The sequence below is a fragment of the Echeneis naucrates genome, chromosome 22 (genome assembly GCF_900963305.1).
Source record: "Echeneis naucrates chromosome 22, fEcheNa1.1, whole genome shotgun sequence".
In the NCBI taxonomy this organism is placed as follows: Eukaryota; Metazoa; Chordata; class Actinopteri; order Carangiformes; family Echeneidae; genus Echeneis; species Echeneis naucrates.
In genome coordinates, this window is record NC_042532.1 from 20,486,672 (window position 1) to 20,628,768 (window position 142,097).

The 142,097-nt window shown below is 46.0% G+C and overlaps 3 protein-coding genes across 3 annotated transcripts; 2 read left to right on the forward strand and 1 right to left on the reverse strand.

The window, feature by feature from the left end:
- Positions 1 to 4,565: 4,565 nt before the first annotated feature.
- On the forward strand, positions 4,566 to 20,710 carry LOC115036043 (estrogen receptor beta-like). Its single transcript, XM_029494145.1, has 10 exons — positions 4,566 to 4,737; positions 12,338 to 12,844; positions 13,570 to 13,769; positions 13,847 to 13,963; positions 14,222 to 14,581; positions 16,261 to 16,399; positions 17,795 to 17,928; positions 19,156 to 19,339; positions 19,952 to 20,254; positions 20,543 to 20,710. Exons 2-10 carry the CDS (start codon positions 12,420 to 12,422, stop codon positions 20,640 to 20,642), a joined length of 1,962 nt encoding a protein of 653 aa, XP_029350005.1. The 5' UTR covers positions 4,566 to 4,737; positions 12,338 to 12,419; the 3' UTR covers positions 20,643 to 20,710.
- A 1,639-nt stretch (positions 20,711 to 22,349) lies between these two features.
- LOC115036042 (nesprin-2-like) lies at positions 22,350 to 113,694 on the reverse strand. Its single transcript, XM_029494144.1, is given in 129 exon segments — positions 22,350 to 23,878; positions 24,122 to 24,168; positions 24,435 to 24,509; positions 24,649 to 24,849; positions 24,928 to 25,335; positions 25,557 to 25,768; positions 26,037 to 26,166; positions 26,252 to 26,382; positions 26,579 to 26,647; positions 27,051 to 27,354; positions 27,473 to 27,667; positions 27,752 to 27,889; positions 28,680 to 28,862; positions 29,623 to 29,773; positions 29,859 to 30,046; positions 32,941 to 33,103; positions 38,891 to 39,057; positions 39,791 to 39,949; positions 41,328 to 41,483; positions 42,125 to 42,250; positions 42,682 to 42,876; positions 43,391 to 43,622; positions 43,748 to 43,842; positions 43,925 to 44,072; positions 44,294 to 44,448; positions 44,823 to 44,930; positions 45,324 to 45,506; positions 45,824 to 46,028; positions 46,098 to 46,231; positions 46,532 to 46,702; positions 46,877 to 47,020; positions 47,093 to 47,248; positions 47,371 to 47,547; positions 47,679 to 47,837; positions 48,557 to 48,769; positions 48,980 to 49,118; positions 49,225 to 49,418; positions 50,050 to 50,166; positions 50,536 to 50,709; positions 50,813 to 50,995; positions 51,079 to 51,198; positions 51,303 to 51,407; positions 51,528 to 51,875; positions 52,219 to 52,350; positions 52,646 to 52,745; positions 52,889 to 53,004; positions 53,150 to 53,272; positions 53,637 to 53,873; positions 54,568 to 54,741; positions 55,802 to 56,074; positions 57,748 to 57,828; positions 58,325 to 58,387; positions 58,866 to 58,964; positions 59,596 to 59,712; positions 59,814 to 59,912; positions 59,996 to 60,148; positions 60,310 to 60,423; positions 60,508 to 60,693; positions 60,813 to 60,950; positions 61,248 to 61,424; positions 61,562 to 61,702; positions 62,109 to 62,252; positions 64,017 to 64,176; positions 64,319 to 64,578; positions 64,658 to 64,858; positions 64,926 to 65,070; positions 65,169 to 65,503; positions 65,806 to 67,873; positions 67,963 to 68,204; positions 68,540 to 68,695; positions 68,799 to 68,966; positions 69,472 to 78,711; positions 78,880 to 79,053; positions 79,328 to 79,454; positions 79,937 to 80,073; positions 80,226 to 80,573; positions 80,879 to 81,043; positions 81,306 to 81,404; positions 81,582 to 81,798; positions 81,967 to 82,145; positions 82,221 to 82,565; positions 82,694 to 83,020; positions 83,175 to 83,291; positions 83,402 to 83,629; positions 83,751 to 84,050; positions 84,165 to 84,494; positions 84,610 to 84,939; positions 85,162 to 85,438; positions 85,769 to 85,876; positions 85,963 to 86,165; positions 86,249 to 86,361; positions 86,484 to 86,691; positions 86,909 to 87,109; positions 87,266 to 87,367; positions 87,449 to 87,616; positions 87,723 to 87,881; positions 88,064 to 88,214; positions 88,392 to 88,547; positions 88,742 to 89,337; positions 89,585 to 89,875; positions 90,017 to 90,137; positions 90,226 to 90,326; positions 90,458 to 90,527; positions 90,689 to 90,959; positions 91,483 to 91,582; positions 91,763 to 91,897; positions 92,066 to 95,896; positions 96,011 to 96,169; positions 96,252 to 96,431; positions 96,516 to 96,617; positions 96,707 to 96,847; positions 96,936 to 97,100; positions 97,295 to 97,494; positions 97,633 to 97,729; positions 98,155 to 98,323; positions 98,430 to 98,542; positions 98,705 to 98,869; positions 99,082 to 99,219; positions 99,294 to 99,407; positions 100,742 to 100,831; positions 101,137 to 101,237; positions 101,779 to 101,978; positions 102,196 to 102,398; positions 102,592 to 102,684; positions 102,955 to 103,032; positions 103,114 to 103,209; positions 104,947 to 105,008; positions 109,390 to 109,516; positions 113,590 to 113,694. Coding segments are annotated over 128 exon segments (36,429 nt in total). The 5' UTR covers positions 109,478 to 109,516; positions 113,590 to 113,694; the 3' UTR covers positions 22,350 to 23,688.
- Positions 113,695 to 117,581: 3,887 nt separating this feature from the next.
- Positions 117,582 to 119,912, forward strand: LOC115036248 (glycoprotein hormone beta-5-like). The gene is made up of 3 exons (XM_029494372.1): positions 117,582 to 117,610; positions 118,691 to 118,889; positions 119,721 to 119,912. The coding sequence occupies exons 1-3, from the start codon at positions 117,582 to 117,584 to the stop codon at positions 119,910 to 119,912; spliced, it is 420 nt and encodes a 139-aa protein (XP_029350232.1).
- Positions 119,913 to 142,097: the final 22,185 nt, after the last annotated feature.

Here is a 142,097-nt window from a genome sequence, read left to right on the forward strand (position 1 = left end):
TTCTTTGGTGGTCAGAAATATAAGAGTGGCCTGTTTCCATCTTTTTTCTTATTGGCAGCGATTTTAGATGAGTAAAATGTCAGTTTCTGTAGGACTAAGTCAAACTGAGCTGATGTAATGACGATGATGCAGCAGACAGAAATGAGATCCATCAGACAGAATTCACTGGGCTGAAGTTTCTGAGTCGGAGCCCATAATCCCGTCAAACAGGGAGTTTCTCCTGAAAAATTGCCATCAGGGGTTTTTGCGTTTTGTGGTCAAGGGCTGAGAGTAGACCGTGTCCTGCCAGAGAATTAAAAAAAAAAAAAAAAAAGCCCTAAATTTCCCAGACAAGGGAAGGACTTCCACAAGACTGAGAGTCCAACAGTTCAAGGTAACCTCCTCCTCCTCACTCCCACTCCGCGGATCCAAATCACAATTAAAACCCGAGAACGCTCAGAGACTTTGTTAGGAAACAGTTCAGGATGATATCACATTATTACATGAACCTTCTATGGTGATGCCTCACAGAAGACCGTCCTGAACGAGCAGACTTCAGATGTTCTGCATGAGTTTCGGGAGGTTATTGTGTTTTACGGGATCAGTTTTGGAGGGAAAACAGCGACACCGAACTTGAAATCAAGAAATTCCAAAAATGCTGGAGGGTCAGTAAGTCGATCTGAGCAGCTGAAGTTCGAACTGTTTGCTTCTCGGATACAAATGAAGCTAAATTTGACATTTTATGTGTTCGATATTTGTTGAAAAAGGATGAACTTGTTTACTGACAATAGAATAAAAGTTCTCAGTTTTTTGCTCCCACATCAAAGGAAAGTTTTAATCTGTGAAAATTACCATTCCAACTTTTCTTTGAATGCCTGTCACATTATTTCCTTCACTGGTGATCAGATTTAGGCCCTTTTAGGTCAAAGGTCTGTCTGGAAGCAGCAGATCCAGGTTTCTGGACGGAGAGACCCGGACTTCAGTCCAGACGGGATCCCACCTGAGTCACTGAATCCTTCTGGGATTTCAGTGGATGTCTCTTTCTATTTGTTATTTCCTGCGAGTGAAGCTTTTAGTTCATCTGCTAACATGAATTTCCACTCGAGATGAAATTTATTTGACCCAAATTGTTGTTTAACTTCAAAATAAATCTAAAATCGCCCCCGAGCTCCACTGGGATGATGCGTTTGGTTTTCCTGAGAGCTGAGCTCTGTCTTGATGCTTATAATCCATCGGCCCTCCTGACCTAACCTGCGTTTCATCTCCGAGCACATGCAGCTGAATATTCAGTCAATTACTGCAGTAATAGGCAGCGGTCGGATAAAAGCGGCGGGAATCTGGCTCCCCGTCATTACTGGCCGAGCAGCCGGAGCACAGAGGGCCGAGGAAAAGCATTCAGACATGATTAAGGAAAAAAATGTAGGCAAAGAATGAATCAGCTCGCATTTGCAAAGAATTTGGAGAGCAACTCCACGTCAGTGCAGACACCCTGTCCGAACACACTGCAATTCACAGCCCTCCCACACACACTTCCCAATCCAACAGGGAGGCACATTTATCTTTTTCTATCTCCGCTGGTCTCTGTGCTACTGGAGCAAAGGCGAAAGGAGAAGAGAGGACATGAGAGGGAACACACAGTTCCCCCTTTTTGGAAAAGGAAATAGTCCGGCCTCGGATCATGTAACATCATGCTGCTGCGCGTGTGTCAGTGACTAATATGGCAAATAGAAATTTCAGAATATAATTGAAGTAGGAGAAGAAAGAATCCACGGATCAAAACAAGTATTCTGTCTTTGAAAAGGACTAAAAAGCTGAATGAATGAATCATCCAAAGCAAACGGTGGGGGCAAAGCTTCCATCCAAAGTCCATTTCTGTCCTTTTCGTTGTCTTCAGCTCAGTTATGTACAGTTCAATGTATTTAAAACAAACATATGTTCCATTTAAATTGTGTTTTTCCATCAAAAAAATAAAAAAAACAACAACAAAATTTTAGAGACAGCTGTTTATGTTAAAGCCACTGACAGCTGAAATTCTCCTCTTCACACTTCCAAAACATTTTCATTGTAGAATCCATAAAATAAACTTCATATTTACATTTAAAGAAATCAGGTAAATGATTCAGGCTACAAAGTGAAAATGGAAATCTCCATAAAACTCCTGTAGAGACGCAGTGAAGCGCCCAAAAAGCCCAGATGATGTGTGGTACAACGTGAGGCGTTCAGGGACCCCTCAGGGAATTACTCATGATGCCTTTATGAGACTTCTGTAAACGGTAGCGTCTTCTCCTCACGAACAAATTTCAAACTAAGGCCGTCGTGGAAAATTAACAAAAATGTATGAAATTTGCATTCTTTTAAGGCAGAAGTTTAAGCAGTTGGACAGATTTTAAAATATGTACTGAAAAGCGTCTCGGCAGCTTTTAATGTTCAGCAGTAATGTTGGAGAAATATTTTGTTACCATCAATAAAACAGAACAGAAAAGAATAGCGACTACGAGTGTGTGACGGGACAGCCATGACAGGTGAAGAGCGGACTCAGAAGGTCGGAATCGCTCTGACATCTCTTTGGAAACTAGTTTTTTAAAATGTCAAACAAGTTTTGACTACATTAGATCTCATTCTGGCTTTAAGATATGCAACTGTGCAACACTGAGCCGCCTGCAGGAGATGATGGACCAGATAAAACAAATAAAATGTGAAAAGGATTCGGAGGTCGGAGGTCACTGAGGGAGACAGCTGAAATAAGACAGAGCGACCAGAGTTTAAAGAACCTAAATCAGAAGGGCCGTGAATCCAGACCAGCCCAGTTAGAGCCACGTCTGTGAAATCACGCTCCACGATAAAAAGTTCATTCGTGTCTCCACCTGCACTCAAAGCAGGACGAGCATTAATGGCTGTTAAGGCTCTTTTAATTGGTTGGTAAAGATACGAGAGCAAAATCTGCTCTTCTGTCAGAACCACCAGATAGTTAAAGCTGATCTGCAGGCAGCAGAGAACACTGACCTCCTCCTCCTCCTCCTCCTCCTCCTCCTCCTCCTCATCATCTTCCTCCTCCTCCTCCTCCTCCTCCTCCTCCTCATCATCTTCCTCCTCCTCCTCCTCATCATCTTCTTCCTCTTCTTCCTCCTCCTCCTCCCCTCTTCCTCCTCCTCCTCCTCTTCCTCCCCTCTTCCTCCTCATCATCTTCTTCCTCTTCTTCCTCCTCCTCCTCCCCTCTTCCTCCCCTCTTCCTCCTCCTCCTCCTCTTCCTCCCCTCTTCCTCCTCCTCTTCCTCCCTTCCTCCTCCTCCTCCTCCTCCTTCTCCCCTCTTCCTCCCCTCTTCCTCCTCCTCCTCCTCTTCCTCCTCCTCCTCCTCTCCTCTTCCTCCTCCTCCTCTCCTCTTCCTCTCCTCTTCCTCCTCCTCTTCCTCCTCCTCCTCCTCCTCCTCCTCCTCATCATCTTCCTCCTCATCATCTTCTTCCTCTTCTTCCTCCTCCTCCTCCCCTCTTCCTCCTCCTCCTCCTCTTCCTCCCCTCTTCCTCCTCATCATCTTCTTCCTCTTCTTCCTCCTCCTCCTCCCCTCTTCCTCCCCTCTTCCTCCTCCTCCTCCTCTTCCTCCCCTCTTCCTCCTCCTCTTCCTCCCTTCCTCCTCCTCCTCCTCCTCCTTCTCCCCTCTTCCTCCCCTCTTCCTCCTCCTCCTCCTCTTCCTCCTCCTCTTCCTCCTCCTCCTCCTCTCCTCTTCCTCCTCCTCCTCTCCTCTTCCTCTCCTCTTCCTCCTCCTCTTCCTCCTCCTCCTCCTCTCCTCTTCCTCCTCCTCCTCTCCTCTTCCTCCCCTCTTCCTCCTCCTCCTCCTCTTCGTCATCTTCTTCCTCCCCTCTTCCTCCTCTTCCTCCTCCTCCTCCTCTTCCTCCCCTCTTCCTCCTCCTCCTCCTCCTCTTCCTCCTCCTCTCCTCTTCCTCCCCTCTTCCTCCTCCTCTCCTCTTCCTCCCCTCCTCCTCCTCCTCCTCCTCTTCCTCCTCTCCTCTTCCTCCCCTCCTCCTCTCCTCTTCCTCCTCTCCTCTTCCTCCCCTCTTCCTCCTCCTCTCCTCTTCCTCCTCTCCTCTTCCTCCCCTCTTCCTCCTCCTCCTCCCCCTCTTCCTCCTCTCCTCTTCCTCCTCTCCTCTTCCTCCCCTCTTCCTCCTCCTCCTCCCCCTCTTCCTCCTCCTCCTCCTCTCCTCTTCCTCCTCCTCTTCCTCCTCCTCCCCTCTTCCTCCTCTTCCTCCTCTCCTCCCCTCCTCCTCTTCCTCCTCCTCCTCCTCTCCTCTTCCTCCTCCTCCTCTTCCTCCTCCTCTCCTCTTCCTCCTCTCCTCTTCCTCCCCTCCTCCTCTCCTCTTCCTCCCCTCTTCCTCCTCCTCTCCTCTTCCTCCTCTCCTCTTCCTCCCCTCCTCCTCTCCTCTTCCTCCTCCTCTTCCTCCCCTCTTCCTCCTCCTCTCCTCTTCCTCCCCGTGTGTGGCGCTCTAGGGCGGCTCTCCGGGGAGGGGTGGGGGCGTGGTCAGAGCAGTGACGTGTCCATATCAGCCGAACCTTAAACCTGGCACTCTGCAGCGCGCAGAGGATGAAGGGAAATATTCCGGAGAAACCTCAGAGGAATAAAAGGCTCCGGCTTCGTGTGATCCGTTTTTGTTTTTTTTATTTCGTTCCTCCTCCCGCTCCTTCTTCGTCTTCTTCTACTTTTTAGTTATTTATTTTTTCCTGCTCCGTCTGGAGGAAGCAGCTGATCCGGATCTCACCAGGTGTCAGGTCTGTTATCGGTCGAACTTTTCCCGGTCTGATGCAGCAGGTGCAGCCTCTGTCTGGTTCTGGTTCTGGTTCTGATCTCTAACTCATCCAAACCCTGCAGAGGAAGAATCAGTCATAGTGATAATTATAGAAAGTATTTAAAGTGGAAGTGAACCAGAATCCATAACAATAAAAATAATGTTTGTTTAATATTACATGACAAACACTATAAAGAGTGATTTGTTTTTGATGGATTTGTTTTATTTTGATCTGATCAGAGAAAGCAGTCCGAAGGAGGTGATGAATGAATCCATCACACCACAGCTAAAAATAAAAGTGAAGGCTTTCTCAGACTTTTTCTCAGTATTTGCTCTCCTGTCAGGACTGTAAAGGCTGCTCCACCTCAACGTCTTTAATCAGTAACAGTAAATAAAAAAGAAAGGACACAAACGTGGAAAGGAGACAGAAAAAGTTTCACTAAACACAAATCCTGTCAACTGCAAATTCCATCTGTCTGGTTTGCAGGAAAAGTGAATGTGGTCCAAACTGAGTGGAAATAATTCCCAGACAGAGAAAGGTGGAATTATCTGATTTCCTCTGACAGTTTTGTGGAAAGTCTTTTAGTTTTTCTCAGCTTTTTCTTTTTGAAGTTGTGCGTCCTGAAAAAGGACAAAAGTGTTCACGTCAGTCGTCCCGTTACATTCCTGCAGAACTCCGCCGTGTCCTTCCTGCTGCTGCACTTTATTGTCACATTTTTGTGCACTTTGACATTTTGGTTTTCCGGCTAATCGCTGATTATTTTATCGAGGTAACCAAACAGAGCTGCAGCAGTGGGATGAGCCCCCCCCCATGGACCGGTGAGGATGCAGCCTCCTCCTCGCAGCCTTGAGACTGTTCACACTGTAATAATAATCTCCCTGTTACTGCAAATACCAGATTCCTTTTCCACTCGTGAATAACTGAGCTGTGGGGGAGTCGTGTGTGTGTGTGTGTGTGTGTGTGTGTGTGTGGACGGGAAGATGGAGGGAAGTCCCACCGCGTCCAGAAATAAGAATTTGGAATTGAAGCACATCCCCTTCCGTTCTCTGGGTTTCGCCCACATCGAGGTGCATTCCACAGGCCGGCGCCAAAATCACGTCAAGGTCACGCTGCCCCCCCGCCCGCCTCTCCTCTCACCCCCACCCACCTAACTCCTCCATCACCAAATACAGAGTGAAACCGAAGCCGAAGTGAAGGAAGGTCTCATTTAAATGTTCTTTAGGTTTGGCACAAGATTCCAGATGTGGACTCTGGACCGGTCCAGAGGTTGTGAAGTTGTCATGGGGACAGTTGAAGGTCTCCAGCTCTTAACATCTGGCCCGGTGGTGATGTTTAGGTTTACTTCAGCGCACACACGATGTCACACACTGTGATTCTCACTGGAAGACTATATAAAGGATGGTGACGGTGAACTCCTTCACTTGTGGAGGTTATAAATTGAAGCTCAGCTGTAGTTTGGTCATATTGTGATTCTGTGACTCTGATCGTGATCTCAATGTGGGCTGAAGTAAAGAGAGAAGATTTAAATGTTGCTGTCCTGATTGACAATGAAATTGCTGATTGTGTTACTTTTGATGGGGTCTTGTTCAAATCAAGCGTGTTCCCTGGAGAATGTGATTTGCAGCAATCAGTGCTTCAAACTCATTCTGCTTGTTTGTAAAAAGCTGCACCGTGTTGTGATTTCCATGGTGTTTGGATGAGTTCTGGTTCTTTGTGTTTCCTGCTCAGAACCTAAAGCTAAAGAGGGAGTGAGCTGAGTTGACTGAAAAGGTGAACTGAACACTTTGTCAGTCTTATCTGTTGGGAAGAGCCAGTGAACGGAGTGAACGGGAGCAATGACCACAGTGATGTTTGGCTTTTTCAGAGTACACATGCTGACTTTATAATACCTGTTTTTTACTGTACTAAAGCCGGAGCTGTAACTTTTTCACAACAGGGAACTTTCCATAAACTTGATTTCAGATCAAATGCAGAAAAAAAATGTTGTTTCATTTCAAACCTTTTATGATCTTTGACTCTAAATCAGGTCCAGCTTCTGTGTTAATCAAGTGAAAGAGACTGAGCCTTAAAACCAGCTGTTGGGACTTCCTGAACTTTGTGATGTCACATTAAGGCAGCCACGCCCCCAGAAGTTTGGGCAGGTGTGATGTTCATCAGACTTTGCTTCTTCATAAATGAGATATTTTGTGAAGCTGCAGCAAAGAGCTTCATGATGGAGCTCGACCGTGACCTCCGACCTCGGCTGTCACGTGCCACATACACTTTTCTGCTGCTCACAAAACGAAAGAAAAATTTAAAAGCATTGGAGACACACCGATGGGCTGACAGATGATTTTGTCTTGATCTGTACAACGTCGGTTTGTTTGCTGACCGACGTCACTTTAGGGCCATTTGAGCTGACGAGCAGAAGTCTGAGGATTTCTCGGTTTGTGGGTGCAAACGAACACGCTAAACAGAAACTAAACTTTTGGATCAAATGGCTCAAACGCTTGATGACACAGTATTAATGTGTCTCCTTCTTCACACGGGGAGATGTTTATCGTGCTGCTGCTGCTGCAAAATGTGTCCCTAAAACACGTGACATGACATTGAAACCTACACCTCCTGTGCAGGTCAGAGGTCAAAGGTCAGAGGTGAAGGTCTGACAGAGCTCATGTTTTGCTCAGTGATTGTCCGGCAGGTGATGCTCGTGTGTGTTCTAAATATTTCCTGAAGGGTTAATGTAAAATAAATAAGCAGCCCGGCCGTATCAGCTAATAATAAACTGCTGGATTCCTGTTATGATGAGCTCACGTTAGCTCAGCGCCATTAGCGTGGATCATAACCTGTAAACAGGTAACCATAGCAACGGCACATCTATTCAGGGATATGACATCATGCCAGTCCCGTGTAAGAGGGGGAACTAAGGCTGTGGATGAGTTTTTAAAAACACGCTTTTAGTGGACGGCTCTGCTGGACCGAAGTCCTGAACAAGCAGCAGACATCCGGACGCCTTTTTACGTTCAAACACATTTAATACGTTTAATCAGAAAGGCTCAGTTGTCCTTTCAGGGGCGACGATTTAAAACGGAAGAAGCTCACATGTTGAATTTCAGCAGTTTTTCTCAGTTATTAGATCCTGATATAACCATTAAATTTGATTTCTGATGTGATGCCGGTGTGTTTGAAAAGAAGTGAGATTTTGAAAACTGGGACTGGACTGAAGATGAAATGACTCTTTTTTTTTTTTTTGGGGGTGTCTGACAGGTGACAGTTAAAATGACTCCACATCCTGACGCTGTAATCGGCCTGTCAGTCCTGCTGAAGCTCAGCTCGCCTCCTCCAGCGTCAGCTTTGTGAGTCTGATGGAGTGGTTTCTGTTGGTATGTGCTGCTGGCTGGGAGCCCTGATGTGGGGGGGTTCTCCCCTTAACACACATGAAATAAAGAGGTTTTATGCTGGCCGCGCTCCCCAGAGAAAGAAATTGTCCTTTCATCTGCAGATCTTTGAGAAATTCACATTTCTGGAGCTCTCTAACGAAGATATTTGAGTTTGTGGAGCGATACAGAGTTAAGAAACTGGATTTTCTCCCAGATTGGATTCTGCAGGTTTTCATCTCAACATGATGTTGACATCCGTGCTTGCTTACGTCTAAATTTAAGCATAAATAACTGACGGTGTTTACATCTTCAACTCCAGAAGTTAAAAATTATTACATACCTTCCCATAAATTTCAAAGATTTTGGGCCATTCTGTGTTAAATTTCCAGGTTTGGAGTTTGAATCTTCTCTGTTAAGGTTAATTTGTGACTCAATAATGAGATTGGAAGAAATCACCCACAAAAGAGGTCAAAGGTCACAGCCCTCATGCCATCCTTTTTCTGAAGTTATTCATTATTTAAACTGAAGTTTCTTTGGCTCCTAACAGCAGATGACTTATATATAATTTTCTGACTAGTTGAGCTGAACAGGGAACCGGAAACTGTAAACTGTCTTCTTTTTTTCAGAAACAAAACACTGAATCCACTATCTGAAAAAAAATAAATAAATAAAAATTAAATCGTCATGGAAGTCAATTAGTGATCAAAATAAACAAAAAAGTTAAGGAAAGGTCATTAAAAGGCAGTTTTTAAAAATGTTTACTTTAAAATAAAATAAAAACAAGAATCGGCAGCACAGATTCAGTCCATTTCACTGGATGACTCACCTGCCAGCTCTGAATTTGATAACGAGTTTATGAGGACTAATGATTTATACAACTGTGCTGTAAAAGTTAAAGCAGGAAGATCAGAGCTCTGAGTGCTTTTAATCTGACGGGTCCTCAACCAGCTGCTGCATCGGGCTAAAAAATAAAATCTCTTCAACCAAGCACAGTTCATTGCAGAGATGCAAATTAGTGAAGAAGTGTGTTTTGTGCGATTTGTTCTCAGGTGATCAGAGTTTATTTGGTTTGTGTCGCCGACGCACTGACCTTTGACCCTTCATGCGGTAGAAAAACACAACAGGGCTTGGCTTCTTCAGTTAACCATGATTCACTTGTGTTATTCCAAAGAGGTGACTCTGGTCTTTCATCAGCTTTCTGATTTCTTTTTTTATTCCAGAAAACGTAATTCTTTCATGTATTCACCAGTTTAAAATTCATTATTTAAAAAATTATTAAAAGGTCACCGAGCTCCTCGAAGACATTTTATCACCATAAAAAAACTGCAGCTGAGCATCGAGATGGTCAAACAGACGGAGACGGTGTCGTCTGTCTCTCCGTAAAGAGTTTTTTTGTTTTTCTGAATTCTTGAATTTCAGACTTAATGTCACTTAAAAGCAAAATCCTGATTCAGGCTGATTTTCATGTAAGAGAAAAAGGCATTTCTTTCTTTGTAACCCCTGAAATTGAATCCGTGATCTGATGATTAGTTTTATTTCAAACTTTACATTTCTGTCTTATATTTACATTTTTTTTATCCAGAGCCACTTACAAAGCAGCTTCAGTTCAGTAATTGCCTCATAAACCTAATAAATCTATTAAATAAGTAGAAGAGATAAGATAAGTGCCAATCAGACATGTTTTTTTTAGTCTGAAGGTAAACACACACCGCCTGAGCCTTAAAACGGGCCGTCAGGACTTCCTGGACGTTGTGATGTCACACCAGCATCCAAACCAGGCAGGTCTGAGTGTTTACCTGAAGTCAGCAGGAATCTAACAATTTTTCAAAATGAGCAGAATGATTCATTCTGGAAATGAAGGCCTGCAGTTCATGTTTTAATGATTGTTGTAGTTTAGAGCTTTGGAGAGCTGCTTTAATGTTTTCAGTGAAGTGATTTAAAGAAAGAGTGAGGCTGTGCAGACCTGTTTATAAGTAATGTGAATGGTGAAGTGGTATAAATGGCGGTGTTGCATGAAGACAGTGCCCTTTGACCCCCTGTTGTCTGCCTGGTGGTTTACCATGGATGGCTGCCATGAACACCAGTCCGTCCAAAGCTCAAACTTGGGCACAGACGTTCTGACAAAACAGCTTTCTCTCTGTAGTCAACGGGTAAAAGTTGAACTGCTGAGCTGCTCGGCCTGAAGAAGTCAGTGAGTCTTTCTGTATCTTTCTTTAAAAAAAAGATTTTCTGGTTTATCAGACTTTTATTGAAGCAACAGGGAGATTTGAGTTTTCACTGAAAACAGTCAGACAGATTATGATGCATTTGGGGCTGTTTGTTTTAGGAACCTTGACTCGGTTTGATTCTCATGGACATGATAAACATTTCCATTTTGCATATCAGTAGATGGATGAAGTGTCGGCGTTATCCGCGGCCGCTCTCTGCAGCGGGTTAATCTAAACCTTGTAAGTGGCAACAAAAAAATTCCACTTAGCCTTCAACAAATCTGAGGCGCAGGATTCAGTTTAGCTTAAAAAAATCAGTTTAATCAGCTGTGCATTTTCTTTCCATGCTGATTTTATTCTGAAAGTCCTGACAGGAAGCTGTGACACCTATCTTTCTTTATAGTGTAAATAGCTGTCTGTCTGTCTGTACCTGTGAATAAGCCGGAGAAGGTTTGGGGCCGTTTTCTCGTCTGCCTGAGTGTTTTTTACCTTTTTTTTTCTTTTTTGTTTGCTTTCTTGGGACGTGAACTGTTTATTTTGTTGCAGCTTTAAAAGGTCGATCTGCAGAATTAGGACACAATGGTGACGGTGAACTGGGCGAACGGGACGGATTATTTTGAACGAGGCCACTTCGACCTGACCCATCGATTGTTGGGGTCGTCGACCTCCGAGCTGTTTGGCTCTCTGTCACCGACATGAGCCTCATCACTTCCTGCAGCTCTACATCACACCAGGAAGCATGTTTTTTTTTTTTTTTCATCAGCTGGTGCTGCAGGTTGATCAACCAGCTGATGGTTTCAGTGTTTCTCCTCTCTTCTGTCTCTGGAGCAGAGGTTCAGAGTAAACACAGCTGCAGAACGGCATCTCTTAGGTGTTGATATTTAGTTGTTGTTTTTGTTTTTTCCTTTAAGTTTTCGTGTCTGTCAGCCATCTTGGTTCATAAGAAACAGACTGCAGCGTCTAAAGCTGCTCAGCTGAGCAGCTATAAATGGACCTTCTGCAGATGTAGAAGGTTTCTACTTTTTTTGTGTGACGTTTGTACGTATGAGTGTTTCAAGTTGGACTCTATAAAATACACGGCAATTAGAAAAGATAAATCCAGCTCATGTCTGCTGTTTAATCTGCCTGAAATTAAGAGGGAGGGAATTCATATGCAGTTAAATCACAGCATATAACACACGGTGCTCCTTCTCATTCACTGCTGGAAAAAGAAGACATAAGAGCTGCTGAGGAATGAAGACTTCTCTCTATGAACCGCTGACTCTAAATTTAATGTTACAACCGCTTCACGTTTGGTCCACCAGCACCACGCAGCGTTGTTTTTGGTGGAGGAGCTGGAGCTCCAGAATAAAACAGGTGAAGCTCCCGACCTCTCAGAAAGGAAACTGGAACAGACCACTCGCCTTTTCGGATCCACACGTGCAGCATTCAGGCCTGATTTTATCCTCTGACTGTGATTCACTCAATAAAAATCCCATTATCTCATGTTTTTCATGCGGTTTCTCGAGTGTCCTTGAATAAAAGCAAAACTGCTGGGGTTGAGACAATTCCTGTTAACTCCCAACGGACTGCACTGAGTCACAACAGCTCACCATGAGCCGCTAATCTGCTGCAGCCGAGACAGAAATAAAAAAAAAAATAAAAAATAAATAAAAAGGACACACCGTCTCTTTTATCTGATCTGTGAAAACACTAAGTGGGTAGATTATTCTCCTCTAAAGGACTGACGCATTTTGGAAAGAAAATTAATACCTCATTCAAGAAGTCTCAGTAACAAAGTTTGACTTTTTTTTGACCTCTGGAGCTTCGGAAAATGTTTTGACTTCAGTTTGTGACGTGAATAAGATAAAGTGACGTTCTGCAGACAGTTTACGGCGTGCCGTGTGGCAGCTTGTTGTTAACGGTCTGATCTGCTTCACCGTGTGCTGCGTTTGGAGAAAGAATGATGGTGATGCTGTGGAAGCGGATCCAGCTGGATCCAGACTGATTTGTGTTTCTCTGTCTCGTCCTCTGCAGATGATGCAGTAGAGGAGCCGGCTGCAGCATCGTCATCATCATCAGTGTCGACACGCACACCAAAGGCCCCCCCTGCCCTGACATGGCGTCCTCCCCAGGGCTGGATGTGGACCATCTCCCCCTGCTTCAGTTCCACGAGGTGGACTCCAGTAAAACCTCAGAGAAGCCGAGCTCCCCCAGACTGCTGCCCGCCGTGTACAGCCCTACGCTGGGGGGGGGCAGCCACGCCGTCTGCATCCCGTCTCTGTACACCGACAGCAGCCACGAGTACGGACACGGACCTCTGACCTTCTACGGCCCCCCCGTGCTGAGCCACGGCAGGCAGCCCGCCGCTGACAGCCAGCCGTCCCTGTGCCCCCCCCTCAGCCCCTCGGCCTTCTGGCCGTCCCCCAGTCACGCCAACGTGCCTTCGCTGACCCTGCGCTGCCCCCAGCCGCTGGTCTACGGCGAACCCGGCTCACATGTGGCCTGGCTGGAGCCCAAAGGCCACAGCATCCCTCCCAACAGGTGGGGGTCCTGATGGGGGGGGCTGTTTGCTGAGCTAATGGCTGCCAATAAACACAAACTGCTGCAGTTTATTTGAACAGAGCTTTTCTGGATAATTCTCAGAAAGTGGAAACGTCCTGTTCACTAATGGGGCCCACAACAATCTGTTGAAATCATTTCCAACCAGATTTTATTATCGGAAAAAAATCACCAAGTTAAAGAAATCAAAAGGACAAAAAATGGAGATGAAGCTACATTTGAGCAGAAATGAGTTCATCTACGTCAGAAAATTCAGACGGAATCATACAAAAAAAAATACAGAAATGAAATTTGGGGATTTAAATTTTATTTTAAAAGATGAAGTTTTTTTAATTTTTAATCTGATTCCCTTTTCATTGCTTTAATAAATGGAATCGTATTTGTATTTATTTAGCCAATAACCAAACCAACTTCTCATGGACAGAAACTTCAGATTTATCGTCCTTCAGTCTGTCACTGATCCCTCTTTTCTCTTATTACACTTTATATTTGGTGTTTTTTGCTCCACTTAACGATCATAAAGACATCAGCCACGATGATGGAAGTCATGCTGTCAGCTTTCTCACACAATTTCCCCGTTGACTGAAATGTGGCTGTGGAGGCATTTTTTGGGCGCGGCGGCGTCCGTTGAAGGACTAATGGCGGGTGACTGACGTGCTAAAACTCCAAATGTCAAGCTGTTCCTTTTCTGCGTTTTCTTCCTGCAGCTCCATCATCAGCTGTAACAAGCTGCTGGCGAAGAGATCGGAGGAGGAAGTGGGACGGCTCAACTCCAGCTCCTGTTCGTCCGCAACAGGAAAGGCCGACATGCACTTCTGTGCCGTGTGCCACGACTACGCCTCGGGCTACCACTACGGCGTTTGGTCCTGCGAGGGCTGCAAGGCCTTCTTCAAGAGGAGTATCCAAGGTAGGACTGCCTCTGGATCTTTGCACCGTTTCCTCTCAAACAATCCAATCCAATAATATATATTTTTTTTTCATTAGGACACAACGACTACATCTGCCCCGCAACAAATCAATGCACTATCGACAAAAACCGCCGTAAGAGCTGCCAGGCCTGCCGCCTACGGAAATGCTACGAAGTAGGCATGATGAAATGTGGTAGGCACTCACCGGTTTGTTTGTTTATATCCCTGATGGGTTAAAAGCTTTCTCAGTTCCATGACGTAGAGCAGCAGTTCACCTGGCACTTCCTGTCAGAGCTGTTCAGAATAGAAGCACGCTAAAGCTTGAAATAAGTTTTCTTAAATGCTTTTATTTTGGAAGCAGGTGTGTAGATCAGCTTTAAGTTGGAGGGACTGAGGAGGGAAGCTGAGGGAGCCTTGGTGTGTTATTCTGCCGTGCCCCCCCCCCCCTCAGGTATGAGGCGTGAACGCTGCAGCTACAGAGGAGCTCGACATCGGCGTGGAGGCAACCACGCTCGGGACGTGCGGGGCCGGGGGCTGGTGAGGTTGTCCCACGCCTCTCGAGCTCAGCGGCATCTCCACCTGGAGGCGCCCCTCGCCCCGTTCGTCCCCGTCCCTCAGGCGAACCCCCTGCATCACTCGGCCATGAGCTCAGAGGAGTTCATCTCCCGCATCATGGAGGCCGAGCCGCCGGACATCTACCTCATGGAGGACCTGAAGAAGCCGTTCACCGAGTCCAGCATGATGATGTCCCTCACTAACCTGGCAGACAAAGAACTGGTTCTCATGATCAGCTGGGCCAAAAAGATTCCAGGTAAGTTTGAAAATTACTGAATTATTGTCCATGTTTCAAAAAAGCATCAAGGCACCATCATACAACCACAACACCAAACAAAAAGAATCATTTTGGTCGTAATGTTGCAGAAACTCCGTCAGTTATCGCTGTGATGTAATCAGATACAGATGGAAGGTCAGAGTAAAGCCAACATGTCATCATCAATACCCATCATGCATCAGTCATGTCAGTCATGGCTGAAAAGTCGAGCGTCAGGTCTCAATAAACAAACAGTCCTGTTTCCTCCCCTCCCCTCCCCTCTTCCTCCCCTCTTCCTCCTCTCTTCCTCCTCTCTTCCTCTCCCCCTCCCCTCTCCCTCCCCTCTTCCCCCTCTCTTCCTCCCCTCTTCCTCCCCTCTTCCTCCTCTCTTCCTCCTCTCTTCCTCTCCCCCTCCCCTCTCCCTCCCCTCTTCCTCCTCTCTTCCTCCTCTCCCCCCCCTTCCTCCCCTCTTCCTCCTCTCCCCCTCCCCTCTTCTTCCTCCCCTCTTCCTCCTCTCTTTCTCCCCTCCCCTCCCCTCTTCCTCCCCTCTTCCTCCTCTCCCCCTCCCCTCTTCTTCCTCCTCTCTTCTTCCTCCTCCCCTCTTCATCCTCTCTTCCTCCCCTCCCCTCTTCTTCCTCCCCTCTTCTTCCTCCTCACTTCTTCCTCCTCACTTCCTCCTCTCCCCCTCCCCTCTTCTTCCTCCCCTCTTCTTCCTCCCCTCTTCTTCCTCCTCTCTTCTTCCTCCTCACTTCCTCCTCTCCCCCTCCCCTCTTCTTCCTCCCCTCTTCCTCCCCTCTTCCTCCTCTCTTCCTCCTCTCCCCCTCCCCTCTTCTTCCTCCTCTCTTCTTCCTCCTCTCTTCCTCTCCTCCTCCTCCTCTTCCTCCTCCCCTCTTCTTCCTCCTCCTCTTCCTCCTCCTCCTCCTCCTCCTCCTCTTCCTCCTCCTCCTCTCCTCTTCCTCCGCTCCTCCCCCTCCTCCCCTCTTCCTCCCCTCTTCCTCCCCTCCCCTCCCCTCTCCCCCTCCCCTCTTCTTCCTCCCCTCTTCCTCCTCTCTTCCTCCTCTCCTCCTCCCCTCTTCTTCCTCCTCTCTTCTTCCTCCTCTCTTCCTCTCCCCCTCCCCTCTCTCCCTCCCCTCTTCTTCCTCCCCTCTTCCTCCCCTCTCAGCCGGTCTTCCTCCCTGCAGGTCATTTTCTCAGTGGAGGTGTTAATATGAAGGGATCACACAAAGACTCCCAGTTTTCTGTATAAAGACCATTTTCCCAGATATTTTTTTTTCTTTTCACAGACAGAAGTGAAAGAAATGAGTTTGTATTATTTGATTTAGAAAAGAGCTGAAAAAGGACGGACTGGTGAGATCAGCGTTCCAAAAAGGAGGCCTTCGGCTGTTTGGTCACTTAATCTGATGATGTTGATGAGATTGTTGTTGTGGTTTGTGTTGAATGAGCAATTATCAGGAATTATTCAGCCAGATGTGACACATGTGGTTTAAATGGTAAATCTCTGAGTTTAATTGGTGATATTTCTGATCATCATCTCAGAATTACATTGGAAAAGTCAGCCAAATGATGTTTAACGTTTTACTGCTGATTTTCTGGATTTAATCTAAAAAAGGTCAGGAAGTTTTCAGGAGGAGTGATGAGTGATGAGAAATGGAAATGTGCTGCGTGCGTTTGGCCCTCAGGCTTTCTGGAGCTGAGTCTCACAGACCAGATCCACCTGCTGAAGTGCTGCTGGCTGGACATCCTGATGCTGGGCCTGATGTGGAGGTCGGTGGACCATCCGGGAAAACTCATCTTCTCCCCCGACTTCAAGCTCAGCAGGTGAGAAACCGGCTTCTACAGAGCTGTGTTCCTCCTCAGAGTGGAAAAAGGTGGGCGGCTCCTTTTCCTCTCGGTGGTTGTGGTGTAATCTTTCCACGCCGTTCCGCTCCGATGAGCTGACGTCACTGAGTAAACAAGGAGTTGACTCAGACCTCTGACCTTGGATCAGAGCGGATATCTGACTCCTCTTCTCTTCACCGCCGGCTCACTTTAAAACCAAAAGTCTGCTGGCTCCTCTCACTGCGCCGACCTTTAACCGTGCTTCTGCTGCTGCTCTTTGTGTTCACTTTAAACAGCCGCACTTTTTACTTCCCTGAGGAACCAGCAGAGTCAGGAGCTAATAAAACAAAGAGGTAAACAAACATGAGCTGCTGTCCAACTGGATTTTTATCCCAATATGAACATTTAGTTAGAATCACTTTTCTAATTTCAGATTTGTAATGTGGCAGTCCGACTCAGAGGATCTGTGACGCCTGCAGATCATATTCTCGTTTTTTTTTTTTTTTTCTTTTCAGTTAAAATCAAATGACAAAATAATACAAGCTGCTGATATGGTATTCCAGTCATCTATAAACCAACATTATTGAAATAGAATAGTTTTTTTCCGGCAGATTATTCTGGACTTGGATGCGAAGTTAAACGAAATGAGCCTCTTTCTGCAGTTTTTGGGTCCTTCATGTTGATGATCTAACCATGTTCAGTTTCCTCCTGAAAGATTTATGGCTTAAAAACTGAAGCTCAGCAGCTTTGTGTGCGTTTGTGCACATTCTTCAGACTTTTCTTTGCTCCATTTGAGCAGGAGAAAGTGATTCTGCCTCTCTGTTGTTTGTTGAGTGGCTGGATTTGCATCCCGGATGTTTCCCTCCGTGGTCCAAGGAGAAAAGGCTGAAACGGAACGACGCCGGCCAAGAAAAATAAGGCCGTGTTGTGAAAACACATCGAGGTCGACCTAAGCCTGTAGTGATAGTTTCCGTGGCAGTGGCGGGAAAGAAAGGTCAAACACTAACTCAGCCCAGCAGACCGGCGTGACGAGGGAGACTTCATCCTCATCATCATCATCATCATAATCATCATCATCATCATCACGCGCCGGAAAAATATTCTATCCATCAAAACCTGATCTGTCAGTTTATAAAAGTTAAACCTTCATTCAGGAAACGTTTTCCTGGTGACTTTATGGTCTCAGTCTCAGCGTTTTTTAAATGAAACTGACTGGCTGGAACAGCCAATCAGGAGCGAGTGCATAGCAGGTCAGCTCCACCTTCTCTTCCAAATATGGTTTCTTCTCTAAAACAAGATGGCCGACGGTTAAATGAGCCACCTGAGTGTTGAAACCTGCTGGGTGCAGTGGAGTTGTGTTTTTGGTCTCCTCAGCGTGACTTCCTGTCTGTGCAGGGAGGAGGGGCATTGTGTGGAGGGCATCATGGAGATCTTCGACATGCTGCTGGCCACCACTTCTCGCTTCAGGGAGCTGAAACTTCAGAGGGAGGAGTACGTCTGTCTGAAGGCCATGATCCTGCTCAACTCCAGTGAGTTCCACTGATACGGCAGCAGTGTGTGTGTTGGTTACACAACCCAGATAAGATGTGTCCTGTCGCACACCCGACAACAAAAATCAGTTTTAAAGTTTCTCATTTTCAGCCCAAACTGTTTAACATTAATATTTTCAGGCAGTTTGACCCTCAGAAAATAAATCCTACATTTCTTTTTTTCGGTTGAAACAGACCTTCAGCTGTACTTTAATGTCGTCCTCCTTCAGAGTGAACTGCCAACTTTTGTGTTAAATTTCATCAGTTTGACTTGTGAAAGTGTTCAGCTGGTAAATTAGAGCGAGCAACGAGACTTATTAAATGCGTGAAGTGGACAAAAAGTCATGCTGCAACGGGAGAATCAACTCTTTTTATCCAAAATAATGTGAGTGTTATTTCTGCAGCACATCGGTGTAAAAGTCACAACAACTGAACCCAACACACGCTGTGTCACACTGTGTGTGACTTATTGTCATCATCTGGTTTCCTGCAGATGAAACTTCACTGTCTCTTTAAGCCTCGTTTACTTTTCGTCTGAAGCGTTTTCGACAGTTTAACAGATTTTTGAGGTCGTTCCGGATTAAAGGAGGCTGAAATCAGCTCATGTTGCTTTGGCCGACCTTTTCTCTTATTAAAGTCCCGGATGATTCAGTGGACTTTTACTGCAGAGGGGTCCAGCGGTCACAGTGTCCTCTGTCCTCTGTCTCCCCCCCCCGCCCGTCCTCTCTGTCCCAACACACAACCACCAGCAGACGGCGAGGTGAGGGACCTCTGCATGTCCTCACAAAGCTCCTCCCTGACACACACACACACACACACACACACACACAGAACACATTGTGAAAGAAGTGACACTGAGTCTGAAAAGAAGAATTTTCAGGCTTACAGATAGGAAGCTGTGTCGAACACACGCAGCCATAAAATATCATCAGTGTTCAACGTGTATCTGACTGATCTTTGAGCTGTCAGAAAAAAAGAAGTCTTTGTGTGTCGACGATCTTCCAACTTTTTCAACTCAGCGATGATTCTTAAATATCGATTTTCTAATTGTAACTTCTCTGTTGGGCTGTTTTTAGTTTAAATCCATTCATCCATTCATATTCCTGCTCTCCGTTTATTATTAAAAAATGTATGAATGAAAATCTGACAGCAGGTTTTATGCTCCTCAGGTGTTGTCTTTGTGGCTCCATCGAGCTTAGAGTCTGACGGATCAGCGTTTTGTTTCAGATCTGTGCTGCAGCTCGGCTCAGACGGCCGAAGACCTGGAGAGCAGGAGCAGGCTGCTGCGGCTGCTGGACTCGGTGATAGACGCTCTGGTCTGGGCCATCTCCAAACTGGGCCTGTCCAGCCAGCAGCAGGCTCTCCGGCTCGCTCACCTCACCATGCTGCTGTCGCACATCCGCCACGTCAGGTAGTCCCTCCGAGTCCAGATCAGACTGTCTGAGGTGGAACGCTTCAGATCTGAGATATTTCTCTAAACGTCTGATTCCCTTTAATCCAGTTAGCATGTTAGCTCATCCACCTCTCTCTCTCTTTATCTATCTCACCCTCTCTCTCTCTCGCTCTGGCTGTACCTCCCCCACTATCTCCCCCCGAACCCCCACCCTCCCTCCCCTCTCTCTCTCTCTCTCTCTCTCTCTCTCTCTCTCTCTCTCTCTCTCTCTCTCCCCTCTCCTCCCCTTCCTCCCCTCTTTCCCCCTCTCTCCTCCCCTCTCTCTCTCTCCCCCTCCCCCCCCTTCTCCCCTCTTTCCCCCTCTCTCCTCCCCTCTCTCTCTCTCCCCCCTCCCCCCCCCCCCTTCTCCCCTCTTTCCCCCTCTCTCCTCCCCTCTCTCTCTCTCCCCCTCCCCCCCCCCTTCTCCCCTCTTTCCCCCTCTCTCCTCCCCTCTCTCTCTCTCTCTCCCCTCTCCTCCCCCCTCTCTCTCTCTCCCCCCCTCCTCCCCTCTCTCCCCCCTCCTCCCCCCTCTCTCTCCTTCTCCCCTCCTGTCTCCCCCCCAGCTTCACTGTGTCCGTCTTGTCTCCACAGTAACAAAGGGATGGACCATCTGTCCACCATGAAGAGGAAGAACGTGGTCTTGGTCTACGACCTCCTCCTGGAGATGTTGGACGCCAACACGTCCAGCGGCAGCAGCCAGATGTCGTCCTCGCCGAGCTCCGACATCTTCTCCGACCAGCACCGATACCCCCCCACTCCATCCGACCTGCAGCCCGGCTCCGATCTCGTGCCTCCACACAGACTGACCGGAGCCCCGATCCTGGACAGACACCTGCAGTCCTTCCGGTCCATCACCCCCCCACAGAGTCTGGTGGGGGCCCACATGGACGACGAGTAAGTTCCATCACATCTCCAGATCAGACAGAGAAGGAAGAAAGGAAATCAGGAAGGAGAGAAAAGTGTGAAAGAAAAAGGACAGATGGAAAGGCAAAGTATAAAGAAGAACGATAAATGACAGAAAAGGGAAAATATGATGAAAAAATAAAAAATGGGAAAGACAGAGAAAGGAAAACGAAATAAAAGACAAAAATATGGTAGAAAAAGGAAAGAAAGAAAATGGAATGAATATTTTTAAAGATGCAGAAAAGTCAAAGAGTTTGTCCAACCTGATTGTCCTCACAGCTACGTCCACCCAGAGTCCTGGTCTCTCAGTCGGGATGAAGAGCCAACAAACTGCGTCATCTCTGATGGAATCATCCTGGAATCCAGTTTGGACGACTGACGGACTGAAAGAGACTGAACCCCCAATGATCAAGAAAAAAAAAAAAAAAAGAGGAAAACAACAAAACACAAAATGCTTTTGTGAGGTAAAGTTGTTCTTTTTTTTCCTGTTGTTGAGATGTTTCTAGTCTTTGGAGAGAAAAAAAAACCCAACACATTTTTGATCGACTGTATATTTTGTGCGCGTAAATATTTCTTGTGAACGTGTTTTTTGATATGCAGTATTTGTATCTCCTTTTTCACCTCGATGTAACATCCAGAACAAGCCGCACACAAACGTCTGCAACATTTTCCATCCGCTGAAGGGCCCCGTTTTCTATCCCATGTGGTGTTTTTTCTCCTTCGACTGTGGACTTTAATATTAATACCTTTTATTTATCTGTGCCTTTCTGGAGAAAACAAGACAGTAAAATCAAACAATAGATGAGATTCAACCAACACAAGCTGCAGTAAAAGAAACAACCAGAGAAGTTAAATGGTAAAAAGTAAAAGTGAAGCCATTCCTTCACTTTCTGCTCTCTGTGCAGCAGTTTGTGGCTTTTTAACTAAACGACTGTTAAAACAGCTATTTTTTGTCTGTCTGGTTCAACTCCGGCTGAATTAACTCCAACGAGCCAACTGCTAACTTACATTATCAAGACAATTTACCAGAAAAGCTAAATTCTAACTCAACTTAGTGCTCCTTTACTGTGAATATGATGAATGATGAATATGAATTCATTAAAAGTTAATGTTTAAAATCAATAATAAGCTAACGATAACATTTGTTACCAGGTTAAAGCCAGAAAATGGACATAAAGTATGAATTTATTTATATAATTCATGCAAGTATTATTATTGTTGTTGTTATTATTATTATTATTATTATTATTATTATTATTATTATATACTAAACTTTACCAGATAAGTCATTTTTCAGCGTGTTTGTTAACCCTAACCTAAATTTACATTAAGAACAATGTAATTGTATTAATGTGACAGTCCAGTTTAACCTTCGGACATCTGAAACGTAAAATAAGTTCACGGCTGAATATTAACTTTACCTTTACCTGTAAAAGTTAAAGCTAAAATGTAAACTTTTAGGATTTTATCAGCACTAACTGTCTGAATGTTGACATGTTAAACAAACCGAGCTGTTTTTAACAATCATTTCTTAAATTTTGCTACAAGTTCAGCGTTTGTTTACAGATTTGAATGTTTTTATCCAAACTGAGGACTTAGAAATATCAAATATGTTAACAGAAATCTGTGTTTCTTTAATTATACTTTATTTTTTCTATCTTGGACTTTCATACTTTTTTTGTCCTTCTTTATATCGGCCGGTTTAACCTGAAGTCACACCTGATCGCCATTTTAGGGCTAAATGCAAATTCTGCCATTTTTATTTCTGTTCTTCGCGTTGAGCTTCAGCAGATCCCAAGAAAAGCAAAAATCTAAATTTATTTCGCTCCAGTTTTTCTCACTAATTGTAAATTCAGCTGAAGTTGAACATCAGCAGAAGTCGTTTGTTTTTTCACGAACGAGAAGGAGCTGCTGGCTTTAAGTTATTCAGAAATGTTCTCTATGATTCATTTGACTTATGAACCAAAACGGATTGATATCGTCCTCAAATGCACATTGAAGATGTTAGTTTTAAAATTTTTTTTATTGACAGTCAAACAGTGTAAACTAAGAGGCACACTCAGTGCCTGAATACACAGATGTTAGGATAAGATAAAGTATTTATCTTCTTCTGTTCACTGTTCGTTCTGTCCTCATGTGGTGGCTTGTACGTGCATGAACATGCAAACAAACAAATCCGCTGAGAGTGTTTCTCTGGCAGTTTGTGCGCTAAATCATTCATTCCTCTCCCTGTTTGATGATACAACAAACAAAATGGCAGCAGATAATGGCAAACAGTTTATTGTCAATCTATACATCCCATAAATAAGTGTTCACAAAATAAACCAAACTTTACACATTTTCATTGTTTGTTTTCTTTTCTGTCGGCGCTCTGAGCAGGCTGACGTTGTTCACACCAAAATAACTTGATCATTTTTGTGGCTTGTTAACATTTAATGGTCTTTGATTGTGCGTCTGCGCAGTTACATTCAATCACTTGGTGTTCTACTCAGAGTTGTTGTTCAACTGAACAGAGGAAGCGTCGGAGCAGCATTCAGGTAAATCCAAGTGCAACAACCAACCTCATATCTTTGAACTAATTGTGTGCTTAATCTCTGCAGTGTGTGAGTCCACCTCTTTGTTTCCTTAAAGCGGCTGATGATGTCACTCTGCGTTAAAAATGCAGCTTTTACGCTGACATTATTTAAAAAGACCTCAGTTTCTTATAAATAATCTGTTGGTTTGAGATTTTCTGCCCCTTTAAAGGTTAAAAAAAAAAGTTAAAAAAAAAAGTAGTGCAGCTTTAACCTTCGCTCGTCACAAAAAAAACTTCCAACATTATAAATTAATTTGAGGAAATTCGACTTCCTGTTGTGGCCGTTACAAAACAAAGCCGATAGAAATGTGTCACTCAAACAGTTCAATTGATCCAACAGGCGGTCAAACACACATTCATACACAAATAATCAATGTCACTAATTTCTTTCTCAGTAGTTTGCCATTATGTACAAAACCTTATGAGAAGTAGAGCGTTAACTGAAATGTTGAGTTGGTGACAGAAAGGCTGCAGATGATTCACTGCCATCTTCAAAAAAAAAAAACCAAAAACAGACACCTGCAGCTTTTAAATTCCTCAAAGTCAAACGGTAGAAAACATGCTGCCTTATCTGAGAAACTAAAAAAATCAAGCTGCAGTGGTCTCAGTTCTGCTTTGGTAATAAGTGTCCTTTAACTCCACACAGACTGCTGTGAACGTACAAAATATAGATATCAAAATAGATCTGGACCTTTTTGTGTGTTATGGCGGCGCTCAGGTCAGAGGGGACGTTAACTCTATGGCTCCGTTGGGTCGAACCAAAAATAAATAGGTTTTTAAATAGACCAATAAAAGCTGGAGTTTCAGGTGCTGCCTGCGGGACGTCCTTCTTTCTCCGTTCGGTTCTTCTTCACGTGGGCGGGGGCCCGTTGGTGTAGCGCAGCATGGGGTAGAAGGAGCGGGCGAAGTTGTTGGACAGCGTACAGCTGAAGTCCTCCTCGGACAGCGGAACCAGGCAGACCAGAACCAGCAGCACCAGGAAGAGCAGGTGGAGCGGGAAGGCGGCTCGGAGCACCCGGTAGAAGAAGGGCCGCTGCTCCCTGCGGGGGGAGGTGGAGGAAGTTAATATTCAAACTGACACTTTCTGCTCCTTCAGCGTAACTTCTGTTTTCACATCACATTTTAGCTCTTTGCAGGTGCAGCTCACTTAAATAAAGTTTTTGTGCGTATTTTAATTGTGTAGTTGTGGTTTTATTTATCTTTTCTGTTTTCTGTTCAAAAAAACTAGAAACTTTCCTCTTCAGGGTGAGAAGATGGAGGTGAGTGAGTGAAGCAGATGTTACCTTCTGATAGTTCGCCTAACTGAAGCTGCCTGCAGATCAGAATCCTCCTGGAGATAAAACAGGTCAGAGGTTCAATCAGCGTTTCCTCTAAAATACCAACCGCTGATGAGATCACATCTAAACCGGAAGCAGGTGAAGTTTCAGTCTGCGTGTTTTGGTGATAAAGTGCCTGCTGACTGATATATAATGGAACCGTCTGTTCCTGGATGATTATTGTTTCTTTACTGCTCATTCAAATTCATGAATGCAGGAATTTCTTATAATCCGGGTGATAACTGATAAAAGGTAAACGCTAAATTGAATCTCGTCGTACGTTATGCAGCAGCAGCGGGGAGCTGGGTGTCCTCCCCCCGACGTCGTCCATCTCAGAGCTGGTTGAGCCGGTTTCCTGAGACGCAAACAAACAGAAGATGAGATCAAACCGGTTCAGCGCGGCGTCCTCGCTGACCTCCGACAGTCTGAGGAAATTCAGCACCAAGTTCACGTGTGTTGTTGGATGCTGTCGAACGCAGCTCGTTAAAACGAACCTGTCCGCCTGCCAGACTTCCCTTCAGCTCCTGCAGGTCGGCCGCCGCCTTCCGCAGCAGGATGCGCAGCTTGTTCCCGATGACGTGGACCTTCTCTTTGGCCTCCACGCTGTCCTCAGCGCTGTCCAGCAGCAGCTGTGACGAGATGTCCTGCAGTGACGACACCTGCTGCTGGCGGCCCAGCAGTTCCTGCTGCAGCTCCTGTGGCGACAGAGCAGAAATCTCAGCGCTGCCACCAGGCAGGAAGTGAAAGCCTCAAACAGATCGGCATTTGCTCACCGTCAGCACGTCGTGGCGCTCCAGCAGGACGGGGCCTGAGGTCGGCAGGTCGCTGACATTCACGGCGAAGAGCTTGTTCTCGGCCTGAGCGAGCCACAGCAGCAGAGCGTGCAGCGTCTCGTGGAACTCCTGAAGAAGAAGAAGAAGACGATCAGTTTAACAGCTGTTTTCTCTTCCTGAGGGGACGGCGAGCCGACAGATCTTCACCTGACACGTCATGAGGGCGCCATGCAGCCTCCTCTCCCAGCCCTCCAGGCCGCTGCAGGCCTGCGTCCAGCTGACGTTGGCCGAGCTCAGAGCCTCCTGCAGCTCCCGCAGCTCGGCGCTGTCGCCCTGCAGGAAGTGGCGGCTGCTCAGGTTGACGGAGATCATCAGACACTTGTAACTGTTGAAGGTTTTCTGCATCTCCTGAACAGAGAGGAGGAGATTGAGACGCTCTGAGCTGCTGCAGCCACTCGTTTAATTCATTTAAAATTATTAGGAAATAAAACAACTTTCACTGGAAGATAACAGTGAGAGACTAAGATCGAAGACTCAACTTAAATGTGATGCTTTCAGCAGATGATGTGATATCAGATCATTAAAGAACATTTTCTGGACGAATCTCCTGTGGCCTATTCTGCCGTCACCTTCAGTTTCCTGATGTTGACCTCGATGTCTCGGATGCTGGTGGACGGAGCGATCCGCTGCAGCCTCTCCAGCTCGGGCAGCACCCGGCCCAACCAGGAAGTGACATCACAGAGGTCAGAGTTCAGCTTCTGCCACTGCTCCAGGCTCTGCTTGACGTCCGTCTGGTTGTTGAACTTGGGAGCTTGGAGCAGCTCCCAGCGCTCGATCACACCTGCAGACGTTAACATTTTTCATTTGGATCTCTCTTTAAGTAAATAAATGAAAATAAATAACTGAAGAGATAACAGAGGATTTCATGAAGCATGGAAATGAATACACAGTTAACAATTAAAGACAAATTCAAAGAAACATTCAGCCATTTTTCTGTCGACAGAAAAAACAAAAGATTGAACAATTTGCTGCTTTGCGTGCTTTGAACTGACGGCTGATCTGATTTTGATCCTTCATGAACGTTCGGTCCCTGAATAAATCACTCCTACCTGTGCTGGTCTGCCTGTTGGCCGTGCTGCCGGTCAGACCCGCCTCCTCCACGTCCTCGTCGTCGTTCAGGATCAGTTTGACTCTCTTCACGTTGTCGATGCTGCCGCTGCACTCCGACATCAGCTTCTCCTGAACGCACAGACAACAACCTCAGTGAGTTTTGACATCGAGGACAGGATCGGCCGTTCTCAGAGATCAGGATGTGCGTTCTTACGTAGCCCTGTCGGTAGGGAGTGCTGCTGCTGCCGTGTGATGGAGACGAGCTCAGGCCGCCGATCATTTCTCTGGGAACTCGTTTCCTCTCTGGGGAGTTGGGCTGGTGCCAGCTGGGGGGGTCGGACTTCACTGAGGAGACAGAGACGAAAGACATTCAACAAAATGACGGGAAACAAAAATGGACAACAAAAGACAGAAAATGGAGCGATGAAGCACATGCAGGAATCTGAGCTGTCGATCAGCAGCATGCTGCGTTCAGGAACACAGCTCTGCAGTCTGGGCTTGTGTGTGTGTGTGTGTTTCATGCAGCAGGCACAGTGCCTACCCGAGGCTCCTCCCACTGCTCTGACAGTGGCCTGAGCGAACGACTCTGCGCTCTCTGTGACCTTCACATCTGGAAGAGACAGCGGAGGTCAACGCGGTCGGACGGCGAGTGGGAACCTTCGTCTTCAAACCGAAGGAACATTCTCACCTTGAAGTGTTTATTGATCTGTTTTCTGCTTTCAGCCGCATCACGTAAAATATTTGAAATTATATTTCAATGATGCTCTGACATTCGAATTCTCCTTGTTGTTTTTTGTTGTCTGGGTTTGTCGCCCCCCACAAACCTGCTAAGCTGCAGCGATTATTACATTTCTCATCCTTTTTCTAAGTTGCGGCACTCACTAATGACCTTTTTGGATATAAATGATAAACAGATAAAGATAACCTGATATGGATGTTGTGCAATGAGTCAGTTCTTGGATGGATAAGGGTTGTTGAATGTACCAAGAGTAAAAAACAAACACTGTCGTCACCTGACAAAGCACTGAAGAAGGTTGCGTCCTCGTCGTCCTCATGCGACGACGATCCCCCCACGTCAACGGTGTGGTCCCACTCCAGCGGGATGGAGTCCACGCTGACGGGGGTCTCTCTCCCCGACCGCTCCAGGGGGGGCGCCAGCAGATGGCACACAGCCTGACGCCCGGCCAAGACTCCGCCCACTGCCGGAACTTCCTCTTCCTTCTTCCTGGTTTCGTGCCACGATGTCCCGTTGGTCAGATCGGGCGAGTCATCCAGGTCTGTGTCCCGGTCTGACAGATCCCGCTCCTCCTCCAACACCTGAAGAAACAGTTAGAGACACACAGTGAGAGCATGAAGGAGAGAGATCAGTGAAGAGGAGGTGATACTTAGAGGTACTGAGCAGGAACTAAAACCAAAGCCATCTCTTCAGACTGACCGGCCGTCTGTTGACCAGGCGGTGGTGGAAGCGCGCCACCCGGCCGAACACTTCCTGGCAGTACGAGTGCAGCTCCTCCAGCTCGTCCTCGATCAGCACGGCGTCCAGGGGGGCGCTCTTCTGGATCAGGTTCTCCCCGAACACGATGAGGGCGTCGATCTTGTTGGTGTTGAGGGTGATTTCCTGCTGGAAACCCTGCAGAGGGACACAGCAGACGGTTCAGGTCTCGTACGTTCATCTCCTCTGAATGGACGAGGACTGTCGGCGGACGTCACTCACGTTGAGCTGCCTCATCTTGTCTTCAATGTCGCTCTCAGAGAAATGCTCCACGTTGGTGAGCTGCAGGTCCATCTCTGTCAGCCAGACCAGGATCCCCTCACGGGTTCCCTCAAAGTCTTCTCTCTGTGAAGTAAAGTGCTGCAGAGCGGACACCAACATTTCAGTCGTCACAGAAGTTTTTCTGTTTTTGATTCCAACACTAAGAATGAACATCACAGGAAACGTCTCCGATCACTTCATAAGCTGCCTCGCTTGATTGGGTTGTCGGCCATCTTGTTTTTTGAAGCTAAAAAGACATATTTGGAGGAGAAGGTGAAGCTGAGGAGGACTGATGAAGGGCGGACTGGCTTTTTAGTCTATTCTCCTCTAAAGGGACCATCATTTAAAAAATGTTCTAATGAAGACTTTCAAAGTGTAAACTATTATTATCATTAATAACAATGAATGATTCCATTTAAAAATCATTTTAACCATAAAGAATCATCAGAAAGCTGAAGACTGCTGCGTCATCCTGCTGTTTAAATAGAAGAAAGAATGTTTTACTCATGTGAGTTTAGCTTACAGACGCTGATTCAGAGGTCAAACTGCACCAATCACATGAGTTCTTTGACTACATGCAACATAAACATCGTCCATCTGCTCCGAGCCACAAGCCGCCGTGAAAACAGCTTCCTGCCAACATGACGCTTCGTTGCCGTGTCACCGTCTGAGAGGTGACCCAAATCCTGGCAGCTTAGAGCGGGAAGATTCTCAGCTGATCTGCTGCGGAGGTTTGAACCGCACTGATGTTTGGTTTCCGATTCCTGTCTCGCTCTTTTTCACAGTTATGGTTGTAAGATAGAACTTCCTGTTTGCTGCCACAGCTCAAAATATGATGTCACAACTGAAGGTCAAGCCCAAAGCTCCTGACTCCGCCCCCTGGCCTCACCTTGAGCCTGCGGAGCACGGCGGCCACCCTCCTCTGCAGGGCGTCCCACCGGCGGTTCCCCTCGTGGACCATGACCTTGAGCCGGCTGGCGGTGTCGGTGCGGTTCTCCCGGGCCAGACGGCGGTACTGTTTATTGACCAGCTCCAGCTGAGTCAACCACTCGTGAACCTGCCGCTGGAACGCCTGAGAGGGAAAGACACAAAGAGCGACGAGGCTCCGGTCACAGCTTCTGAAAGGTTCAGAGGTCATTCCTCCCTCCTCAGGGAGCAGCTCGGATCGTGATATCAAGAAAGAAATCAGCAGCGCACAGGACTGGACAGATTTGGCATATAAAGAAAAATACAAGAAATCTATTTTAAGATCTTAAACCTGAAGTTTGAAATCAAAGTGGCTCCAAATTTTTAATCGTACATTCAAAACAAACTATTTGATTCTCTTGACGAAGGCAGAACAAACACACAATCTGTTTTTTATATGCTGAAGTCAACACACTGTCAGCTGACTGCAGGTTTATAGATTCATCATCTGATGATGATGATGCCCTCACAGATTCCTCCGCAGCATGAAGCAGGTTCAGAAATCAACACCGTCTATGCTGGATCATGAGGCCGTCTCAGCAGAGTCCAGATTAACACACACTAATCTGTGTTTGTAATCCAGCTCACCTGAGCACGACACACCTCAGCCTCAAACTGACAGAGCTGAACTCCTTTGACAGCTGTCAACTTTTTCTGAGAGAAGCCATCACTAAATATTTTAGTGTCACCAAGAAAAAGCAGCAAAGTTCTGGTCTACAGAACTCTTCGGGCCAGATGGAAATGAGCTGTTACACTTTCTGTCCTGTGGCGCCACCATTTGGCCAAAACCTACAACTAATGAGGAATAACTTTCGTGTACGCTCCCCAAAGGAGGAACCTTCTGAAGGTCTGGACTGTCTACTGACCTCGAACTTCTTGAGCTCCTCCTTGGCGCTGGTGTAGAGGACGTCAGCAGAGTCGGGTCTGGCTGCCGTGAGCTCGGCTGCCTTCAGCCAGCCTTCAAAACGGGAGTAGTCGTCCAGGAACTTACACCAGAGTCTCCAGGTTTCCTCGATCCTGACGGACACAAATCATTTCTCTTTTTAAGGAACGCAGTCACAACAGACAACCTGCTCCAGGTCTGACTGCTGCTGCTGCTCACCTCATCCTCCTCTCCATGGACATGGCACAGATGTTCCTCCAGCGGCGGTCCAGGCTGCGGGTGGTCTGCTGGATGGAGTCATTCTCCGAGTCGCTGCCGCAGGCGTCGGCATCGTGGAGCAGGACGTCACACAGCGTCAGCACCGACGCCACGCTCTCTGTGTGCTGCTCGATGTCCCGCTGCAGGTCCTGCAGGCCAGACGGCACAGAAACACAAACTTATAGAACACAGGGCAGCCAGAGCTCACAGCCAGATCCATCAGATCCATCAGAACCAACAGACCCATCAGATCCATCAGAACCATCAGAACCATGAGATCCATCAGACCCAACAGACCCATCAGATCCATCAGAACCATCAGAACCATGAGATCTATCAGACCCAACAGATCCAACAGACCCACCAGATCCATCAGACCCAACAGACCCATCAGATCCATCAGAACCAACAGACCCACCAGATCCATCAGAACCAACAGATCCATCAGACCCACCAGATCCATCAGATCCAACAGACCCACCAGATCCATCAGAACCAACAGATCCATCAGACCCAACAGACCCATCAGATCCATCAGAACCAACAGACCCACCAGATCCATCAGATCCATCAGAACCAACAGACCCATCAGAACCAACAGACCCATCAGATCCATCAGAACCAACAGAACCAACAGATCCATCAGACCCACCAGATCCATCAGACCCAACAGACCCACCAGATCCATCAGACCCAACAGACCCACCAGATCCATCAGAACCAACAGATCCATCAGACCCACCAGATCCATCAGATCCAACAGACCCACCAGATCCATCAGACCCAACAGACCCATCAGATCCATCAGAACCAACAGACCCATCAGAACCAACAGATCCATCAGAACCAACAGATCCATCAGATCTATCTGATCCAACAGACCCCACAGATCCATCAGAACAAACAGACCCCACAGATCCATCAGAACAAACAGGTACAACAGAACCATCAGATCCAACAGAACAAACAGATCCATCAGATTATTTCACAGATTAATCTCCTCCAGATGAGGGACGTTTCTGTTGTGTTTCGACATTAAGTCTATGATGTTGTGTGTGTGTGGATGTGTGTAGCACGCTGACAACACTTCTGTCATCTCCCGTTTGTTCAAAGTTACCACTCTCTGGGTTGCCATGGTGATGACTGAAAGCTTAAAGAGCCCCTCCACAGAGGAGTCATTTCAGCCGTCCTAATGGAGGGAGCTCCCTGGCGGCTCTCTGACAGGAGACTAATACTGAACAAAAAACGTCAATAAATAAGGAATTAAAGAGCTAAACAGCTCACCTGCTCCCATTTAAAGAATCTTTTACACCAGCAGAGAGAGCCATGCTGTAATTTCTGTTTATTGTTCTGTTGGAAAGCTGCCGATCGGGCAGAAACACGCTTGTTGGGCTCATCAATAATAAATAAACGGGACGTCTCTGTTTGGCCAATACCTGTATCTTAAAAAAATCTGAACATCATGGGAAAGTTTCATTAAATGAAATTCTTATTCATTCTGCGTAGAGAAAATGTTTATTATAAATCCAACATGAAAATACTGGAATGTTTAATTTGAAGGTTGCTCAGATGGCCATTAAATAGCGGCCCAGATTTTTAAAAAATATGTATCTGTATATTTATTTCTGTGACAAAACTCAGTTGTTTGTTAAATGTTTTTTTCTTGTCACTTCATCTGAGCTTAAAGCAAAAGAAATCAAACTTTTACATACATTTTTCTGATTATTTTCCAGTTTACAGGCGGCCACTTTTTTTTCCTGGACCAGCGGCGTTTGTATTTTCTGAATCTTCCACTTCCTCTAAAACCAGGAACTTTCCTCCTTTCAGTAAAGCAGCAGGGCGGCCGACTACAAATGGACAAACAGGCGGAAGTCCACTCTCCTCCGGCCGCTCACAGAGAACTCACATTACTGGACTGTTGGGTCATTATGTGTTGGATCACTTCAGGTTCTGCTCTAAAGTCGGGTATCATCAGTGAGAATGGGAGCTTCTCCTTTAACTCCTCCGTCTTTGACTGCTTTTTAACGTGAAAACACAGAGCTGTGAGGACTTTGTGTTCCGGTTTCTGATTTTTCTTTTTCTCTCTTTGTTCCCAAACAAAGAAACACAGGAGTTTCTTATTACTTACCCTTTTTCCCTCAAAGCTCTTTTCTTGTCACCTTGATGGCTGTAAGTCGTTGAATATTACAGAAGAAATGATGATGATGAAGTGAGACAGCCTTCAGATCAGGAGCCTTCATGCTCAGAGCTCCATTTCAAATATAAAGTCATAACACACGTCTTCAGCCTGGCTTTTAGGGTTTTTATTTAATTTATTGACTGATTGTACTGTTGAATGTACTTTACTTTATTCTTTTCTGTTTTTTAGCTGATCATTTATTTATTTATTTTATCATCATGAGTTGCCTGGAGCCACCACAATTTTTCAGGATTTTTTTATTAAAATATACAAAGTAAGGAAAGAGAATCACAACGCAGTTGGGAGTTAGACAATTTGGAACTCGTGAACTATTCATGCGTGAATGAACCAGGTCCTGACCCTGATTGCCATGGTTACCAGGCCGTTACGTTAAGACGTGGCGGTGAGGACATTTCTGTAACTGTGACTTGTCACTGTAATTGGGGAGCAGAAAATTGGGCCGTCATTTGTGAATTAATTTCCCATTGAAGATCTGAAGTGATGGAAAGAGCCGCGGCAGACAGCGGCATCCTGACATCTCCGTGTCTGAACGGCTGAACCTCCAAAAGGCTGCTAATACAGGCTGATAGCAGGACGCTCATTGTCTGCTAAATATTCATGTCCAACCTCTCCCTTACTGCTGAAGGTTTTTGTGTTAAAATATTGAACCCTCCAGCCAAAATAACCTCTAATGACATGATCAGGGTTATTTTCTTCCACTTAAAGCTGCAGAGGCTCTTATGTGACTCACAGTAATCAAGTCTGAACTTTTGGACTCCTGATGTCTCTTAACTTTTGTCTTCGCCATCAAAGAGACCAACTATCACATCAAACTTAAAGTCGGTCCTTTCCGTCTTTGCTCACCTGCTGCTCGGCCAGTTTCCTCTGAATCTCGTCGCTGTGACAGACGTTGTAGACCACCGGCCTGGCCAGTTCCGCCTCGATGCGAGACAGCCACGTCCGCAGGTTGCTCATGTTCTTGTCGAGCTGCTGCACCGTCACCAGCGTCTCCTTCAGCTTCCTCACCCTGCAGGAAGAGAGGCCACATTTCAGACTGTCCTGATGCAACAATCCCTCCAACCTTTCTCTTTCTTACAGTCACAGTTTGGACACTAAATCCTAAATATGTTGACAGATGCATTCTTTGATTTCAGTATAAATTAGCTGGAGCTGTGTGTTAAATGTGCACATCCAGCCTGAACGACCTGTAACGTCTGCTGATCATCTCATCTGAGATCTGAACTGTGACGCTTTCAGGTGCAGCGTGAACACAAACGCCACGTCAGGCACACGGAGTAGCACGAGGCCAGGCTCAGATTAGCACGGCGGCATGCTGGGACATCGTTCTCACATACAGCACAACAAGGAGCCATTATAGGCGAGCCGCAGGCTGACCCAGATCGAATGGAGAGCTGGGTGTCGTCTGGGAGGGAGACGGCATTCCAGCTCTGCTCGCAGGTCAGTGACCTACATCACTTCATTCCTCAACACACACACAGCAACACAAAGCATGCCACCAAAATCCACCTGTGTGTGTGTGTGGACACAGTTCAGTCTGCATCATGTTCCATTCTGATTTTAAATCGTTCTTTTCATGACTTTGAGATTTTATTTACACAAACTCCAACATGCACAAACATCGTTAAACAAACACCTTAAATTAGACATCAAAGATCTCCAGCATTTCCCCACTTTTCTTTTCATCACTTGCAGAGCGAGACAATAACAACAGCTTCATTGTATCTGACCTCCAGTTTCTACTTCTGAGCTGCTCAAACGTAAAAGAAAACCTGCTTCAGCTATAATTGTCCTGATTAAACACACTTTGATGGGAAACATGCCGCTTCTTCGAAGTTTAAATCTGTTTGTTAGGTTGTTTTGATTGAATGCAGTAGACGGTAAAGTAAAAGGTAAAAATGATGCAACATTCGTCTCCGTGAGCTCTGATGAACGGGCATCATGACGAAAACCTGAAGTGTGTCTGTGTGTTCAGCTCGGCTGAGTGACGCAAGCATCAACAAGCTGCAGACTGTAAGACTGAGGAGGAACATTACAGCCTGGTTGTGTGGTGTGTGTTTGTGTTGGCGCCGTTGTGCGCTCGGGGGCTGCGTGTCTCTACAGTGTGGGAAGACGTGGCAGGAGATGAAAAAAGGCGGAGAGCAACATGAGTGACATCAAAAACATCCTGCTGTGGTCATCGACGCACACTTAAAGGCTCAGAGCATCCACACACACAAAGACACACACAGACACACACCTGCTGTCCAAGCTCTTGTATAAATACCACCACACACACAACACAACTGGAGCTGAATTGAATTTTGTCCGCCTGCCTGCACCGACCAAGCCCAGCCCATCCCCCTTTCCTCCAGCTCCACGTTTCTCCTCCTACCCCCCCAACCCCCCCCAGCCTTCTCTTTATCACAACAAAACACCGTCTGTGCTCCGCTGCCCCGTCTGCCCCGTCTGCCCCCTCAGCCTCACGCCGGCCGAGTGTGTCGGGGCACGATGGGAGCTCAGGATCAGGGAAAGAGGTACTTACGAGCTGGAGAAGAGGCTACTCCATTGCGACGGCTCATCTGCTAACAAGACCCCCCCCCACATACGCCCACCCACCCCCTCCTCACTCTGCAGTCTGCCCCACCCTCCTCCTCTTTCTCGATCCTCTCCTCCACCTCCAGCTGGAGACACCAACAGGTTCACCAGAAAAAACGGCGTTCTTAAAGAATGACAAAAGTACTGAAGCTGCTGATTTCTTCTGTCCAAGAAAAAAAATACAAAGAACCCCCGAAAACACAAAAAAACAGGAGCAGCTGTTGGTGTCAGCTGGATACAGGATATATTTCATACCCTTCAGGCTCCAGGACAGTTGGTCACACAAACAGAATCTGACATCTGCAGTGAATGCTGTCCTGCATCTATTTGGCCTTTAGAAGAAACACACTGTCCGAACAGTAAGATCACATATAAATTATAAAAATGTGTGTGCTGTTGGAGCAGAAAAGGAGGAAACAACAGCAGCCCATTGGACACGAGCTGGGACGTTAAGCGGGCCCAGCAGGGGAAACCTCCATCTGCCACCTTCTTCCATTCCCAAAAACCAGCCTGAGGTCCAGAGCGCCGAGAGCGAGCAGTAAATTACAGGTCTGAAAACTGTGGGGGGGGCGGGGGGGGCTACGACAGGTGGAGGAGAAGCTCTTTTCAGATCTGGAAAACATAACTGTGGGCCTCTTGTGTCTGAGATATTAGCTGCCTGTTGTGTCAATGCTTCCTTTACAAATGATGACCATGATGCTCTTCGGCACCTGGTGCACGTCTGAAAAACAACAGAAGAAGAAGAAGTGTTTTCTGCTCAAGCCCAGCAGACGTTATTGTGATTACACTGTTTGGGTTTAAATGTTCAGCCTTGCTAAAAGTACGACTCTACACTTCCAGAACATTTTAGAACAAAGTAGATAAATCCTCGTACTTCTTTCCCATTCGTGCCTTTGCTGCTTTTTCAGGGTCAGAGAACAGCCTCATTTTTACTTTTCAGGTTTGTGTCTGGAGACACATTAACTCTTCTCCCCTTCACAGGCTGACAGGAGACGAGACTCTGCAACAGCTCAATCACTTTTTTGTTTTGTGCCTTTCTTGTGCTGAAGAGCGACTCCGGGCAGGTAAAAAATAAATGAATAAATAAAATAAAATAAACGCAACGTCTCCTTCTTCACTGAACCGTCCGTCCTCCACTCCTTAAAAACTACACAGGACGTGTTCAAAAGCAGCTGAATCCGTCCTCAGACAGGAGTGCACATCTGGAAAGGACTTCAGGATCCAGATGTGTTGGATGTTCTACGGCAAGAAAAGTGCTTCATCACAAATGTCTCTCACACACACACACACACACTTTGAAAGGGCTACGAGACACAAACATCAGACACACACGTCCACCACTCCGCCAACGTCATCTCTCCAGTCTCGCAATCTCCATGTTCAAAAACTTTGTGGCAACACAAAGCCGTCCAGCAACGGAGGAAGCGTGGCATCGTCGCCATGACGACCGCATCTACAGCCACTCGAAAGGAGAGGTTGTGTTTATTTCTTCTATTTTTTCAGAGTTAAAAAACTCAACTCGAAGTAAAAACTTCTGAAAGCGCCACTTGAAACGACCAACAGCTCAACAAACTGTAATTTAAGAACAGAACGTTTGATGAAAAGAGACGTAAATCTGCAGACGGCCCAGGTGTGAGGAGGAGGAGCAAGGAGATACTGTTTTAAAGACAAACACCTGCCTCAGACAATGAGGAGAGAGGACGACGGCCCCCGCCGGCCCCCCTGAGGCCGAGGGCCCATCAGCACAAAGACTGGTGTCAGCAGACGGCAGCTGCTGGGCCGGTGACGGAGCACCCGGTTTGTTTTGGGGGACAAAGGCGAGCAGAGAGCCAGTGTCAACGCATCTAATCCCCCGGCAAGTCAAACCTCAGCAGTCATCTGCCGTAAGGGACGGCGGCGTCACGGGTGACTCTGAGTCAGCTCCACTGTGGTGTGGAGGAACAACCGTCAGGAGGAGTCCTGGATCCTGATCAGGCTCTGAGACCGAAGGAGATGCTGAATCTAAAGAGTGCCGGGAAGGAGGCGTTGAGCTCAGCTGCTAAAAAAATAACACACCCCTGAAGTGAACACACAGAATATTATTCTTCATAAACCAGAATCACACACGCAGAAGTTTATTTAGTGCGTCTTCAGCTCAGCTAACAGTGTCTGTTCAGCAACACACACAATTCAACCAAAGGGAACAAAATGCAGGTGTAATCAGCTTCCTGTCTGATTGGCTCAGAGGGTTGGGGGCGTGGCCTAGGTCGGCGTGCAGAGCCTGAGTGGATTAGGCCGCTGCGGGGGTTAAATGAGGGCTGAAACCCACTGATCTACAAAGCTACTTTTAGCCCCGTCTCTGTTTTACCCAACGACACACACACACTCCTCATGTCTGTCAGATTAGAGGGATTCGCCCCCTTTCTGCAGCCGATCTCAGACCATCCTGACCTCCAACATCTGAGAGGTGAGACTCCAGCTCCACAAAGTTCAGTTTCTGGCCTGAACCTGAATCCTGCTCGTTTCCTGCAGCCCAGTCAGAGATAACAGAAAATAAAATCTCAATCAGGAGTGTGACAGCAGCACATTCCTCCAGAGCCACGAGGCTCGTGCCTCAGCAGCGGCTCATTAGCAGGCTTAGCCTTGTTATGATGGTCAGTCCCTGAGGGGACAGTGGGGGCAGAGCCACCATTGTGTGTTATGCTGGTCCCCCTTCTATTGTTAAAGATGGAGGGCAGATCTCTGTACCAACAACCTGTCCACCGATATAAAGACAGCCAGTCAGAAACACACAGCCCGCTGGAAGCTAAAACAGGAGAACAGGAGACAAAAAAATCAAAAACTGCGTGAGGAAGTTTAACTGAAATACTTCTGGACTCGTTTTGATTCCTCTGAATCAACATGTGACAGAAACAGGAGCAGCAGCCAGCGTCACTAAACAGCCACCATATGGCCGATCTAAGTCCTTCTCATGGAGGATCAGCCCCCCCCAACACGGGGTTAACCATCTGCCTCCCAGAGGGGCGTTTCACTGCAGCTCCTCCAGTTCGTTCTCACTTTATGAACCTAGACCCCGAGAAGCTGAAAACAGAACCGTTTCACCGAACCGGCTGTCCTGCTGATTGTTGGAAATGTAACGTAACAACTGCAGCTGCTCCGGCACTGGACGAGGACATAATAATAATCGAACAAAACACAACCTGCTGAAGGATGACACGCTGCTCGCCTCTGACATCAGACTCATTAGTGGTCAGATATAATTATCCAGAAAGGACAATCAGACCATTCAAACTACAGCAGAGCTGAAAACAGGCCAACAGTTACTGTGATGGACAGTCAGAACCGTCAGATGAAGATTCAGGCCTCTTTTACAGTTCAACTTGGTATTTTAACACCAAAGCTGCTTCCTGTTTACACCGGCTTGCACATAAACAAAATCCACCAAGCTAAAAGGAATATTTCTGCATCCAGATTGCTTTACATGTTCAGATAGTGTTTAAGTGTCTGAGTGCAACCAAGAATATGGAGGGGGCCAAAGGTCAAAGTCCTCACAGCGAAGCCGTGCTTCGTGTTTGTCAACTGCACACCACAAACAGACGGCCGCAGCGAGACGCAGCGAGACGCAGCCAACGTCAGTGAGCCGGCCTCTTTAACCAGCTGTGGTCACGTTTCATCTGCTGCTCTCATGTAGATCATGAGCGAAGTGGAGCTAAGCTGCTTGATGGACGTTTCAGTATCTCTCTCTCTCTCTCTAATAATAATATCACTCTATCCTCTGTCGGCTCAGAGCTGCTCTGCTTTAATCTGCAGCCACAGTGGAATAACAGCTGCCTGTTCCCGCTCTAACCACAGCTGGCTGGAAAATTAAAGTCTGCAGCGCCTCGTGAGAAAAGAGAGCATCAGCGGGAGTTTTGGGACATTCATGGCTCTCTCCCTAACAGAGGACCGGAGCTTCAGGTCCACAGAGGGAGTCCGGCTCACCCGTTGTTCCATCCAGAACTGCTCTCAGAAAGACAGCAGTGTTGACTGAATCACAAGCAGAGCAGCCGCTCTTTTAGTTAAAGTCCAACAAAGTCACATGAGATCGCTGTCAGAGCGGAGGTTATATAAAAGGGCGTCAGGAAGCCAGAACTGTGACTGGTGCACCAGTGTTGTTACAACAACACAAAACCTCCATCTGCTTGACAAACACAAATTCAAGAAGCGACTCCTTCGCAGAGCGAGGCCGATCGTTTCCTACCTCGCCTCGATGTGGTCGAACAGATGCTGCCAGCGGTCGTTGATGTCCTTCAGCTTGTCGTTGATCTCCGTCTCCTTCGTCTTGTTGCTGGCCGTGATGAGTTGTTCTCCGAGCTGCTTCAGGTGGGTTTTATTCTCACTGAACAGGTTGATCTCCTCCATGCAGTCCTGAAAAAAAAAAAAAGAAAAACGCCACACATTTACCACAACAGTCCGTTTTATTGTGTCTGACGTCATCAAATCTGAGAATACATTCAGACATTATTGAAGTTGCAATAACTATCTGGATCTTATTACTCTTTAAGTCTGACATTCAGCTCAGAGTTAACTTCATAGTGACTAAAGTCAATTCAACACACTTAACTTAAAGAACTGTTCATTTATTTTACCCCTTAAAGTACCAACGTTAAGACGGAAGTTTCTCTCTGTAAGTTAAAAATAAAATCATTAACTTACCATCCTGATTTTGGAAGTTTAACACATTCAAAGATTTCAACGTGTTTGTTTTTGGCTTCACACACACGACTGACACAGCACAACAAACATGGCTGCAAAGTTAAAGTCACAAAATGCTTTTCAGCTTGTGTTTTGCAAAAGAGCTCAAAGACTCAATAAAACTGCATCCCTGTGGAATGATTCATTTCACCAGAAAATCCTGATTCTGAGGAAAGTGAAGAACCCCTTTTTGTTTTGAGGTTCCACAGTGTTAATTTCACCGCTACACATAGTTACACAACTCATACCTCTGGCTTGCAACACAACCTCTTCAAACTCTTATTTTCAAATAGATAATTTAAACAGTAACTCTGATCAGGATCATCTGAATGTGTTGAGTGACAGTTAAGTATCTGCTATCATCATCACAGTGATTGTGTTGTGTTGTGCCATAGTGCGTCTTCACCTTCTTCAGTTTTTCGACCATCTCCTCAATGTTGAGGTCGGAGTTGTGCGCCACCTTGTTCTCCATCTGTGTCAGCCACTCGCACAGCTCCTTGTTCTTCTCGTTGAAGATGATCCAGGCGTTCAGGCGGTCTGCGATCTCCTGTTTGCGAAGAGACACCTGACACAAAGAGGATTGGAAGGCAGGAATTTAATAAGCTTTCATTAAAGATGCTTAGCAGCAGCTGATATATCTGTCATATTATCTGAACATGAATTGTTCTTAAAGGAAACTTCATCAACAGTAAAAACCAAAGCAAATTACACACGAGCAAAGTGGTCCTGAATTAAAGTCACAGAGGGTAACTGTAAGTTCAGGACTTTTTCAGAACTCTCCTCCATAATGACATCTGAGGCATTTTAACTTCTCTTGGAGATAATACAGACAGTCTTCATCCATGTTCCAGCCTTCTCTAAACATCGGAGCAGTCGGAGGATGAATACTAACCTACACATCTCCAGGTAACTTCCTCAGTGGAGAAACACCAACACACAAACTGTTCACCCCCCCCAGCTCCCTCAGCTCCTTTCACCATCTGCTCCTCCAACAACACAATGCCCCTCACCGTCACCCTCCCACCCCCACCCAGACCTGTCAGTTCTGTCGCTGCCCCTCAAAGACCCTCCAAGATTTACTAACTTAACTCTTCATTATGAGCTTCGACTTTTACCGCTGAACACCAGGAAACTGCGACAATGGAGCTGAAAGCACGACGCAGGCGAACACGTCTGACACCAACATGTCAGCGCCTGTTGAACTCCAAAAACAACTTTTCACTCAGTGGAACACATAACTCGGCACAGAGTCATAAAAACTACGTCAGCTTTTCAACAAATATCGATTCCTGGAAATCAAAATCTCACAATGTTCAAAAGTTACTCAAAAGAAAGATATCTTAAGTTCTGCTGCTGGAAATGGCTGAGGATGATAAATTCATTCCTCAGCACTTTTAGTTTAATCCTACTGACAACAAACAAACAAACCTGCTGGCTGCAGGTAATTGAGATTCTGAATTAAGCCCTTCATCTTCTGCACCCCCTCCCTTCTATTTGTCCATCAGAAGTCCCAAAACACACACTCAATAACAAAACACAAAGTGTGCGTCTGTTTGGGCCGGTGTTTACACTTGTTAGATTACCAATTATTAACCTTCTTTAAACAACAATCCACCGACATGGCTGCACAAAGGACAGATTTTAAAGAATGGGGGTGTTTCTGGGTCTTTTAGCTCCTCAGTGAACGTGAACGCTCTCTCCTCACTCTGGAGTCACACTGTTGATGCAATCAGGGTCAAAAAGATCGACCTCTGCAGCAGTTTAACTCCTGCAATCTCTTACAAAGTGTAGAACTTCTTTTGGGCTCATTTACAGTAAATATCATGAAACGAGTAAAGCCAGAGAGAAGCAGGTAAGGCACCTTCACAGCAGTGAGACAGTGACATGACTTTCCTGTCAATGTTTCAGCGTGAGTGAGAGTGCAGACGAACAGCAGCACCAACCTTCAGGCAGAGCTCCTCCCACTGGCAGTGCAGGTGCTCCACCTGCTCCTGCAGCAGCAGGACGTCGTCGGCGATGATGTACTGGGACAGATCCGTCTTCATGGTGCTCAGCTCCTTCAGGCTCGCGGCCCAGTCCTCCAGGGAGTCCTCGGTCTCCTGCATAACATAGCCCACCAGCCACCACAACAGACCGTCAGTGATCCCCTCCACAGCTCGCTCTCTCTCTGCTACACTGCCTAATGCCTGCCCCGGCCCCTTCCTCTTTCTGTTTCTGTCACTCCTCTTTCTCTCTCCGCCCAGAGACAGGATTAAAGGCCACAAGCTGCGGGTCGGGCCGGGGGAGGGGTGACTGTGGAGGGGGGAGGGGACTGATGGAGGGGAGGGGCAGAGGATAAAGGCACCGATGGGCCAGAGTGGATGAGCTGCTGGTCAAACCAGTTTCAAACTTGACTTTGCTCAGGTGAAACTTTTAAGCACCCCCCCTTCAAAATGTTAAGTTCACTGTTAAACTTCAGCTGGTCCTCGAGGGAGGAAGCTGCTCATTTATTTTAAATTTAAAATATTATGATCACAAAATAAACAGATCTTCTTCCTTTGTTTTCAGTAAGCTGCTTTCTGTCCTGGTCTCATCACTTATGTTTGAATAAAGTGCATTGTGTGGATTTAACGAGGTTTAACTCACGACACAGAGGCAGTTCTGGTCAAAATCGTTAAAAACGTCATCCTTAGTGTTCCACTGCTTCCTATTCCTGCATGTTATTGCCTTCGGTTGTGTGGACAGATGTTTGCAGCTGTACCTTGTTGAAATTCTTGGCGCTCTGCAGCTCGTCGTCACAATCCGGCATCGACTGGTTCAGCCGGGTCTTCACGTCCTTCAGCTGCAGCATGCTGGCGGCTAGTCCGGCCTCGCAGCGCTCCCAGTTCTGAAACACAACAAAGTTTTTGGGTTTTATCTCTCTGTTCCGACAGATCAATGCGGTGCGTTCACTCCTTTGTCTTTTACTTCCAAAACATTTCCCCTGTCCTTGATTAAAGCTGAGTGGATTAGCAGGAACCGTCAGAGGCTGCAGATGACAGATGGAGGACAGGAGAATCATATCAACCACTGAGGAAGGAAAACGTCTGTTAAAAAAATGGGGTGATCCACAGCACAAGTCTTGAAGCACAGGGCAGGCTGGAGACTGGAGTCCGGCACTTTGACTCCCAGACTGAACTGAACAGATCAGGTTTCTTAAAGTCTACTGATTTTGTGTGTCTGGTGGAATCTGACCCTGCAGCGTCGTCGCCTGGTGGATAAAGCAGATATCTAATATTTGTCCCAAAGTTTCATTTCTAACCCAGCAAAGAGGTGTACCTTGACGATAGCCTCGGTGAGGTCCATCCTCCGGCCCAGCAGGCTGTGGAGGTCGTCCCACTCCTCCTGCAGGGCTCCAAGGTCCGTCTGCAGCTGAGTCTGGGTCTCCTCGTCCCCCATGGAGAAGAGCTGTCGGCCGACCTCCAGAGTGTGGATGAAGCTGCACTGGTATCTCTGGAACAACAGCTCGGTGTGCTGAGGAGGACGGAGGGAGGAGAGATGCTTTTAAGGAAGGAGGAGCAGGAAAAGGAAATGTGGGAGGAATGGAAATCAAACCGCTGCGGTTTAAATGGGTGATCCAATTAGTTAAAGGAGACATTATCTGTTCTCGGATCTTCATTCACAATCAGTTCCAATCTCCTCATTCTGCTTTCATGGTAATCAGAGGCCACAGAATCAGAATGGGAACACTCTTAATCATCTCATTTGTCTTTCTCCAGATGGAAATGCAATCAGCAGCGTTTGAGCTGTTCTATCTTCAGTCAGCTCCCACACTCAGTTAAGTGTGCTGGTTTCTCTCCAGTTTGCAGTGAATTGTATTCTTGATCTGATTGAACAGCTGACACACCTCACATGTGTCGCTTTCAAACTTAGAGACTGAAATTTTATTTCCTCCAGAGTCAGACTGAGTGACTAATACAAATCTTCAACAGAAATACGTTAATGTTTCATTCAGTATAAATTGCGTGACGTTCGTGCTCTGTCCCACCTGCAGGTCTTGTAGGGAACGTCGGAGCTGTTGCAGGCTGCAGCGGACCGGCCCGCTGGGGGGGAGGAGGACGTTGGCGTCCGACAGGAACTTCTGCAGCTTCTTCAGGGTGCGGCTGTAAAGGTGCCAGTGCTTCACCAGCCCCTCCAGCAGAGAGCGCCGCTGGTCGGCACGCTGCACTGCCCCCTGCCAGTGCTCCCTGAGCTGGGCCAGCTTCAGGATGAAGTCACTCCTGGAAACACAGAAACTTCAAAACTGGCAGGATTTCCTGCTGCCGTCTTGACTTAGAGCTAAAAGGTCGAACAGTTCACCTTCAAATATAAACTAAAAGCTGCTCTTAGACTCATGAGTCTGTACCTGTCGTCCACCTCTCCTCTCTGCAGCAGATGAAGAGCTTCAGCGATGACAGAGTGGAGGATCTGATGTCCGGTGGACAGCTCTGCCTGGAAGCGCTGAAAGCCCGCGGACAGATGAGGATTACATCTGAGCCTTTGCATTGTTTTATGTTTTAAGCCCGTTAATGGCGGGTGATACCTTGTTAATGCGGAGCTGCTGCCTGAGGCCGTCGTAAGAGCCGGCCACGTCCACGGCCAGACTGTCCTCCATCCTCTGCAGGAACGACATCCAGCTGCCGCACTTCTGCTCGAAGCTCTGCTGCCTCAGCGCCTCTGCCTGCAGCTCACTGTGCACAAAAAACATCACACACACAACCAGAGGACTGTTGATATCCGTTTTTGTTTTACCAATCCTTCTCAGGAAAGGTTAGTGCCGACTGTGCCACACATTTATTCCTCTTCTTTCATTGATTTCATTCTTTCTTTACCAGTTTTGTCATCGTTGGAATGAAAAAACAAATCAGTGTGAGAATGCAACATCAGTCCTCCTCCCGACTCCCTCACTGACCTGCAGGCCTCTTCGGCTTTGGCGGCAGTGTCGACCCAGCGGTGGTTGAGGCGTTGCAGGCGGTGTGCTGCAGCGTCACCCAGCGTCAGGCTGCAGCTCAGCTCATTCAGCACATCCAGGTCAGCCGAGAGGCCGCTCAGCTCCAGGAGGTCAGACTGGGAACATATGGTGGCTTCAGAGACTCAGAGGGATCACAGCAGTCTGGACCGCCGTACATGTGACATCACAGCGCACACACCGGCTACACACACGGTTCTTCTGTCCCCATTTAGTTTCATTTTAATGTTTAGGTTTAAATAAACCTAAACATTGACTAAACCTAAAATGTTTAAATCTCCATTTAATACAGGCAAAACAAAAGCTATTCATTTCCAAGAAAATAAAATTTGACTATGGATTAAATAATAGAGAAAAAATATCTAATTAAAATATAATGGCATCTCTGACTAATTTCCAACTTTGCTAAAAAAACATGACCAGATGCCTCCGTGTCTCAAACTACTGCTGCATTCATTCATAAATCTCTCACCTGGTCTGAAGTCTGATCCACGTTCTCCAGACGCTGCTGCCAAACCTCCAGGTTTCCCTCCAATGAATCCAGGATGGTCCCAAACTCCTGCAGCCGCTCAAGCTCCTCCTACACGCAACAAAACACCACAACATGGCACACGGCCATATGTGTGTTAATTTATAGGTCAGTGTGACGCCCCGAGTGCTCAGGTGTCAGACTGAGCTCAGCTCTCTGACTGAGTCTTTACACACTGAAACATGAATATAAAGTGAATAAAATCCTTTTGAATAAGTGATTCATTGACAGTTATGCTTTTAAAGAGGTGATTGAAAGATAAAAATAAGCAGGAAGTTGAATGAAAATGTTTAAATTTTAGCTTTGTAAACTCTAAACTTGGATAAACTGTTCCACTTTTTAAACTTAAATGTTTTAAACAGGATTCATCTTCAAGTTAATGAAATCAGAGCGTGGGTAAAAAGAAAATCCCACAAACACGTAAATCCATTCATGAAGTTGTACCTGCTGCTGGCCCAGCTGCCCTGTCAGAGTCTGGCTGAGCTGCAGGACTCCACGTGACAACAACCTGCTCTCTGATTGGACCAGACTGGCAGCTGAAGGTTCCAGGTGGCCTGTCAGATCCTTGGAAGCCTCCAGCACCCCCCCCAGGTCGGCCTGCAGCATGTCGGCCCTCTCCAGCAGGCTCTGGAGAGGAACATGGAAGGTTGAGGAGTTCTTACAGCATTTAGGGATTTAACCAAGAAAAGCAGAAGAGAAGCAAACAAGAATAAAAAACCAGAAAAAGAAAAAAAAAGAGTAAATCGACTGCTTTAATGTCTTTTTTTCAAAATCTTTTAAAATGAAAGTGCAACTGTGACTGAAACTGCTGTGAGAGACAGAAAAACCACAGAGGAAGGTCAGGAGATGGAGCTGGAAGTGGTGTGAAAAATGAACTGAAATCCGACTATGTGACATAGAGTAGTTTTCAGTTTAAATCTTAAATCTTTTTCCGTCTTTCTCACCTGAACGCGGTGAATCTTGACAGCGACCTTCTCCGTGGTGCTGTCGTCTGCCGACGCTCCGCTCAGACCAGACGTGGCGTCGCTCTGCAGCATCTGGAGTCGCTGGGAGAAAGACGCAGCCTGCCGGGAGTAAACTTCCCAGACCTGCAGGATCTGCTCACTCCTCTGGAGCTGCTGGTCCAGAGCTGCACACACATCTGTCCACCTGCAGGACAGGAGAATCAGTCGCATGTGTGTGAGTCTGCGTGTGAGTCTGCGTGTGTGTGCATCTTACCGGTCTCTCTGTCCGGCCAGCTGCTCAGTGAGGAGGACAGCAGCAGCAGGACTCATGATGTCTCCGAGGGAGAAGACAGTCCGACTCAGTTCGTCCCACTGAAGTGACGAAGCTTTGGCTTCCTTCTGAAGAAGCTGCAAACATCACAGTCCGTCGTTACCATCAGATCAACATCCAGGATTTACAGAATTCTCTCTCCACAGATGTATGTGTGTCTATTAGTGTCGCACTATTTGTGTTTTCCATCATTTTCTCTACAGCTCTACAGTAGATTACTTTCAATCCCAGATTATAAAGGATCCAATATAATCTTATTTTTAATTTACACACTGGAGATTTTCATAGTTCTATTCTTTTTATTTTGAGTGTTTTCAGAGTTTTAAGGAATATGATCTGGAGTTACTGAAATAAATTCGTGGGGGCAGCGGTCGTACCTGCAGCCTTTGATGGAGCTCTCTGTGAGCCTGCAGGGACAGCTGAGGTCGGCCGTGATGCTCCAGAGCCTGACGGAGTCTCACCATCATCAGGTTCCTCTGATCCAGACTCCTCTGCACGTCGTCCCACACCTGCTGAGCCCGAAGAAGCTTCCGGCTCACCGACTCCCTCTGTGAGCCACAAGAAGGGGACACACGGTGACCGAACAGAGACCAGACCAAAGAACTGTTCAAGCTGGATTTGAAGCTAATTCTAAAATGCGATCTTGATTCTTCGTGCTCATTTCTTCCTCAGGCAGCGGTGCAGCTACACAACTTTTAGTCAACAACCTTCTGCCTTTTTACCTGTTGTGTTAGCGCCACACAGGCCTGGATGGATTTATCTGTCTGAGAAATGAAGTGGTGTCTGTCGTCTCCTCCTCCACCACAACACTTGTCTCTGAGCTCCTGGAGAGCCACAGACCTCATTTGGATCTTCTCCTCCAGGTCCTGGAGCACAAACAGGAGGAGATTTCAAACGTGGCTGCAGGTTCCTCAGAGAAAATCACTCAGAGTCCAGACCTGAAAAGTCTCCATGCTCCTCTGCAGCTCCTTCTGGCTGTTGGGTCTCTGAGCAGAGTCCATCCAGAGCCTCTGATCTGTGATCCAGCTGTTGACCTGCTGCAGTCGGACCTCCAGCTCTGCTCTGTCCCTCAAATCCTGCTCCGCCTCCTGGATCTGAAATCCACAAACACATCTCTACTGTCGGATGGTGATTTGTAAAAATAAACTGATCTTGGATGTCAAAAGATGTCTCCACATCAACGCCTACTGACAGAGACCATGCTCTTCTCTCTGACCTGAGCATTGAGGGTTTCCTGTAGGCGGAGCCACTGATGGTTGAGACGACCCTGGTCCTCCGAGAACTGGTTTTGGTCGTAGCGCCCCTTCTGGGCGTCCTCAACATCACACGTCTGCAGCGCCTGGTTCACAAAGTCCAGCGTGTCCTGATGAGCGGACATCTCAGTCTGACACTCCTGAGGGACAGCGAGCGGCAGAGTGGGTCAGACAAGTAGATCCAAGACAAACCAACTCAGGATGAGGACTGAAGACCTGACCCAAAAACAACCACAACTGGCTGAAAACATTCGATATCTCAGCTCTTCACCTTGCAGTACTTCAGGAGCTGCGTGACATCGGCCTTAGTGAAAGATGTTCGGCTGGTCCTGGTCCCAGTTAGATGCTCCTCCAGCTGAGACTCAGCAGCTCCGAGCCAGACCTGCAGCTCCAGCAGCGCCTCCTGCTGTGTCACCATCTTCATCCACCGCTGAGGAAGAGGACAAGAAAAGAACAGCATCAATCTTTGGATTAGTCTTCATGTGGTCAAAAGAAAATGTACATGTTAAAATAATAGAATTACCGAATTTTAAAACAAAACATTACTGTTAAAAATAACAATAGTGAACATCACAATATATTCTTAATTAATTTGTATGTAGATGGAAATATTATGTTTATACTTTTTTTTTTATTCCAGCATTGATTTTAGAATTTTTTAAAATTGTTTAAAATTGTTTAATAAACTGTTATTTGGATGCTGAAAATCATTTTAGTGTCAAAGGTCGGTCGTGTGCCAGCTGACAGAAAGATAAATTAAGGCTTGGAGTTGAAAAAAGCTGAGTGAGAGGATGAAAAGCAGCGAGAGGGGGAGAGGAAAAGAAAGATGAGGAATCAGAAGAGCAGGCAGAACGTAATGAGAACAGCAGGAAGAAGGAGACGAGAGGGGATGAAGAAGAAGGAGAGAGGGATGTGAGTGTGGAGGAAAAAGATTGGAGAAGATGGAGAAGTAGAGGAAGGAAGATGAGCAGATGGATGAGGGGTGGTTTCACACCCAGATGGCGAGAAGAGTCCTCAGGACAGGAGCTGCACAGCAGGGATGTTTAAAACTAATTGGTCAGAAGAAACCTTTTTTATTTTTTTTACACAGGACTGTAACGAGGTTAAAAAAAAAGAATAACCACAAATATAATATTTTATCTGGCTCACCTTGTGCAGAGCTCGCTGGACGACGGGGACACCGGTCAGCAGACTGGACCAGTCCACTTCTATCTGCCTGAGCTGAGACTGGATGGAGTCCAGGTCCAGGTCCAGACTTCCATCTGAGGGCCATCTTGGTTCCCTCATCTGGATCAGCTTGGAGCCGACACCCATCACCATCACCTTCAGCTCAGATCTGGACTCCAGCTCTTTGGTCAAAGTCTAAAGGACCAAAGAGTTTAACAGGATGATGGACTCTGGGTCTATAACGTGAAGGCAACGCTGAAAAGCCTTAAACCGTCATTCTATTTCATCAACATCACGGAACAACTCCAGTGGACGCTAGAAGAAGTCAATGAAGTTTTCTTCTTCAAGCAGAATTCAATAATCACAAATGATTGAATAAAAAAAACCTAAAGGAAGTGAGCTCACCACACACTGGAGGAAACAGTCCCGCCTCTGTTCCACATCCGACTCCTCATTGGCTGCGACTGTCAGCTGACTCCAGTGACTGATCAGGTCTCTAGCTTTTCTCAGCCAGTCAGCTAAAACCACAGAGTCCTGCAGAAACCTGCTCCAAGAGCCAAACATAAGGCTGAACGCAGCACCACTGAAGCCAAAAAACCAACCATGTTTTTACGCTTTTGAACTCTTTAGAACTTCTCTTTTGGCCTCACCTGCTCCTCAGTTTCTGTTTCCTGTCACAGCAGGTGTGTTGATCCTGCAGCTTCCTGTGCACAGCTCTCCAGCGAACATCCAGCTCAGTGTTGGCCACGCCCACTCCAACCTGGCCTGACCTCTTCAGGCGTAGCTCCGCCTCCAGCATCCGACTAACCCGCCCCTCGTTCGCCTCCACAAGGCCTCTGAGCTCCTGCAAACACAAACACAATTTACAGCGAGTGTGCTCAATCCCAGCGCTGAGGTGTTTTCATTTTCCTCCATGTCCCCTCTGCACGCTTATGCTGTGCAGTATTTTAGCATAATGCTAACAGTTTGCTGGAATTAGTTTAGCTGGTTACTTCAAGTTTTGAAACTTATCAGGAAAGCGTTTACTGAGCTGATAAATCAGGGAGGAGGAGGGACATTTTCCCATAGACTTCAATACAGTCTGACTTTGTTTTACAGCCAGTGGTGTCGCCCCCTGATGGCCTTTAGATAGGATGTAAGTTTAAGGCTTCCCTTTTCAGACCCAGAGTCCAGGTCGAGGTTTAAAGACTGAGAGTCCTTCTCAGATGAATAAGAGACACATTTCCAACATCGAAGGGGTCAGCAAGGAATATTGGTGGAGGTCTAATAACATCAGAGCTGAGGAACATCATGTTCTTCAGAAAACAACCAATTCGCTTGTATCTGATTGAGCCAATTAAGTTTTGAGTGTAATGCACGAAGCTCAGCGTGGAGAATGTGCACTAAGAGCGGAGGGGAACATTGCAAAATGATCTTTGTAAATCAGAATTATTCCCATTATCTGTGAAAAAAAAAAAAAAAAATAAATAAATCACCTGACAGATGGAGCGCTGCTCAGAATCATTCCCCTCCTGGATTTTGGAAAATGAAGTCTCAATTTCTTTCAGCAGGGATTCTGACCAGGCGACGTCCTCTTCCCAGCGTGACCAGATCTGAAACAGACGGAGACATGAAGATGGTCAGAGGACTGGTCGGATTTCATTCCAGTTGCTGCTCCATTTAAAAACTATTTCAGGCACTCATAAATACATTTGGGAGGTTAGGGTTGGTAAAGGATGATGCTTAGTGTATCTCAGATAGGCAGCTACCTCATATTTCTAAATTTTACACAATAAATTTGTTATTAACAAAGTGAGAGACGCTGAAGCCTGAAAAAAATGCAAATCAATGCCTTTGTTTCTTTTATAATTATTGAAAAGGAAACAAATGTGACTTTGTTGGATGGTCTCTCTTCACTTTTTATTTCTTTGCTTCACGTTCACGTTCCAAATAAAGGATGTAATAAAGTAAACATGTGTCACCTCTAATGTTTCCTGCATGCTGGTTCCTTTCTCCAGTCCGAGCTGCTGCAGCCGGGCCGCCTCCTCCTGCAGGCCCTTCACTACACCGTCCCACCTCTGGAGGGCGCTCTCTGGGAGTCTGCAGGTCAGGAACTGCAGGGTCCAGAAGTGTTGGTCCAGGAACTGGAAGAACTTCTGATAACACAAATCAGTGATCAAGGATAAAAGTTTTTATATTTCTTTATTTTCATTTAAACACCAGAGAGGCTCAAAGAGAGGTTTTGTTTTGAAGACTGACCGTATGGCTGCTGAGCTGCTGCCGGAGCTCCACGTCGGGCTGCCGTGTGAGGCGTTGGGAGCCCAGAGCCAGCAGCTCCTCCAGGCTGTGGAGCAGCCGCTCGTACTGCTGCTGCAGCTCCAGGCTGCTCCTCAGCTCCTGTCTGTGGACACCAACGCCCCGCAGAGAGACGTCCAGCTCCCCCTGCAGACCGGGAGGACGGACAGCAGACTGTAAACACGGCCTGTCTGGAATTCAACTGCATGTGAATGACAAACAGCAGCTACCTGCAGCTGCGTGGCGTGGTGGATGAGGGAGGCGGGGAGGCGGTGCTGCTCGGCCCCCTCCAGCAGAGACTCCACCTGCTCCGCCTGCTGCTGCAGAGTCTCCTGGACCTGGATCACAGCCTGGAAGTCAAACACGCCTTCCTGTGAAGCTACTCAACACGTTTACTGTTTCAGATGTCTGAACTGGCCCTAAATGCAAAAATCCGTTTCCATAGAAACAGTACCTGCAGTTGGTCATCAAGGCCCAGTGTCCCGTTTAATTGGTGAATCATGTGACGAGCGGCCGACTGGTTAGAGGAGAAGGCTGCATGCAACTCTTTTAGGGATTTCTGTGGGGTTAGACAGACAACACAACACAACAGGGCTCCAGGTCGTTCATATTAGTCATATGTAAGTTATAGAAGCTAATTCAGGGACTGGACCGGCTCATATTCATTCTGATATCTGACCTGTCGCTCTGCCGTCTCCTCCTGCAGCTTCCTGAGCTGCTTCTCTCTGCCGCTCAGAGCAGCCAGGACGACAGGAAGGACTCTGCTCAGGTCGTCAGCACAACGCTGAACACACTCTGACCCCAGCACGCCAGCGACCTTTGACCCCCGAGAGGCCAGCTCACTGTTCAGGGCATCCAGCTCCGCAGACAGACTCTGCAGCATCCTGAGCTCAGCATCTCCTTCCTGCGTCGTTCCAGCAGGAGAGCGCAGAAGGTTGTTGATGGAGGACAGCGACAAGGATGCTCCGTGCAGCACCTGGAACAAACCCTCGTCCAGCGTCTGATGGGAGCCGTCCACAGAGGACGCCTGGGGACAGAGCGGGAGGTCAAAGTGTGAATTATTCCAACGCCGTCCTGTCGTCTTTCACGTTTGTTGTTCTGCTCTGGTTTTTGTAAAGTGTGATGTCAAAACGGACGAACAGCCTGGCTGAGGGAGACACAGTCGAATTTTATTTTAGCATCGTCTCAGGTTGGTTTATTTCTTTATCCAATAAAGTTGCTCTGCTGTTCTCAAGTAGAGAAGCTAACAAAGTGTGTTACTCTAACTTTCTCATAGACTCTACAGAAGTTCATAGCTGCTGAGTTTTGAACATGTCCACTCTCATAGAGACATGACCAAAGTCTTCGGTTGTTGTCTGAGGAATAGTCACCCGATTCAGGCGCTCCGCGGCATCCTTCAGCCCCCCCAGGCGGCTGATTAGGGTCTGAAGCTCTTTCAGGTTTTGTGTGCCAATCATGCATCCTGCTGTTCCATCACCATGTCTCCAAGATGAGTCTGTCACCTTCAGAGAGAGAAAGAGTCAGACACACAGAGAGAGAGAGAGTCGGGTATACAGAGAAGCAGACGAAAAAAGAGACAAAAACAGCCAAAGAGAACTCGGAGACACACAGAAGTCTTATCAAGCCCTGCAGGAGTCCCCATAACACTGAAGAGACAACAAAGTGCCTCCTGCTCAAAGAAGGTGATAACCAAGAATAGCGAGAACACCAATTTTTCTTTTCTTTCTCTTCTTTTTTTGGGGTGGGGGTTTGAAAAGTGATAATCAAGCACTTCAGCTGTCATGATGAAGGCTCCACCTTAGAGGGAGGAAGCAGCCAGCTCTCCTCCAGAGCCAGCAGCCGGCTGTGAAGGCGATTCCACTTCTTCTCCTCCACATCAGCCTCAGCAGGAGGCCACCTGCAGGCGGAGAAGAGGCTGAAAATCATCGCTGCTTTCTCTCCCTCTTTCCTCCTTCAGTTCACTCTGGTTTGTAAATATGTTGCACATGTTCACCCACTCACCGAGCGTTTCATTAAATGAGAAAGAATGTAATGACGTACTGTGGGGACAGCGGGCCGCCGTCCTCGGAGTCCTGGCTCTGAAGTCGACCTCTGCTGCCCTGCCGGGCGATGGCCTGAGTCAGACCTCTCTGTTCACTCAGCTCCTGCTCCAGCTCCTGGACAACAACATTTCACCTCTAAGTCAGCACTGTATCCGGCTACATCACCTCCCAGCATAAAAGATGATGTGAGGTTTAATGCAAGCTGTTCGACAGTTTGGGATTTTGTTAAGTTCTTCTATCTAACATGACACCTTCGTACCTTCTGCTGCTGCAGGCTGCTCTGTCTGAGCAGTTTGTTTCTTGGTGAGGAGAAGATCTCCTGAACGCTGCTGCTTCGCCTTGATGTGACCTCCAGGTGGCACTCTGCCTGAGAGAGTGACCTCTGAGGAGGCAGGAAAGGAAAGGTGAACACACTCCTTCAGTCTGTTGTGTTTGTTGTGTGCGTGTGTGTGTGAAATTATTGAGAGCTTTTACAGAAATTAGACTCATCATCACGTTACATCTTTGTGAAAAACATCTGAAGGTTGAAAAGGAAACTGTTCCAACTCCGTTTGGATTTAAATTCCAGTTCATCCTGTGTTGGAAAGACACGACACGGAGCTGCTGAAGCTCAGTTGGTTAACGTTATCAGGAAGTGGCTTGTTGGTCTGATCAGCTGTTACGGCCTTCATGGAGAATCAGCTCTGCGGTTTTTAAAACACACACCTCACACCTGTTTGGTTTTCTGCTGCCGAAACTAGCCGTACCTGTTCCTGCAGCTCGGAGCTCTCCTCTTCCTGTCTGTCCTGCAGCAGCAGCTGGAAGGAGACCAGGTTAGCCTTCAGGAGCTGCAGTTTGGAGGACAGCAGCTCGGCCACCTCCTGCTGGGATCCCACAGCTCCCGGTTCATCACCACCATCATCATCCTGCTGCTGCTGCGGGTGAGAAACCGGGCCGGGGGGCGACAGGCTCGCCACCTTCTGCTCGATCTCCAGGAACATCTCCTGCACATCAGCACACACATTATTTTTTCCAAACTCGCCCAGCAGCTTCCACTTCACACTATTTTCAGATCAGGTTAAATTCCCTGGTTTTTGTGGCTGTGGATCTGCAGCGAGCCAATCATAACTCACTATTTCAGTCTGTTTCAGTGGGAGTCGAGCTGATCAGCTGCTGCGGACGAGTTTAAAACTGAAACTCTGAAACTGTAATCTTTCTTTAGGGACTGTCACTGACTGCAGTAAATAATGATTATTGGAGTGAGTGTTTGTGTTTGAGTCAGTAAACACAAACAGCAGTTATGTGGATGCTGTTTGTGTTTTCAGCAGACAGCTGACTCAGATCTGTAACATCCAGCTGACTTGCAGGTTGTGTCACTGTAACACACGACGACACTGACAGACACACTCTCTAACACTCTCTGGCTGCTGAACTTTGACTCCTTCCTGTGTAGAACCAGACGGGTCCAAAGTTCCTCCATCACAAAGGAGACTCAGTCAAACTGCAGAGGAGGGAAATGTGAAGCTGAGCTGCTGCTGGAAAGTCACATTTGTACTCTTAAAACTAGTTTGTGAAACCTGAAAGGGTCACATGACCCTAAACCTGAAATCAAATAAAAAGGATATTTGATCTTCCAGATTTTCAACCTTTATGTCTAAAATAATTGATTTTTGTTTCCTTGGGGGGGGCGTGGCTTACCTGGCAGGTGAGGAGCTGCTGCTCCACGCTGTACTGCATGGCGGATGATTCTGCAGCTGCGGGGGCCCTCAGGCTCCTCTGGGCCTTCTGCAGCCACAGCTCCAGCTGGCTCACCTTCTGCAGGCAGACATGGAGGCCGCCCTCACTGGGACCGGGTCCAGGCTCCTCTGGTCCCTGGGACACAAACACAACACACCTGGCTGAGCCCTCCTGTTCCAGGGTCACAGGTAGAGAGGAGGGGGGGGCTGAACTGGATCCTCAGGCTGTAAACTGAGTCCACCGGAGTCCAATCCTGCCTCTGTCAGTCACTTTCAGTAAGGCTGCTGCTTCGCTCTGCCTGCTCCACCCACCTGTGGCACAAACCACTTCCTGGAGCAACGGCGGCTCACTATCAGAGCCAGAGAGGACAAAAAAAACAAAAAACCAAACAGAAAACAGAGGCCTTGTGCGTCGGGGGAGGAGCTGAGCTGATAGCTGTCACTACAGCAAACACACCTTCATACTTCAGCCACTGCTTCCACTTTAGGATTCATTATTCTGAGCATGTCCCATGAAAAGTCCACACAAGCCCTGAAATTCAAATCTTGTTTTCATCTATATAAAGAAAAAAATATATAAAGTAAAAACTATTTGTTGGTCTATTTTTTTGTTTCGATATTCTTACCAATGTTTTCTTTCTCTCTCCAGACAAACAAAAAATAAATTCAAATCAAAAAAAGCCAAATAAACAAATAAACTGAAAAAATATTTTAAAGAATTTTACTTTTTCTGTAAATTCTGTATTTTTTATTTTTATTTTTAAACTAAAGCTTTCCACAGATTCAGCCTGTGGAAGCCCTGAAGGCCAATTCTGCTGCCAAATAATGGAGCCTGAGCAGGATGTGAACACCCAGAGTCAACAAAGCTGCTTTGAACATGATTAATCTGTTGACTCAAACATTCAGTCAGTTTAATGTAAAGCTCCTTCAGCCTGTCTCCAGTTAGTAACATGCCCAATCAACATCACCTCCTTCATGTGTCGTAAAAAGGCCAAAAACTGAATGTCTTTTTAAATGCAGCTGGCTCTTACTGAGTGTGTGAGAGACCGCTTCAGAAACTTTGGTGCCAAGCTGACTGATGCATTTTAGGAAGAGCGCTTCAGGCTCTGCACAAGGAAAACCACGAGGTAAATGTAAATGAAGGCAGAGCTGTGAGCCGGAGCAGTCGTTGGACTGTGTAGCATGCTGAGACTCACCGGGGCGGCTGCAGGGTGCAGGCCCTCGGCTCGGTCCTGAGGCAGGGGGGTGGAGGCCTCCGCTCGCTCTGCTCTGAGACCGTGTGACGTCTCCACGGAGGGCACGCCACCGTCCACCTCACTGCTTCCTGATCTGACAGCTCTGCTTTCCTCACCAGGTGTGCATGCCTGCTTTGTGAGTGTGTTTGGGGACTTTATGACCGAGTCCCCATCAGGTGTGTGTGTGCTGCCTTCCCCCCTCCATGCAACACCCCTCTGACCCTGCATGAGCTCCTGACACAGAAAAAGAGAGACGGAGGAGTCGATCACCGTTCAGGGTTTATTTGTGTTTGTGCTCTTGTCTGGATATGTAAACAGAATGGAAAGACAAAAAGTGGAACAACGTACAGGTAAAGCACACATGCCAAATAATGTAAGACATCTCAGTGTCGCTGCCTTCAGGTGAAAACCTCACAGCAGCTTCTGAAGTGACCTCATTTTTCTCAGATTGATGCTGACCGACGCTTTCACAAATCTGGCAGCACGGTTCTCTTCTAATTTGAGAATTGTTATAATGAAGTAATACGAATTCAAACGAAAGTGAGGAGGTTTCCACCCGTCAGCAGCAGTGTGTTAATCAGTAATCATGTCACACCAGTGCATTTTCATGGCCGACAGTCTGATTTCTTCAGTACAAAAGCCTTTAAGTGACGAAGCAGACACGGAGTGACCAGTAAAATGTAAGAATTACTCTGTAAACAACAATTTTATTACCACTTCCAGCTGGAAATACAAATGGCAGATGTATTTGAGCAAGCAAACAGTTTATTGTCACAGATATGCGCTGCGTTTTGAGCTCAGACAGTAAATGAGAAGTTCAACAATCAGGAGCTATTTTAAACCACCACTCCCTCTATAAAACGTTATAAAACATACGTCACAACACTGCCTCTTATAAAAACATTAACCCATCAGCATAAAAAGTTCATGCAGATCTAATCACATCCAACCCCACATGCTAAAATAATCCAGTCTGCTGTCACCATCAACCTCATCTCTGGTTCTGTGTCACCTCCATCTCAGATGTGCTCAATAATCCTTCATGTAAACACACATGTACTTAGAAAAATGCATCTATGATCTGTTGACACTGATAATTCACCCAAACTGATCTGTATTAATGGAATCTGGAGTTCTCTGCCATGTAAATGCACTGAGGGTTTAAAGGTGAGACATTCTGAGGAGGAATCTAGAAGAGTTCTGGACTGGAACACGTCAGTCTACAGGAAGTTAGTGAGTCCCAAGTCTAGTTCTAGAAGCCTCAAAATCTGGGCCAGATTCTGGAGGAGCTCTAAGGTCTGATGAAGAACGAGCTGGTTTTGGAGAGGTGTGTCTGAATTTGGTCTAGAAGGAGTTTATGAAGTAGAATTGATTTCAGGGGACACAAACAAATGAACGTTCTCGGTTTGGCTCCAGAGCAGGGTTAGTATTTTTGTATTAAAAAACTTGCTGTGGATTTTGGTAAGGCAGAATTAGTGAGTTTAACGATAGTGGGATTCTGGGAAGAGGTGGGAGCTCCTGTTCTACAAAATCCTACAAGTCGTGCGATGTCGGCTTGATTCTGGAGCACACTGGGAAGTTGTGTTTGCTCAAGAATTCATTCTGGAGGAAGCCTTGAAATCGACAAGCTCTAAAACAGGCTGTGGAGGACGCTGGCGTTCTAGGTTTGGTTTTTGGAGGAATGGCAGGTTTGACTTGGACTGGCTTCAGAAGCCTAAAGATTCAATGAGAAGAAGCTGCGGACGTTGTTTGTTTGCAGGAAGGTTTGGAGATTTTGCACAAAAATCTAGAAGTAGATCTTGGCTCAGGATGAGAGAAAGTGAAAGGTTCTAGATCTAGGAGACTACACATTTCTGCTGCGGCCCAGAGGTGGCTTTGGGGACTTTTAGGGTGGAGGCTGTGTTTACCATGCTCTCAGGCAGGACCTGGGCTCTAGATAAAGCTTCAGATGAACTTGCTTCTGTGGTGTCAGTGGGTCCCTCAACATCCTGAAGAAACATGAGCAGGGTTAGAAGATCAGTCAGTCAGTCATTTAGTCAGACAAGGAGTCACACAGTTATTCATACATTCTGTTAAGGAATTTAAGGCGGTTACGTAAAGTTACACACATTTTGTGTTATGTTTTATAAAACTGTCAAAAAGGGTTTTTTTACACTTCACATCAGTTATTATTAAAGAATATGGGAATTGGAATCAATTATATAATGCAGAACTTATCAATTCACTCTTTCAAGTGAAGCACAACACTAAAATGAGCTCAAATCCTAAATCCAAAAATTCTGAGCAGCTGATAAGAAGAAGATTAATAAGTGAAATTTATCATGGCCGCCTCCTATAAAAGATTAAAACTGAGCTAATTCATTCCAACTTTAGATATAAATATTTAAAGGAAGTCAAAAATATATACAATTACAATTTAAGAGAGGAAACTGAAATACCCTGGTCCTGTTTTCAAACAGAAGTAAGCTCAGTTAATTCAGTTACCTGGGTCTCTGGTTCAGTCTGTTCTGGGTCCTGTCCAGTAGCAGGCTCAGCCTCTTCTGGTTCCTGAGACCAACAATGATAAATATTATAACAGTCTAAATAAAGCTGGTGAAATATGACTGAAAGAGAAAATACTTTGGTTAAACCAATGTGGCACAAACTACAAACACTGTTCAATACTGTCCTCTGGAGGAGGAACCACATCCATGAACGGGTGTGCAGGTGGTTGAAAAAGAATAAAAATGGAAACTTTGGTGATTGCACAGGAGAGGATTTGATCTAAAGGCAGGGGAAGTGGTAGTAGAGATGAGGAAGGTGAAGGAACCAACGAATATGAAGAGATTAATGACATTGGGATGAATCACTGATCAACAGAATTATGTGAAATCCCTCCCACTGCCTGTTTAGTGGATGTCTTTGGGTAACAAGCAACCCAGAAGGGACAGAGAAGAGACCAGAAAGATGGAAGGACATTGAAATGATAGTGGATGATTTTATTTGTTTTTTTTTAATTCCCACGACAGCTCTCGACCTTCTTTACCTCTGGAGAAGTGCCCAGGAAAGTCTCCCAGAGCCACCACAAAACACCTCCTCCACCTTCTTCCACTCTGTGCTGCCCTTCTTCAGCCCGGCGCACGCCCTGATGATGTGCAGAGTCACACAGGGTCGGATGGGGATTGGGTGGAGGGAGCGGTTGGTCAAACGTGCAGCTGGGACACTGAGCTACAGACTGAGGACTGTCTAACATACTGCGTGTTTGTTATGTAGCAAGATTTTTCAGAAACTTTTGGTGAAAAGCTCTGTGATGCAACAAAGATTTTTTAAGATGCAAAAAAGCCAAGACGTATTTCTTGGAAACTTTGGGATCTTTGCTTCTCGGAGAGTATCTGTGATGAATCTCAATGACGCTCAGTGTCCCAGTTCCTGCACTCATAACAGTTCATACTAAAATCATGCTAAAAAAAAAAAAACCAAAACAAAACATTTTCAACAGAGAGATTAGTATCAAGCATGACGGGAAAACAACCAACTCTGACAATGTTAATAATGTGTACGAGTGGGTGTGCATGCATGTTAGTACCAATGACCCTACTCTGTGTTTCAGTACCAATGACAGTGTGAGCGTCTGATAATTTAAACCAAGTTTTACCATCCAGCGATGTTAATTTCATGTGAATGGGGAAAACGTGTTTTGGTGGCAAACCACTGAAGACGTGTGAAGTCGTGGTGTTAATCAGTTTAGTTATTTCAGAGGCCGGCGGCTTCCTTACCTGAGCGGTGTCGGTCGTGGAGATCTGCTCCACGGTCAGCAGTGCAGCTCCAGACCTCTTCAGCACATCCTCTTCGACGTGGACTATTGTGATTTGGCCCTGCTCTTTCTCTTCCGTCTGAGGAAAAGCAAAAACAAACATGGTCGTTTGTCTGCTTCACGCCCAGATCGGCTGATACCGAAGCACAGCACAGAGAATGGAGAGAGGCCCAGACTAACCTCAGCCTCCTGTGATGGGGATTCTGTGAGCTCAGGCGGAGAGGTAGTCTTGACTTGGACTGGTGTCGGAGGCTGCTGGATGAACACAGCAGGGACCTTCTACAGAAAGAGCGAAGCAAATGTGTCAGTGATGGTCCGGTCCATAAGTCTGGACCGACTGATCTACTGTTTGATGAACTGACCTTCTCCAGGTCCAGCAGCAGAGCCTGGAGACTGTCCACCACAGTGAAGACAGTCAGAGTCTCTTCAGCCTTCTCTGGGAGACACAGGTCTGGTTTACACTTCTGGATCTCAGCCACCGTTCTCCTCATGGTCTGGATCTTTTGTTCAATTACCTGCTCACATGAAAGAGACCTTCAGCATTTTTTGTAGTTGATGAATTTACAGTGTGAACCTTTTTTTTGGCAAAGCTGGCTGTTGGACTGACAATCATGTGATTTTAGTCTTCAGTCTCAATCAGTTTGATGAAGAAGATGTTTCCTTTTCCTCGTCTCACCTTCAGACCTTCCTCTCTGGGGCTGGGGAAAGTCTCCGGAGACATCAGTAAAGTCTTGATCTCAGCCACGTCTGTCTCCATCTGCCAGACCTCGGTCTCGATGGCCTCCACCTCCTACAAATCCAACAACTCACAAAGTATTTAAGTGAGTTACATCAGAAATAAAATCAGCTGAAAAGATCAAGATGGAGGACTCACAGCAGCGGCGTGCTCCAGCTGAGACAGAGGAGCAGCGAAGCTGTTCTGAACGTCGGCCACTTGGCGATCGGCGTCTATCAGCTGCTGCTGGAGAGTTGTGACGTCACAAACCTGCGACATTTCCTGCAGCACCGAGCCGAAGCCCTGCAGAGTCGACCGGATCTGTGCCGAGTCGTTCAGCACCGTCTGCAACACAAGACCGAGGAATACTGCTGACGCTCTTTCTTACTTCTCTTTTTGTACGTATGATGTTGTGATGCTGAGGTGAAGAGCTACAGAGGAGGAGCAGAGTGCAGCGGACTAACCTGCAGAGAGTTAACATGGCTTCTCAGACATTTAGCGGTGGTGTAGGTGCAGGGTGCCGCCAGCCACGTCTGCGCTTCAGACATCCAGCTCTTTGAGCTGCTGATCATCTCCTGATGTTCCTGAAGCCACGTGTGAATCTGAGCAGAAACACACAAAGAACATTTAGACTAAAACCTTCATCAAGGAACAGAACCAGTTATTCATGGATCAGCCAGAACAAGCTGACACAAACACAGCAATGTTTTTCTGATGATGAGTAAATATGAGGGACACGTGAGACATTGAACACATAAAGCTGGTCTGGGTGATTAAAAAAAGCAGAAAAAAAAGAAGAAACTAAAAACATGATTTCCTTTCCGTTGTTTGACACCATACAACTCTAGAAGGTAAAAAACTGTGTGAGCTCATCATCTGATGGGAAGCAGAGTCCAGACCTTGCTGAGGAGGGTGGTCCTCTGCTCGGCCTGCTTGCCCAGTCGGGAGTGAAGCTGCTGGACCTCCACCAGCCTCTCTGTGAGAGTCAAGGCCTCCTCCGGGTTCTCCAAGTCCTGCATGGCCACCTCCAGCGCTGCCAGGGCCGAGTGCCACACATCCAGGTCGTCCCAGACACGCTGAGCACAGAGGGGGGATTTACGTTCATTTATTCAGGAATGGAGAGGAAAGGGAACATCCCAACTGTGCTGGCAGGGAAGATTTTATTCATGATCTCAGAAACATCATCAAGCATTTCCTCCAGGTCTCAACACACCTTCTGAGTGATCTTCGCTTCAATCACAGTCGGACTTCTCTGTTCCAGTTTCTTCTGGACTGAACTCAGACCAGCGTGGATCTCTGACAGTTTTGCCCCCAGTCTGTGGACGGGGCCGCTCCTCTCCACGGCCTCTCCCACCTGACGGGTTCATCGGAAGCAAACGTGTCAACAATTACAGGAAGAAATGGTTGTTTTCAAGTAACCCTGAAATAAAATCTCTATTTATCTATTTGTTTATTTAATCAGCATAAAAGAAACAAAGATGAGTTGCTGTAGTCACCAATTAATTGTGTTCTTGAGGATTTCAGCAGATAAACCATTTTAGAGATGTCTGTATATCAGGTTACATTTTTCTACAGTTTCCATCTCAGTCTATTCTTTCATTTCCTTTGAAGACATTTCTGAAACTCGTGCAGACGACGACTCTTTTAATTGCTCCTCAAATTCCTCCATTATTCAACTAATTTCTCTACTTTTGAGAAACAAATTTTCCCTAATTGTTTATTTTTTATCTCATGTTCGTTAAAACCAGTGTCTTGTGTACCTTCACTTCCACTTGCTGCAGCGACTGCTTGACTTCATGCAGTTGACCCTCGATCTCGACCGGGACCAGCGTGTACTTCATTTTTAAGCTCTCCATGATCCGCTGCAGCAAAGCCTTCTGGGTGTACAGCTGGCTGTGGACCTCCTGAAACCAGAGAGAGAAACTTTATTTTCTGTTTTTCAAATCAGCTTTGTGATGACTATCAACGCTGAAAAAGGCAGGATGTTTTAATGCTCTTTGGATTTTTACTGTAAAAATTAGTCAGATTAAAAAAAATATCCTTTTTTGTGAAACATCTCAGTCTCTGGTGTTCTCAGTGTTGTGTTAAGCAGTCAACCCACCTCCTCAAAGTCCTTAGGCTACCCAACAGACAGTAAAAAAAAAAAAAAAAAAACTCTTTCACCTTCAAAAAGATTCTACTTTTCAAAAAAAACCTACAAACATTTAGTAAAAAAAATTACCCTTAAAATGAGAGAAGTACAACAGGGGAGACGGCGTCGCCTGAATGTGTCCGATGCTCTGCTGAAGAGGGAGGTGCATCTTATCACTCTGGGAAACTGAGCATGATGTGTGTGTGTGTGTAAGTGTATGTATGAGAGACTGAGCCTTACAAAGGAAGGGAGGAAGAGAGGGAGGGGGACACAGTAAGTACAGCAGTGTGTGAGTTGATATGCACGAGTGCGTTTTTTTAGGTCAATGTTTGCGAGGACGTTTCTAAAGAACGAGTTTTGGAAAGGAGAAGATTTTGTCGGGTCCTGGATCCTTCAAAGGACTCGGAAGTGGGCTTAGGTTGACGGAGGTTCAGGGGAATGTGCTGAAGGCCCTCACAGGGATATCAATGCCTGTGTGTGTGTGTGTGTGTGTGTGTGTGTGTGTGTGTGTGTGTGTGTGTGTGTGTATCTATGAAGTGACTTGGCTCCAAAGGCCACCTGGAAGATCCACTTACACCAGTGAACAAAAGGTGTCTGGTACAAGAGGGGGAGTTGGGCGGTTGGAGCGATGGGGGGAGATGAGGGAGTGTTCAGGTCTTTCATCAACACAGACCCTCTTCTAGTGGAAGTGTGTGTGTGAGTGTGTGAGAGGACAGAAAGCTGGAGTGGACGGGGAGACGCTGGCCTCTGCTCAGGTTTTGGGACAAAGGGCAGAGTGATTCTCCAAACGGCCTCCGGGCCTGAAGCCAAGTCAAGGGTTCAATGTTTCATATTTACTGGACGCTTTATTCACCATAAATTCCTCCCAAACTTCAGACCAGCAGACCTGAGAAAGTGGGAATAAATGATGACACTTTGGTCGTTCTCACCTGCGTTCCTCCATATTTATAAGATAGCTGACGGCTCAGCTTCGGAAGAATCTACCATGTTAACTGTATTGCGTTATGTTTGTGATGCGTCATTCTCGGCTGTAACGTTCTGTGGATGAGATTTCGAGCTCCGTGTTTCATGTGCAGCTCGTAAAAATAGCAGTGAGGTTACAGTGAGCACAAACACATCATTGTGTTTTCAGTTCAGTTGATGACGCTGTCTTGTCTCATTAGAGACCATTATTTACAGTCCAGCAGGCAGGAGGGAGAGAGGAGCTCCCTCTCTTATGTGCTGTTTAAATCTGAGGAGCCCAATGAGGGAACTGAAGACGTGGTCCAAGGGGAGTTGCCTCCTTGAGTTCTTTCTTCATATTAGCTGGAAGTATTTTACTTTCTATTAAACTTTAAACTTAATTTAAGGAATGATGGAATAAGGACAGAAATGATCAAGCTGCTTGTGTACTGTAGTTGCATTGTGTTTGTCCCACGCTGTGTGTTTCCTCACAGTTTACTTGAGGTCTGCTGAAATAAAACCTGACAGTTTAACAGGTTTCACTTTCTTCCCACTGGTTAAAAGGAGAAACCAGCAGGTGAGCTGTGTGTCCCACCTGAAGATCTTGGCTGCTGCTGCTCTGCTCCATCTCTGACAGAAGACCATCTGCAGCCTCCATCCAAACGGAGATGCTCTGCAGTTCGTCCCGATTCTTCTCCCTCTCCTCCAGCTCCATCCTGGCTGCCTCTAAGCCGTCCCTGCTGCTCTGCTTCACACTGTACAGACACAAAGTGGGACAGAATCTCTGCTGAAATCCACCCAATCGGTTGAATGAGTATTTACTTGAGTATGTACGAGTCTGTCGGTTTACAGGAGATTTGACTTGAATCTTCAGTGAAACATTAAACAGCGTCTCACCTGCTGTATCGGGCTTGCATTGCCTGCAGCTGCTGGCATAGCGGAGTGGGAGGAGCCTCCTCCAGGTGGGCGGGGACACCCAGCAGCCTGGCGGCTCGTAGTTCCAGCGCAGACAGGGATCGATGCTCACAGTCCAGTCGGTCCTGGTACTGCTCCCAGGACTGGATCAGGTCATGAAACTCTTCAGTGGAGGCTTCCAAACCTGAGCCTGTAGGAAGCTCCGTCTCCACCTGCTCAAGAACAGAAGACGCTTTCTCCACCTGAGCAGAAGGAATGGAAAACGTTTACACTGTGGACAGCTGAATTTATAACTGTATGTTTGTATCAACCTTTACTTACGCAGCTGGTGATATCACTACATTCTGTGATCCTCTGTTTACTGCGAGCAGCCATCTCCTGTGTGCAGCGGCGTAGCCTCCACACCCGTTTCCAGACGGCGGCCACGGCCACCTCCCTCCGTCCGTGACAGCTCTGCTCTGGGCACCACTCCTTCAGCTCCTCCAGACGCCTCAGCAGAGACTCCACCTCCTCAGACAGGGCCTGCACCAAAAGGAGTAAGATACAGCACCAGAACAAATAATGCTGGTAAGAAGTTAACGTTACGTACTCTGAGCTTTGCCTCCTGTTCAGTGCAGTCAGCCAGACAGGTGACTTTTTCAGAGATGAGCTGTGATAGGCTGCTCTCTGCGCTTTTCACACTCTGGCTGATTTCATCGTAATGCTTGCTGTAATTCTTGTGTTGTTCCGCACACCTGGGAAAAAAAAAATCAGAATAAAGAGAATAAATTACCTGTGCACTGAAATATATATGTAGCAAAATTGGAGCTGTTTTGAAAACATGGCGGCGTACCTGCTGAGCCGCTCCAGTTGGAGGTGGCCCTTCGCCTGGAGAGTGGACATCTTCACCAGGAGCTGGCTCAGAACATCCTCCAGGAGCTGCTGCACCTTCTGAGGGGACAGGTGGGGATGCAGATTGAACTGGTTCTGCAGCCGCTCCACGTGGCTCTGGAACTGCTCCTGCAGTGCGACCAAAGCCTTCTGGGTCTCCTCCAGCTGTTCAGAGCAGAGTCCAGCAGAGCCCTGTGGTGGCACCAGAGAGGCCTCGACGTCCCCCAGGAACTGCACCGCCTGATTCACATCACAGGTGTAGCTTCTCAGGGCCTCCCTGGCTTTCAAGATGCTTTCCTAAAATATAACAAGAACAAATGACTCCATATAATCAGTTCGACAACATTATCCAAGGCCATTATATTCTGCTTCTGATAGTTTAACAGAGGAATGCGAGAATGATTCAAAGTTGGAAAAATGTGTCAGACTTGGCTGTGCTTCTTTGTGTAATTTAGTGTATTTAACTCGCTCACTCTTCACAGATCAAGACGAAGGAAACTACTTCTACTTGACACAGAATATAATCCAACATGGGAAATTAACGTCAACACAAAGACATGAAAGACATCTTTAAAATTAAAGAGAACAATGCAACTTGCCATTTTTGCGTCACATTCATGGAGAACTGCGTCCTTCAAGAGCATCAGACGTTGGGCTCTGCCTCCTTTTTTCGTGCCCTTGTTTTGCTGTAGAACCTCCAAAGCTCTCATTCTTGACTCCACGGTCCTTTTCAAAGACACGATCCTCCTGTGCTCCTTGTTGACGTCTGTTTCTTTCGGCTCCAGCACTGCGAGTCTCTGAAGCTCCTGCTGGGTCTGCAGAAGAAAAGCGTGGCTGGCTTCCATCTCCGAGTCGAGGTCCAGTTCCTTCAGCAGGCCCCACTCGATGATACTGAGGTTGTTGTAGAGCCTGATCTCCAAGGTGTCGAGGCTCTCCTCGTTCTGTTTCAGCCGATGTCGTTCTACAGTCAGCTGAGAGGGGTAGAGGTCGGCGGAGATCACCTCCAGTTTGGAGCAAGCTTCGTCACACAGACACTTTATGAGAGGAATCTGGACCAGCAGGGTCTGACAGACTTTGTACTTCTCCTCCGGTTCTTCGTTGTCTTCTTTGGTCCTGCGTATCTGCTCCTGAATGTCCTCCCTGAGGTCCTCCACACGCTGCCTCATGTTCAGGTACCTCTCGTGACCTCTGGCTTTCATTTCCAGGCTAACCATTTTGCTGTAAAGTTCAGAGGTCACCAAATACAGCTCCCTTGCCTTTTCCTGGGGAATCCATGGCTGCAGAAGGTCAACCTGGGACTTCTGCGCCAGAATTGTATGTTTGAAAGGCTCCAGCACTTGCAGGGACTCCCTTGTGATGGGAAATCTGTGTTTGTTGAGATCCACCATCATCTGCATCAGGCTTTTCTCAACGGTGATGAGATTTTTCTTGTTTGAATCGACAGTCTGGATGAGCTCATCCATTCCCTTTTTGTTGGCCTTCTCACAGCTAATAATGGCCCTGATGTCCTCCTGGAGGTTTGTAAGCTTTTCAAAAAGCTGACAGTTCTCTGCGACGCTGAGTTCAGAGGAAATGTCTTTACTCTTCATTAAAAGAGCCTCACAGACGGCGGCCTGCTTATCGGCCTCAGCCAGCGTCTCCTGAATCTGTCGAGCTCTGCGGTTGAGTTCATTGGGGCTTCTGAGCTCACTGTCTGCGTTCCTGCAGGCTTCTCTGTGCAGATGAGCCACGACCCAGGAATCCAAATCTGCCATCTGCTCTGAGAGCTTCTCTCGGGTCTGCAGCCCTGACTCTATCTCTCTCACAGCCTTTGCGAGCTGATCAGAGGTGGACTTGGAGAGTTTCTGGAGAGAGTCCAGAGCAGTGTGAAGCATGGGCACCTCCTCAGTCTGGTCCAGCTGAGGAAGCAGCTCCGTCACCTCCTCCACCAGCGACTGCAGTTGGCCCTGTTTGACCATCACCTCGGACTGCAGCTTCTTCAGATCTCTGATCTGCCGGTGAACCTCCTCAGGAAGAAGAGCCACCCTCTTCCTCCTGCCCTCGATGTCGCTCTCAGTCTGCTTCGCCCAGGCAAGGCCGTCCCTCATCACCATGATGATCTTCTCCATGATGGGGTTACTGCTGTCCTGAGTCTGGGTGGACACGAGCTCCCCTGTGGAGCTGAGTTTGTCTTTGACCGTCTGGAGTCCCTGTTGGATTTCTTTGGCTTCCTTCTGCCACAGTGCGCTGAGCAGCAGCTCCTCTAAAAGCTTCTGCAAATACAGACATTTCTGCCTGGTAGCTTTAAGCTCAGCATTTGCTTCCATCAGCTGCTGCGCCTTCTTACAACTCCACCCAGTAACTGAAGGAGATGTGACTTTGAGGTCTTTGTCAATTTTTCCCAAGTGCTCCTGCAGACCTACAATCTCTGCCTGAAGGTTGGTGAGCTGCTGAGAATGGATTTTTGCCAGATGAACGCTCCTCTCCACAGCTCTCTCCAGGCCTCTCCACTTCTCATGCAGGTTCTTCTGCTGAGTCTGTGCAGTTGCTCGCTCAGACTGGCTGAGGTGAGGCCACAACTTGGTGTAGGTGACGAGCAGCTCCCCGAGAACCGTCCTTTTCTCCTCCATTCTTCTCTGCAGGGAGCACAGTTTCTCTGCCTCCTCGGAGCTGCTCTGCTCTCGTGACCTGAAACAAACAAAAAAAAAAAGTAATTTTGGGTATGAAACTACATCAGAGTCACACACGCAAAGTCTGTCTTTATGTGACTTTCTCACATTTTCACAGAATCCAGTCCTGCTGTCTCTCTCTCCAGTGTGGTCGTGGCTTTTTGGACCTGTGTGCAGAAATCTGTCACAAGCTGCAGCTGGGCCTCTTTGTTCTGGATTAGGGCAGCTACATCCTGAGTGGCGGTGCTCCACTGATCCTCCATGTGCTCCGACGTGTCCCTGTCCTCCCCATCAGCTCCTCTCAGCTGGGACAGGGAGAACTTCTGTGCCTGGATGGTCTCTCTGCACTGCTGCACTCAGTAAGTCACAGTAAACACAGACAATCATCCAAAGTCTGATCAGCTAACACAAACGTTATGTTTATTGAGATTAAGTTGTTATTGCATGTAAAGTAAATTGCCACAGGTGGTTACACCCACGAAGCTCTGTTGCGTAACAGCTTTGGCACATGTGTAGTTATTTTTAATTTATCACCTCTTGGCTGACATAGTTATTCATTAAAGACGCAGCACACTGGAGGCATTTTAAAGAAAGCCATGAATTTCCAATCTGGTGTCCAACTCCACCTCCATCTAAAAATCCAGCTGCTGCTGTAAATCATGTTGTCTCTTTGGTGACATCTCACCTGAGCCTCCTCCACCTGCTGGGCCATGGCAGTCAGGTTGAGCTCAGCCGGGCGATTCTTCAAGCTCAGCACCTTAGAGACCAGTCTGCTCAGACAAACATCCTGATCACTCGTACACGTCTTCAGAGCCTCTGAAGCGTCTTCCACAGATTTACCCTGGAGAAAAAAAAGAGACACGTCAGAGACCAGAACAACTGAAATGACATCTTTGCATTTAAAAGCTGGGTGCAGGATCTGACAGCCTCAGTGAATTTAGTACCTCCCAAAGTCGACTGCTAGGTTCTGTCCCAGGAAGCAGCTGTATTTCTGTGAAGATGTTTCTCATGGCAAAGCCTACAGGACCCTCCAGAACACCTTTGTCCTCTTTGTTTTCCTGAGCTGGTAGTCCTTCTGCCTGGCTAACTTCAGCTGATAATTTCTGAGCCACCTGCAGTGATAAATAGTGATGTCTCTGTTAGTGCTGTGTGTCTATTCTCAACATACAACTGCATACCGTTGAGCTAAGGAAATACCTCTCTCTATTTGTGAAACAAATTCATCCCATCCAAATCAAAACGTTTCCCTGAATGAGTGAGTGTATGCTCTTTGGGCAGCAGGATGGTGATATCATGTTTCTGTCCTGAGGCAATGAGGTCATAAATGTCTCTAGCTTTTGTTTTTGTTCTTGGCTTTACCTCTGATGTTAATAACACACACTTATGTTCAGCCACAGATCTTAAATAGGGATCTTATGAAAGTTGCTTTTTCAGAGGATCTAAAGGTGGATTGATCAGACTGATGGATGTCTGAAGAAGTTTAGGGAGTGAGTGAAAACCAGTACATGAAGGGGGCTGATTGTGTGACGTTCCTGGAGGAAGGAAACTAGATTTATTTTCTTTTCTTTGACTGACATGGTTGTTGAGGGAAAAAGAAATAATCACATCACGTCTCACCTGTGGCAGACCAAAGCCCAGAGGCCTCACTCCACCGGCGGTGGCGACATCAGGTATCTCTACTCTGACTGCTGTTTCCCTTTGATGCTCCTCAGCTGGCCTCTTTTCCTCCTCTTCTTCTTTCTTTTCTGTTTGGACCAGTCCGAGTCCACACAGAGATTCAGGACTGCTCTGTTGGACTTGGACTATCCCGGTCATCTTAACTACAGACTTGTCTGTGTCAGTTGTATCCTTTCTTTCTTTGACTGTCTCAAATTGAACACTTGCTTCCTTTTCTGTTGTGACGGTTTTGTATTCATCCACAATTGTGTGGATTTTGTATGTGACGGATGTTGGATCCTTCGTCTTATCATCCATTCCATGTGTCAACACTTGAGCCATGTCAGGATCTGTTAGTCGTTCTCGAGTGATTGTGAGATCTAGCTGAGAATCAGTTTGTCTTGGTTTAACGCCTTCTTCTTCAGTAAAGATTATTTCTACGAATTCTGTCTTTGCTGTTGAATCGGCAGAAACGGTCTGAGCAGCCGGCTGCTGACTTTCAGTGCTGATTTGTTGCATTTTCACTTCTGTCTTAGCTGCAGCCGTCTCATGATGGACGCCAGCCATCTCTTCTTTGGTTTCTGGTGATTTTTGCACTCCTGCAGCTTTTGGTTCCTTTACTGTGAGAACAGAAACATTTCCGTCCACTTGACCCGTTGGTATGTTCTGCTGCAAAGCACGGACGTCAGCCTCCTTGTGGACTTTCTCCGCCTGGTGGGGATCAACCTTCACTTCCGCCGTGGTCATCACAACAGCTGTTGTTTGTGGCTGAACAGTGGTGGATGTCAGGTTTTTGTTTTCATACACAGCACTTGTTTGATCGATATCAGTGATTGATTCCTTTGTGATCTTTACAGTTGTGACCTCACGCTCCTTCATTCCGGCCTGTGTATCTGACTTGTCAACAGACTTGTCCTCCAGACTCCGGGGGGTGTCATGCACATCTTTTGCAGACACGTCAGCACGACCTTCCTGAGCTCCGCCATCTTTGATCTCTTTGGGTCTCTCCTGTGCAGTTTTCAACACTTCTAGCTTCATCGCGGCAGAAGCACCAGAGCTGAGCTGACTGGAGTCAGAGGGAGCCACACTCTCCTGCCTCTCACCAGTGATTTGTTGAATTTCTGCTGCCCTGTCTGGATGAATGTCAGCTGTCGTCTCGTTCTTCTCCGGCTGTCTTTCACTCTGGGTTGGAACCGTCCCCATCCTTTGCTCTTTTGCCGTCATAACAAATGTGCTTTCCTGCTCCGCAAGACCGGTCGGTATATCGAGTTGGATGAAACGCACCTCTCGCTCCACGAGGATTCCCTCCAGCCCATCAGACTTCTCGTCCCGGCTCTTGGGCTCACCATACGTTAAAACGTCTTGCTTTTCTTGCGCTCCTTGTTTCGTGACCTCAGCAGCTTTTCCCTGTGTGATTGTTGAGAGCTCCATCTTAGTTTCAGTGTGTTTTACTTTTACTGTGCCTTGCTCATACAAACTTATTTCTATAAGTTCGGTCTCACTCCCACGCGGTTGCAGTAATTGAGAAACAGCAAATTGGGGCTGAGAAGACTCCTTTTGACTCACATCCTCTTGGCATTCAGTACTGCTTTCTTGTACCTTAATCACAGTCACCTCAACCGCAGAACTAGCCTCATCTTTGTTTTCTGGCACCTTTTCACTTTGGATACTTGTTTGAAAACTATCTGGTCTTGGCTGTGTAGCTCCTGTGATGGTTGTGTCTGGGGTGGTCTGTACGTCCAGCTGCAGAACACGTATTTCAGGCCCGACGCATATTTTCTCCATTTTGACAGACTTTTCAGCCACAGCTTTGGGCGCCTCGTCGTTGCGTTGTTCCAACTGTGTAGGAAGCTGTTCGTGGGCACCATGTTCCATGTGGACCAATTTGGTTCGTTCATGTGTGCTTCTTAAGAGCTCTATGTGAGTCTCAGTTAGGCTTGGTATAACCATATGTTGTTCAGATAAGTTCATTTCTACAATTTCAGAAGCAGGAAAAATGGGCTGAGCAAAGTCCTTTGGAGCCACATTGTCTGGAAATTCAGTAGGGGTTTCTTCAACAGTAACATTAGTTGGAGCTGTGATCACTTCTGTGGCTGAAGGTGCCTTCTGACTATCAGACTCTTCTTTGGTCTTTGTCAGCTCTGTGCTAACAATCTCTGAGGAAGGCTTAAGATCCTTTGACTTTCTTTCAGGTGGAAAAGGTTTTCCTTTCTCTTCAACAGTAACAACAGTTGGAGCTGTGATCATCTCTGGAGCTGTAGATGTCTTCTGACTATCAGACTCTTTTGTCAGCTCTGTGCTAACAATCTCTGAGTAAAGTTTAGAATCCTTTGACTTTCTTTTGGTTGGAGAAATTTTTCCTTTTTCTTCTTCAGGTGGAGCTGTGACATCCTCTGGAGGAGAAGCTGGCTTCTTGCGATCTGGCTGTTCTTTGGTCTTTGTCAGCTCTGTTCTAACAACTTTTGTGGCTGAAGGTGGCTTCTGATGGTCAGGTTCTTCCTTTGTCAGCTCTGTGGGAACAACTTCTGTGGAGGACTTAAGATCCTTTGACTTTCTCTTGGTTGGAGAAAGTTTTCCTTTCTCTTCAACAGTAACATCAGTTACAGCTGTGATCATCTCTGGAGCTGTAGATGTCTTCTGACTATCAGACTCTTTTGTCAGCTCTGTGGTAACAACCTCTGAGTAAAGTTTAGAATCCTTTGACTGTCTTTTGGACGGAGAAACTTTTCCTTGTTCTTCTTCAGGTGGAGCTGTGACATCCTCTGGAGGAGAAGCTGGCTTCTTGCGATCTGACTGTTCTTTGGTCTTTGTCAGCTCTGTGGGAACAACTTCTGTGGCTGAAGGTGGCTTCTGGTGATCTGGCTGTTCAGGTTCTTCCTTTTTCAGCTCTGTGGGAACAACTTCTGAGGAGGGCTTAAGATCCTTTGACCTTCGTTTGGTTGGAGAAAGTTTTCCTTTTTCTTCAACAGTAACATCAGTTACAGCTGTGATCACTTCTGTAGATGAAGATGGCTGTTCTTTGGTCTTTGTCAGCTCTGTGGGAACAACTTCTGTGGAGGGCTTAAGATCCTTTGACTTTCTTTTGGTTGGAGAAATTTTTCCTTTTTCTTCTTCAGGTGGAGCTGTGACATCCTCTGGAGGAGAAGCTGGCTTCTTGCGATCTGGCTGTTCTTTGGTCTTTGTCAGCTCTGTTCTAACAACTTTTGTGGCTGAAGGTGGCTTCTGATGGTCAGGTTCTTCCTTTGTCAGCTCTGTGGGAACAACTTCTGTGGAGGACTTAAGATCCTTTGACTTTCTCTTGGTTGGAGAAAGTTTTCCTTTCTCTTCAACAGTAACATCAGTTACAGCTGTGATCATCTCTGGAGCTGTAGATGTCTTCTGACTATCAGACTCTTTTGTCAGCTCTGTGGTAACAACCTCTGAGTAAAGTTTAGAATCCTTTGACTGTCTTTTGGACGGAGAAAGTTTTCCTTTTTCTTCTTCAGGTGGAGCTGTGACATCCTCTGGAGGAGAAGCTGGCTTCTTGCGATCTGGCTGTTCTTTGGTCTTTGTCAGCTCTGTGGGAACAACTTCTGTGGCTGAAAGTGGCGTCTGACTGTCAGACTCTTCTTTTGTATTTGTCGGCTCTGTGGGAGCAAGTTCTGAGGAAAGTTTACGATCCTTTGACCTTCGTTTGGTTGGAGAAAGCTTTCCTTGCTCTTCAACAGTAACATCAGTTACAGCTGTGATCACTTCTGTAGATGAAGATGGCTGTTCTTTGGTCTTTGTCAGCTCTGTGGGAACAACTTCTGTGGAGGGCTTAAGATCCTTTGACTTTCTCTTGGTTGGAGAAAGTTTTCCTTTCTCTTCAACAGTAACATCAGTTACAGCTGTGATCATCTCTGGAGCTGTAGATGTCTTCTGACTATCAGACTCTTTTGTCAGCTCTGTGCTAACAATCTCTGAGTAAAGTTTAAGTTTCTTTGACCTTCGTTTGGTTGGAGAAAGTTTTCCTTTTTCTTCTTCAGGTGGTGTTGTGACATCCTCTGGAGGAGAAGCTGGCTTCTGCTGATCTGGCTGTTCTTTGGTCTTTGTCAGTTCTGTGGGAACAGCTTCTGAGTCCTGTGGAGCCACATTGTCTGGAACCTCAGTCGTAGTTTCTGGTCCTTGGGTTACTGTGATCTTTACAGAAGCTTCCTCTGGTTTAACATCAGCAGGAGCTACATCTTTGTTCTCTGGCAATCTCTGGCTCTGGATACATGTTTCAACAACAGCTATTTTTGATACTGTGATGTTTTCATTCTCTTTTGGACTGGTTGGCATGTCTGGTTGGAGAACACGCACTCTGGATTCCCTTTGGACTTTCACAGACCTTTCGGCCAGGATCTCTGCGATATCTCGTGTAGACGCTTCAGTTTGCTCTCCTTCCTGTGTGGCTTCCCAACACTCCTGAGCTGTGTCAAGCTCAGGTGAACTTATTTCTGAAAATGTCTTTGCTTCATGTGGCTGCACAGCTGCACCATCAGCAGAGGCAGGTTGGGCAGATTTAATTCTAACCACATTTTCAGCACGGCTTTGTTCAACTGCAGCCTTCTCTGGCTGAACATTCGTGGCAGTCACAGTCTTGCTCTGTGTTACTTTTTCACTTGGCTGGATATCCCTCCCTGGCTCTTTCACGTTTGAGACAGTTATTATTTCACATTTGTGTGTATCTGTCTTTGCACTCATTTGTAAAATGTTGATTTTGGTTGATGTTTCAGCTGGGCTCTCAGAAGAATCTTGTGTCTCGTGTGTCGAGACTTCAACTATCTCTGTTTGGACCACGTCCTTGTCCTTTCTGGGTATTTTCTGTTTGGATTCCACGGGCTTAGGCTGCCTCAATGATTCACTTGTTTTGGTTATTTCTGCCACTGGGGAAACAGCAGAGGGAAGTTGAGTGCCGTCCTCTTCCTCCACAGCCACATGTGTCTGGGTAACGCCGACGTCAGGCATATCAAGGACCAGATATCTCGTCTGAATCTCTGGTGTCTTTTTCCATAACTTGTCAATGTAATCTGCTCTCTGCTGCGGGCCAGCAGGCTCAGAGGGGCGAGGTGGTTGTATTTGAGATGCTGTACTCCTGTCTCTTTCTGTAGACTCCTTTAGCTCTTTTGGAGGTTTAGACATTGTAAGTGAAATAGGCAGGACAGACTCCAGATGTTCAACACGAGGAGATGAAGTAGAAGAATCCATTTCAACATCAGCTGTCTCAGATGTGTGAACTGCGGCCACTTTCTTCCCTAAAAGTTCCTGAACAGCATCAGCACCATCGCCCTCAGCGGTTTTCTTTTCGTGTGCCCAGCTGATGTCCTCTACAGTAGTTTGATTCACCTCTGCAGTTTCCACTCGTTGGGGGACAGTTGATTCAACAACATTCTTGACAGTCTTCTTTTTCTGAATCTTGGTTTGCGGTGATTGTGTCTGTTGTGAGGTAATTTCCTGAATAGGTTTGGCCTCTGGAGACATCACAGGTCTCTGGGATTCTTTCTTACGTATTTCAGGTTGATCAGTTGTATTTGAGATGGCAAATGTCTCTGTGCTGTTTGACTTTCTGCTGGTTGGTATAAATGTTGTTCCTTCCAGAACCACAGTTTTAGTCTGCTCTGTGACCTTCTCAAAGGTTGTGACAAGAAAAAGTTTTCCTTTCTCTTCAACAGTAATCTCAGTTGGAGCTGTGATCATCTCTGGAGCTGCAGATGGCTTCTGACTATCAGACTCTTCTTTTGTATTTGTCGGCTCTGTGGGAGCAAGTTCTGAGGAAAGTTTACGATCCTTTGACCTTCGTTTGGTTGGAGAAAGTTTTCCTTGTTCTTCTTCAGGTGGAGCTGTGACATCCTCTCTAGCAGGAGTTGGCTTCTGGTGATCTGGCTGTTCTTTTGTCTTTGTCAGCTCTGTGGGAACAACTTCTGAGTAAAGTTTAGAATCCTTTGACTTTCTTTTGGACGGAGAAAGCTTTCCTTGCTCTTCAACAGTAACATCAGTTACAACTGTGATCACTTCTCTGGCTGAAGAAGTCTCCTGGCTGTCTGACCTTTCCTTTGTCTTTGTCAGCTCTGTGCTAACAATCTCTGAGGAAAGTTTAGAATCCTTTGACTTTCTTTTGGGTGGAGAAAGTTTTCCCTTTTCTTCTTCAGGTGGAGCTGTGACATCCTCTCCAGCAGGAGTTGGCTTCTGGTGATCTGGCTGTTCAGGTTCTTCCTTTTTCAGTTCTGTGGGAACAACTTCTGAGGAGGGCTTAAGATCCTTTGACCTTCGTTTGGTTGGAGAAAGTTTTCCTTTCTCTTCAACAGTAACATCAGTTACAGCTGTGATCACTTCTGTAGATGAAGATGGCTGTTCTTTGGTCTTTGTCAGCTCTGTGGGAACAACTTCTGAGGAAGGCTTAAGATCCTTTGGCTTTCTTTCAGGTGGAGAAAGTTTTCCTTTTTCTTCAACAGTAACAACAGTTGGAGCTGTGATCATCTCTGGAGCTGTAGATGTCTTCTGACTATCAGACTCTTCTTTTGTCAGCTCTGTGCTAACAATCTCTGAGTGAAGTTTAGAATCCTTTGACTTTCTTTTGGGTGGAGAAAGTTTTCCTTTTTCTTCTTCAGGTGGAGCTGTGACATCCTCTCCAGCAGGAGTTGGCTTCTGGTGATCTGGCTGTTCAGGTTCTTCCTTTTTCAGTTCTGTGGGAATAACTTCTGTGGCTGAAAGTGGCGTCTGACTGTCAGACTCTTCCTTTGTCTTTGTCAGCTCTGTGGGAGCAAGTTCTGAGGAAAGTTTACGATCCTTTGACCTTCGTTTGGTTGGAGAAAGTTTTCCTTTTTCTTCTTCAGGTGGAGCTGTGACATCCTCTCTAGCAGGAGTTGGCTTCTGGTGATCTGGCTGTTCAGGTTCTTCCTTTTTCAGTTCTGTGGGAACAACTTCTGAGGAGGGCTTAAGATCCTTTGGCTTTCTTTCAGGTGGAAAAGGTTTTCCTTTCTCTTCAACAGTAACAACAGTTGGAGCTGTGATCATCTCTGGAGCTGTAGATGTCTTCTGACTATCAGACTCTTCTTTTGTCAGCTCTGTGCTAACAATCTCTGAGTGAAGTTTAGAATCCTTTGACTGTCTTTTGGGTGGAGAAAGTTTTCCTTTTTCTTCTTCAGGTGGAGCTGTGACATCCTCTCCAGCAGGAGTTGGCTTCTGGTGATCTGGCTGTTCAGGTTCTTCCTTTTTCAGCTCTGTGGGAACAACTTCTGAGGAGGGCTTAAGATCCTTTGACCTTCGTTTGGTTGGAGAAAGCTTTCCTTGTTCTTCAACAGTAACATCAGTTACAGCTGTGATCACTTCTGTAGATGAAGATGGCTGTTCTTTGGTCTTTGTCAGCTCTGTGGGAACAACTTCTGTGGCTGAAAGTGGCTTCTGACTGTCAGACTCTTCCTTTGTCTTTGTCAGCTCTGTGGGAGCAAGTTCTGAGGAAAGTTTACGATCCTTTGACCTTCGTTTGGTTGGAGAAAGCTTTCCTTTTTCTTCAATAGTGACAACAGTTGGAGCTGTGACATCTTCTGTGGCTGAAGGTGCCTTCTGACTATCAGACTCTTTTGTCAGCTCTGTGCTAACAATCTCTGAGTAAAGTTTAGAATCCTTTGACTTTCTTTTGGGTGGAGAAAGTTTTCCTGTTTCCACAACAGCCATTTCAGCTGGTGTTGTGACCATCTGTTGTGTTGAAGACGACCCCTGACTGTCAGGACCTTCCTTTGACGTCCTTCTATTTGTTTTAACGTTAGTTTCGTCCACAGTAGCAGATTCAGTAATTTGACTTTTATCTTCTCCCACAACAGCCTGTGCAAGTTTCCCAACTTGAGCTTCTTTCTGATCTTGCTTGGACTCCGCTTCAGCCGCGGCAGACACTTTCTCTGGAGCTGTGGTAACAAAACCTTCTGATATTGTATCTTTAGAGTCTACTGCAGCATTCTCTCTGGCTGGCTCTTTCATGATTTCTGACACAGTGACTTCGGTAAGTTCTGGTGAAACTTGTGACTTTGACTTTCTTTTTGACGGTGAAAGTTTTCCTGGTTTGTTAACAGTGCTTTCAGTTGGTACTGTGGTCACATCTGCAGCTGAGGGCTTTTGACAGCTAGCTTCTTCCTTACGTTGTTCAGGCCTCGCATCAGGTGGCCTAACAGGGGTAACTATAGTCTTTGACATTGTCACAGTGTCACCGCTCTTTGACTTTCTTCTGGTTGGTACAAGCTTTGTTTCTTCAACAGCAACATTATTCTTCTCGACACTGGCCACTTGATCCAAATATCTTTCACCTTCTGTTATTTGAGGTACCACAGTGTCTGACAGTTTAAGAGGAATTTCTGTACTCTTGGACTTTCTCCTCGGTGGCAGAAAGTGACCTTTTTCCACATCTGCAGTTTCAGCATCTGAACTTTGTGAGAGGGAAGTTGCAGAATGCTCCTCAGGTTCTTGCTTTGCTTGCTTTGGTACAGCGAGACTCTTTGACTTCTTTCTGGTTGGTATAACTTTACCTTCTTCCACACTAACAGTCTCAGATGATTTTGTGCTCACCTGTGCAGCTGAAGAAGTCTCAGGCTTTTCATGGTATTCAGTCGTTACTACTTGGGAACTGACTGATTCTGTTATGGAAACTTCTGAGCTCATGAACTCCTGTTCTTTTGGGTCAGGTGTAGGTTGAACAGCTTCTGTTTCTGTGATTGGCTCTGAAGTTGGTTGAGTAGTTAAAGCTTTTGACTTTCTTCTGGTTGGTACAGGTTTAGTTTCCTCACCAACAACAGGTGCAGACTTACCACTGTCCTTTTGAATCAGCATTGGTTCCTCTAAAGCAGGTTTCATTTGCTCACTTGTTACATCTAGCTTTATACTTTTAACAACATCTGTAATAAATTCTGAAGCATGTGCTGGACTCTGAGATTTGGTTTTGGTTATTTCAGCAGTGCCTTGGCCCTCCAAGTCTGCTGACACATTAAGCTTTATTGTTTCAGTCTCAGTTTGCATGGCCTCATCCTCAACAGATGTAGAGATTTCTGTGGAGGTCATTGTTTTTTGTTGTTTAACTTGTGTTCCCTCAGTTGCATGCTTGCTTTTTCGTGGTGGCGCCACAACAGTAGTCTTTGTCTCCTCTAGATTAACTGACTGGACATCAGAGGACTGAATGTCAAGTGGTTTTTGTTTCCTCCTTTCATCAAGTTCCTTGAATGAAAGAATGAAATCAAAATTACTACAAATTTACTTTGCTGTTCCTCAAGTACAACAAAATACTGAATCAATGGCTTCCCTTCATGTGTATATTTTCACATTATTTCAACAAAACTTTCTCATCATGATTAAATGAAATTCCAAATGTATTTACTTAAATACCTTTAAGCTCTGCCTTAGAGAGTGTTTATGTGTGTCTGCTTCTCTGAGTGTCTGTGAACTCTCTTTCTCCAGTTTTCCAAATGAACCCGGCGCCAGGCAGTCTGTTAGAAACTGCTGGTGAGAAAGAGCCTCCCGCAGGCTGACCTGCAACTTTTCACCTTCCTCTAATGTCACCTAAAACCAGGAGGAAAAAACGTGAAAGTGTCAGCAGAGATGACAAACTGGAGTGAAATATCATCACCACACACCAGTTGAGTGAAAAATAAGCTGCTGCTAAATGCTCCACAGGGGTGCAGTGTTACTACAGTCATAAACTGTCATTATAGGTCCAACATCTACCAGCAAGATGCCCCGAAGCAAAGCCCTAATACAAGCTAGTGGAAGAAGACTAAACGAACGATGAAGCTCTGAGATATATCAGCGAAGAGGTAAAATAACAAAGAAAAACCTGCACAGAAGTTGATTCGGATGGCTTGCTGTGGTTCCATTGCTGCAGGGCCTGAAGACAATCTGCCAGATAGTGAGCTGTGTTTGCAGAGCAGGTATCCTGACGTTCATTCAACCTGGTTTTTAGACTGTAGACAGAACGAAACGTTTTGTTTTACACTACATGAGATAGAAAAATAAAATGACCAAAAACTGTGTGCAAATGGAACTGATTAAAAAAGACTAATGATTCCTTTAAGTTCTCTCAAGAAACCAGATATTGGATGAGATTTAATCTCTGGATACCTCAAATAGATAATAAATAAAGGAGAAGTCTGTGTTTCCTGATCAAGAGTAGACTGGCACACTGTGCCTTGTTGGCATGAAGGAATAATGGAAAATAGAAGTAGAAAAAACTTTTTCCCAAATGTGAATTAGTTTAAAAGGAAACTGGAAAGATGACACTGAGTGAATCCAGTCCGTGCTTTACTAAACATTTTCACATGCGAAAAAAAAAAAGAATCAATCAAAAAGTTGTGCCAGCCGTGTTTCGACCTGTTTTTGTGCTTTCCTTTATATTCATGACAGCTCTGCTCCAAAAGTAATTAAATTTCACCAGGCATGTAAATACCTGTCATGTTTCTGGGATAAACACTCAACCACACTGATAATTTCTCCCGGCAGCTCACTGGTGGACGATCTCGTCTTAACTTCCTGGTGGAGATCCTGAAGTTTCACACCCAAATCTCTCAGTGACTTATCACAGTTCTAACAGGAGGGACAAGAACAAATGGAATTGGATTTCAGCAGGTTTTAGAATCTAAAAGGTTCTTATTTTTGACAGCTAAAAGATCCTTCATTGTCTTTATTGTTTAAGACGAATGAATTAAAATGTTAGTACATCGAAAAAGAGTAAAAACCTGAAGACTGTTCCAGTGCAGCTGCAGCTGAGAAATATTGTTCTGCGGTTCACTGAAACTGAGTGCCTGGTCCAGAGAGCGGAGCTCCCACTGCAGGGCTGCCGTTCTCTCCTTAAGGTCCTGGGTCTCTTTGGACAACTGATGCTCCAGATCCTCCAGCCGGGCCTCACAGGCCGTCAGACGGTCCCTCACCTCCTTTTCCGAGGTGGCACAGAGGTCGTGGAGGTGACTGACCTCCAGGGTAAGAGCATCCCGTCCTCCAGGGGTGCAAAGGCTCAGCAGATTGTCCCTGGCAGAGTCCAGGTCCTTCATCTCTCTGTGCTCTCTGTCCACTGTCTGGAGCAAAGCCTGGATACATAAATCAACATCTTTTAAATTAAAGGAACAGTATTATCTAAAATATTCAAATAGTTATAGCAGTCTGGGCCCTGATGGACCTCTGAAGTGAACAGGAAACAGCACTAACCCACTAAATGCATTCTAGACGGCTACAACCAGGACAAAAACCAGTACGCCTGATTTTCCAAATTAAATTCCCATGACTACATGAAGTCCTGCATCTTTTAAATTATGACTAACTACTGATATGTTACAAGTTTTTTATTGGATTATCTTCCAACTAACAGTTGTGTGTCTGTGTTGTATTATTGGACCTTCAGAGTGTTGACGGCACTGTGCAGACCCGGTCTGTCTGCTGCAGGAACTCCCAGGCCTTTCACCTGCTCCCTCAGCCAGTCCTGAGCGGCCTCGTGCTGCTCCAGCAGCTGGGTGCACTGCCTCTCCGTCAGGATGCCCTGCTCCAGGTTAGCCACCGCATCCTGAAAACAGACAGCAGCCAAATCATCCCATCGTTGGTTAAACAAGGTTAGATAGCAGCTATCGTTTAAGACAGGAGCAGCTTTTATTTTGAAGGGGGAGATAAAGCAAATAAGGACATAATAAAGATTTTGTATTCAGTGATGGTGGTACTGAACACAGAAGCTGAGTCATGGTGTTCATTTTTCTCCACAGGGGAGAAAACCACCTTGTCTAACTTTATTCTATGCTCTATTTTTACTGTGCATGTTGTCACAGACTCACAGTCAGCTCTTTCAGCAGAGCAGGAATGGACTCCTGCTTGGCGGTCCAGGACGGGCCTGTCCAGTGGCGGTCCTGTGTGATGTCAAACAGCTCTGCAGCCTGCAGGACAGTGCAGCACAGTTTCAGATTATTTTTGGATCATTTACTTTTCATCACATACTCACATCTTTATTTCTTAAAAAAAAAAAAAAAGAGAGAGGGGGGGGGGGTAATAATCCAAAAATTTCTGACACTGCAGGGACGTATGAACATAAAGTTTTTTATCTGAAACTTTACCTGTCTGTGAAGGTCTGAGAGGACGGGGGCCAGGGCTGTGGTCTGCTCCAGCAGGGCCTGGGCCTCCTCCACTGCCTGCCTCCGCTCTCCCAGGCCCGGCCAGGGGAAGACACGAGGCAGGTTGGACGCCTGATTCTGGAGCTCAGACAAACGGGCCTCAGCCTTCTCATGCTTGTGCTGACAGGACTCCAGGCGGTCCACAACGCCCTTCAACTCGCTAAGGAGTAACAGCAGACAACTTCAGGAATCAGAATCGTGCTGGTTAGGATTTAATGATTGTGAAGGTGAGATTGGATTTAAAAAGATTTGGGTTCAATAGGCTGATAAAATGTGTGAGAAAGGTAAAGGATGTAAAGAGATGTGTATCTGAGCACACTTCCTGTACCTGCGAGTCTCCTCAGCAGCCTGCAGGGTCGTCCTCCACTGCTGCTCAATACCTTCCACCATCTGTTGGACCTCATGTTTCATTTCCTGGCCCAGGTCTTTTTGTGCACAAAGACTCTGTGCACGACTCTTCAGCTCCATCACTTGAACTTCACCGTTGGACCTGGAGCTCAAGACCATCTACAGACACAATCATAGGTGTTCCAACCAAAACAGCCATACATTTTAAATGCACTTTACTTGAGTTTATTTTACCTGTGCAGTGTTCAGCCTGTCCTGTATTTCAGCCTTGCTGCCCTGAGTCCCTCTCCCCCTGGACTCAGCCTGTTCCCCCAGTTCTTTCACCCAGGTTTTAGTGCCCCCTGCTTGGCTCCTGAAGGCCTCCAACTCTCTGGAGAGCGAGTATTGGACCTCAGCTTTCTTCAGCGTATCCTCAGCAGTCTGCAGGACTGTCCTCCATTGCTCCTCCGAGTCTTTCACTGTCTGCTGGGCCTCCTGTCTGGTGTTCTCCTCCACGTCCTCCTGGTCAGACAGGCTCTGGCTCTGTCTCCTCAGCTCTGTCAGTTTGGAGTCTCCTTCCGGCTTGGAGCTCAGGATTGTCTGAGAAGAAGTGAGAAAGCGCACCATAAACCAACGGAGAGAAAAAATTAAATATGGATGATACATGGTGTGACTACCACTCCTGTCCAAATAGGAGTAAATAATGAGTTGTATTACATCACACAGACCTGGGCAATGTTTATTCTCTTTTCTGGGTCTTGCTGAACATCCAGAGAAACAAGACTCTGCTGCTTCTCTTCCAGCCAGACTCTGGTGTTTCCTCTGAGGGCCTCGTAGTTCCTCAGCTGGTCCTCCAGAGCACACTGTTTCTCAGCCTTCTCCAGGGACTGCTTAGCATCCTGCAGGATTTTAGCCCACCGGTCTTCAGTGTCTCTTAATGTTTGTTCAAGCTCTTGCTTTTTGTGCTTTTCAATTTCCTGACCACACAGACTCTGGCATCGTCTCTTCAGTTCCTGGAGCCTGGAGTCTCCTTCAGGCTTGGAGCTCATAATGTCCTGGAGACAAATGATTCACACAGTAATGAAATCCACATCATTATTGTTTGGTTGGGATGTGATCTATTTTTTGGTCCCCACTAGCTCCTGAGAAAATGATCTGTCTCGTGAAGCCTCCATCTCCAGTGAAGTGATGTTGTTTGTCTCAGCTCACCTGTGCTTGGTGAAGTCTGTCCTCAGCGTTGGTTTGGCTGCCCAGGGAGCTCAGTCGCTGTTGGAGGTCGACAAACCAACGCACAGCATCCTGGTGACTGGTGTAAAATTCTCTGAGCTGGAAAGAAAAACACAAACGGTGGTGTGGTTGTCTCGTGTTTATCGATGTGGGCGCACTGGGTTAGGGTTAGTTCCTTTGTGGTGCTGGAAAACTGCCTCGTCTCTCACCTCCATCATTCTCCTCTCAGTGTCTTGAGCGATCTGAGCTTCTGCAGCAGCTTTGATCTGTTGAGCAGCCTGCAGGACGGTCCTCCACTGCTCCTCCGTGTCTCTGACAGTCTGCTGGACATACACTCTCCTGCCCTCGTCTACGTCTTTATGGTCACACAGACTCTGGCCTCGCCTCCTCAGGTTGTTCACCTGACAGTCACCTTCAGGTCTGGAGCTCAAAATAGTCTACAGAGATCAAAAACCACACATTATCAAGAAGAACTGGCAACAGAAAACAAGCTGTCAGACAGGAAACAGCACCATTTTGTTTTTATTTCAATACAAAATATAAGCTGCTCAAACAAACCTGGACTGTCTGGCTTCTCCCCTCAGGTGGTGTGTGACTCCCCACAGCCTGCAGCTTCTGCTGTCTCTCTCTGATCCAGGACTGAGTGCTTTTACTCTGAATGTCGAAGTCATCTGAAAGACTTCGGAGCTCTGCCTGTCTGGTGGCCTGCAGGACTGTCGTCCACTGCTGCTCGGTGTCCTGAACCAGCAGCTGGACCTCCGGCCTCCTGCTCTCGTCCAGCTGCTCACACAGACTCTCACCTTGCTGCTTCAGGTCGAGCATCTTGGACTCGCCCTCGGATCGGGCACTTAACGCAGCCTGAAGGTGAACACACAGAAGTGGCCTTAGAGGTCAGAAGTTGCAGACATTACATAACACAATCTGATAATATAAACACAACAGGCTGATGTTTTCATGTCAAACCAAACTTACCTGTATAATCTGTAACCGTTCTTCAGACTGCATTTGGATACTGAGGGACAGCAGCTTCTGCTTCTGCTCTCTGATCCAGGTTTGGGTGCTTTCAGTTTGGCTTTTGAAACTATTAAAGTTGCTCTCAGAGGCAGCTTCAGCCTCCGCCTTACTGAGAGCCTCCTCAGCAGCTTTTAAGACTCTGCTCCACTGCTCCTCTCGCTGTTTCACTGTGTCCTGGACATCTCCTCTCCTGCTCTCGTCCAAGTGCTGGTTGTCACACAGACTGTGACACTGTTGTCTCAGATGATGGAGCTTAGAATCCCCCTCAGGTTTGGAGTTCAGTGCAGCCTGGAAACAACAAATAATCCTTTTAAGTGACCACAATCCCTTTTTAGCTTCAAAAACAAGCCGTTCTTGAAAGTATAAAACACCACAAAAGGTCCTCACACAGTCTTGAACTCACTTGCGCAATCTGTAGCTTTTCATCTACTTGCATGTGACGACCAACGGACTGCATGAAGTCTTCCAGGTCTCTGATCCAGGCCTTGGTCTTCTCACTATCGGTTTGGAAAGAAAGCAGGTCCTTGTCTATCAGAGCACGTGTTTCCAAATTGTTTAGAGTCTCCTCAGCTGTCTGCAGGGCTGTCCTCCACTGCTCCTCCATTCCTCTGACAGACTCCTGGATTTCTTGTTTCCTGCTCTCTCCCAGGTCCTCGTGTTCACACAGAGTCAGGCTTTGTCTTACCAGGTCGTTCATCTTTGAGTCCCCCTCAGATCTGCAGCTCAGAATACTCTGGCGACACAAGTTGGAGAAACATTGAAAACTTTTAGAGAAGAAAAATGTATGTTTAGTATGTGCCCTCTCAACTAAGTCATTGTTTGCTCCCAATTTAAACATTTTTAGTATTTGGTAAATTTTAGTATTTGTCAGTTGTCCTTCTGACTTTTCTGCTCTGTAACATTAAATGCTTATCATCATCATAAAAGAGACCAGCTTTAATCTCTTTCCGCTGACCTGTGCTTTGCACTTCAGCTCCTCAGCCTGGATGTCGCTCTGGGAGGTGAGGGCTTGCTGAAGGTCTCTGATCCAGGCCCTGGTGCTCCCGGCCTGGGTGTTAAACCTGTCGTACTGCTCCTCCAGGGCGCTCTGGGCCTCAGCCTGTTTCTGCAGCCTGGCCTCCAGGTTTCGGTAGCGCTGTATCAGATTATCGCTGTCTTTCAGGACGTTTTCAGCTCTGACACCTTGTCTGCGTATTGATGCCAACAGCTCACTGAGGCTGTCAGCTCTGCCACTGTCGCACGGAAAGAGAAACAAAAAGGTAAATAATCAATCTGAATATCCTGTGAAGTTACACAGTGATCATCTACCTTCACATAAAGTATCCATGTACCTTCTTTACTCTGGAGGACGACAGCTTGGACTAAATCAATATCCCAATTATAATGAAAAACTGAATCACCAGTTTGGATCTATTACTTTTCATTCTGCACAATAAAGAGCTGACTAATGTGACTAATGTACTTTAGAAAAGTTCAAAGTTCATGAAACGCTTTTATAATTGCTTTTAGTGTCCACAGTACAATAAATTGTATTTACTACACGGTTTAATGAATGATGTTACCTCTCATCCTGAAGGTCTTTGAGGAGAAGTTTGACTTTGTCGGACACTACAGATTCTTTCTCTTTGCGCTGCAGCCACTCACGAAAGCTGTCATACTGCTTTTCTAGACTAGAAAACAAAATGATTTAGTTTCACTGCCCATTTCTTATTTTGTAATAACTGGGTGCCATTGAGGGAGGAATGGAAGTATTCACCAGTTTAAGTCAGAGAGGAGAGAATCCATTTGTTTCAGCCTGTTGTGGCAGTGGGTTCTGAACGTCCCCACCTCCTTCTGCTGCTCCTTCAGCCAGTCGGTGAAGTCAGAGAGCTGCTGAGGAGGGATCTGCTGGCTGCCTCTCTCCACCTGAGCCTTCAGCTGCTCTAGTCGTCTCTCCTCATCTCTGGACTTTAAGAAAGCCTGATGGACACAAGAGAGAAACGATGAGGAATATATGTAACAGGGCCCTGATGGTCTCTCTCTCTACTCATTAATCCACTCACAGTGAGTCTTTGCTGAGATGATTCCACATCGGTTCTGTTCTCTGGATTCTCAAAACACTCATTGACAGACATCTGCAAGTCCTGGAACCATCCCTCGAATGACTGAATTTCATCTGAGGACAAATTGGAAAGAACACATCAAATGAATAAAATAAAGAATTCTCCAAAGGGAAATCGCTAATTTAAACAAATTCAAGTGTTTTAGGGATAATACTGCTCTGAAACAAACACAAACCTTTGACCACTTTGAGAAGGCCCTGGTCCCTCTCCTCTCTCTTCAGGTGGATCATGTCTTTGGTGCGGGAGATGGCCTCTCTCAGCCTGCTGCAGTCCAGAGCGAGAGCCTCCATCACTTGAGGACTGGCCATGCTGGACACCAAACCCACCTCCTTCAACACAGACTCAGCGTGTTCCTCCTGGCTCTCAAGATCATCACACAAATCCTAGCAGAGAGAGATGAAGATAAATAATGAACTACCTGATGTGTGACCGATATACAGTAATAAGGTTTGCTCTATAAGCGCAAAACCATTTTAAGACTTTTCCCATTTCTTGCCAACGATAAGAACCTGAAATTTACTTAATTATATTTTAAAGTGCATTGTCCTGATTGCTTTACTATCACAGTGATACACTGTGACAGTGATAAAACAGCTGTACCTGGATCTGGGCCTCGACGTTTGGTCCTGAGGCATCAACCTTACTGAGAGAACATTGGATGTTCTCTACAGCTGACTGACACTCCTCTGTCTTCTCTGCTAGGTGCTTCTTCACCGCTATCAGCTCTTGAAAGACGTCTGTGCAGTCGGTAAACAGCTCCTTCACCTGCTCCATCCTCTTCCTCAGCTGAGTTTCCATCACCTGGAAGATTCCGTGCAGAGCAGAGAAGAAAGGAGGACGGTAAACCAAGTTACGAGTAAATTTTCATTCATGTTCAGGAGTGATGAGTTTTATCAACCACAGCAGCACTTAATAAAACACACACACACAAAAGCACCTGCTGATGTTTCAACACACCTGCAGCTCCAGTGGAGCCTCTTGACTCTGCAGCATTTCCTGGATCTCAAGAGACTTCTTATGGAAATGCTCAATGTTCTCCTCCTGAGCATTGATGTCATCCTGCAGAGCCAATCATGAAATTAGTTGCTGTAAAGGCCTCCTGAAAATGAGGACAGAGTTTAACGTCTTTAGGAACTTTACCCTCATAGCGAGCACTTGCTGCTCGTTGCTGAAGGGGTGGCTCTCTGCAAACAGGGCGAGTTTGGCTCCTGCCCAGCTGTCCACCTCTCCGCCCAGCATCAGCTGCTTCTCCCACAGCTCCAGCCCCACCTTAAGGTTGTCCACGTACGCATCTGTTTTCTCAGTCACCTGCAGGACAGCCAGGGAAAAAAGTTTTGGACTTTTAAACTCCAACACGTCTTACAGGGAGAGAGCTGCTCCTGAAGCACGATTTGCTGTAATCTCAGATGCTTACGTCCAGCCAGTTGTCCATCAGAGTGTCAGCCTCTGCCTCAAAAGTAGACTCACTGCAGTCTGGGAACTTCTTCAGTTGGGACTGCAGCTGTCTGCAAGCACCTCTCATCTCTTCCATATGCTCCCCGAGGCCACCAAGCTCCTCCTTAATGTCACAGACCTGGACAGACACACATATTTTAACATGCAGTTCAGCAGCATTTTAGCACATGGCTCCCATCTACTGGTTGTTTGCACTTACTGTGTATCTGAACAAGAATTAAAGATGGCATGAGGATTTGTGTTAGACAATGAAATGCCCCCGTAGAGTAAACTCCAGGTTCTCCTTTTCTGTGAACTCACTTTGTTTATACTTTTCTGCAGGTTGTCTTTGCCCATGTAGGAAGCCCGATCACTGATCGTCTGCTCTGCTCTCTGCATGGTGTTGCTCAGGTGACTCCGGCAGCTCTGAAACTTCTTCAGATTCTCCAACAGGAAGCTACACTGCTTCTTCCTGCAAGAGGAAGGCAACAACAGAAAGGGTTACGGTAGAGGGTCGTCCTCTGTTGGGCACTCACACATGCTGCTCTTATCCAAACAAACACCGGAGCATCTATAAATAATTGTAAGAGCAGTATCTTGCTCTTATTTCACGTTAACAAAGTGTGCAGAGGAGACAGTTATAGCTCACCTGTCAGAAAAACCTTTCTGAATCTCACTCCACTGAGTCTCCAACTCCTGCAGGAGGTGGTCTCCTCCTCCCTGCTTCTCTTGAAGTTCAGAGATGTTTAGGAGCTCTGCATGCTGGGCCTGCAGCTGACCCTCCAAATCAGTCAGAGCACGAAGCCTGGAAAGAGACGACGTCAGAACTTATGTCAGGAAATCAATCCAAGTATTATGCTCCTTCCACATCTTGTATTTCCATGCACTATTCCAAGCCTAGTTAACACTGCAGCCAGTTCACACTATGTGGAATGGATGAAAAAGGATGTCATCAAAAACACATTTAAAGAAATCCACAGAAATGAAGCAAGAGCGCACCTGTGCTGCACAGCAGGAGTGGTGGGCTCCTTCAGGCCTTGCATTTCAATCACATCCTGCAGCTTCCTCAGCTCCCCCAGCAGCGCCCTCTTCCTCAGGCCCAGAGATTTACTCTGGGTCTCCTTCTTGAGCTCCTGCTGCTGGCTGGCCAGCCCGCTGTCAGCCTCCTCCTGCCTTTTCAGCAGGGCCGTCACCATATCCAGGCAGGAGGCTGGGACACCGTGCCTGGTAACCGTCAGCCTGGCTCCTTGCAGGAGCAGATCCAGCTGAGGTGCCTTCTCTTTCAGACTGTCGATGCTCTGCCTGATCAGAGCCAGTTTGGACCGACAGTCCTGCAGTACTACGGCGTCACTGCAGGGGGCACCTTGGACGCCAGAGATGTCGTCATCCAAGGTGCGCAGCGACATGAGGAACCGGTCGAGGGCGCGGGCGGCAGCTTCACTCTTGCGGACCTGCTGTCGGAGCTGATCTAAGCTTGTTTTGTGGGTTTCGACCTCGCGGGACAGAGGGAAGCAGTCTCTGGGGTCCAGATCACTGGATTCAGGGTGCAAACGGGACAGCTGGTCCAGCTCACTCTGGATGTTGTCATCCAGCTCCTGTGGCAGAAGGACACAATGAACACTTTAGTTAATGCTGATGCATTCAGACCAAAAACACTTTCAGGCTTTGAATTGGAATCAATTTTGCTCAAATTCAATCTGATGACCAGTACAGTTAAATGGCTGTAGTGCAACAAACTAATAAATAAAGTAAATATCAAAGACACAGTTAACAATGTTGAGATTACATTTTTGTGAGACTAAGTTTAAAGCCAATGAAAGATCTAAATTGCTGACAGAATACCTTAATATCTTTCAGGATGTTGGTATTGGACAGAGTGAAGGCAGTGATGTCTTTGGGCTGTCTCAGATAACGGTCCAGACGGTCGGTGAAGTCCACCATGTGGTTCTCAGTGGAGTCGATCTGTCTGAGGGCAGCACCCAGCGAGCTGCCTCTCCTCTGAAGGTTGAACTGTTGGCTGCGCCACTGCTCCTGGAGCTCCGACTTCTCCTGTACCAGACCAGCGTTTCCACTCAGCTGGGAGCACAGGTTTCCATACTCAGACCACAGAGACTCAGTCTCCTGCCTCAAGAACTGGGAGGAAAAAAACTTTATTACTGGCTTGTGATGGGGCTTTTGTTTGTGAAGTAAATTTAATACAGAAGAAAATATGTTCTGACATTTAGCTCAGTATATTTATTCTATGTTTCTAACAGAAACAGACTTTTACTGTACCTGTATTTCCTGCAATCTCGTATGCAGGCCCTTCAGGGAGACAGAGTCTGAGGGACTGTCCTTGATGCTCTGTTCGTTTTTGGACAGTTGGGCTTGCAGAGTCCTCTTACAATTCTCATATCTGGAGGTTTTTAAGTTAAAACACATTCTGAATATCTGAATATGAAGCAGTTTTACAGAGAAAATTTATCAAAGAATAAACGGTGTACCTTTCTAAAGCCTCTTTCTTGGTGACTTCCTCCTCCACAGACGGCTGCTTTTCAACCTCCCTCCTCTCCACACCAACAGTCCTCACTGTCACCTGAGACACCTGAAAAAGAGCAACAGCGCATTACTTGTAGTTAAACCTTTAGTGCTGCTCAGTGACTGGCTGTAAAATATGGTCATCAGCTTAAAGGTGTAAATGAATGAATTCAATCAACAGAGCACAGCTGATCAAACCTCAGCCAAGACTTGGGGTTTGTTATTCTCCTTCTGGGTGGTCAGATCTTCACTGAAGGCAACAGGAATCCTGTCAAAAAAGAAATTAAGATACACTTCCTGTTAGTTTTCTTAACCACTGCAGGAGAGAATGAATCTGGAGAAAGAGAAAGTGAAACTAACTGAAATAAAAAAGTCTTAAACTCTAATCATCTGATGTTTGGGAGTCTGCTTTTCACTCTCATATCCCACCTGGACTCAGGGAGCTGTGCATCCTGGTCTCCACTGAACTGGTGCTGGATGGCAGCCAGTCTTTTCTCACACTCCCTCAGCTGAGTCTGGGCCAGGCGGTGAGCATCCTCTGGACTCAGGGTGTCACACAACTCTTTCAAGGCCTGGAGGTGCTGCCCTGCCTGGGCAAAGCTGCCATCCACTGAGAAGCAAGCCTGGTTAATGTTGACAGAGTGAAAACAGTGAGGAAGGTAATAAGTGCATGAGCAGGAAAAACTAAATCCTGGTCTAACTCAGAAACTGGCGTCTCATCGATCACCCAGGCACTTTAGAAAGGAAGCCACATTCACCCATTCACACACATTCATTCAGCGATGGGACAGCCACAGAAGTTCTCCATTAGTTGACGGCCCGCTCTACCTCCTGAGGCACAGCCACCCCAAAGTTTAGCTTTTTGTTCTTTTTAGATTAATAGAAATACACATGTACGTCCCACCACTCATTATCACCCTATTTCTAAAAAATGAAATTTTTTAATATATAAACAAGCAAAACCCAACAGAAAAAAAGAATGCTGTTTTTGTCTAAGATTTTCATCAAAACTCACTTCACCCCAACAAAACAGCATTCTCTTAAAGAGCAAAAAGAAATTAGTTACCCAGTCTCTCCCTGAGACGCGTAAAGAAGAAGGGGGAGAAAGCAAACGTTAGAAAGCTGGGAGAACACCCGTCCATTGAAGCACACCGGCCAAGAGCTTAGAGTAACTGAGTAATGTAGTAATTGAGCTACCTGAATTTGTTTTTCTAAACGGGAACTCAAGTGTGTCTCACACTGCAGGGCAGCTGTGTTAAAGTCTGTCCTTGTTACTTCAAACTGCAATTGTTGCAAATAGCCTGCGATCTCAGCTCTCACAGCCTGGAAACAGAACAGTAGTTTTTTAAACTACATGACATGTTGGAGCACAGCATCAGATTGATGGTTTATAATATAAATCCATTATTTGTTGTTAGTATTAATGAAACAACGCGAGTAAATGAGATTGTTTGTGCATCCGTGACATTAAAGGACAACTCTCACACTGGGTTTCTCTCCTACCTCCCACTGAGTCCTGACAGACTGGGTGAAAAACTCCATGTCTCTGAGCTCTGAGGGGGTGCAGAAGGCCTCCATGCCCTTAGCTGCTCTCAGAAACTCCTCCAGCAGCTCTGGGTCCAAAGTCTTCAGAGTCTCCTGAGGGGAGAAGTATTACAGTTACAGTTTCAGTGAGAGACTTCAACGTGAAAGCATCAAGTTTTTACCCGAAAAAACTTCTGTGTATACAGTACAGTCATGTGTAACCGAATGACATTTGCTGATTAAAACACACTAACAGATGGGAATATCAGTAAATAGGTTTACCTCTTTGACTGATACTTGTTCAGGTGATATATGTTTGTCTTTGAAGACGTTGATGGCTTCCAGGATGTGCTCCTGCAGGCAGTGCTTGGCCTCCTCAAAGCCGTTCCTGGCCAAAGCCTGGGCCTTGGTGTAGGCCTCTGTGTAGGCCTGGGGAGGCGCCTGAGCCAGAGCTGGAGGTGTGATGCAGAGATCTGGTGACTCCGTCTGGGACTGAGGCAGCACATTGACCTGAGAGAGGAGAATGGTTTGGGGCTGCTGTGTTTTGGACTGTGGAGGTGGTTGGAGCTGTGGTCTGGCCTGCGGGGGGGACTGAGCTGTGGAATGCGCAGCGGTCGTGGCCTCGGGTAGCGACTGTGACTGAGCCTGAAGTTGGGGCTGCGGTGGCGCTTGTGACTGAGATGTGGGTGGTGGCAGAGATAGGGACGTGACTTGGCTTGGCAGCAGGACCTTAGTTTGAGTTGGTGACTGAGGTTCAGGTTGTGCCTGTGGTTTGGACTGTGGAGGTGATCCGGCTTTGGGTTTGGTTGGTGACTGCACCTTTGGTTGTGGCGCCAACTGGGGCTCAGCTGCAGGCTGTAGCAGTGATCCAGTTCTAGGTTGGGTTGGTGACTGCACCTTTGGTTGTGGCGCCAACTGGGGCTCAGCTGCAGGCTGTAGCAGTGATCCAGTTCTAGGTTGGGTTGGTGACTGCACCTTTGGTTGTGGCGCCAACTGGGGCTCAGCTGCAGGCTGTAGCAGTGATCCAGTTCTAGGTTGGGTTGGTGACTGCACCTTTGGTTGTGGCGCCAACTGGGGCTCAGCTGCAGGCTGTAGCAGTGATCCATTTCTAGGTTGGGTTGGTGACTGCACCTTTGGTTGTGGCACCAACTGGGGCTCAGCTGCAGGCTGTAGCAGTGATCCAGTTCTAGGTTGGGTTGGTGACTGCACCTTTGGTTGTGGCGCCAACTGGGGCTCAGCTGCAGGCTGTAGCAGTGATCCAGTTCTAGGTTGGGTTGGTGACTGCACCTTTGGTTGTGGCGCCAACTGGGGCTCAGCTGCAGGCTGTAGCAGTGATCCAGTTCTAGGTTGGGTTGGTGACTGCACCTTGATTTGAGCTGATGATTGTACCTCTGGTTGCGTTGCTGGTTGGGGCTGAAGTTTGGGCTGTGAAGGTAATGCAGCTGGAGGGTGAACTTTCAGCTGTGGTTGGGGCTGGGCCTGATGTTTGGGATGAGGGAGCTCCTGGCTCTGAAGACTGAGCTGAGGCCTTGCTTGCACTGACGGCTGTGTCTGGATGTGTGTTTGCAGCTGGGGACGTGTTTGATGTGGCGGTTGTGGTTGGAGAGGTGGAAACTGAGGCTGATGCTGAGTTTGAGGGGAATGGGAGAACTGTGGATATGGCTGAGACTGGTGCTGGGGCTGGAGTTGTGATGGCCCATGAACACCAGTCTGCTGCTGTGTGTGGCCTTGTTGAGTCTGGATATGAACATTATAAGCTCTTACCTGAGACTGCTGTGTCATGGGCATCATTTGTGGTTGTGTTTGAGCCCATGGTTGGGCTTGTGGCTGTATTTGAGGATGAGTGTATGCTGGCCTGCTGTGAGAATACCCAGCTGCTCCTATCTGAAGGCCTTGCTGGGGCCCGGTTTGAGTCCACTGTGGTAGACCCTGAACTGCGGGATGGGCTGGAGACTGTGCTGCTTGATCCATGTGTTGATGGTATGGCTGAGGAAGGGGATGTCTCTGCTGGGAAAACACTTGTTGTTGTCTTTCTTGTGATTTAGGTGTCCACGGTTGGGACGGAGGCCGAGCCTGAGAGTAACCCTGGGGATATAGCTGAGTTTGTCCTGTAGCCTGAGGATGCTGGGGAGTCATCAGGGATGGGCTTCTGACTTCTGTCCAACCCAGAAAATGGCCTGGTTGGTGCATTAGTGCCTGTGAATGTGTGGAATACTGACCCTGAGCCTGGACCACAGGCTGAGCTGGGGTTGGATGTCTGGTCAAAGGTTGGTTCTGACTTGGCCAGGCCATTGGCTGAATGTGCGTTGGAGGCTGGCCCATGGACTCGGTACGGACCACTGACTGGACATGGGTGTGAGGATGAGCCTTTGGCTGAGGATGGACTTGAACCTGAGCCACCGGCTCAGAATAGGTTTGGACCTGGACCGCTGTCTGAATTTGAGTTTGAGGATGAGTTTGAGGGTGGACCGTTGGTTGAGGATGAGTTTGGACCTGGGCCACCGAGTCAGAATAGGTCTGGACGTGGGCCACTGACTGAATTTGAGTTTGAAGATGAGTTTTTGGTTGAGGATGGGCTTGAGGTCCAGTGATTGGCTGAGCAGGTTGAGCCTGTGTTGGAGGCTTAGGGGAGGGGGGCCTGACAGGGGCCCAACGCTGCGGATGACTCCGAAGCTGAACGTGGGACTCCATGGGAGGCTGAGGTGGAGCTTGAAATGGGGAAGAGGGTCTGACTTGAGCCCACATCTGCACATGAACTACAGCTGGATCATGGTCTAGACCCTGGAGCTGACTCTGCGGTCCAGCTGGGACACGTGTTTGGGACTGAGGCTGACCCTGAGATGGGAGCAAGGGACCATGGAGCTGTGGAAGGACTTGTGTCCGAGACTGACCGTGGCTTGCTGCAGTTTGCGACGTGGCCGTGGTCTTTGTCTTCAGTGGCTGCTGGTGGACTGTGGTGGTAGTGGGGGGCAAAACTGGTGACTGTAGGTGGACGACTGTTTGAGATGTAGACTGAACCACAGATTTGAGCTTTGCCTCAGAATGTAGTTGAGGTTGTTCCACAGCAAAGGTTTGGGACTTTGTTTTGGTATCAGAATCTGGTTGTGTCTGTGTTACAACCGGCTGCATCGACTGTTCTTGTTGCCTTTTCAGTTCTTCCAGCTGCAGTAGTTGTTTGTGCTCTTTTTGCTGTTGTTGCTGATTTACATGTTGTTCTTGTTGATCCAGATTTTGAGGTTGTGTTTGCTTTTGTGTGCCTTTGGGTTTCTTCTGTGGCTGAGTCGTGACCTTCGGTGTTCCCTTTTTCTGAGGAATGACCTGGACTTTTGGCATTTCTCTGTCCGACTTTGGCTGAGTCTGTGTAGCCTGAGCCGAGTCCTGAGCAGAAACGGATTCTGAAGATGGAGTGGGAGTTCTAAAGTCTCCTGGGACTGGTTTCTGAAGCCAGGGGCGGTTTTTCATGGCCCGAGCCTTTTTGCTTTGAAGCTCACTTGAACCTGAAGCTGGTTTCGTCATAGCTGGCTGCTGATGTGAGCTCTGCTCGAGAGACTTTGGCACTTTGGCACAAACACTGACTTGTGTTTCAACCTGCGTGTGAGTTAGCACCTGCTGCTGGACCTGGTACTGATGCATGTGTATCTGCTGCTGTTCCACTTGTTCCTGCTCCTGCTGCTGTTGTTGTGGTTCTAATGGCATCGGCTCTGGTTTCACTTCATGCGGCGGCTGCTGTAACTCTATTTCCTTTTGTCTGTGAAGTTGTTCTTGCTGCAGTAGCGGTAGCTGTTGCTGTTCAGCGGTCTCTGACCAGGTTTGAGTTTGGACTTCTGGTGGTGACATTGTCCTGGTCTGAATCACAGCCTGTGCGTAGGTATATGGCATTGGAGGTGAAGTCATCTTCTCCTCTCTGTATTCCTGGATGACGATCTTTGGGACGAAGGTTTCACGATACTGATGGCAGACTACCTTTGTCTCCGTCTGCTGTATTGGCAGCCTGGTGTCTGCCAGATGTTGGAGCTGTTCTTTAGCCTGAATAAGAACTTTTGATGGAGGGGAACCTTCTGGAGGACTTCTGTCTCTTCTGGCTCCCAGGCTGCTCAGCATGCCAACAACCTCCTGGAATTGAAATTACTCACATTAAAGAAGCTGACATTGTAATTATATTACATTGTAGATATTCTCTGGGATGTTTATCTTGGGAGAAAGCTCAATGAGGTGAGGTAAACCGGCCTGGGACTGAGCGACGGCCGCTCGCACTCGGTCCTGTATAGCAGAGGCGTGGAGGTACTGAATGGGAGAGCTCTTCTGATTGGTCATCACCATCACCTGCAGGTCCTGCTCCTCCGTCACCACCTGGCCCTCCAACTGCAGACCACGAGAAATCAGGACCTGCGGGAATAAATGTTGTTGAAAGACCAACAGTGTTTCCTCCGATTTGCAGCCTCCCTCTCTGATCTGTGGAACGTCTTACCCTGGCTCGTGGGTCCTGGCCCCACTGTTGCTTTTGTCTCTCTGTGGCTCTCAGCAGCTGGTAAAGCTCCCGGGCCTCCGACTCCCAATGCAGGAGTTCAGCCAGGCGACTATCCAGACCCGACACACTGTGCTGCACCTCTGCACACACCTGTTCAGCTTCGGACAGAGTCTGCATCACCTGGTGGCATGATGGTAGAGAACATGTGAGCTAAATGTACTTGCAGCATATCCAGGAGCTGGAAGAGAAGGAAATCTTTCATACTTCGGGCATAGCGAGCTTCAGTTTCTGTATCTGCTCTGCTGGACATTCTGCGGAGGGAGACAGCGCATCCAGATCCACCTCTTTTAACTTCCTCATTATGAACTGAAGGAGGAGAACGCGTGTGAGCCATTCAGCTCATAATATAAAGTATAAAATGAACCATGAATGGCTTACTGCTCCATTATTCTTACCTGTATTCTTTTTCTGTAGGTACGCAAAGGGCCTGCTGTCACCTCCAGAGGCTCTTTGAGGATCAGAGTGGCTTCTCGGATCAGAGCCTGGGGGTCCTGCGGTCTGGCCTGGACCTCCGCACCGGGCTCTGGCACAATGTCCTGAAAGATGTTCAGTAAAAGCCATTTACTCACAACACAACCTAGTTCATTTGACTCATTAGTCATGAGTACTGGTTGTGTAACTTACAAATGTGTGTCTTTTGATGAGCTCAGCCCAGCGCAGGTTGAGCCGGCGCAGCTCCTCTGTCAGGCTCCTGCTGGTCTGGGGGTCTGTGGTCTCGATCAGGAAATTACCCACCTCGTTCAGGTGAGCATGTCGGGAACTCCACTCAGCTACAGCTTCAGACGACACCTAAAAAGACACAAGAGGATTAACAATGAAGCGTTTTTTATAGTGTTTTATCAAGCATAGGCTGTTTAATCAATTTCTTGGATGCATCTCTATAAGAAATAATCTGGCTGCTGGTTTGTTTTATTTTTTCACTTTTACAAAGTACTTCAAGTGTTCATATCTCTTCCTCTCTCTCTCTGCTGTATCTACACTACCTCTGGTCTGTGTCCAGGACTGAATGTTGCAGAGCCCTGCTCCAGCCAAGCCTGCAGGGAGCTGAGGAGGTCTCCGTAGGAGTCCCAGGCAGACAGGACCCGTCCCATGGTGCTCTTGGATGTGGACAGCTCCTCCAAAACTGCAGCGGTGTCTTCCTCCAGTTGCTTCACTTGCTGACTGACGTGGTGATAGTCTGCAGCTGAGGAATCAGACAAACGCCAGCCACATGCACAGTTAACTGAAAAATGAATCCATGAAGCACACTCAGCCAAGTGTAGTCTGGATAAAAACCTAACGGGTTGAGTTTGGCTACAGATGAAAGATTGAGCCAACATACCAAGGGCAGACTTGCTTGAATATTTCTCAGAAATCCTCTTCAACTTAATTAGAGCTGCTTCCAACAAAGAAGGCAGTTCCTGCGTGTTTACAAGCTCCTGTGTAAAAAGAAATGAAAAGATTTTATCTCCACAGCCATTATAGCCTTGAACAGAGAAGCCCCAGTGAGAAGATCAGATGTTGTTACCACAAATATCCTTTTTAAAGGATGTGACAGTTCCACTCCCACTTACGGATAACATCTTATTTCTGATTGTAAGCATTAGCAGTAGAACACCACCACAAAAAAGATCTATTAGTACACAAACACACCAAAAAATGCATGAAGCTACACTGCTGACTGGTTTTTGATCAGACTTTGAGGTATCTCATTGTGAGTTCCGTGGGCCTACATCAAAAGTCAGGGGATGGCCCTGATCGGGATCTGAACTGCGGTTCAGCTCATAAAACGTATAAAGCGCTAACATGCCATTTCCTTCAAGAATGCCTTGAAGATGCCAAGTCTGAACTGAGGGCTACTCACATGCCATTCCTGCAGCAACACCCTAACAGCCTCTGGAGAAATGTAAGGCCTCTTCCAGACACGCAGCTTGGTCCTGATCTGCCCCAACAGCTCCAGAACTGTGTGGCGGTGCTCCCGGTACTCCAGCTTGATCCCGTGGTACTTAGCAGTCACTCTCACACCAGTGAACCTGGTGAAGACATCAGCAAAAACCTCAGCACCTCAGTTCAGAAAAGTCATCAAATCGATTTCTGCACTGAATGTGCGGATTTCAAACATGAACGCACAGTCCTCACCTCCTCTTTAGCTCCTCCATCTTGTCAGCAGGAACCATACAGTTTCCATACTCATCTTGATTCTGGAAAGACTGGAAGGTCTTTAGCTGCTGCGGCATCTCCTCCAGGCACGCCTGCAGGAACATGCATGTGAGCTCATTCATACGTGTTGGTGAAGGTCTAAGTCACAGAGAAGGTTTGTTCATCCTCTAAATGAAAAACCCTGCCTGAGGAGCTGTGTTTGTTTCACTTCTTTAAGTCTTATAATTTAAGGCTGAAATTATGTAAATATTCACTTTGAGCAGCTCCTGTTTCTCTCTGGCTTCGTCAGCAGCTCGGCCATGGTCCTGTGGGTCACCCTCCTCGTCGGCCAAAGCCCCCTCTGCTCTCAGCAGCCAGTGGGTCACCTTGTCCAGGGGGGCTGGAAGGCTCTTATCTAACTCAATTTTGTATTCACGCAGCTAAAAGGGGATGAAGGCAGATTTCAGTTAAGATGTCTGTCAGGTGAAAGCGTGCAGATGATGTGCGTCTGTGTGGTTTCAAAGATGATGTAAATAATGTAATAGAAATTCAGCCACCAGGATTAGACGTTGGTGACTCATATTGTGCTTTTATATTCACTGTAATGAGAAGGAGGTGCAGCTGAGGGGACCGGAGACTCGAGGGAGCAGACCTTTTCACTGAGGGCGTCCCATGCCTCTCTGAGGGCTCGCTGCTCTTCGCTCAGTTTCAGGGTTCGTCTCATCGCCGTCAGCAAAGGCATGATGGGCCGCCGTTGCTCATTGAAGGATACGAGAAAGGTCTGAAATACCTGAAGGATGGAAAATCGAGAAAAACATTCAGTGCCACTCTTGTGGGGTCAACTCAAACCACACTTAAACCTACATGGTATCTCTCTGAGTAGCTCTCTCCCTCTGTGGAGTCCCAGCCCTCCAGGAGCTCTTCATAGGCCTGGACCAGCCAGCACGTCACCTCCTGTGCCTTGCGGTCAGGTGTTGCCTGACGAGGAGGAAAATAAATACAGTTATTGAGTTAAGACAGTTCAAACAATCTCAGGATTATTTTTTTTATTGCACAATATTAAATGCATGTCTGTCAGCATTAGTCATTAGCTGTGCAGTTTAAAAAAAAAACAAACATATATTATCATCCATCACTATTAAGACAAACTAGACTGACACTGAACCTTTTGCATACAAATCTAGACAGGGTTGCTTGTTTACTGATTTATATCTTACGTGAGAACAAAATCCATTCTACTCCTGAAATATCAATTTCATCCTGCTGGATTTATGTAAACAAACGAGTGAATCACGGTATACTTCATGAGCAGAACAGCAGCTGATGTGCTAAAATGACTCAGATTGAGTATCAAAATCAAGTTTGTGTTTTTACTCACAAGAACATGTACAACAGCAGTGTGTTCGGTATGAAATAGAAAAATTTAGTGCAGAGCAGTGTTAACGTTTTTAATTATTATTATTTTGGTGCATTCCAGTATTTTAGATTCATTTTTATATGTTTCCCAAACTCTTCATTTTGCAGAGTTGGTGCTTCCTGTGTGGAAGAGTGAAGAGCAGAGCTCAGAGGGAAAATAACAACACAGAAAGCAGCTACAGCGACGTGAACGTGCTGATATTCTGTGAGAAACTCGAGCTGACAGCTGTTTTGTCCACTGTCGCTGATCAGTCATGAGTTCTGCGACAGGCACAGCCAGCAGGATTTCGTAGCTGTCACCACACGAGCACTCTATTCGTCTCATGGGAGGCGGAAAAACACACCCTCACTGTGGTTTTGGATTTCTTCCCGGAGAACAGGGCAAACTAGTTTAATTCAGCATGATCAGTCCTGCTCTGACCCACCATGTGATTTGAAGGTAATGTTGGCTTTAAGCAACTGAGTTTTTAAACTTGAAGTAGCTCTCACGCTGCCACAAAAAACAACTCTCCTCCAATATTATCATGAGAAATAAAACCTGAAGTTATTTTACAGGTGCTGCCAATGTTGCTGTTGATTTTCGCCGTGGCACTGACGATTACAGATTAACAAGCCAGAAGGTTTCTAAACACTGAAAGAGTGACCAAATGAAGGAATACATTTTACCGTTTTCTGTGGAAACTTAAGAGTATCAACTGACTTGTTTTTGTTTATTGGGCTTAAAATAATTAATTTATTTGCTTTCTTTTTTAGCTTTGAATGGTTTTTAGTCCCTATGCTTCTTAGATTATTGTTCTAATCTAACGTGACTGAATCCATTGCTGGGTAGTAAGAGCAGACGGAGGTGGCTGACAGGTGAGAAACGGAGCAGTTTGGGTCGTCATGGCGTCGTCTACCTGTCGCAGAGGTGAAGCAGAAATAGCAGGAGTGTAGTGAACAGGCAGGTTGATGGGAGAAGGACTTTTAGGAGGAGTCAGGAACTGTGGCTAGGAGGATAACGCCAAGGAAGGAAGGAAGGAAGGAAAGGAAAGAGCACAGTGAAGACAGCAGATAATGTTAGCTGAAGGGCAGAGGACACTGATAGATAAACTAATTCAATATAACTTGAATACAAGGTATGACCAGCTTGGGGGAGTCCATTAGCAATACATTTCTAACTTCTTCTGGTTTAAATCTACAGAACATTAATGACCAGGTGTAGGAGTGCTCTTCATGCTGAACTTTTACATGTAACCAGAGCATTTTTACTGACAGCTGAAAACAGTGACATGAAAACCTTTTTGACACAGACCTGCATTTCTTCCTCTTGCACTGGCAGGTCTCTGGAGTACTGCAGGAACTGAGCCACGTACGTCATGATGGACTTCTCATCAGGGTCCCGAACGTCCACATCTGCATCCACATCACAATCCTCCATGATTAGCCCCTTACAGTCAGAGGGTTAGACTAAAACATGAGTAAGCTCCTGAATGTGGAGTTCAGAGGTGATGCTCTTTGTTGTTGTTGTTATTTTAAATCATCTGGCTTTAAAAAGCATCCTCTCTAGTTTTAAAGCATCCGGCTGATTAAAAGTCTGCTGACAAACTAACAAGCACAGCAAAGCAAAACAAGAGAGGGTTTTATATTCAATAAGCAACAAGTGAGTCAGCAGACCGTCTGATCATCATGTCACTGGCCCTCAGGCTGACTTAGAGCATACACAACATGGCATCTCATCTACTGCCACAGAAGTACGACAAAGACAAAAATGGGAGGAACAGAAGACGTAAAGGGAAGGAAAACAGTGGAGAACTGTAGAGGCTGCCTGATAAATCATGACAAAAGTTTGTGTTGTGTTTTCTAAATGTTACTGCCTCAGCAGAATCTTGATGAACTTAATTTAAGCCCTCACTGTAGCTGAAGCGAGCTGTCTGGCCACAGTCAGGTCACTCACCGTCCGGCTCCAGCAGTCTGGGGATCCTCAGCTCCCTCTCTGCGACACGGAACGCCTCCTCCAGGTTCTGCTTGTTGCTTCTGGTTCTGGCTTTAGACAGATCCACCAGGTCCGGCCTCAGAGCGTACAGGATGGCCAGAAAGACCACTCCGCTTCTCCAGCTCGATTTGAAGTCCTTCACATTTATTGAACAGCCAGCTCTGAGGGAAACAAGAACAACTGGATCAAAGCAAGCACAGCAAGAATGAAATACATGAAACGGAAGTTCTTTAAAAGCACCTGCTTCAGAACTGAATTTAAAACAGCAGCCTGCGGTCTCCATTTACCAAGATGGTCTATGAATGTATTCCTACATAAGTCTGACGCCTTTAAATGCACTTCTGCTCATTAATGCTGTTTGGTTGAACGAGGTCATACTTGTGGCATTGCTCCCGGACCCAGAGCAGCAGGGCCTTCTTGGCAGACACCCTGAAGTGGCTGTGCAGGGGCGAGCCTCTGGGGGGAACCGGACTGCTGCTGGCTGAGCGGCTCGACAAGGTGGAGCGTGAGTCCAGACTGGCCAAAGACTCCATGGAGGACTGACGAGAGTCGAACGACAGACCGCTGGCCAACTCCTCAATCTGAGAAGACCCCCGAAACACACAGTCAACAAAAGATAATTAAAGTAAAAAAAATTTTTGTTGGACAAAAACAAATGTTGAGTTTGAAGGTTTGGACTCCTCAACACTAAAACAAAGGCTCATGTGGGCACAACTCTTTTTCTGACTTTGATATGAGCTTTTTAAGTGGCAGAAAAAAATGCATTGGACTCACATGATACTGCAGAATGATTGTCCATATGAGGCCCAGGATGATGGACGGTCTGCCATCAATGATGTCGGGAATGTTGATGTTTACTAGTTTGATCTGGGGAGTAAACAGGAAATCATTTCTTTTCACAAATCTTGATTGAAACATAATGAACACTCTCATTATTCACTGTACTCTCGTTGCTAACTCTCTAACATGCAGTTGCAGTCAGTAACCAGATGATTCACAGGCCAAATATTTGGCTTGTACCCAACAAGGTGGTGCAGCAATTTAGTATTGTGACCTTTTAATATATCGGTGGTGTGACATTTCTCGACTTCTACTGCTGACCGTCACAGAGTTTCCCTTTTCGTGTGTGTCGTTTACCGATTTCTTTTTCAGAAAGGAGAGGGCCTTCTCGATGTTGCTCCTGTGCTGAAACATTCCTCTGCCTCTCTCCCGGCTCTACAGATCACAAACAGGAAGTAAGTCGGTTTGGGAATTCAAAGCGTCAGCTGCCAGGAACAGAGCAGAAACAGGACTTACGATGTGCTGGCCGCTCATCACCTCCAGCAGGTCCAACAGTTTGGAGCCATCGCGGAAGTCGTTGAACAGATCCACGATCATACATGGTGGCCTCCGCTGTTACAAAACACACATTACATTTTAATCTGCAGCTTTGAAAACTACAAAGCTACAAAACAGATATCAATAAATCAAAGTTAATCTGTAGGTGAGCTAAATAATAATCACCATGTTTGAAGAATTCCGTTACCATTCCGGGGAAGACCTTTCTCAAAAATCATGAAATTTTTAACAGTGTTAGAGAAGTCTAATAAAAGTCAGTTGGGGTCAACTTTGGAATTGATCATGTTTATGAGGCTTGGCCTAAAATATGTTCTCCTCAAGGCATCCAATCAAAAGCACCCAGTTCAGCGCTGAAGGATGAGGCCGTCAGGCTCAAAACAAGGCTTGATTTTAGTTTGGACATGAGAACTGTAATGTGGACTTTTTAAATTTTACTTGGCCATTAATCAGCATTTGTATCTCACAGAGACTTATAATAAAATGAAACTAAAAATCTGAAGTTTTTGTCTTCTCAAACTGAATAAATCAGCGATCAACTGTTTTATTTTTGCTTCATAATTAATATGCATCTTTAACTCGTGAGCTTTATTAACATCAACGATTGAAAGAAAAACCATCTCCTTCCATCACACATCCGATAAATTACTGAAGAATCACTTTTCTGCTGAAGGCTTTGTTTGTTTTCCTACGATAAATTTAGAGCTCTAATGTGAACAACCACTACAGGATTAACAATCACCTCCACTGTGTGCCGTACTGGAGTCGGAGGATGGAGTCCGTCTGTCGCTGTCTGTCTGTGTGCTATATTTAAAGTACACCGTTCTCCAGCACCAACACCACTGTCCTCCACCACGCTGCCATTTCGCTGACTCTTAAACACAAGCTGGTGACAGCGAACGCCGATTTGATAACACTCCCGAGAAACATCACAAATCCCATCCCATTTATTTTGGTTTTCGGTGAATCCACGAGGCCTTAAAGAAGAATTTAATATTGGCAGCTGGTTTTCAAAAGGAAATGCTTCGCTCTTACTAATTCAGTTGATATAAAAGGTTAGCTAATCCATATTTTTTGGTTAAGGCCACATGTTTGTTTCTTTTTTCTGTCCACCCTTTCCTAATAATCTCTTCCTTATCTTTATCCCAAAAAAGTGAATGGAATTAAAGGTTGTAAAAACACTTCAAAAACAGGTGAGCAGGTTACAGTATGTGATGTTCAATGAACCGTCGTCTCACCGGAGCTTTAGATATTAAATGTGGGTGCAGATCACCAGATCATGCCCTCACATGTTCCTGCTCACCAGCTGCATCAGCTCCTCTTTGAGAATGGAAAATACCTTAAATGAATCACGGAATGAATGAATTAAATGAGCCTCGGTTCTTCCTGAAGGGGATTCGGAGCCTACGGACAAACAGCTGTGACATTTGAGATATTTTTTAAATGTCACGGCTGTCATTTTTGCTTTACCGCCGAACCTCCAGCCTTCAGGTGTTCTTCTTTCTGTACTTTGCAGGCTAACTGCGTTAATTACAATCACAAGACTCATTATATATGTTACAGATCTTTGAGGCAGGACGGGATGTGTGTAGAGTTCAGATGACGACAACAATACAGTAAGGGTTGAGCTTATTACTGACATTTTTGTGTGTAATATGTTTAATCAGAAGAGTAATCATTGTTTAGATTGTTAAGAGGCTGGAGACAGTCCACTGGTTGGTGTCCTTTTCTCAGGCAGATATCAGAAACAGGAAAGTTTCTGTAGAGAGGTCAGAGTTCGCAGACAGGGCTCACCTTTGAAAGCTGAGCGTTGACCCAGTTGGTGAAGGTTCTCTTCTGAATCTGTTCCTGCTCCACTGTAGATGAGGAGGAGACACAGAACATGAAGAAGTTTAACTCATGTGATCGCACATGCAGCAAGCAGTAAATCACACAGGTAGTTCATGTGTAACACAATACATGAGGTATTTGTTGGGTGCAGCTGCAGAGTGCAGAGAGAGACTGCATGGAGGTCAAAGCAGTTTCCTGAAAAAAAAAAAAAAAAATTCTCTACCTTAACATAAAAGGGGAATTTTTCAGAAACACACTTAAGCTTTCTCACAGAGTTAGTTCTCCTGCATCTGCACAGATTATATGTAAAAGCCTGTGATGGGCTGTAACAGGCTGCGGTGGGGGCATTTTGTACTTTTACACCTTGTGTATTTTGTGTGTTTTACTTTGCTTTTGTTGTATTTTTATTTAATTTTCGCACTGTGAGCTTTGTCGTATAAATGTTCTATAAAACTATGTTTACTTGGTTGTTACCAGCTTTCAACTGTAATTGATCGAAACAATTGGAAGACAAAGAGTTTGCACACCTTCTGTGAAATAAGCCGAGCATTTCAGGAGCAGGTTATTAGGGTTTGGACGATCAGCCTCACAAACGTTTGGGTAAAATGATTACAGGCAGAAATATTTGGTCTGTGTGATGCCTGAACAGGCACAGATTCCCAATTCAATAATTACGACCATGAAAACGAATTCAGCTCAGACAAAGCTGCAGGCTAAGAGTATTAACTGTGAATTACCCAGCATCCCAGAAAGATTACATCAGACTACATCATTCCTTCTGCGATAACAGGTCTCTATTTCACTGTTAAAATAAAACAAGCATCTGCAATAAAACTTTAAAGGGCCATCAAGAACACGACTAAAATAAGTGTGACACAGAGGAGCTGCACCAGCACTGACTTCAATGTCCCTCCAAGTACATTTAAATCTCATGTGAATGCTTTTAAAGGGACTTTTAACATATTCATATATTCAAAATATGCAAAAACAAAAAGGTCATCTTTGAATGTAATTTGAAACACGCACTGCTCTGCTGTACTGACAGCTGCCATCTGTGAATTTATTTTCTGCTAAACTGCGTTTCAGTCACATTCATAGCATTTAATTTATTCAAAGCCTCAAAGGGAAAATGTAAACTGCACATTCACAGATAAAAACTGCACCACTCACCACTGTAAAGCTCAATGAAGTCATTCAGGTCAGAGACAGTATGAAGAGTCTCACAGAAAAGCCAGTCCTCGCTCTCCATTGTCCTCTTTAAGTCCACAAACTGTCCAACATCTTAGTCAGAACTTTTTTTTTTTTTTTTAACTAACAGGGTGTTGCTGTTGTCAGATTAAGAAGTGCAACATGTCTAAAAATGATCTAAAAACGATCTCCACTATCTATCACCTCCCGCTCGGTGCAGACTGCGCGAAGATGGGGAGATAAGATGCTACTGATCACTCTGTTGTTGCAGATCTCCAGGTCTTAACCAGAGTCCAGCTGAACTTACTGCTCTCATTAGCAGCTGGAGACCCGGAGGCCCGCTCTCCTTCAGGCTCAGCAGACTTAATACGTTTAACAGAAGGCCTCCTCTGGCTTCAGTTCACTTGTAGTCTAATCTTAAATCAGTGAAAGGCCTGATGATGACTCAGACATTATAATTAAACTCATACCATCAACAATGACGGGGAGGGGGGGGGCATGGTTTTCTTCAGCAGCCTGACCCAACATGACTCCAAACCAGCTAAAATAATAAGAAGCTTTATGTTTCTGGCTGCAGAGTCAAAAGCACTGAGACCTACAAGGGGGGCCGTGACACGCAAAATTATTTTAAACAAGCCTGCTTGGTCGCTGATCACATTTCAGTCAGCTCTGAGATCTGTTAAAATTGGAAACGTCTGACGTTGTTTTTTTCAGAAATAAAATAATTAAAAGAAGTCAATTAGCTTTGTGTAAACACGGTCAGGATTGGTCTCCAAGCTGATTGGCCTCAGCAGTAAACTCTGATAGTTTCCTGTTGTTATGGTGACTTCTAATGACTTTCCTCAGAGCTGTTCCATCCCGTCAGCTGACATCAGGAAACATCTCTTTACATAACAGCCTGCTAGCATGTTAGTTTATTCAGTATCAGGTAACCAACATCATCTTGGTAATGTGATCTGATTTGTATCCTTGCCAGAATATCAGTGGCTGCTTACAAACAACAACCAAACAACTGTTTGGTTACTTCTGTTGAATGTCGCAGCAGATAAACAAAACCTCACTGGGTTACTTCCATTAACGGCTGCTCTGCAGCAAATTTACTACGAACTGAAAACCTGCATTTTTTTTTTTTTTTTAATGTAGGCAATAAATTCCTTGACACACAAATCCACATGAGCCTGATTTCCTAAACTGACTGTGGGGACTAAGGAAAGTGATACCTGCATGGCTTGGTAATCAAAATTCTTTCCTCCTCGAAGCTGCATTTGACTTTTAATTTACACCACTAAGCTGGAAAGTGACGGTCAGCAGAACTTCGATCTTGTATTTATTTATCTAATAATGAGCTGCAGTCTCTCCAATCTGGGCTGATATCTGCAGCCGTCTCTTTAAGTTAACCATTTTTCATATGCTGATGATTCTACAACTTTTGTCTGAACCAACAAAAACGTCACAACCAGAGAGACAAATAAAAACACTCACCCCTGGTGGGAACACTCATGCTGACTCAGCAGTGAAAGTTACCAGATCTGCAAATTCTCATCAACTCAAACCAAACTTGTGTGTCTAGTAAACACACGGTTTACTGTGCTGACTCTGCAGACCCATGATCACAGATACAAACTCAGTTTGAGCATTTCTCGTCGAACCAGATCACGGTCTATGTTTCCAGCCTGCAGGGAGGCAGTTGAGATCGACCGGGCTCCGCCTCTGTTACCTGTGACTCACAGGAGCTTCAGATCTGCAACAGTCCCCTCTGCAGCGTAAGGCTCCGGGTCCAACAACCCACCCTGACATTAACCCCCCCCCACACACACACACACACACACACACACACACAAGCCACCCAAGTGGTAACTGGGGGTGGGACTGTTTGTTTAATTTGTGTAAAAGCAGCACATTTATGAACAACAGTCCTCATTAGATGCTTTCTGTTCAACAAAGTGTGCTTTCCTGCCCTGCTGATGCAAAAACCGAATGTAACCCAAAATTCAGACACAGTATGAGCTATTTTTAGTGACATTCTTCCATCATTACTGCAGAGAAACACATCCACAGTCTTATCTAACAAAGTCTTCCATCATCCATTCTGCATATTGTTTTTCCAATGATGTCATTTCGAGCTGGCACATTTACAAGCTCTCGTTTGAAATGCATGGTGGGGGAGCTGATGCACGTGAAACAGTTCAGTGGAGAGCTTTGCAAGAATGGACCCAAAAGCTGAAATTTAAAAAGTGAGAAAAGTGAGAGAGAGGCAGGTGGGCAATTAAAGTGAGAAGAGATGGAGAAATCCTGGAACAATCATGAGCAAAACCTGAACTTGCACTGACATCTATTCATGGTCCAACCATCAGATGAAGCAGTTTAATGTTTCAGTCACCAGAAAACAAAGTTCTCAAAAACGAAACCCTTCACACATGATCTGAAGTCCAAACCTGAAAGTTCAGTCTAGAAGCTGCAGCATCTGTATATGGATATATCTATATATAGCAAAAGTCATCAGAAGTGTCAGTCCAGATACGCAAGAACACATGTAAGACCATATAAGGAGCTTTTTCTCCAGAAAACACAACTCTGCAGGTTGCAGGAGTAGAAAAACCAGGAGCCAGTCAGTAAGTCATCAGGAACAAGACTGCAACTGAGGATTTTTGCATTACCGATTACTCTTTTCGTTACTTGTTTAGTCTAGAAAACGTTAATTTGGCTTAATAAATTACTGTAACAATCAATCAGCTGTCTCTCAAGGACACAGATTAAGCAGTGTCATCATCACACATGTCACACAAGAAGTGGCAACACAATCAGACAACAGCTCCGCTTCAAGTGTTAACAACAGCGAGCTGATGAGTGAGCAGCCGTCATTATCTCCTCCACCCTCTTCTCTCTCCCTCCAGAGGGCTTTTTTGCAGCATAACTCTCCTCTCTGAGAGCACGGCTTCGGTTTCAGCAGCTTGAACCAAGTTTGACAAGAGTGAAACAGGATGAAGTCAGCAGCAAACTGAGATGAGACCATCAAACAGTTCCCCTGAGTGAGAAACATAACTTAAAAATAAATTAGGCTTGGTTATTATTATGTTTCCACAGTAACTGAGATAAAACACTGAACTGTGGACGTGAGGATTTTGTTTTCACTTGTATGACCTCAGCCTTCCCCCAAACAGAGAGCAGAAACATTGACTCCTCACACTGAACGTGTGCTGGAAGTGAGGCGACACTGACCCTGCAGCAGCATGTGGACGTTGTCGATGTCGAGGGGGATGGACCCCCGCTCCACCAGAACATCTCTAGAGTTGTAGTCTGACGACATGTTTTCTTACCCGCAGCCTCCCGGCAGCATGGCACCGCTCTGGAAGAGAGAGAGAGAAAACGTTAGTTAAATACAACAAACCACTGCTGAAGGTTTCTGATTTCGGAGAAAAATCCTTTTGGAATAAGTTACATGAAAAAACTTGTGTCATGGAACTGACTGCAGCTGCTAATAGAGATCAGATATATTTACTTTGAAATTGGAATCATTTCATTTGCAGCAGGTTTGACTGAGCTCATAAAAACAGAGCAGAAACAATCTGAATAATTATTGTTACATGATACCGTGTAATGGACAGACTGCACTTGCTTCAGATCCTTTTCCTGCCTTCTTTATCAACATGTGTTGCTCAGCTATCCGTATTTATAAGCCATTTTTGTTGGGAAGCACTGAGGCCTGAAGAAGTGACTCACAAACTCACAAACCACACGAAAAAGCACATCATTTTATGAGACCTTAGAGTTCAGCAGTGGCATCTTTGACACAGACAGTCACGTCAAAGTCAGAGCGGGGAGCTGTGCTGTGTTTTTTCTTGTCCTGTCTTGTCCTGAGATATGAGTGAGAGAGTTGAGAACATGCCTGACACAAATCAGGCTGATTTAAAAAAAAAAGAGAGGTGCTGTGTATTTCCTCCGCTGATCACTGACTGACAGTGAGGGACTCACCAACATGGAGAGTGGACAAATCAGAGCGTATCATGAGATCATCAAACCCTAACCCTGCCACCAAAGAGAGCTTAGAGGCTGACCTGTGCTCTTCGGGCTAAACTTAGAAAGGACTCTGACCAAACACAACCAACATGTTTGGCTTTAAAAATAAGTCCAAACATTTCATTTTCATTTCTGCATTTAATCGCTCGGAAAACCCTTCGAGCTGTGTGTTTCAGATAAAATGAACATTTTAATGTGAAGACAAACACGATCAAACACTGGCAGAATTACAGATGCTAAAATAATAGATGATATAATTGCTGGTGAAATAACTTCAGGCAGAGTCCGACTCTGACAGTTTTAGACCAGCTCACAGTGCTGAATCAGCTTTCATGGACAGGAAGGCCTCTGCAGAGCCACAAAAACCGTTCAGAGGATTAGTTTTACTGAAGCATGAATGTTAGAGCCCGGTCAATGATTATGGTTTACTGAATGTGGAAATACAAGTGTTGTTTCTGAGCTTTCAGCTCCTGCAGCCACAACACGATCAGCAAAAAGCCAGAAGAAAGACTGTAGAAAACCAAGTATCACCAGCCAGACACACTTCAGAAAGAGAAGGTCTAAAATAGACCCATAAAGCTGCATTTCTGATGATTAGTCTAATGTTAGTCCCACAATGTTCAACCTTTACACAGAAGTCTGCAGCAGTTAACACACACAAAGACTAAGAACACAACTCAAGCAACATTACACACACGTGTGTGTGAATGGGGAGGTGGGGGTCTGAACCACTATAGCTCGGCATGCAAGTTATCCCAAGGCTTCGTGTCAGCTGCAGAATAAGTGACAGGGGTGAGAGGGTGAGACAGGCACAGCCAGAGGGAGAACATGAGGGGGGAGGAAGATAAAGACTGACAGTGCAGTAAATAAAAACAATAAGAGAAAAGGAAATAAAAAGAGCAGAGAGTAACTAATGGGGCTCAAACACTTTGATCATTTACAGGAAAGAGCTCCGTTTTTTATTGCTGCTTATCTTTCATTGTCTGTAAGTAATAAAACAAAACTGTTCATGTCTACCAAGACTGCAGAACAACAACAACAACACACTTTAAAGCTGCTGTGTTGGTGTGGGTAACATCTCTACCCAACATTACGGTTATACTTTCTCTGTTCTTCAGGGTGTGTGAGGTTTTACTTTAATTACCGATTGTTGGTTTTATTGTTTATAGATTTCTGACTGAAAGCGAAAGGAAAAGAGAGAAAGAGAGGAAGGAGAAGGTGAAGAGGAGGATGCAAACACAGAGCTGAGGACAGAGAAATACAGCAGAGCAGTAAGAATGAAGGACAAGAGAGACAACCAGCGTGCCAAAGTCACAAGTTAATCCGGTCAGCTCTAATTGTAGCACCGAGGCAGCGTTGTGGAAAAAGACCAGGGAGGGGGGACACCGGCCTCAGGTGCTTTCTGAATGTGGAGGGGCCAACACTCAGCCTGTGGGGCAGTTTGATGGACATCTACACCTGAAACATCGCACACAGAAAGCAGCATGACTCATTTCATGCACGTTGACTCTTTTTTTGTTTGTTTTTACAGCTTCCCTGAATTATGACCCAACACGTGAACTACCTGCCTTAACCTGTCCACTAAACAGCTGACCAGCTAAGTTTCACTTACAACTCTGTCCTTCCTCCTCCTCCTCCTCCTCATCATCATCATCATTAATGCTGTGATTCTCTCTGCAGCAGCAACAACACACTCATTAGCTGTCTGAATGTTTCCATAAAGTCTTTGTGCTCTTTGAGCAAGCCTGGAAAATAAATCAGGTTGTGTTGCTGAACCTGTCACACAAAGCTTCACAGACACACCCTGTAAGACCTGATAATAGAACATGGGAGAGGCAATCTGCTTTTACAAAACACAACAAGAGGTTCATCAGAGAGAAACATCCTGCAGGTCAGCGTCACTTTTAACACGTCGCATGAACTTGGTCTGTCTTTTGTCTTGTCTCTGTCGTCGTCAGAAAAAGAAACTGTTTTATGACCCTGAGAGTTGGAAAGTTCTCAGCAGTTTCCAATGACGAAAAAAAATAAACCTCATACAGTAAGCAAATAAAGAAATGATTAGCCAACAATTCAAAAAGGTGATTGTTACTTGGAGTCACTTGCAGAAAAGCAGGTGTCAGTCACCGTCCCTAACCAGTTTTTCCTGAATGTGGTCTCCGCCTGCTGCTCTAAACTCTGACAGATCCTCAGTGTGTCACTGATTGAACTGGGTCACACTACTGCATGTCTAATCCACTGCTCTTAGCAGAACCATTTTCAGTCCGCTTCATTTTTCCTGTGCAAAGACGCCGGGGGACTCCATCAATGTTTTCATCTGCTTCAGCAGCAGGGAGGCTTTACATGTCCAATATATTCCAATCAGCTCCCTGGACACTGTTCTGAATGACTGCAGAGCTGAAGACACATCAAGAGAGGCTTCTGTTCTGACTCTACCAGAGCAGCAATATTCTTAGAAAAGATAAGACGTGCTTAGAGTTGAATGAGCTTCCTTAAACAAGCAGCAGCAACGGCGACAGTTAGAGTAATAATAATATTAATAGTAGACATACTGTGTGCATACATGATACATGATACAAGTCAAAGTATTTCTGTCAGACGCTTCAGAAGAAAATGTGCTTCAAAACAACGCAGACATATATAAATCCAGAGGGTCAATAAAGTGAAGAGTAAACTCCGATAATCATAATGCACGAACGTCTTCATCATACACTGTGAAAAATCAAACTTTAATCCAAGAATCAAAGTGTCTGATTAGTAGGAAATGTTAAAGGTGACCTCTTTTGCCTGAAACTGAGTTGCTGTATGTTTTGAATCTGACTAAAATAATTATGATGTAAAGTATTTTAAGGCCACACAGTTATCCCTTTTTAGTAAGTAGTGGAAGTTATTAGGACAAAATAATCTATTATCACCTCATACAAAGAATCCAAGACATCTACAGATGCATCCAATTTCCAAACTGTTCAGAATGTTAATTGTTTAAACAGAGTCTGGCCGTTTCTAAATTACTGATAGCTGTTTATCAAGTGCTACAAAGTGCACTCCCGTTGGCTGCAGGAATGTAAGATTGTGTCAGAGTTACGAAGCTGTCAGGACACAAAAATAGCAGCAGGGGACACGAGTGAGCGGCTGCTCTCAGATCAGCTCAGCCCTGCCACATAACGAGTCCTTGAGGAAGACCAGAGGACTTCTTAATGACTCAGATAACAACGGTTGCCCTGCAGGTTTAAGAAAACTGTGGTAGAAAGTCATTGTGAATGAGACACACATTACTGATGACATCTGGGCTTGATTACAGCTGGACGACGTAAACATAACCACCCAACAACACAGACGAGAGCCAGTGCATTCCTGAAACCTGCTGGAGCAACCGACTAAAGTCCAACAGGTGCTTTTACTTACGTGCAGCTAAGTGAGTTGTTGCAGGCAGCGAAGGTCCGCGATGTAGACGAGCAGATCCGGCTCTGACTGCAGCGGGTCGGTGGACATGAAACCTGAAGCCGAGTCTGACAGGTCCGCAGTCCACAGAGCTGCAGGACTGACACCGGAGAGGACCGAGCCAGGAGAGACAGAAAAAACTGACTGGGACACTAAATATAGACACCAGTCAGAGTTCAACACACACAGAGACACACAGACACACACAGAGATACAGACACACACAGAGACACACAGACACACACAGAGATACACTCACACACAGAGACACAGACACACAGACAGAGATACACTCACACACAGAGATACAGACACATACAGAGGTACACTCACACACAGAGACACAGACACACACACAGAGATACAGACACACACAGAGATACACTCACACACAGAGATACAGACACACACAGAGACACAGACACACACAGAGAGACACTCACACACACAGAGATACACTCACACACACAGAGATACACTCACACACAGAGATACAGACACACACAGAGATACACTCACACACAGAGATACAGACACACACAGAGATACACTCACACACAGAGACACAGACACACACAGAGATACACTCACACACACAGAGATACAGACACACACAGAGACACAGACACACAGACAGATACACTCACATACAGAGGTACACTCACACACAGAGACACAGACACACACACACAGACACACACAGAGGTACAGACACACACAGAGATACACTCACACACGGAGACACAGACACACACACAGAGATACAGACACACACTCACACACACAGAGATACAGACACACACAGAGACACAGACACACACTCACACACACAGAGATACACTCACACACGGAGACACAGACACACACTCACACACACAGAGACACACAGACACACACAGAGACACAGACACACACAGAGATACAGACACACACAGAGATACACTCACACAGAGATACAGACACACAGAGAGGTACACTCACACACAGAGACACAGACACACATACAGAGATACACTCACACACGGAGACACAGACACACACACAGAGATACAGACACACACTCACACACACAGAGACACAGACACACACAGAGATACAGACACACACAGAGAGGTACACTCACAGAGAGACACAGATATTTATTTTGTTTAGTTTATTACAGATCCAGGAGTCAAAGTGTGTTCTGAAACCGAGCTAGCTTCATGTAATATTACCACCCATCATCAAACTTACCGTATTCAAGGAAAAATATCATCATCAGAGTCAGTCCTGAAAAATAACTCAGTTTGTCTGAACAGCTGACACGTTTAACAATTTTAACACCAAACACGGGATTAGCATCATTCTTCATGCTAATGCTAACGCTAGCTAGTTCGTGCCGCCCAAATGTCTTTACATTTGAACTGAAATTAAACCGACAACAATCAAATATTGCATTCATTTATAAATCTGACAACAAAATAAAAAACTTGAAAATTTTCATTTGTGGAGAGGAAAGTTCAGCAGCTTTCAGGGTAGTTAGCCTTTAGCTCATCGTAGTTAGCCTAGCTTCACTCAATGCTCTTCAGTTATACATTTGCGCATGCGCAGTTTCCCCTTTTAAAAAACGTATTCAGGTATTCATTAGTAATAAGTAATGAATGAGGTGACTGGAAAGTCCAACATTTGGGAAAGAAGAGTTTAAAGGTCAAACTATTTTAAATAAAATAAGTTTCTGTCCTTAAAATAAACTAACTCTGAGAATGATGGACTTGTGTTTAACAAATGTCTCTATGATGGTGTCTGTCTCTGCTGAGTGTCCTGCAGGTCACACTGAAGGTCAAAGTTCAGCCCTGCTTTGCAGATCCAGAGTCTCAGCAAACTGTCCGTCTTGATTATTTATCAGAAATTTGAGACAAATAAGGACTCCAGAAGACAAAACATAAAAGGAAACGAGCATTTAATTGACCTGAAAAAAGTAACGAATGAATCAAAATGTATTTATCAAACAAACAGTTGGTGAACTGGAGGAAAGCGATAAAACATTAGAAAATACCCAAAGACAAACTGATAGTAACAGTTGAAGGGTCCAGGAAGCATCAGTACAACAACTGAGCAGCAGAGGTCAGCACAACATCACACACTGCTGGGCTGAGATATCTGAAGACCAACCTTCAGGATTCCTGTTTTAATCAAGTCTCTATGTCTAATCAAGACGTTGAAAAGCTGTCAGGGACCTTCAGTTGCAGTAACTTTCCCTGCCAACATTTCTGCAGGAGATCCAGTTGACTCAAAGTGGAAGGCCCTTGTGACGTTCTTCAGTATGACAGATTGTCCACAACTCAAAGTCATGTTACATGTATATGGATATATGTATTTATATCATTTTCTGTCTTCTAGCACTTTCTTTTTCTCTCCTTTCCTTCGCATTGGTGGTTTTATTTATGACGCACAGAACTGGAGAAGCAGCCATAATTTTATTTTGTACTTGAAGTAAAATGACAATTAAGGCTTTTAAATCTAAACTTTACAGCTTTAACAGCATGTACATTTTCAGTTTCATGTTAATGACACTATTCATTGATTAGACATCTTACAATAAGTAAAGCCACCCACCTCTTACTGTCACATCACAGTAATTATCATGAATTTAGAACAAAGATGTGAAACTGTTCAGAGAGCTTGAGAATATCTCACAGCAACACTCCATGTCCCCGACACCAGAGTCACCACTGGAATGGGTTGCTGGTCGCTGCAGTGAGGCCGCGAAGTTCTGAGAGTCATCAGGTTTAAGTGAAAGATGGATTTTCTTTTAAAATAAAAAGTAATCTGTCATTAAAAATCCACATATAATTACACAAAAGACGGATTGTGGAAATCCAGGCTTACTCCCCTTTGTACTGGATTACAACATCACTGTAATCACCGCTGTTATCCAATTACACGCAGTGCGTTACTCCACACTATGTACATTGTTGAATAATGGCCTCCAGATGGGCAATTCTGTGATGGTGAGGAAGACATGGTGTTGGAGATGAGTGTGAACCTGTCCCTGACTCAGTCCACTGAATATTTCTTAATCTAACTTTAATTGCTTGGCCTCAGGTTTCAACCTTAACTTTTTAAAGATTCATTTCCTAGACTACTTGCGACCAGTTCTGCTCTGCTGGCTCCTCATGCGGCCGCAGGGCCTCTGACGATGGCAATTTCTTGATGAGGTGCTTACTCACCCAAATCAATCCTTCCACATCTCCCCTCGCCTCGTCCTGTTGTTGTCTCCGGCAGAGGACTTTTTCCTCCAATGCGCACCCTTCCTGTCTTAAGTAAATGATCCGTGAAGTAAAGCCTGTAAGACACAGTCTGAGTAGCAGCCAGCTTTTCTCTCTTTGTTAAATGGAAATATCACTGGAAACAGATTGAGTCAAAGTGGCAGGATGAGGCAAACAGTGTTGGACCTCAGGGGTGAAGTCATTACAGGGCAGCATGTGAGAACAGGAAGCCTGGAGCTGTGGAGCCAGCTAATTGAGCTCAGATGAGTGACAGTAGACACAGGTAGGCGCTGAGTTTGAGTATGGTGTTCCCCCTTTTCCGTGTGGATGCCTACGAACAAAAGGGCAGACTCTTTTTCCTACTCAAGCTAATGGAGTGGGAACAAGCTGGTAGCTGAAGTAGATGGGCAGCGACAGGTAGAAGGTGCCTCCGGGGGATTTGAGGAGTCAGGTGGGGGCCAGAGAGGCAGAGGTGCTGACTGGCAGGACACGGGGTGATAAAAAGCCACGGCTTGTACCGTCAGATCCAGCAGCAGGTGGTTCACGTCTGAGGAGCACTAAGTGACAAGTACCGGAGTTCATCCACGCCGCCAAAGAGCAGCTTCAGTGCATTACAGCTGTGAGAGGAGCAGCTGGTGTCCGCTGTGTTTTACCGTCTGTTCGACAGTCAACACATTCAAACCCTGTGTTTGTCTGCAGGACGGCAGGATGATGCTGCAAAGGAAGACGGCACAATGGTGAGTGAAGTGATAAGACGTTAATCTGCTCAGAGGAAACACTGGTTTTATTTTCTCACATCCAGATTATATCACACAATCTCAGTGGCTGAAGAGGTTCAGCGGATGTTCAAGTTCAAGAAGTAAAAGCTCCAAAACTTTGACCGACTTAATCAAACAGCTGCCTCCAAAGCCAACACTGAAATGTAAATGTTGAACATAAATATTAGATATAAGATTCAAATACATGTGACAAGGCAATAATTGAATTTGATAGAGTCAGTTCAAAGTTCTCATCATGCTAAATATTTAAAACTGGCCTGGATGAAGACTTTCACTCAGATAGAGATCCGGGTCTTCTCTGGACTGGTCCTGGTCTCATTAAGGGTCGAACTGTAGAGGATCTGGTTCAGTCTGGAATTAGAGAAGGAAGTCCAAAGTCCTTTTGGATCCAGTTTCCTGAAGATTTAAAGACATTTTCTTAAGAGGAGAAGCAGAGAGAAGAATATTTTAAAATGATTTTGTTTAGTTTTTTACAGATCCAGGAGTCAAAGTGTGTTCTGAAACTGAGCTAGCTTCATGTAATATTACCATCCATCATCAAACTTACCGTATTAAAGAAGGATAATATCATCATCAGAGTCAGTCCTGGAAAATAACTCAGTTTGTCTGAACAGCTGACACGTTTAACAATTTAAACACCAAACACGGGATTAGCATCATTCTTCATGCTAATGCTAACGCTAGCTAGCGCGTGGCGTCCAAACGTCTTTTCATTTTAACGGAAACCGACAACAATCAAAAATTCCACTCATTTATAAATCTGACAACAAAATAAAAAACTTGAAATATTTCATTTGTGGAGAGGAAAGTTCAGCTTGTTTCAGGGTAGTTAGCCTTTAGCTAATCGTAGTTAGCCTAGCTTCACTCAATCTGTAGCGGAAATGTGATCGCGCATGCGCCACATTTTCCTCCTGAACAGTAGAGACTGATTAGTTAATGAGAATTTAATCGTTTATATCAGAATCATTAATAACGAAGCTGGCAGCACAGTCCAACAAAATGAGTCCCAGAGTTGATCCCACCCGATCCTCCCTCCAGGAGAGCCGGACTGCTCCTCTGCTGGCTCCTGCTCTGGGTCTCCGGTCCGGCGGACTCCCTCCCCCGGCGGTCGGCCGTCAGTCTGCGGCGCTTCGTCGGCTGCGCCGTCCGGGAGTTCACCTTCCTGGCCCGGAAGCCGGGCTGCGGGGGGCTGCACGTCACCACCGACGCCTGCTGGGGGCGCTGCGAGACCTGGGAGGTGAGCACAACACACCGGGGGTGATACGGGGAGGAGGGATCTGATCCAGGATCTGCAGATACAGAGATGGAGAGATGAGATGGTCCCTGTGGAGAACGCTTGTTTTGTCCTGCCTCCCTCTGCAGAGAGGTCAGAACAAGGACAGCTGATCAGTCCAGATCCACACATTACAACAAGACAGGAGGCTGAAACTGAGGCCGAGTTAACGAAAAGCAGCGACAGCAGCACTTTTCCTGAGAATGCTTCAAGTGCAGTGATCATTCTGTGAAATCTCCAGCTTGTTCAGTGACAGGAGGCATTAGGAAGCTCATGATTCTCCCTGCTGCATTATTATTGCAGCACGGCTGGTGTGTGCAGGAGGCCCGAGCTTTGTTTTGTCACGTTGTCTGGATGCCCCTCAGGGAGGAGACTCATCCTTTTGTCTGCTCTCCCCCACAGGGAGGTCAGGGAGGGAGTCCATGTGGAGCTGCAGGGGCAGTTTCATGGCTCAGGGGTGAAATCGGTGAACTTTAGGTGACAGGACAGTCGAACACAAGCTCCTGAAGTTATGATTACAGCGACGACAGGATGAAATCAAACTCCCATTAATAGAGGGTAAATAGAGGGTAAATGAATCCCAGTGTCTGCTTTTGGGAAAAGAGTATTTTTTAAAGGATTTTTAGGGACGCTGCAAATGTTTCATGAGGTTGAAAGTGAATTAAACATGTTTGTACATGTTTGATTCATTTTCTCTTGAGCTGAGTCGATGAGTTGAGTCTGTGATGAGAACAACAATATCAATCTTCTTAGCATAAGACAGAATGTTTTAATGTGGTCCTTTTGTGTTTCCAGAAGCCCGTCCTGGACCCGCCCTACGTCGAGTCCCACCAGCAGGTTTGTACCTATAATGAAACCCGCCTGGTCACCGTGAAACTGCCCAACTGCCAGCCCAACGTGGACCCGACCTACACCTACCCCGTGGCCCTGAGGTGCAACTGCGGCGTCTGTCTGACCAGCACCACTGAGTGTGTAACCTCAGTGTGACACACACACACACTCAAATGTTAATGTCAAAAATTTCTCCTTTCCTTAAATTTCCTGATTCCTGAGGAGAAAAACCGAGAAGTCAAAGGTTTACCCAGCAGCACACTTTAATCTGGTCTTTCATGGAACACACGCAGGATAACGCGCTCATTCACTTCAGAGCTTGTCATTTTTTTTCCTCACATGAGCAGAAATGTGGGATTTCTGGTGACACTGCTCCACAGCGAGGTCAAAGGTCATGCGTGTAACTGGCAGGTTCAGCATCCCGCTGCAGGAGGTGCTAACGGGGCAGATGTTCACACTCACAGCAGCTCCATAGAGTATAAAATCTTTCCTCCCTTAAAGCCTGCAGTCAGTTTTAAAGTTTGTTTAAAAGAACAATCAGCCATTGATGAATTGTGATGTCACTTGTTAGAGCCTAATTAACTGACTCTGAGCTCTGAGGCCAAACAGTCAGTTGGTTCGTCATCTACGAGTGGGCGTCGTCTTTGGTTTGATTCCCGAGGAGAACGGGGTTCATGTAACGGCTGAGTGCTGCAGGGTGCGTTCCAGCCTCCCAGGACACAAACGACCTCGTCTGTCTCCGTCTGGCTTGGTTTACACTCAAAGACTCTAAACTGCTTCAAAGGTCTGATTTTATTTATGGATGGATATCAACGTGCACGCTGCCACTATTCCACTTTGATTATTTAACTCAACAAATATTAAACTTTGGTGCAAACTGAGATGCTGATTTGTCTTCATTCAGTTCTCCATCTGGAGGGATTTGCTCAGCTTCCTTCTTTAAGAGAGAAATTATTTACTGAAAAAGCATGACGTTGCACAACATTTGGTAAAGTGAAGACATAAAAAAAAAAAATCTGAACAATCTGTAAAATTTCTAACAACCCTCATCATTTAGGGGCTGAAAAGTGTTGAGAATAAAAGTTTTGGTCAGAAATAAGAAGAGTCGTTGTTGGATGTTTCTTTAAGCGTCAGGTCATCAGGAGGAAGAAACCGTGATCCCCATGACTGACACTTTAATAAATTAGTGCCCAAAATAATCGTTAACTTTTATTGATTCATCCCCATTTTCAGAGCTGAATGTTTTCTGAGGTAAACTGAGGTCACTCTGACATCCAACACTGAGTGGCAGTGAGGGAAACTTGGAATGGCTGCCATTGATTTTGTCTTCTGGTGTAACGTTAAATCACAGTCTAACGCTGAAACATCAGCTTTCGGTGCTGTTTTATACGTCCAAGGTTCCACATCATGTTTATAGATGACACATTCATATTAAACTTTAAATAATAAGAATACACGGCGCTGATTAACACTTCAATCGCTTGTTTTAATTTATATTTTAAATCTGGAACACTTTAAAAAGCAATTTAAACTATTTAAACTGCTCTTTAAAATTCAATTTCAGTAAAAACTAATAATTAACCAGTATTTCACATCAGTGCTGAACTACAACCTGTGCTGAGGGCGTTCACCACGAGGTCAGAGAAAGATGCAGATAAACTTATCAACTCTGCAGTGGAGGGTTAGGGTTAGGGTTAGGGTTAACCCCGAACCGACTGCAACAACAACAAAAAAGGAGGATCACTGAAAAAACGTTCAGTCATTTTAAAAATGCAGCATAGAAATGTTCATTTTCATTGGCTGCTTGAGACCAAATAACAGACAGGAAGAGGAGTTACACTGTTGGATTTTCCACCACAGTGTGCAGATATGTGTTTCCAGAATTCAGAGAAGAAAACCACAAACTGCGGTCCGAACACATCTGAGTGTGAGTGTGGAGGAAGGAAATGGAGAGGTTAAGAGGAGAAGCTCTCTGAGACCTCTGTTTTCTTCAACAGCGATGACCCCCGCCGCCCTAATCAGTCTTGACATTACCACTTCCTGCTCGGGCTGCAGGCGAGGCCAGAAGCTGCAGCAGGAGCCTTAACGCAGGAGGAGGACGAGGCTCCGAGGGGAAGCTTGAATCCAGAGACGGAGGTTTGCTCGCCCGAGGCCTGAAGCCTCCTGCTGGCAGCTCAGAGAGAGAGAGAGAGAGAGACCTTTGATAGAGAAACAAGCAGCCAGAGGGATTGTGGGAAATATCAGTCAACACTCTTCATGTTAACTCTTTTAGCTCTTTGTTTAGTTGCTCTGGGTTCAGATGACGACAGGAGGTGCTGAAAAAGAAAAACAGTCTTTGGTCGGTCTGACTGAGCAGCAGGACGTTATCGTCTCTGAGGCTTCGCAGATTTGATCTTTCCATGAAAAAGCATCTGATGTTTCATCTGTTCTGTCCATGTTTGATTTCCTTAATGGGCGACGTGGCCAGAAAAAAGCTAAAATGTTGGAACCAGGTCACCGTTGGCCCAAAAGCAGACAGACTGACGACGGTGTTGTGCTGTTCATGTTCCAGGTCCTAACGGACGTTTTCCTGACTGACATTGTGGAATTTGTAACGGACACCAAAGTGTCAGTCTGGCTGAGAGAGGTTCATCTGAAATTCATGAGAAATAGTAAATTTCCCTCTGAGGCACTCAGCTGGAAGTGTAGGTCACTAAAACAGGGTCAGTTTTTGCAGGTTGGTTTTTACGGGCAGGTGAGTGTATTTTTCACTTGGACCTTCAGGGGAACTTCCACTCAGCTGCCTCTGAAAGAGCCTGACAGGCACCAGCTGAGGTTATGAATTATACAGATGATCAGTGAAGACTGAGAACGACGCAGCTTTGAGGGAGAGCAGCTCTGTGGGGTGAGCTCTCTCCGGGGACGCTCCCCACCGTCGACGCTTACCATTGACGGAAAGTGACAGAGGCGGCGTGGGTGACTGCTGATTGATGAACTCCATTTGGCTGGAGGAAATTTCTGAAAGCTCTGGAATCACAGGAAGTGATGATGTGTGGGTTTCTCTGTTTCTGAATTTTGAATCTTTTTTAGTAGAATACATTTATCTGCCGTGGCATTCATGGATTCATTCATTCATCTTCTACCTCTTATGACGCTGGAGCCAATCCCAGCTCACTCTGAGCGAGGGCGGGGTCACCTGTCCATCGTAGGACTCTGCAATTACAAAGAAAACAGAGTGGATGAAGAGGTTGGAAACAGAAACTGGAGTCAGGTGACGTGATTTAGGCCACTTATGGCACTCCGCTTCTGAAAGGCATTAAAGAAAGGGAAATGAAATCAGCTGAGAAATGAGGGAATATCAGAGAGAACAGACAAATGATAATAGACAGCAAATAAAGTTTCACTGGACTAATAAATGGATGATTTGATGAAGGCGCAGCAGAGAAATTGAATCTATCAGTCAGAGGAGTTTTATTTAATTTTATTTTTTAAGCCCCCCCCGTGCAGGTCTGTCAGCCCTGAAACTCCACTGATGTATAATATAACAGCGAGGGGTGGTGGCGGGGTCACAGCACGCCTCCTCCTCCGAGGGAGATGAAACCATAATGGCTCTACAGCAGCGAGAGGTCAAACCGCCGCCACTGTCCTGACAGTGAGCTGGTCTGTTGCATAATCCCATTAAAATGAAAAACACAAGCAAAACCGTTTTAAAAAATAATAATAATAAATGTACACACACCTTCCACTCACAGTTTGGCAGGCTCATGCTTTCATCTGGTCTGATACTTTACCTGGAAAACTGTATTTGTGTACAGTTTTTAACGAGCCCACTGAAATCCTTTCATAAACCCTGAGACTTCCTGTTCAAAATGGGTTGAATCATTAATCTATATCACCATCAATGAAGCAGTTTGAAGAAAGCTTAATGAATGAGCTGATGTCCTTACTGACGCTGTGTGGATCAGGCGGATGCTGCTCTGATGTAATGCTCTGAAATCACACCACAGGCTGAAGACGAAGAGCCGTCAAGCTGCCGTAACAGAAACGAAGGTCAGTGTGATCATCACCACCTCAGTCCGACTGCACCGGGCTGAATTTCAACCTGTTGAAATTATTATGACATTACTCAGTAAAGTTTTAACATTTGGGCTCTATAAGCGAAACAACGTCCTGTTTGTGTCAGATCAGATGAATGATTCATTAGTTCGTAATAAATGAATTGATCTTTTGAGAAATGTTTCCTCTCACTGAAGTCGAAGTTTAAGAAAGATGGCTCCAGATTAAACTTTTTTTGTTTGTTTTCTTACTAGAAGAAAAAACTAATTTGCATAAATACATTTGTGCAAATGATGGTTTATATTTGTAAAAGTCTGGATGAGAAAAGTGATTTTTTTATCTGTGTAATTTTATCCAAATGTAACAAGGGGTGAAACACTAATGTGCAACTTTGTCCAAATTTTTTATGAAATATTCATCGTGATAATGAATCAGAAGGACACTGAGGTGGTTTGGGAGTTTTTATCCAGCCAGCAGATCCTCATTAACGTTCATCTGCATAATAAACTCCACCGAGACGAAAAGTTGCATTGAGAAGTGGAAAAGTGTTTGAGCTCTTAAAATGGAGCTGTTGAGGTGTGACGGATTATTTTCCTGTCTGCAATCAACTGATCTTCTCATCGACACTCAGATCAACAGTCTCCTTCAGTTTGGGCTTGTTAACAATCCAATTTCCCAATTTCACAGAACATCCACCAGCCTGTTGTATAGGTGGATTTTCAAGCCCTTCAAAGACTCTGGTCCTGGTCCTGCTCCTGCTCCTGCTCCTGCTCCTGCTCCTGCTCCTGGTCCTGGTCCTGGTCCTGGTCTTGGTCCTGCTCCTGCTCCTGCTCCTGGTCCTGGTCCTGATCCTGGTCCTGCTCCTGGTCCTGATCCTGCTCCTGATCCTGGTCCTGCTCCTGCTCCTGGTCCCGGTCCCGGTCCCGGTCCTGGTCCTGGCCTTCCTGTGGGAGATGGATGTTCATGGATGAACTTCCTCTGTGGGACAGTCAGTGGAATCAGTTTTTCATGGAAACAGAAAGTTATCAGTCAGCAGGAACTCTGTCAATCAAAATAAAATAAAATAAAAAATGAACATGTTGTTGTGTTGAAGACTGAGACCAGAAACTCATCAGAAGAATCCCAGCTGCGTCCACGTTCACGTTAAAAGAGCCATGACCAGAGCGAAGCTGCCTGTAAAGACCCACACATCAGGACTGACTCTGGCTTGGATTAGTGGAAAGAATTACACTGAAGTGGCATCCACCTTTTCTGAACACAAATCAGAGCAGCGGCTGTGAAGTGGCGTAATGAGATTCTGTGGTGTTAAACTGGGACTAAAGACGATTTCATATACGCTGATCCTCTTAGAAAGCAGCAGGCAGAAGTCTGTGATATGAATTCTGATCACAAAGACGGAGAAGGGAAAGCCTGAGGGCCACAAATTAAAAAGAGTGAAGTTCCTGCAGGACCGGACAAAAAGCCAAGCTGGAGCTTTTAGGATCTCTCAGTGGGATCTGCAGAGTAAAGAGTATTTCCACTTCAGTGCACACAGCTGACCCGAGTTTCACCCCAACACCTCTGAGCTATCGACCAATCAGAGCAGGTTTCACATGTTGATGACGTCATCCAACCAGATTCATCGACCAAAGACTCAAACCTGACTGACAGCATCATCACTTTTTACAAACTGTGTGGTTGTGTGTCTGTGTGAGACTCTTCAGTTCCTTCTTAGCTTGAACTTTGTCATTCTCAGGACTTAAAGTAAGAAATAATCCTGAGCCTGAATGTTTTTCGGGGGGGTGCAGTAGTAAACTATTTCATATTTATTCTAAACACAAAAGGCTCTCTTCTATCCTTTGTCTGTTGTTTGTCTGTTGTCCTCCCCTGGCTCCATAAACTGAGTCTCCATCATCTCCAACGCGGATATTTCCGACTTCCCATAGCATAGCGTTCACACAACAGGTCCAGTCAGAGGAAAAATGAGTTTGGCATATTTCCATCGTTTGCTGGACGCTGAAATCTGTGCAGCAGCCATTTATGTTTATTTTGGAAGCAGTAATTCCTGAGTTTGACGACTTAGAGCTCATTTTAGAATGCAGCATCACCTGCTGCTGGATCTCAACCAGATTAAAAAATACTCAACTAAAATGACAAAAGTATTTGTTTTGTCTGTACAAAAGATATTTCATATGGACAGAATACAGGGTCCGGTCTGTGCTGGTTGTGTTGTGTGTTCCATGTCCAGTTCCTCCTCCTCTTCTTGTCGTAGATGTACAATGATGGAAAAAATGGAGGCTAGAATTAGTGAGTTAGCTAGCTGTACAGCTTGGCTGGTGGATGCTGGTAACCACGGTGACTAGCACACACGGAAGAGGAGCTGAGTAGGTGAACACATGGACCGACTTTGTTCAGCTCAACACAACACAACACCTCTGAGTTTCACCACACTGACTGTAAAGCTCACAGTGGCTGCAGCGCCGTTCAAACACGTTTTCTAGATGTAGATGAACTCAGCTGATATCTGTCTGGTGACACATTCAACAAAAATGGCTCCATCTCCAGTTTGTGTTTAGTTGTTGTTGGTTTGTGGATTTTATTTTTGTAACTTACAAGCTGCAGCAGCTCAGACTGACGGGGCGGTGGAGAAGGATCCGGCCTGCAGAAGTCTCCGTGGTGTTTCAGCTCCTGCCAATTCTGATCAATAGACTCGATTGATTAGTTAATGGCCCTTTTGGAAAGTGAGTGCAGGGGAGGAGGTTTCTAAAAACAGAGACACAGACAGACAGGAGGCCCAGAGAGAGAATCCCCGACAGCTGTTTATTATTCTGACACTACAGTTTAGGTGCAACTGTAAAACAATACATGAGTCAGTGTGGGATTTCAGTGCTGCTCCGAACCAACTTTAACAAAAACTGTAGAAATTCAGAACATTCCTGTAGAAAAAAAGAAGAGCTTCTCCCGAAGGGCCCGTTTGTTAAAACCATCCAGAGTTTTAGGACCAAATCTGAACCGAACATGGAGCTGATGAAATATTAATCCTGCAGGTCGCATCGATTTGCAGAGATAAATGTAACAATAAAGAAAAATAAATTCTATCACCACCACAGAAATGACTCCCATTTCTTCTGGTGTCGTGTTCAACAGAATTCTACAGAGTGGAGTCAACCTGGAGGATTGTTTTAATAAACCAGGGCCCCTCGGTGGCCCCTCGGTGGCCCCTCGGTGGCCCACCACATGTCAGTGAGCTGGCTGGTCGCAGACAGACTGTACATCATCAGCATGCTGAGGAGAGAGCGAGCATCAAAGACATGGGGGGGGGAGAGGGGAGAGAGAGGGGGGGGATCAGAGGAGGAGAGAAAGGGGGGGTAGAGAGAGAGGAGGAGGAGAGAGAGGGCAGAGGAACTCTTTCTCAGGAGAGATAAAGAATAAACATCAGCACTCCCAGAGAAATGCTGGGAGAGCAGAGAGGATGGAGGGGAGGAGGTCGTTGTACATTCAAGTGGCAAAGCTGAAAAAGCCTGTGCTGAAAAGTAAAGAGTGTGAGTGTGTGTGCGTGTGCGTGTGTGTGTGTGTGCGTCGGGCTCAGATCACAGGAGTCGCCCTTCATTCTCTCGTCAGGTGAATAGAAAAGAAGAGGCGGAGCTCGTGTCTCCTCACTCCACCCGACAAGCAGCAAAGGTTCCAGAGACTTCGGTGAAAATCTCAGACTCCTGTTCACCCCCACAGACTTCAGGTGACAGTTTTCTTTCTTGACTGACTTTTCAAACCTCTCAGCTCATTCTGAGGAACCAAAGTCGGCTCAAACAAGTTTGAACTTTTCCCACAAAACTCCAATTTCTTCCATCGCAGACTAGCTGGAAGTCATCAGTTCCTGATTTGTCATTCTTAGATATGCTCGTAGTTTTTAAATAAAGATGGTCCTTGTCTTGCTGGCCTGAGGGCCTGACAGCCTACATTCAGGTCTGTGGAGATGTTTTTTATTTCACTCCCACACAGTGTGACAACAAGCAGCTTTATCAGTCTGCAGGTTCTGCAGACGACCTCCGTGACTGAAACACCACAAAACAGAACTCTCCGATCAAGCTGATGGTTTTTCCTGCCTGGACTGTCAGGCCTCCCGCAGCACGGATCAGAACATCTGCAGTCACGTCTGCTCCATCACAGATTTCCTGCTTTCAACGTCCCTCAGAGAAAAGTCTGCCAGATCCTTACACAACAGACACACAACAACACAGTCCGTCCACTCTACTGGACTCACAGCAAAGAGGTCTTCCCGGCCCGACGCAGGAGCAAGTTGGTCCAACAATTTGGTTGGAAAGAGAAGAAATTGTTCCAATTTTCTCAAAAAGAAAAGACATTTGTCTCCGGCGATCACGAGGACACAATAAAGAAACCGTGAAGACCTCAACTGCTGTTTCTACAAACGAGCTCCACGGTTCTCCACGACTCCTCATCACACTCTGATTTAAACTGGACTGGATGTCATGCTGATGTTTAGCATTCCTCTGAAGTCCAGCTGGTTTTTGGGACCTTCTGTGGAGAGCTGAGTCAGTGGAGCCTGAGGAACTTAATGAGATATGTTGATCCTCGGGGGCCTTTGGAGTCTGCAGATCAGACTGACTGGCTGATGTCAATGTGTTTGTAAAGCACTTGGTTTGAAACGTTTGGATCAGGTTTAACAGAAGATCTGGACACGGTCATTAAGTCTCAGGTTTAGTTTGTCGATACAAAGAACTGATATCTTATCTACACTCGTATCAAACCCTCAGATACGTTTCCTTCCTTCACAATCGGCCTCTTTCCAAACTCAAAGTGTTGCATAGCTTTGCACGATATTCGTCATACGTGACGTGTCTGTAACTGTAGATATGAAGCTTCTGCTGCTCTACACGGGTGCAGTTGTCACCAAAGTCAAACTCTCCATCGAACCTGCTGCTGCTGAGGCGCCCCCGAGCAAGGCACTTACCCCCGGCTGAGTCGGGGGATCTGCTCAGTGGCCGGCAGAGGATGAAACCCTCATCTCTATAAAAATGGTCTCATTTGCACAAAAGAAGCGGTGACAGATATCTCCTGTCAGAACTCGTCCTCTGCCTCTGCCACTTTATGCTAATGAGCTTTACAAAGTTAATAATCCTCATTTTCCAGTCTGCTGGCAGAGAGACCATCGGCTCCAACCAGAATGCAAAACAGATGCTCACATCTCAGCGGCTTGGTGGCGAAGTTTTAAGAGCCAGAAATGATGTAAACAAATGTTTTGGTTTGTTTTGTACAGATTGACTTCACTCGCAGCTGCGATCATTAAAAACAGACTTTTCAAACTTTAGACACATCATCATTCATCTGGCTGATTCTTCTCCACTCTCGTCTCCACCCTGAGATCAGACCGAGTCATCCTTCACACCGGATCATCCCTTTTGTTCCCAGCTCCTGACAATCAATCACAGTCACAAGCTGCAGGGTGATGCTGAGTAGGAGGGGCTAGGTCAGGCCCCGCCCACCTGCCCGATGTCACAGAAGCTGGGAAGCCACACAGTCTTTCAAACACTAAAACTAGTTTAAAGCAGAAACTCAACATCAGTGTGTCTCCGTCCTGTTTCTCTATCCTGTTTCTACAGGAATATATTACAGATATTAAAGTCTGAGCAGCTGTTGGAGGTCATGACCTCCAATATGGCCGCCTGAAGGTGCGTCCTGGACTCGGCGGTCACATCTGCTCGCCCGGTTTATTTCTGTCACATCAGCTCGTTTTCTGCCACCCGTCCAGCTGACATGAATCTGCCCACTGAGACTTTCATGACGGCCACCACACATCTGCCTCAATAAATATGATCATGTGGGGGGGGGGGGTCTCAGCAGAGCTAAACACCAACTGATCTGACTTCTGTGGAGCAGAAGAGAAGTCACATGTATATATGTATGTACGCACTCCGGAGCATAAAACTACTCCTTTACATGCAGACTTAGAAAACTGATACCTTAAAAAGAGTACTTTTTCATTAGTCAAGCGTTCTGCAGCCTTTCATGGAACCCCGAGAGCGACTCGGTGAGACGTCCACCGGTTCAGGCTGCTGTGTGGTGGTGGTGGCGGTGGGGGGGTTACATGTTACTGTGCTGAGTGGACTTTATGTGAGCTAAACTCTGCGTTGTTCCCCAAAGCTTTCTCAGCATCTCAGCTTCACCCAAAGTGCTTTCTGCCATCCCTGATTCATGCAGAGGAAAGGAACAAAAAAAAAACAAAAAACAAAAACAAAGAGCTTCCTTCATTCAGCAACACGATAACACGGTTTTCATATTCAGAATATTCGACCCGAGCAATGCATAGACACAAGGAGGGTTTGACAAAATAAGCATTTAGGGGTTTACCACTCATCAAAAACTGAAACTATTAGAAGGCGCAAAATCACAAACCAATGCAAAAAGATCAACCTCAAACCAGGAAGTTCCCTCCCTGCATGAAGGTGTGCTGCTTCTGCTACCTGCTGCTGGAGGGCGAGGAGGTGACAACCAAACTTCTACTTCACCTCACAGCCAGAAAACCCAAACAAAACAAACAAACAAGAAACAAACACAACCAAACTCAACCCTTTCACTTTCCCTATTCATAAATAATTCATGCACAGTCCCCTTTTCCAGTAAACCCCTTTTGTTATTTAATGTTTATAGTGCTACCAGTATGCAAACCCTGAATGTCAACATAGTAAATTATCAATGAAAAATATTCATATGTACAGTGTAGCTCAATAAAATGTCTCTTTAAATTCCATTTGCATGCAGTCAACTGCATAATATACAGGCAATAAGTATGTTCGGTCGTTGTTTCTTTGGCAGGCCAGAATCCAGCTGGACATGCATAGAGAGGTATGTACAATCAAAAAAACGGGTCCAGGTGTCCGCGGAGCCGGGACTCTCACCGGACCTGGAGGTAAATGTCAGTGTGCAAATGTTAAAGGAGCCAGTGGTGTAACTGAATCTGACTCCACAGCAGAGCGTCACCTTGACTTGATAACGGCGATCATGTGATCTCTGCTGCGGCCCCTACACCACTGGTTTAGCTCGCTTCAGAGCCCGTCGTCCTTCTCCGAGTCCGGAGACACAGGCCTGGAGACGGTGAAGATGTCCTGACGATGTATTCTGGTTTTGGGGGTGGTGGAGGCGGACGGCGGCCCCATGGACGGCCGCCTCTTGTCCGACAGCAGTTTGATAATTTCAGCTACCTGACTCTCCAGGGCGCCCAGGCGGCCTCCCAGAGTCTGGATGTCCTCCCGGAGCTCCAGCCGGGTCTCGTGCAGCGCGGCCTGCAGGGCCTGCTCCGGGATGGGGCAGAAAGGGTGAGGGGACCCCGCTCCTCCGGGGAGAGGGCTCTGGAGGAGCGGGGTGACCGCGGCGGGGGTCCGCGCCTCCCCCGCCCGGTCGATCCGCAGCTCGCTCTTGGTGATGCCGCTGTCGCAGGAGTCTGTCTTGCGGAGGGGGTTGTTGCTGGACACCCCGCCCTCCTCAACGTCCCCGCCCCCGCCTGCCTCCTGACCTTTACCCTCCTGAGAGATCATCTCCACGGAAACAGCCTTGAGGTTGTTGTTCAGCCCATCCTTCCTGGTCTCCACTGGAGCCATGTTGTTTTTCAGGCGCATCCAGCCGGTGGCCTTGGGGGCCGGCTTTCCGAGGGCGGGGCTGGTGCTGACTTTGAGCCTGACAGTCTGTTCGCCGCCCGCTCCGGCAGAACTGGGCTGCAGCTCCAGGATGTCGCAGTTGTTCTGCTTGGCGGGCTGCTCGCTGGGGTGGCCGTACGCCAGGGAGCTCTGCATGGGCGTGACCTGAGACACGGTCAGCACGCTGCTGCTGGGCGGGGCCCCGTTCTGCAGCGAGCAGTGGGGGCGCTGCAGGCTGAGCGGCAGGGAGTGCTGCAGGCTGGAGTGGCCCAGCTGCAGGCTGTGGGGGTGCAGGTGCTGGTGCTGCTCCACCTGCAGCTGGTTCTTCTCCAGGTCCAGCTGCGAGGCGGCCGACGCTCCCTGGTTGCGGAGCTCCTTCTGCTGCTTGAACTTCTGGAAGAGCTTCCGGACAGGATGGTCCTGCGGGATGGTGAGCTGCACCTCGTTCTTCGCTCGCTGCCTCTCCTCTTCCTCCTTCTTCACCTCGCTGATCTTGCGGAAAATTATCTGCCGGGGAAACGAGCAAAAAGAGAGAAGAGACGTGTCTTATCACAACTCTTATCATTTCATATGAATAACATGAATAATAATCTCTCCCCACCAGCTGATTCACATTAATCTTTGGAGATAAAACCTTTTTCTACAACAATGAGAGGAACGATATATGAATATGGAAATCTGTCAGTCTGTCTAAACCGTTCCAATTCAGTTTATTCACATGTCCCATTTTTTCTGCAGTGCACTCGAGTACGGCGAAGGCTCCTAAAGATCCGTGTTAAATTATCCATCAGTGCTCCGACACCTCTCCTGTATTATTCAGCCTCAGCCTGGCGCCAGCCTCTCCTGGCTCCCCTTACACACTAATTACATTGGAAATGACAGAAATCCCTGGCAGGCATGCAGCAAGCCGTCCAACTGATGATTTAAAGGTTGAAATGATAAATGATAACGTTCCCGAAAGAAGGCAACCAGAGTCGACCCCCTCGAGTTACCGTCCATCCATAATCTGCCCAAAGTGAGAGTCTTCAGCGCTTTCCATCGTTACCTATACTTCCAGCTCATCCAACCACTGAGGGCCCTCCGAGCCCAAGGAGAGGATACTAGGCCTCCCCTGTCAATCATCTCAAACCTCCACAGCTTCCTGCAGGCATCACCTGGAAGTTCAGCACTTCTGATTAAATTTACCATGACAGGTAGAGAGTGCTGTGAGTCAAAGTAAATGAGAAGTTATCACTGATGCTTCTCTCTGTGATCTCTTCCTAAGAAGAACAGAGCGTCTTGTGTCTTCTGTCTCAGGCGGAGATCAAAACGAGGCTTTGTCACATCTGAGCTGCTGAGACGGGATCAAATATGACAAACCTCCACGAACTAACTTCACTTTACATTAACTTCAGTCCCGGCCCCGCCGTCACGTCAAGAATCTAAATGCATCAGACACTCGTGATACATATCAGTGGATCCAAACAGAACAGGCAGAATCCCATGAAGATCAGCTTGGAGACAGGAAGTGTTCCTCCACAGAAGTTCAGTTGAGCATTTCAACACGCTTTGTAGATGATCTTACACGGTGAAGGTTTAGACCTGCTCCATCCGGAGCATGGAAGTAACTCCTGTTGATAATTTGTGCTGCATAAATAACTGAGTGATGGATCGGGCGAGAACAGAAGAGAAGGCACAGGAAAGAGCTGAAAGGAAGGGAAGCTGTGAGGAGATCTGGACTGACTGGACGAGGACAGATCTGAGGTGTCAGCTAAAGTAAAGCAGAGGTTTTCCTCTCATAAGCAAACTAACCGGCTGATCTTATTCCATTTACATGCACTTAGTGTGTCATAAGCTGCTCCGTCATGTAATAGTTGTGTTTGAGTCTGCCCTCCGTCACTTTCCTGTCAACTAAATCTCCGCTCACAGAAATATTCTGCTCAAATCCTTCCACGTCAGAACAGATCTGGAACCATTCGGTGCATTTCAGAGGAAACAAGCACAGGAAGTGTTCAGACAGTCTGACATGAGTCTTATGTCATATAACTGGTATGGAATAGTTTGGGACATTAGGTTAGATAAATCGTATTAATCAAAACAGCAGGTGAACTTCTTTAACCTGATTTAATCTCTTTCAATGCTTTTAAAGACATTTATTCAGCAGCAGCGAGTCTGATTTAGTGGTATCGTCCAGATTTTCAGGGCAAGTCTGGGCCTGCTGTTTCATCTCGCTTCATTAAAGGTCCCACGTCTGACTCTTCTGTGTTTGATTCGAAGGGCAGACGTTCATCAGGAGAAATATTTGTGTTCAACTCAGTCCGGTTTAACATCTCTAGCTGTAATGACTGGAAGTCGGTCAGCCAATCAGAAGTGAGAATCTACACCTTTCTTCCAGGTAAACAACCAAATCCTCCATGTTTGGACCAAAGGTTCATTTATTAATGTGGTGAAAGTCTCACAGAGAGGCCAGCACATATTTCTACACACATTAATCCGTCCGTTCCTTCTGTATCAGATTCAAGTTGCACAACCAGTAAAAAAAGTGTTTGTCTATGAAATTTGATATTTGACTTTCTTTGTTTCTGCGTTTTTCACAGAAAAGCACATTTGAGGGTGTTTCTATCAGCGCTCTCATTATCTGGATTTTTTATTCCCTCCATGTCCACACTCTTGTAGCATATAAAAGTGATCTGGGGAGGAATGACAAACGTAATCAGTGGGACACGACGAGAACTTGAAGCGGCTGAATGGACGACAGAGCAGTCGATCCAGAAGGTCACAGAGACGTGAGTGTTGCAGTCTGGGGGTTGGGGGGTCCGTTAAAACTGTATAATCTCAGCACCTCATTCAGAAAACACCCCAGCGGGGGTTGTTTTATCTGACAGCTGATGGACATTGAGGCACTGTGTCCCCTCCCTCCCCCCATCAGGAAGTCACACAGCCTCCACAAACACAACCAACACCTTCAGATGAACATTACAGCACTGTTGGACTCAGATCCAGATCCAGAAACAGAGTAAAGCTGCCGTCATTCCACAAACAGTCAAGAGGACTTTCAAAATAAAACACATTCTGTCCGACATTTCCTTCATATTTCTGATCATGAACAGTGAGCGTGTTCTGTCTCCCTCCACACAGATTAATAATCTATCTGAGTCCAACAAGATGAAAACACACCTTCATCTGTTAGAGCGAAGCTCTCCGCCCCCTTCAGAGTAAAACACTCATATTCTGTGTAGTGATGAAGCAGGAACATTAAATCTGCTGCTCAAACTGTTTAAAATATTCAACAACTAACTAAATTATTAAATTATTAATGTGCGGTGAGACATTAATAATTAATTAGCACTTCTTGACTTGTCTTTTTCATCACCTTAATAACAACATTTATCAGGTGATTTAATAATAAAATATGCCGAGCAGATATTCATGGTACTTTATGAAGACGTATGGAGCATCGTTGTGTTTTCATTAACTGTCATCAGCTCCTCTGATATTTCTCTCTTATACTGGTGCAGCGATTTTTAGAATTAACTAATGAAGCACCCGATGGGCTGAGTTTACTTCTGGACTCACAGGTGGTTTTTATCAGTTTATTGTGATGTGACATGTATTTATGGACTAAATTAGTAAACCAAATTAAGAGTAAATAAGGCAGATTTTTATATATTACCCAACTAAGCCCTTCAAAAAAAAAAAATAATTTTATAAAAAAAAAAGTTGTATTTTATTTTGTGACGTCATTTGACTAAAAACAATCATTCTTGTTTCTCCCACAGTATTCTCCTCATGCAGGTGTCATTGTTTGATCGATGTGGAATGATTTGGTTCATAATCGGTTTAACTCATCATTTACTGTCAACATAAGCCAGCTGCCGGTTTTTGAGCCAGACTTCTCCTGGAGGAAGCAGGTGAAAGTCATTAACCGTCTGGTTCTCTTGGAAAACTGAAATCTGAAAACGGTCCAGGATTTCAGTGAATCTGGGATGAGTTGGTGTGGTTTGATAAATCCTTCCTTTGTGACAGCGGTCGAAGCTTAACGGGGTGTAGAGGATATTTTACTGGAAACACAGAGAGACGCACCGTGTTAAATAAACAGACGCTGGTCATATCTTAATGAACATTAAATGTCTACAGAGTGGGGCTCAGCTCCAGATCCACGTCTAAACATTCCCACAGAGGAGGAAGATGATAACTTAGAATCGACTCATCTGGGTTTGTAAAAGTGGGATTCTGCCGCTCAGTCATTTCACAGAATGAAATCGGTACCATGGTAGCATGGTAACAAAACCGCCTTTATCTGCGTTCTTTAACGTCATTGTTGTGATTCTGATGACAGCTATACGGATTTGTGGTGTTCTGGGAAGTCTTCAGCTTTACAGTGAGGAACCTTCTGCCTGATAAATTATGTAACAGGACAATTGATTGAGGTGTTATTCTAAGGAGGAGCCTGTAAGCTCAGACAGCTGTGGCTGCAGACGGCCTCTAAACGTCGCAGCACTAAAAATCTATTCTGGGCTCCGGCCTCAAAGCTCTCCGTATCAGATAAAGTTCCAATATAATCTGGATCTCTGCGCCGAGCACAGCAGAGACAGAGCCAGTGCAACATAATGTTTACGAGCCGAACTGAACGTACGGCAGGCCTGTTTAAATATTCAAGAGACGAGCCGAAGTAGTTTCTGCTCGGGGTTTTTTTTAGGGCTTCACACTGGGCTGAGTAATGTTCGTTTTAGTCCAGTCATGATATTCTGACTGGGGGCGGCGCAAAGAAAAAACATTACACACTGGAAATCTGAGAAAAACTCAAGAGGAAGGAGGAGAAGAAACAAGCAGCATGCAGTTTTATGAGGAGTTAAACCTCAGACTTCTTTTGCTTCATTTGTTCCTCCAAACGTCTTCAGATCCAGATCCAGATCCCGATCCAGATTCTGGTTCTGATCCTGACTCACTAAATTCTCTGTTGGGAAACCCTGAAAATATAAATTACAGTGACAGCTGAGCTGAAGAAATATAAACGATGCGCTGAGGACAGAATCTAAAAGAAATCTGTGGATAATACGCTGAACGTGGCAGGAGAAGAGAGGGAAGGTGATTTCTGCCTCCTTATCTACCAAACTCAATATCAAACGAGGCCCATGAGGAATTTGCTGCAAAGGATTGTGGGCCATGATGACTCTCTCTCTCTGCTCTCCGTTCCGTTGTTCTCACTGTACGCTGGAGGAGCAGATCGGTCTCTTTTACTGCTGATGGTTTGTTGTTTATGCGGAGCTGCCGGCGGTCACACGGCACTCTGCCTCTCCCATTCATCACCGTAAATGTGCAGCAGGAAGTGGCTGTGTGTAAATGTGGTTAGAGGGCGTCGTGGTGGCGTGCAGGAATGACAGACCGGCCCATTAGAACGGAGTGTGATTTGTGTGTGTAAAATGTCTAACTCAGATAACCCACTGAAGCCAAACAGAGAGGATTCAAACTTTCCCTTTAAAGTTTCAACCTTTGAACATCTAAAATTTCCACAACTGGGAAAAATCATCAGCCCGAGGAGCCTGATCTTCATCTTCTAACTTCTCCATGACCACCGAGTCAACTGCAACAGAAACATAGTCAGAGCCTCGTTTGTTTGCTAAGAACATATGAGCTTAAACATGATGATACGTCGATGTTAACATGCTCACACAAAGCAGCTACCTGAGCAACGAAGGCGAAAAATCAGATCACGCCATCCCAAAGGGATCAGAAACTGAGCCTGACTCCGCCCACCTCCTGCTGTATGTGCAGGACACGCTCAAAGTGGCTCCGCCCTCATTTATGCAGCGAGTTAATCCTTAATAAAATGGAAATGGTTGAGCTCCAAAACAACACTGACCCAGCCCCAGAGGTTCATGAGTGTCCAGGAGTAACCTGCATAATCGGAACGGCGAACTGCTCAGAAACCTGCGGATTGTCTTCACACCTCGTTGCTTAAAAAAATAAGATGCAGGTTAAACTTGTCAACACTGAGTCCTTTCTTTAACATCCATTCCCCTGCAGTTACTTAAATTAAAGGTTTCTGGCTGATAATAATACTCAGCGTTCAGCTCTAACGAAGGCCAGGTGTGTGTGTGCGTTCATCAGCATTAAATCCTGCTCATTCACCTGACTCTGTGGGCTCTGATGTAAAAAGAATTGATCTGATTATCAGCAGGAACGGTTGCACGAAGCTAAAGCCAGCTCAGCACACTGACGCACACACACTGCCAAGCAGCAGTCCGTCAAACACAGTAAATTAGCCGAGTACTCTGAGTAATAAACCAGCAGCTAACTGCAACAGAGGCGTTCTTGTTTTTATCCCACATTAGCTGAAGATGTACAAAAAAAAAGGTTTGCAGCAGCAGAATTTGGTGATACAACTGGGTGAGTTATAGGCGGTTTATATAATTCAAAAATCAATTTACAGCTGGCAGGCAATCAGAGCGGTCTGACAAATCTGACAAAGGGGGGGCACACATGACAGGACTGATTGTAGCTGTGGTTTGAGCTCAGGAGGAGTGTGATCTGATGAATCTACAGAGGAGCCGTGTTCATCCGTCAATAAATCAAGCTCAGGAAAATAAAGTCAACGCTGAAGCTCCTCCAACAACCAGCAGAGTCAGCCGGGCCCAAAGACTGTCCACATGAACGAGTCTACAAAAACTGTTTTGGCCTTTCCAGCTAATTTTCCTCCTTCGTGATGGCAAATAACTGTCGTTACCATGACGACATCCATCAGTCTTGGAGCAGAAGCCTCCAGTTTGTAATTCCTCCGTCAGCCATCTTGGTTTTTTGAAACCAGGAGAAACCAAATTTGGAGAAGAAGGTGCCTGATTGGGTGGCGCAGTCTGTCAGTCACACAGCAGCCATGCCCCCTAATGCACACACGGTTCTTGGAAAATCATAATACAAAAGTTACCCCCCTCATGCCATCATGGTCCCCTGAGCCCCCCCCCCACCACGACAGGTGGAAGAGGAGCAATCAGGCTGGAGTCTGTGTGGGAGGTTTAATCCTGGATGCTGTGAGGATGCTTTCAATCCTGCACTTGATTAAAACCTTTTTGTTGAGTTGTGGCTCTTTATTAAACACACACAGACACACACCAGCAGCAGCAGCAGCAGTCAGGGTGATGGATAGATGTTGGATTGGCACACACAACAATAGCTGGATCGAATAAAAAGATCCAAACCGGACCGCCGGCCCGCGCATTGGATCTGACGACTACGATCCCGCATCAATGAGAAATAACAACAAGAGTGAGCGAGGAGGGGGAACGTTACAGCTCCGCTCTGGCAGACATCGCAGGAGCTCGTATCATAAAGCTTCTAAAAATAGAAACAGAGCGAGAGAGGAGCAGTTAAAACAAGACTGCAAGAAATAATGACACTGAGGGACTTCAGACAGGAAACGGACTCAGATCAGCTCATTCTGAGGGACTCTTCATCATCATCGTCATCATCATCATCATGTCTGTACGCTGTCTTTCTACAGAACAGACAGCAGAGAGGCAAACACACAAAAAAAACAACCAACAGATCAGGTGACAAAAAGGACGTTCTTATTTTAGTGTCTCATCTCAGCTCCTAGTTCACCTGAAAACACGTCTTCACCTTTAAATCTTTATTATGGACGCACACACACACACTGTATATTGTGTGCACATGCTGTATCTTGTTTTCATGTCTTGCCATCTCATGAAACATCACAAAAAGGCCTGGGGGGGGGGCTCTCTCCAGGTAATCCTATCTGTCATTTCCCTCCCACACACACACACACACACACACACACACACCACAGGGCAGCAAACAAGCAGGGAACATCTACAAACACAAGGGAAAATTCAAACACACACACACACACACACCACAGTGCTGACTGTTCAGTCCAACAATCGTTCTGACATCATACACACAGACTCATGAGGCCGGAAAACAAATACATTATGAGCCATGAAACAGCCAAACTGATGTAGTGTTCTATTTGAATATCATACAGACATGAAAACTTTAATATGCATGAATTGAATCATCTTAAATGTTCATTATACAGTCATCAAAGGGAGCAAAAGAAAAATACGTCAAAATGCATCAATATATCGGAATTTATGGAAAATGTCTAAACACAAAAGAAGCGGCACTACAAATCATTTTAAATTATCGGGTCTAAAATAAAAAATAACTGTTTCTCATGGAAAGAGAGTCCCAATGTTAAAGAAGCCTTGAATCATCAGATCTGTCGAACCGTGTTCCAGATTTTTATGAGGAATATTTTAATCAACTAAATGTTTTGGCACATGCAGCATATGGAAACACAAACACACACACACACACAGGTCCTTATTGCTGCTGCAGTGTTATAAAGAGAATCCTTAAAGAGCAGCATGTGGACGAGCCTCTTAAAAGCCTGTTAGCTTTGCTCCTTTCTGGCGGGCGGTCCGCTGAGAAAATCCTCCCTCGTCTTTGTTTAATGCAGCTGCGACTTCTCCGGAGAGACACAAACGCAGGAGGAAAGAAAGATTCAGTGACTTTTCCTTCTTTACTTGGCCAATTCATTATTTACCAGGCGCAGCAGAGGAGGAGAAAATGAGAATGTGTGCATGGATGACTTGTTCTCATCGCTGCTGCACCTCGTCCCTAATGCGCCTGCTGCTGACTCCCCATGGCTGACCCAGCCTCGCACACACACACACAGACACACACAGACACACTCAGACGCTCCTACAGGCCCATATAAGACTCCAATATGCTTGAGAGCTCACATTCATTTAGACTAACAGATAGTTTGTGTGCACCAATCCTCCAGTTTCAGTGGAATTCAGAATCAATCTGTTTAAAACGTTTCGAAATGCAGATCGCTGAGGTCTTATGATGTATGTGAACACAGTTAGGAGATTAAATCAACCAACCAAAATGTATTTTGATTCAATTTGGGGTTTAATTTGACGGGGCAGTCAGGGCGCGGCAGCAGGAACGTTATCGTGGCCAAACAGATGAGCAACACAAAAAGGGCCGATGACGAAACAATGAAAAAGTGAATCTGGCGCCGGTTCACTCCCGGCAGAGTCTGTCGATGTCAGCGAAGACCCAACGAAAGCCTCAAAGACGGGACGAATCACAGAGACGGCGTTTCTACGTTTCTACTCGTTCCAGAGTAAACGCACTCTGAACTACAGCTGCAGCCGGCAGGAAAACAAGAAACCTGCTACATCAGGTCTGAATCTGGCCTGAACATCAAATCTGCCAGAGCAGAGACAGACTGCGAGACAAACCAACTGGGTCCAATTAGGCGAGCTGAGATGGTTCTAAATTAGTTAGAGCTCAGTTAGGGGACTCATTTGTACCTGGAGAAAATTTGGTTTGGAGTGAAGAAATTCATTTGTACACATATAACACACACAAAACATTTCTAATAAAATATACCATTTTTTTCCTTCAAAATAAAAAAGGCTGAGACAAGCCGGTCAAATGTTGGGTGTTGTCGTTTAAGAGCCGGCTATCAGGCTGTTTGAGGGAATTCCTGCTCTTTAAAATCTGATTTCCAACAAAGATTCAACAGCAAACTCTCATCTTCCCGTCTTTGTTTTCATTTTGTTTTAGGTAATTAAACTGATGGATTCATCGATTTTCAGGCAAAAAGAAAAACACTTAAATTTGGACCATTTTAAAGAATAAAAATAGATAAATTACATGAATTTAAGGACTTTTCCAGCAGATGACTTTAACATCCTATAAACCTGGACGAAGCAACACCAACCTTTATCTGCCACCACACACCGCACACACACACACACACACACACACAGCGAGCTCCACCTCCCCACTTCATCTCCTCAGGACACACTCCTGTACACACATTGGACTGCATTCACTGTTAAAACTTCCTCCGTCTCTGAAGCCATGTAACAGAAGATTCAGCGGCACACTCGGGCTGAACCCGTAATACAATCATTTCCTGAACATTAAAAAGCAGAAAATGAACAAGCAGAATAAATGAATAAATAAAGAAACTGGTGGTCATTTCAATACAAAGCATGCTAGCTGCTCCTGATGATCGACCCTCACAGTGTCAGGTGAAGGCAGAGCGCTGAGATCAAATCATTCCACTTGACTTTGACTCTTTGAACAGCTTTTGATTCCTTTCAGGTCCAAGTGATGTGAAAATAGTTTATCTTGTGACTGAGCTCACGACAAGAAGAGGAAAATAAATTGATATTTTTAATCTTGCACTCATGTCTCGTTTCCACTCTCAGATTTGGCTTTATGATAGAATAGTTGATGAGCTGGTTTAAGATTAGCACTGAGGATTTATCAACATGTCTGAATTCTATCTTTGTCAGGCTGTCGGTTGGAGAACAAATCTTCCATAACACACGTAAAGGAGGACAATGAGTAATTACAGTGATCATGTGAGGAGTGTGTAATTGTTTTGGGAGCCTGTGGACGTTCCTGTTCTGTTAGTTAAGATCCGGCCTGCAGCGTTTGTTCAGCCTCCTTTCACAATGAGCCAGTAAGCTCGCGGCTCCATCCTACATTTCTATTTTTAGCCCTGAGAAGTTGGGGCTCACCCTGCTGCCAGACTTGGTTTCGGCCCACTTTGCACGGTGCCGATGTGAACAGATAGCCACAAACTACGAGCTCCTCGGGCCTCGGATTAATATAGAATGTCCCAGAATGCCCTGAACCGAGAGCTGAG

Bases quoted from the DNA above. Each gene is read 5' to 3' on its own strand.
- LOC115036248 (XM_029494372.1), top strand. From the start codon at position 117,582: ATGATGCTGCAAAGGAAGACGGCACAATG. The intron at 117,611-118,690 runs GTGAGTGAAGTG...TCCTCCCTCCAG, and splicing joins CAAAGGAAGACGGCACAATG to GAGAGCCGGACTGCTCCTCT. The intron at 118,890-119,720 runs GTGAGCACAACA...TTGTGTTTCCAG, and splicing joins GGCGCTGCGAGACCTGGGAG to AAGCCCGTCCTGGACCCGCC.
- LOC115036043 (XM_029494145.1), top strand. From the start codon at position 12,420: ATGGCGTCCTCCCCAGGGCTGGATGTGGACCATCTCCCCCTGCTTCAG. The intron at 12,845-13,569 runs GTGGGGGTCCTG...TTCTTCCTGCAG, and splicing joins CACAGCATCCCTCCCAACAG to CTCCATCATCAGCTGTAACA. The intron at 14,582-16,260 runs GTAAGTTTGAAA...TTTGGCCCTCAG, and splicing joins CTGGGCCAAAAAGATTCCAG to GCTTTCTGGAGCTGAGTCTC.